Below are 144,179 nucleotides of genomic sequence, written 5' to 3'. Positions count from 1 at the left end.
GTGTTACCATTTAACAGTACCTCAAGGGCTCATTTCAATAGCCAGGCTGACTGTGCAACATCTTCATGATGTGATCGGTGCAAAGTTTGTGCATCTGCTGCATTATGGCCCCTAAGCATTTTCAGGTGATTTTGATTCCAAGCTAAACAAAACTCAAGGCAGCTTGTTTAGGCCATTGTTCCGACTCTTGTTCCACCAGCCAATTTGCCTTGAACTGCGGCTTCAGGGCCGATACCTTGCATCGAAAGTGTCCATGTCAAGGAATTGATCCAAGCTAAGAGCCTCAAACTAGGGCACAAACCAGGGCAACCTATGGCCAGAACTCAAGTTACCTATTCACGCTCAAGCAACCAGATGCACTCTCCACTCTATTCCAGCTCGATATGTGGTAGCCTGGGATGAGGCTCACCGCACCAGGGTATCCAAATGGTTTCAAAGAAAAACAAGTTCGATGTGTTTCAACTGCACATGGTAAATCACTTGTTGAGAATCGGAGTCACTGCTCCCTGGTGCCTTTAAGCGACAGCAGCACTCATCTTCCAAGGAGTCAACAGCTCACTTTATCATGGGACTAGAAATTAAACTAACCACCTTTGTGGTTTGGCCTTTCTGATTGAGAGGAGGCTGCAGAAACCTGGAACTAACAAATGACAAAACCCCCATGTGGTATTGTAAACGTTCTAGTAGCTGGGTGGGCGGAGTTAGTGGGCTGGGGGAAGAGGAGTATCCAGGGGATGGGCTAGGCAATTAGAGTAGGGACGGGGACCTGGGAGCACATGTTGAATAAAGCTCTTAGATACATAAAGAAGTAGTCTGTCGTTATTACGAGGAAGACACGACAACTGGCGACGAGGGTGGGATGCACAGCTTGCTGTCCCTGAATCCGCAAATGACATTCGGTCCCATTCCTAGAAATTGGGAAGGAAGACGCTGTTGCGACGCAGGTGCCCCAAGAAGAATTGCCGCCCAGAGAAGAGAGGCCAGCAGTTCGTATCTGTTCCGTGATTGGGAGATCGCGTAGAGCCCCAGCGAAGAAGCGCAGTCGAGCATTGGTGAAGTTTTAAATTTGGCGCCGGTACGCGCCTGAAGTGGTGAGAAGCTAAGAGGCCCGGCGTGGCATGAGGCTAGTACCACGTGCTACGAAATCGTAAGAAGTGTGAGATCAGGATGAATGCGTGGAAAAGTACTGAACAGATGAGATAGCCCGCCACGAGAGACCCTCACCCCAAAGCGTGCAAAGTGGCATGCGCGCGAAAAGCCGAAGTTTGAATTGCGGCTCAAGCATACCTGGTGAAGCGGAGTGACCGGCGAGAGACAAGCAGACGATTGGAGAGATCGTTTTGCCAGCGGTGTGGTGGCGACCGGTGAGTCCCTGTTGCAACGCATCGTGCGAAGAGTGCATGTCGTCGGGCATCGCAGAGTGAAAGCCGTCACTCAAGCGGCCATTTTGAAGTCAGGCAAGACGGGCAGGACCTCCCTGGTCAATAGTGAAGCGGCCATCTTGGAGTCAGGCATTCAGTTAAAGAAATTCGAGCACAGTAATGATCGAATAACGGACTGTACCAAGAGCGCATCACCCCGAGAGGCAAGACAAAGAAGGACACGAGTGTTTGTAGTGTTGCACAGAATTGCACAGAATTGCAGACAGAAAGTGTCACAAGTACAGTGTACCGACGAGTCACATGAATGAGGTGACCCTTTTGCATGAAGACAAGCCCGAGACATTCCAAGCCACACGGTAATGAACTGATGAAAACATGAATAACATGAGATGATTGCTCAGCGTGAATAAGGGCATCACTTGAAACTGTGAACAGTGAATCACACGACTGCACAGAGGCAGCGACAGAGTTCTTGAACAAGCACAAGACAATCCAAATGATCACACGTGGTCAAGAGAGATAGAGTGTTACAGGAAACAGTAACATTAGATAAATCATTCATCATGTCAATGCACAACTCACCACAAAGAGAAGCCAAGCCAATCCTGGTGGGCATGACCCACCTGAGGCCCCCAGAGCCATTGACTCTGAAAGCTGGTGGAAGCATGGGTCCACGGTGGCAGGAGTGGGTTGAAGACTTCGAGGACTACATCAAAGAGTCCACGGTGACGGTGGATGAAGATCAGTTGATTGCATTGTATAATTTAGTTGGAAAAGACATTAGCAAAGTGATAAAAGAACTGCCCCCGGCTGAAACCGGGACATATGCCAAGGTTTGTGAGGCCCTAAACAAAACGTTCCTGCACAAGCGTAATGTTGATTACGAGAGATATATGTTTCACCAGGCTCGTCAGGACCCAGAAGAGCTGATGAGCACGTACATAACACGACTTCGTGTGTTATCCCGATACTGCGACTTTGACACATTTTCCACTGAAGATGCCATACGGCTTCGAATCATTGACGGGTGTCAGTCTGAAGCACTTAGACGGAAGCTGCTAAAGAAAAGTCACAATCTTGTCGAAATCGAAGAGATGACAAGAGTGCACGATCAGGCCGAGGAGCACGCCAAGAAAATGGAGTCAGGGCGTGTAGGAAAAAGAGAACAGGCCAACCGGGGTCAGAATGTCTGATCCCGCCGGCGTTCCAGCGAAAGGCCCAGAAGAACCAGGCCATCCTCGCGGCACCAACCAGCCAGACGCTAGCGTCATGAAATCAGTTGGCACGACCAAAGGGTGGATCGTGCCAAGAAATGCTATAGATGTGGCTATGACTTTCCACATACAGACGCCTGCCCGGCGATGGGCCAGCAGTGTCGGAAGTGTGGGCGCCAGAATCATTTTGAAGTGATGTGTGGAGATCACCGACCTGAACAGGAAGGTGACGCCGCACGAGCGTCCCGGCCGGGCGCTCGGCGTCATCATGCGCCAGCAGTGCAAGATCGCACCAAATACTTGTCCAGATCATCAAACTCCAGCAGGGAGTCAAGACGATCTCGGTGGACCCGCAGACCGTCGTCAAGAGAGTCCCGGTCAGGATCCAGAGAACCTGAATACACGGATGAATACGTGAGCAAGGTGACCGACCGAGATCAGTTAAAGAAGTATCCCCGCCTTGACATCTGGGTAGGGAGTCACGCCGCCAAATTTGTGTTAGATAGCGGAGCGTCAATAAACTATATATCAGTGAATAATCAGTGAATGAATACAAAAAAATGAAGCCTCACCGCAGTTAAGCCCCGCTTACGTCCGGGTGTACACGTGGATGGCCAAAGAGCCGCTTACCTGTCTTGGAAAGTTTTCCGCGACACTTCAATACAAAGCACTGTCTCCTCAGCTTGCCTACTGCCGAGCGCCTTCGGCTGGTAGAAATTCTGTATAGAGGTGGTGATGACCCAGGCATAGTGCACCAATTCCCAAAGCTATTCTCGGGTCTGGGAAGGATGAACCAGTTTCAGATTAAACTTCGCATAGATGAATAAATCCACCCTGTGGCTCAACAACCCCGAAGGGTGCCCGGGCTTCTCCAACAAGCTGTCGAAAAGGAGATACAAGAACTATTGAAAGATGACATTATTGAGCGAGCATGTGGTCCTGTCCCCTGGGTGTCACCAGTTCTTATCGTCCCCAGGAAAGGGACGCCCTCAAGAGTACACCTGTGTGTGGATATGAGAGCGCCCGGCATGCACTTGGCGAGGAGCGCTCTGTAGGGCCCCATCTGAGTGACATGAGATGGACACTAAATAATGCTAAAGTGTTTTCCAGACTTGACCTCAACCGTGGGTATTCCCAGCTAACACTACACGACATGTCGCGATACATCACGACTTTTGTCACACACATGGGACTATTCCGTTACAAACGATTGAGTGAAGACATTCCTGCAGCAGCAGAGATACTGCAGGAAGCGGTTGGCAAAGTCATTCAGCGTATACCCAATACCCTGAACCACAAAGATAGCATACTAGTATATGGGTCCAGCACACAAGAACATGACAAGGCACTGGATAGCGTATGTCACGCTCTGGTGGAAGCTAACTTAACGCTAAACAAAGAGAAATGTGAGTTTCATTGTTCCACCCTCAAGTTCTCTGGGCACATTCTGTCGGAGGCTACAACAAAGGGTGCCAGTGACAAGGTGGTTATGGCTGATGACTTTTATGCAACTACCCTTCAACCCCGGGAGTCAGCCGACACTGGTGATCATGTGCCACGCTCTCTGCTTTCATCTCCTGCCACTGATGTAGCAGCAGCGGTAGAATGCTATCATCGTGTGGCAGATCAAGTCAAGTCACCGGCAGTTCCCTTGGAGGATGTTCAGCAAGCCACAGAGATAATACTGTTTTCAAAAAAATCTTATACTGTCTACGAAACAACCGGTGAAGAGACATTAACAAAGAAGGGGAGAATGATCCACAACTTCGGCAGGAACTGCAAGTGTTCCAAAACATTCGGAGAGAATTGTCTGTTACCCCTGACGGGCTTCTGTTAAGGAACCAAAGGATTATCATTTTCAGTAAATTACGTCAGAGAATCATCAATTTAGCGCACACCAGTCATCGTGGTGTGGGGGCCACCAAGAGAACTGTGAGAGAATGGGTCTGGTTTCCCTCACTCGATCACATGGTTGAACTAGCTCTGCAGGATTGCCTTCAATGCAAAGTAGTCAACGCTGGAGGTCCACACCAGCCTCTGCCAAAGACTGGACTACCTCAAGAGGTGTGGCAAGAACTAGTCATAGACTTTCATGGCCCGGTACCTTCGGGCCAGTATGTCCTCGTGGTGATGGACGAACTTTCCAGATTCCCAGTTGCTCAGCTTATCTCCTCCCCGAGTGTGCTCAACATTATAGCGATGCTTGACGAAGTCTTTGATGCATGGGGTGCTCCCAAAGGGCTGAAAACAGAAAATGGTTCCCCATTCACTAGTCCAGAGTTCGAGGATTTTACAAAGCAGCTCAACATTCACCATCAAAAGATCACCTCGCTGTGGCCACCAGGTAATGGCACTAGTGATCGGTTCATGGCTATCCTTCGGAAAACGTTTCAACAAACCGCTCTGAACCAGAAGGACTTTCAGGTGACCCTTGATGAAGTAGTGATAGTCTACCGAAACACTCCCCATGTCACCACAGGCAAGTGCCCAGCAACATTAATGTTGAGTCCACCCCTCCCGACAAGAATGTCCACAAGGGAAGGTGCACTGAGACATGTGTCAACGACTGGCTGTCATTCCGAAGTCAGCACTGCCCAGAAGGCCAAGACTGAAGAAATGAAATTGCGTGTCGATCACCGCCGGAAGATGAGACACTCCTCCCGGCGGGAGGGGACACTGTGGTGATAAAGCAAGAGCAACAACCAGAAACAGATTACCCTGTGGTGATAAAGCAAAAACAATCAGCGGAGGCAGACTGTCGATTCTGGGACGATCCTTTGACTACCACATGTCAGAAGGGCGCCGTAGTGACCACAGCACCTGCCGGTCAGCGAATCCCCAACAGCATGTTGCATGCACTTGAGTGTGCCCCAGTCCTGAGAGACGCCCTCGCTACAACAGTTGAGCCATCCAATGGTGAATGTAGTGAGAGTTCTGTTCTGAACATTAACCCTATTTATACGGACACCCAGTCTGAGAGTGAGATTGCCGGTGGAGGAGGCTCCCAACGGCCCCGACGAGCTGTTCATCGGCCTAAATGACTAATTGAGGAACTGTGAATTAACTTGTTATTCCGTTTTGTCAAGAAAGGGGGAGATGTGGTATTGTTAACGTTCTAGTAGCTGGGTGGGCGGAGTTAGTGGGCTGGGGGAAGAGGAGGATCCAGGGGATGGGCTAGTCAGTTAGAGTAGGGACGGGGACCTGAGAGCACATGTTGAATAAAGTTCTTAGATACATAAAGAAGTAGTCTGTCGTTATTACGAGGAAGACACGACACCCCAGGTGTCAGGTCTGTAGTTACAGGAGTTAAAGTATAGTTCATGTTATAAGAGCTGGATAGCCCATGCTGTGTGCTGCTGGTCTGCTTTTATCTATGAACCCAAAATGTTTTATTCCCCTCACTTCACCATTCAGGCCTTCGAAATTGTAAGTATACAATGCATTTATTCTACTTGTTTCTTTTGTTTCAAATTCATATGTTTTTTTTAATTTCTTTTTTTATAAAAATTTTATTTTGCAAGGTTTTAAGTAGAAGAAAGGGAGGAAAAAAAGGACAAGAAAAGAAGGAGAATGAGAATAAAGGAACAGGCGACATTCCGCCATATAACCCCACACAGGGGGACCTGGAGAACATTACTGCAAAGAAAAAGACCAAAATTACAGCATAAAGGACGGTAACTAGCGGCGTCAAAGGCAATGCAAGTGTCATTGTTCGCCAATCTCCAGCGATCGGGAGGTGTATCCATGTCTCAGTATCTAGTTCAAGGTTCTCAGAAGTAAAGGGTGTCCCCATCATGATCACAATCATAGAGGAAGGCCGTGCCATCCATCTTCATATGCGATTTGTGTCGCAACCAAAAGAAGATCAACAATCCCAACTCAACACCCCACCCACCCCACTTCCCCCCCACCCCCCGCCCTGTCCCTAGTGGTGGCGACCATCATGCATTCAGAACATCATCATACAGACAGGCGATTAAATTTGGAAGAGGTGTAGCGCACGAAGCACTGAGGGGCAAACTGCTGAAGGCAAACCTCGAGACAAAAACCTAACCAAAGGTCCCCAGTTGAACATGAAGTTTTTAAATTTCCCCATAAAGATATCTGAAAGTCTCTCCATACTCAGTAGGCGCCACAGCCGTGCATGCCATAAAGAAATGGCCGGAGCTGTCGGGCTTTTCCAAGCGGCTGCCAAAGTCAATTTGGCCGCCCCCAGGCACAGCCATATAATGCGTTTATCAGCTCTCGTTTGATGTTCAAGCTGCGGATCTCTAAGTCCCAACAGGACAAATTCCATTGAATCTGGGATTGGGTAACCCATCACATCCTTGATGTGGGAGAGGATCTCGGACCAGAATGGCCGGATGGTGGGGCAATCCCACCAGATGTGGCTGAAGTCACCCAGCATCCCGCAGCCTCGCCAACACTTATCAGAGGTCGTTGGAAATATCCGATGTAATTTGGATGGATACAGATACCAATCAAATATAAGCTTCATATGAGCCTCTCTGAGATCTGTGGAATGGTTATGTGCCGCCACATCTCGCCAGAGGCTCCTCCATTCGGTGTCAGAAATGTCCCTCCCTAGAGTACTCTCCCAGTGGTCCATATATCGAGGTTGGGGGGACACCGCGGTGTCTAGTAGCAACCCATAAAGGAAGGAGATCGTCCCCTTCATGGTGGACGTGCGAAGAATAAAGGTTTCAAACTTCGTCAATGGTCTAGTAGCAGCATCCACCACCCCAGGTGACGTCGCCCAGTGGAGGAGCTGAAGATGGCGAAAGCGCTCAGTAGGCAGAACACCATAGTCCTGCATACAATTATGGAAGGTAAGAGGCGTCGTACCGTGAAACAGGTGAGTGAGGGCCCTACAACCACCCTCTCTCCAGACACCAAAGGGTCCATCCGTCAATGCCGGAGGAAAGGCCGGGTTGAAATGGATAGGAGTAAATGGGGACGGGAATGTGGTCCATCGATCGTCGCCACTGACCGAGTCCCAGATTTTCAACACCGTGCTGGTAGGGGTGCTAATATACGCGTTTCTGGGCCGGTCCACCTTAGGTTTCCAGGCTAGGTCCCAGATGGATCTTCCGGCCACACTCCGATCCATATGGAGCCAGTGCTTCTCTGAAAGCTGTTGGGACCATTCCACCAGTACTCTTAATTGGGCAGCCTTATAATACAAGTGCATGTCCGGGAACCCCACCCCTCCTTCCACCCGCGGACGTCGAAGAACCGCATAAGAAAGTCGCGCCCGACCGCCTTGCCAGACAAATTTCAACATCAAGGTCTTAAGTCAGCGGAAATAATCCACCCCTATCGGAATGGGCAGTGCCTGGAAGAGATATAGGAGTTTAGGTAGGAGGACCATTTTAAGCGCATGAATCCTACCCAACCACGAGATATATTTCGGTTTCCATCTCTCCAGTTCCGCACGTATCGCCGTCAGCATCGGAGGGAAGTTGGCCTGAAACAGTGCGCCCAGGGTAGAGGTCAGCCTCGCACCCAGATATAACAGGGATGAGGTCGACCATGAGAGTGGAGTAAGCGACCGAATCTGGTGCACCTCTTCGGGCGGTAGAGTCAGGTTCAGAATATACGATTTATCGAAGTTGACTCTGAACCCTGCCACCGTTTCAAAATCAGAAAGCACTGTATGGAAAGTAACACGTCGTCCGCGAAGAGCGAAATCTTATGTTGTTCACCCGTAAAGGGGAGGCCTAAGATCTGTTCGTTCTCCCGGATCGCTAAGGCCAATGGTTCTATGCTTAGCGCAAAGAGAAGTGGCGAGAGCGGGCAACCCTGACGCGTTCCGCGGGAATGGTGGAAACTCCCTGACCTATGTCCGTTAATCAGTACCCGGGAGGTGGGGTTGTTGTAATTGGCCTCAAGCATTCTTATGAATTGGGGTGCAAACCCGAAGGCTTCCAGTGTGCGATGTAAAAAGCCCCAATCAACGCGATCAAAGGCTTTTTCCGCGTCGAGCCCTACTAACACCGCCGGTATGCGAAATCGCTCAGCCTTCTCAATCAGATGAATTACGCGCCGCAAGTTGTCGTGAGTCTGTCGACCTTTTATAAACCCGGACTGGTCAGGGTGGACCAGAGCCGGCATCAAATCCTGTAACCTGCTAGCAAGTATAGATGAGTACAACTTAGCGTCCAGGTTGAGGAGCGCTATCGGGCGATAAGATGCGCATTTGGTGAGATCCTTCCCCGGTTTGGGGAGGATGGTAATCAGAGCCTCAGCCATAGTGTCCGAGGTTCTTCCCTCAGATGCCATCGCGTTAAAGAGGGAAACCAGGTAATCGCAGATGTCCGACGCGAACGTCTTGTAAAACAGGGCCGTGTAACCGTCAGGACCCGGGGCCTTGTGGAGTTTCAGAGCCTTAATGGCGTCCAGTACCTCCTCCCTAGAGATGGGGGAAGACAGCAAATCGTTCCATTCCCTGGAGACCTGTGGGATAGGAAGACCACCCAAAAACGCAGATTGGGCCTCTGGATCTAGGGCGTCGCTCGAATAGAGATCTGCGTAAAAGCGGCCAAAAAGGGCCGCCTTGTCTGCATCCTTATGCCGGACAGAACCCGTATGGTCCTGTATGCCCCCAATGTAATCCCTCTCACGTTTATCTCGAAGCTGCCGGGCCAGGTGACGTCCCACCTTGTTCCCCTGGGAGTAGGAGAGGCGTCTGAGACGCAGGAGGGTAAATTCAGCCCGGTTGTTGTAGTGGGCTCTCAATTTCCCTCGCACCGCTGTAAGCGGACGGAGGGTCACCCTAGAGGGGTTCGACTTGTGCGCTTGCTCCAGTGTAGTGAGCTCCGTCTCCAGAGCCTCCCTCTCCTTCCGTCGAAGCTTGTTAAGATTCGCATTGAGGGCGAGGCATGTACCTCGTATAGAGGCCTTGCACGCATCCCACGTGGTAAATACTGACGTATCGGAAGGTGGGTTAAGAGCGGAGAAATCTCCTATAGCCCTTCGCAGCTCTTTACAAGACACCTCATCCCGTACCAACGCTGCTGGGAAGTACCACTTCCGCCAGCCATCCCCCCCCACAGACCAATGTAACCCAAGCACCACTAAGCTATGATCAGATACTGAGAGTGGAAAAATACTAGCCATTCGTACATCTCCCCTGAGGGCCTGGCTAACAAAGATGTGATCTATACGAGAGTATGAGCGATGGACATGAGAAAAGAATGTATAATCCTGGGTCTGAGGGTGTACAAAGCGCCAGCTATCCACCAATCCCAATTCGCCTATTTGTCGCTGCGTTTCTTCCGAAAAGACCCCAGTATCTGCTCTGCGCCCCCCCGAGCTATCCAAATCCCTGTCCCACACCATGTTGAAGTCCCCCAACAGTATCAAGTGCCCTTCCACAAAGTCCCCCACCTTGTCCATCAAGCATTGTAAAAAAACATTTTGGCCAGCATTCGGAGCATAAACCACCACAAATGTACATTGGCGGCCATATAATGACCCCTTCACCATTAGCCAACGACCCTCCTTACCACCACTCACCCCCAGAGGCTGAAAGTGGAGAGAGGCCCAGAATAGGAGGGCCACCCCTCTATGCTTAGTGGATGCTGATGCTCTATAAATAAGGGGGAAATGTCTATGCCGGAGTCTCAGTTCATCTCTCCTGGCCAAGTGGGTCTCCTGGAGGGCAACTACATCCAGATGGTGATCTGACAGATACTTCCAGAGCTTCTGGCGCTTCTGTGGGGAATTGAGACCCTTCACATTCCAGGTACCTATACTAACAGGCATAATGATGGCATGAGACTCCGTTCTGTGTGTTTGCTAAGATACTCAGAGCCCGGATCCCAGACCCCTCCAGCCACCAGTCTACACACCCCTGGATCAGGCCCATCTCCCAACAACCTCCTCCAAACTCTAGTCCACCCCCCTCCCACCAGCAACTCCAATGCACCGGACCTCCCAAAGCCTCCCAGATAAAATGACGTGTTGAGCTCAGTATACTGAGAGCAATCGGATATAGACACCAAGTGCAATGTCCCAAGCACCCTTCGACCATGGGGAACCGCACACACGCCTCCCCAGCGTTCCAAACAGTTCTCCCCCATGCAAACAGCAGAAAGTATACAATCCCCAGCACCGCACAAGACAGTAATTGCAATGGAGAACACCACTAGCACCAACCCCACCCCACACACACCGTCTTTGGTCGCCACCACACTCCCCCCTCCCCCGACCCCAACCCCAACATTCCCCCTGCATCCCCGACCCCCAGAACTCCCCACATCCCACCCCCCCCTGCAAACAAAGAATCAAGAAGACATAACTCAAGGCACTAAACCTGAACAGAGTACTCAGCAGTTCCAATGGGCCATGGTCCACAAGGTCTGCATCAGACTGGTATCGGGGTGGGGGCACCAATTCGGGGACCCCCAGGGCCACGGTCCGGGGTGTCTTCTCCAAAAGTACCATAGTACCCCGGGACCTTAAGGCCAGAGACCCTCCGGCGCCCAACCATCACGGAATCGGGGATCACGCTGCTTCAGAGCTCTGTTGAGAATCTGCTAATGTGGCCGACGCCACCGCAGCACCCCTTTCTTGCAAGCTAGCAGTGCGGTCCGGACGCCTCCGGTCCGGGGAAGAACCAATTCTATGCCATGAGGAAGATCGATGTCGTCTCCTTGATGGGGAGGGATGTGCTGCTTGGGAGGGAGGAACGTCCTCTAGGCCCAGAAGATCCTTCGCGACCTGCAAGGAGCGGATTTGCGCCAGCCTATTTTGCCATCGAAATATGATACGGAAGGGGTGCCCCCAGGAGTACGAGATGTTGCGCTCCCGCAAGAAGGCAGTCACCGGACGGAATTCTCTCCTCTTCTGGAGTGTCGAAGCCGCCAAGTCCTGGTAGAGCTTCGGATGGTGGTCCCTGAATTGTAAGGAGGAGACGGCTCTAGCCTTCCGTAGGATACGCTCCTTCATCTGAAAGTCATGCACACAAACGAGGATGTCCGGAGGGGGGCCCCCCCTCTTCTAGGTAGACCGACTCTGTGCACCCTGTCCATTTTAATTTCCTGCGCGTCCTCTTCGTCTAAGATCTGTAAGAACAGGGCCTGGACATACTCTCGCAGGTCGCCAGCTTCTCTGTCCCATGGGACCGCCCTAATGCGAATGTTGTTCCTTCGGGAACGATTCTCCAAGTCCTCAGCGTAGGCCTGCAGATCTAAATTCTGTTCCGTAAGACGAATAATGTCCTGTTGTAGTTGGTGCACATCACTTGCCACACTCAAGTCGTGATCTTCCAGGGTCGCCACCCTTTCACCAATTCCATTGACATCTCTCCGCACCTCCCGGAGATCTGACGCCAATTGGGCACGAAGCTCAGAAATGTCCTCCTTAATAGAGGTGAACAGCTCCGTCATGAAGGCCTTGGTGGCGGGCGCCTCATCGTCCGATTGCCTGGACGAACCACTGGCCCCGGGAGAAGACGGCTGCTGCGAGGACTTGGAGGCACCGTCCTTACCCGGCCTTCCTTTGCGAAGCGTGGTGGACATCATGGAGGTCCGGCTTTGTCGTGGGACCAGGGCTATCGTACCCTCTCCAGGGACAAGTAGCGCCCAGGCGCAGCGTAAGACCTCACCAGGTATTCAGTCTCGACCTCCGCGCCTCCGCGTAGCTGCGCTACAGTCAATGGCCGCCCGGCCAAGATGGCATCACAAAAGCTTCCCGCCAGAAGGCGCCCTCCAGAGTCAATGCAAGGACATTTTCGTCCGGTAACCGATCTCGGGTCTCCGCCACTGTAGATCGGGGCCACTGGTTCGGACCCCCGGCTCCAGCAACGCTCCCCCGCACTCCTCTCAAGACTATGTCTAAGCCGCCGTCGATGGAACAGAGCAGGCTAGTCCGTCAGTTCGCAAGGCGAAATAGGCCGCACCACCACTCGTCGTGTCCCTGGTCTCCGGATCCACCAGCTCCTGTCTCCCGGCTCCCCCAGGAATTTACAGACCGTACCTCGGCCCCAGATGGCTTATAATCCGACCAGAAGGCCCCGTGGTCGTGACAGTCGTCTTATCGTGGAGCCTTGCGGCGTCCCCAAGATCTAGATCCGCCCTCTCGCCGGATCAGGGTCCACAGAGCAGGCACAGGTTCTTCGGCCCTTAGCCGCTTCACACTAAGGTCAGTACATCAGAGTGCGGTAGGGACATCCCCCTCCACCAGTGGCTGTAAGTAGTTTCCTCGGTGCATTCCACTAATGGCCGCTCCCGGCCTCTCACAGCTCCGCCGTTAGCCCGAGGTGCACTCTCCACGTGGCCGGTCAGCCACCAAGTCCCTCTGGTCAGCTGCAACAGCGCACCCTATACCGCCTCAGTGCCTCGACGGTGTGCCGCAGTGCAGGCGTGCGATAGGGAGGGCAGGAGCGACCCGCGGCTCCGCGATGCCACGCCCAGCCGGCGTCGGCGCCTCTGCACTCACGGGTCGGCCTCCCCTTCACGCAAGGCCGGTGCTCACTAGGCCGGATGTCGACTCTTCCACAATGGCGTTCTCCGGTCTCCTGCTGCCCTGCCGGCAGCTCCGGACCGCTCCACGCGATGTCAGCGGCCTCTGCGGGTATCGGAAGGCCGGTTAGCACCCCGTGGGCGATGCTATACAATGCTTAGCTGGTCGGGCGCCGGAGAGACTCGAAAGTGCGTCTTACTCCGACGCCATCTTGGCCACGCCCCCCAAATTCATATGTTTTAATTGACCATTGATTAACGTTAAACTGAACTTTAAACTAAGTTAAACTAACACTGTGATGGACTTCAAACTGGAATAAACTAACACTGTTTAAACTAGGTTAAAACTAACCTAGCTTTAAACTAGATTAAGCTAACACTGTTTAAACTAGATTAACCCTAACCTAACTTTAAACTAGATTGAACTATCACTGTTGATGGACGTTGAGGTGGATGACCAGTTGAAGATGGTGCTTGACGCGAAGGTGAAGAGCGCGAAAGTGTAGACACAAATGGTCTAAAGGTCTGGCCTGGACACCACCAGGTAACAGCAGCGCCATGTACGGGCACAGTTTAGGGAACATCTTTTATAAACCGAGTGGGCCCTCTATTTTCTTATTGCATTAACTTTTAAAGAGTTGTGGTTCTTGAGTTTTATATTCCTGCTTGGGTCTGGCTATCTGTTTGCATCGTGAAAGAAGAATGTAGGCAGACAGTACTACCATGTGTGGCTAATGGCAAACTTTAGAAGGTTGGTTGCCAGTTGGCCACCTCTGTCGCAAGCGGCGATAAAAGCATAGTACTTACCTGCATTCATGCCGGTCTTGAGCATCAGCGCCAGGCTGCGCAGACCTGGTGCTAATCCATTATGCTATGCAGTTGTGGGCACCCATCCTCGCTGGTGAATCCTGCAGAGGGCCAGGGGAGGAGTAAAACAGAGATTTAATTTGATATAACTCCTCGTCCAACACCTGGGCTAGAGATGAATCCCTTATATTTGAGGCTCCGAGTGATTCACAAAAGTGCCATTGAACAAGTCTGACATTTATTCATGAAGTTGTAAGCTTGTCTTTTGAGTAAATATCCAACTTTTCATGAGTTCTCCAAAAATTGCAGGAGTACTTGAGTGAATTCGCAGCCATTGAAGGGTACTCGTTTGAGTAAGTGTTTATGCACACCGAAATGTGATGCATTTTCATTATGTAACTTTTTTCTCTATGCCAAAATATGTCTCCATTGCACCTCGATCAATTTCCATCCTGAAAACAGTTTACACCTGCTCTTGTCTGCAGTCGATAGCCACAAACCTGTGAATGAGTAGACTGACCTCAACTTTTGCAGATCGACCCACAAAAAAACCCCACAAATCCACCACCGTTGTCCATCACCTGGAGCTTCCATCAGACTGGAAGAATTTCCGAGTGAGTAAATCCTGTTTAAGAAGTTTAAATTCCTACCTTGGAAAATCTAGTAATTACAAAGTAGATTTTTCCCCACATAAGTGTGACTATTTGCTCACAACCACATAAATATACAATGGATAGTGTAAAACTCATTATGTCACATAGTAACCAATATACACTGATAGTTAAATTGGAAATGAAGCAATGGATTATTGTGCAACATGATCAGAAACCTCATACTACCAGGGAAGATAAACCAATGATGGTTTATCCCAGAAAGAGAAACATTCGAGAGATGGTGGCAAAAGCAGAAGGAAAGTCACTCATTTTAATATAAAGGGAATTAGCATCTCACAAGAACTCGCAAGAACAACGCATTTCCTTGACCTTAATGCAACAACTATGGAAATCTCATGCAATGTTCGGACATTCTAGAATCCAAAATGGGCAGAAAATAAATGTGAATTTTTATGGAACGTGTGATTCATCAATTGTGTATTATTTGAGAAACTGTCGCGGAGGAAAGATTTATGCGGGTTAAACTTCGTCCAAATTATAAACTCATGCAGTACAATGTCAATTTAAAGTAGGAGTGGCTGGCACTAGATATAATCTAGAATAGGAATTTCTGAAAAAACAAACAGCAAATTATTCGATTAACTAACTATAATGAAAAATTATTTACATTTCTCATAGAAGCGAACAATACCCTATAGAGAAGAGAAGGTTGCGGGTTACATTCTTGAATCCTGAATGACCCTTTGGCATGAATGGCAAAGTAGAATATAGTTGCTTTTTGTGATAAGAAGAACAGTTGCAATAGGACTGACCCAAAAAATCTAAGAAAGCAGTCTACCCTTTGAGAATATGTGACTGGAAATAATGTAACAAAATAACAAAGCAACAGCGTGAACAAATCAGATAACACTAAGCAGTCTCCTTGGTTGCTATGAAGTAAGCGGGTGCGGCATGAAACAGTGTTGCAAATAGTCTTAGACCTTGAGAATGAGAAACCAGAAAAAAATCCATTAATAAATAGAAAGAAAACACTCACATTTTAATTAAGATAGACTATACGGTCTCGTTGATAAATAAGGAATAACCATAAATTGTGCTGTAGTTTTTAGGTGAAAAATTGATTTTGGAAAGTTTACGACATAGAGCAATACAGCGGATGTACTCTGAAGACTGAGGCATTACTAGTAAAATAAAGTGTTTTTTGTGAGAGTAATATGCTTTAAAGTAGTGAAAATTATATTTTGAAATGTTTCTGAAATGTATGTGATTTATGAAGATATTTGTATGTTGTTTTCTTAAAAGGTGTACAAATACATGCACTCCTGATGGATTGGCATCTACATCCGAAGCACATTGTGTTTCAACATGTATCTTGGATTTTGATTTCATAATGAAGTAAAATTCGGATGAAGTGGAAATTAATTATTTTTTTGTTATCGATGTGATAATACATGTCCCACTTGAGTGTTATTATAGAAGCTTGAACATCATGCCCATATTTCATGTGAGACTTTTAATGCCGCCATTGGCAAGGCCTGTCGAGGCCTCTTTTGGTTGGACCTCTAGTGCAGCCTGAAGATGTTTCCTTTGGTGAGGACTCAAGGACAGCCATTAGTGAGGCATTTAAATGCCACTACTGGTGAGACCTACAGATGCCCCATTGGTGAGGCCTGACGTAACAGTACATTCATTGGTGAAGTAGATATCCCATTGCCAAAGCCTGTAGTGCAGCCATTGGTGAGGCCTGTAGCTATCCGGATTGGGGAAGCCTATAGCACAGCCATTGGTGACCTCTAGCGCAGCCATTGGTGAGGCCTGTAAATATCCCCATTGGTGAAGCCTATAATACAGCCATTGATGAGGCCTGTAGATATACTCATTGTTAAATCCTGTTGAATGAGGCCTGTAGATATCCCAATTTGCGAATTCTGTTGAACAGCTATTGGTGAGGATTGTAGATATTCCCATTGGTGAAGCCTATATTAAAGCCATTGGTGACCTCTAGCACAGCCAGTGGTGAGGCCTGCTGATATTCCCATTGGTGAATCCTATAATACAGCCATGGGCGACCTCTAGTACAGCCAACGGTGAGGCCTGTAGATATTCCCATTGGTGAATCCTATAATACAGCCATGGGCGACCTCTAGTACAGCCAACGGTGAAGCCTGTAGATATTCCGTTGGTGAAGCCTATAATACAGCCATGGGCGACCTCTAGTACAGCCAACTGTGAGGCCTGTAGATATATCCGTTGTTGAATCCTGTTGAACAGCCATTGGGGAGGACGGTAGATATTCACATTGGTGAAGCCTATATTACAGCCATTGGTGACCTCTAGCACAGTCAATGGTTAGGCCTGTAGATGTCCCCATCGGTGAAGCCTATAGTACAGCCATTGGTGAGCTCTAGCGGGAAGCATCCTTTACAACAAAGCTTTTTCCACGCAGTACCTTTACAACGCAGGAATTACAACGAAAGTCATTACAACGACTTGCGCTGGAGGGCGCTGTAGGATAGGGAATAGTTTAATTTACTATCCAAAACCTTCCCTACTATCCAAGGGGACTGGAGTTTGAATAGTAAATGAAACTATTCACTATCCAGCGCCCCCCAACGCAAGTCGTTGTAATGACTTGCGTTGTAAAACCTGCGTTGTAAAGGCATGCATGGAAAAAGCATGCGTTGTAACGACATACATCTGCTCTAGCACAGTCAATGGTGAGACCTGTAGGTATCCCCATTGGTGAAGCCTATAATACAGCCATTGGTGACCTCTAGCACAGCCAATAGTGAGGCCTGTAGGTATACCCATTGGTGAAACCTACAGTGAAGCCATTGGTGATCTTTAGTACAGCCAGTGGTGAGGCCTGTAGATATCCCCATTGGTGAATCCTGTTGAACAGCCATTGGTCAGGACAGTCGATATTCACATTGGTGAAACCTATAACACAGCCAATGGTGAGGCCTGTAGGTATGCCCATTGCTGAAGCCTACAGTGAAGCCATTGGTGACCTTTATTACAGCCAGTGGTGAGGCCTGTCGATATCCCCATTGGTGAATGCTCGAGACCAGCGGTTGGTGAGGACTGTAGATATTCACATTGCTCCTATGGGCGGGTTATTAATTGGTATTAGGATAACTGCAGGTGGCAGCATTAAGATAATACCAACTAAAAGTCCTAATATCCAGATTATTGAATATAAAAGAAAGGTCCCTTTTTATGTGATTAATTTTTATAATAATGATTTCTATTCAATCCCAAACAAAAATTTTATAGAACTTTTTTAACTTTTGTCTGACGTTATTGAGTCACCAGATAAAAATATGGGCAAAAGGATTATCCTAGCTGGGGATTTTAATGCTAAAATTCCAAATCCTGAACTAATTGGGATAAATACCCAAACTGATTGAGCTGCAAAAAGGGGCTTAGAATTGGATTTCTTCACTCGTGAGCACATATTAACTAATATCATTGATGTAAGCCCTACCCCCACGACTAATTATGTCCCAACATTTAGAGGCAGAGATTACTCGACAACTATTGACTATATTTTTATGTCACCTGAGCTCATTGACTGCCTCACAATGGCTAAGGTAATTGAGACTGCCTTTGGGGACCATAATGCATTAGTGGTGAATATTAGACTAGGGTCTTCCTCAGTGTTTGCAAGTACATTGGGGGCTAGAGACATAACCCCCGTTACAAATAATGTAAGATTGAAATGGAGGGGGGTCGATAGTGGAAGCATAATCGATCAGGTTACAAACAAGCACCAACATCTGATCGATTCATGCACATTATCAGATGGGAATCACCTAAGGGTAATAACAGACTTTACTAATCTGTGCACAGTTATAAAGACACTTTTAACTGTCCCTAACCAAAGAACAGATATGGACCCCAAGTGGTTTGACAGTAACTGTTCAGTTGCTAGTAGGGCTTTACGCAAGGCACTGAACGCAAAACCCAGATGCCAAATGGAGGTTAGGGAGGCGAGAAAGAAGTACAAATCCGCATTAGGGGAACGTAAGGCAACTATTCTGTCTGAGCGCTGGGAGGAGCTATCAGATTCAAAGATACCTCCCACTCTATGTTTGATCTCCTATTACCCACAGGTTATTGCATATTTAGGAATGACAGAGCTGAAAACACGGGGGGAGGTGTTGCAGTCATCTTCAGAAACGCCCTCCAACTTAAGGCGTCTCCTAGCAGCTCCTCCCTCACCTTTGAATGCCTTTCTCTTGAGCTTCAATTGCAGCACCATTCACCGCTCAGATTCCATATCATTTACCGCCCGCCTCGTAGTAGTAGCTCTTCGTTTATAGAAGATCTCAAAGACTTCATCAGCGACCAATACTCTCAAAGTGACAATCAGACCATCGTGGGTGACTTCAATCTCCACTGGGGCGCACCGCAAGACTCCTCTGCGAACTCACTGGCCACCTTCCTCTCGGCAAATGATCTTATCCAACACTGCACTGAACCAACCCACTCTAAGGGCGCAATCCTGGACCTTGTTATTTCTAAAGCAGGCATGCTTTCTACTACTACCCCTATTCATGTAGATTGGTCTGACCACCACCTCATCCCATTCTCTCTACAACTTTCACACTCTATAACTCTTGGCCAACCCAAAAGGGCCATCTCCTGGTTCCGTGATGCCAAAAACATTGATGTCGGTCCCCTCTGTGAATCAGCTTTGCTTTCACTTCCAAGGCTAGACCCGAACATAGCTGTTGACGATCTCACCTCCCAATGCCTTACAGTTCTTGCAGCTGAAATTAATAACGTTGCTCCACTCAAAAGCAAAAGGATAAGGCCCACTCCCTCAGCACCTTGGTTCAACAAATCCCTTTATGAGGAAAGGAAGCAGCTAAGATTCCTGGAGAAGCAATGGAGGCAATTGCCTTCCACTGACAATTTAGCCTTGCTTCGCACAGCAAGATCCAAATACCACAAGCACATCTTCCTTGAGAAAGCGACGCACTTCAAAACCCTCCTTGATTCCGCCAAAAATAGACCCAAAAAACTATTCGATCTCATCAAGACTCCGAGCTGCTCTCCCCCAACTTCCAAGGTGGAGGATTCTACAAAGAGAGCAGCGGATTTCGCTACTTTCTTCGATGGAAAGGTGAAATCACTTGTGGATCAGGTTGCTCATCCTACACCTCCAGAGGAGCGCAAATCCTTAGCCATTTGGCAGAGTTTTGACCCCATATCTGAAGATGCCCTTCTCAAGTGCATACGCGAAACAAAGCCCTCCAACCATTCTCTTGACCCCATCCCCAGTGCCATTGCCTTGGACTTCTATACACATTCCCTCTCCTATTGGACCACTCTGATCAACCTCTCCCTCTGGCAAGGCTCCCTTCCTGTCCCCTTCAAAACTGGGCAGGTCACCCCTCTGCTGAAAAAGCCCACTGCTGATGCGAATGACCTCAACAACTTCCGCCCCATTACTAACCTTCCCTTTCTTGCAAAGATCACGGAAAGATGTGTAGCCAAACAACTCTCTCGTCATATCAAGGACAATGATCTTCTTGACAATTGTCAGTCCGGCTTCATCCAAAACTGCAGCACTGAAACAGCCCTACTGCAAGTGGTTGATGATGCGCTGAGGATACTCGACTCAGGGGGGTCCTGTCTGCTAATTCTCCTTGACCTCTCCGCAGCCTTCGACACTGTTAATCACAACACCCTCCTCAATATTCTTCAACAGAGAATGGGCATGGAGGGCACTGTGCTTAAATGGTTTGCATCCTTCCTCTCTGACAGATCTCAAATGATCAAAATAGCGAACAGTCTTTCTTCTCCTGTGGCGGTGGGTCAAGGTGTTCCCCAAGGCTCTATACTTGCACCCACACTGTTCAATCTCTACTTAGAACCACTGGGAAACCTCCTAAGCAAATCCGGGATTCACTATCATCTCTATGCAGATGACACTCAACTCTACCTCAAGGTTGCCTCCACTCATGATCTCTCCATCCTAAGATCTACTCTTGACTCCATTCAAAACTGGATGTCATCTCATCAATTGATTCTGAATCCCTCCAAAACTGAATTCCTCCTCTTCTCCTCCTCACTCTCTCCTCCCCCGGTTCAATCATGGATGGATCAGATGAATCTACTAAACAACAAACCCATCATTGTCGACAGCGCAAAATCTCTTGGTGTCATTCTAGACAAAAAACTCAATCTAACTCCCCACATCAATTCTATTGCAAAATCTGCTCGCTACCAACTGCGCCTTCTTTGGGGAATCCGTCGCTTCTTCCCGGAGCAGGACCTTATAACCCTGGTGCAAGCGCTGGTCCTCTCCAGACTAGACTACTGCAATTCTCTTCTTACTGGCCTCCCCAAATCTCACCTGTCCCCACTTAAGTCTGTCTTCCATTCAGCAGCTCGTTTCATCTATGGGGCCAAAAGAAGCGATCACATCACACCGATGTTATCCACCCTCCGCTGGCTTCCCTTCGAGGCTAGAGCTATCTACAAGACCGCTTGTATCACTCACAAAGCCTTGCACTCCTCCTCTCCCCGCTACCTGGCGAATAAACTGAAACTCTCTGGAGGATCTAGACCTTCACGCAATGCCGAGAATCTACTGCTTGAACCTCCCACTTTCAAGAAGGAAAGAACAATGGCCCAATCCTTTTCAGGCAACGCAGTGAGAATCTGGAACTCGTTTCCGCCTGAGCTCCGGACCACCACCTCCTCCCAGGCCTTCAAAAGGGACCTCAAAGTTCTCCTCCTCCAGAGACACCTCCAATAGTAATTCACGTCCTCTTGCTATTTGGAGGAAGGCTTCCCACTACTGATATTTACTACTTTCCATGACCATGGGAGTGCCTTCCCAGTGTTCTCCTGTGATGGGAGTGTCTGCCTTTTTGCAGTATTCTCCATGTACTTGTGTTCGGTGCCCTTTTGTAACATGCACACAACACTTTGCCCTTGTTACACACAGGTGCTACCTCTCACATGTTTTTACCTCTGATACTTGCACAAGTGCCACCTTGCCTACGTAACGCCTGTTCTTGTGCCGAGCACTTATTGCAGTATTATACCTCAAATTATACTCTGTTTTCTCTTTTAACTGCACACTTGTCACTTTTCCTCTTGTGCACTTTTGACTACCTCATGTATTTTTGGTTGTTCATCATTTTTTACTACCTCAAGTATTTTGTTTGCTCACAATTGTCACTATTACCTTTACTACCTCATGTATTTTTGGTTGCTCACAATGTTTACTACCTCAAGTATTTTGTTTGCTCACAATTGTCATTATTACCCTTACTACCTCATGTATTTTTGGTTGCTCACAATTTTTACTACCTCATGTTTTTTTGTTTGCTCACAATTGTCACTATTACCTTATGTAAGTAACGTATGTTTTAGCAATCTGCTCTTTTGTAATGTTTCTCATTATGTTTCATTTCTGTTCCGAATGTGAAGCGCTCTGACGCCTTCGGGTAAAGTCCGCGCTATATAAAAATGCATAAATAAATAAATAAATAAATAAAGATTCAGCAGCAGGGAAGAAAGGAACGATTTTTTGGGCTGCAGTAAAAAATATGCTTAACATGGGAACCCAAATGTCAGTAATAAGTTGTACCATCTCGAGTAACCAGTGGGAAGATCTTTTTTCCAAAGTGTATGCAACACCTCCAAATGCTAGTAGTAACTACATACCAGGCCAATTATGCCCTCTAGAGATCAGTTTAGGTGGGGTGATCGCGGCTATCAAACAAAGTCTTGGTAATAAAGCCCCTGGGCCAGACGGCCTTCCAATATACATTATCAAATGGAAACCTGAACTTTGGGCACCTATTTTAAAAAATGTTTTTACTAGCCTGCCATTAGTGCCAATGCCAGATACATGGTCTACAAGTGTAATAGTGCCCATATATAAGAAAGGGGAGAGAACAGATCCAGTAAATTATAGACCTATTTCACTCCTAGATAATACTCTTAAAATCTTGGGGCGAGTGCTATATGATAGAATTAATGACTGGGTAGACGAAACAGGAGTTTTAGACCCCTGTCAAATGGGTTTTAGAAGTGGGGTTGGGACGACAGAGCAGTGCCTGAACTTAAATTTAGTATTTGGCAAATGTACCATCGCCCGGTCGGCACCAATCTACTTAACGTTCATGGACTTATCGTCCGCATTCGACCTAGTAAATAGGTTTAAATTGTGGTCTATTCTTTTAGACGATGGCCTAGAAGAGCCCCTTGTACACTTTCTGGCCTACCTGCATACCGACACAAAAGCACAAGTAAGGATCGGGATGGCGGGGGAAATATCAGGGCACATAAAAGTAGAAAGAGGAGTAAGGCAGGGGTCCGTTTTAGCACCCCTGTTGTTCATTATTTATATTAATGGACTAAATAAATCCTTAAAATTGGCAACTACGGATGTCCCAAAAATAAGGGGGGGATTGCTACCGACTCTGCTTTATGCAGATGACGCGGTGCTTATGGGCCTTACACCAAACGCTTTACGTAGTTTGGTAAAAAGTTTTCCACAATATATGGATAAACTAGATCTTAAAGTAAATTTAAAAAAATCTTTTATTATGTCTTGTGGCCCGGGGAAAAGACAGCTCAGTGTTATTTCGGTGGGATCAGATAAACTTTACTCCACTAATACTTTTCCCTATTTAGGAATGCTTTTTGCTGCGAACGGCTCGTGGAGTGGACATTTGGTCCATGCCACGAGCAAGTTATCAGAATCCATTAATTCTGTTCTTAGCCTTCCACGGCCTAAGAAAGTAGGTGCCACTAGAGCAATTTTAAATTTTTTTAAACTACAGTGCGTCCCAGTAGCAACATATGGGGCCGAGATTTGGGGTCTGGGTAAAACATCTAGTATCCAGACCGAGGAAAATCGTTTTTGTAGGAAAATCCATGGAGCCCCTATCTCCTCCTCAGAGTATATTTGTCACTGTGAATTGAATTTGTATTATATATCAGATTTCATAGCGTCAAGACCGGCCATGTTTTGGCTGGCTATCTGGAGGAATAAATTGGCCTCCCTAACCCATGATATCATAAGAGATTGTCTTAACTGCGAGAAAGGGATGACAATCCCCTGGCTCTCTGGAGTTCTCAAAAAACTGAGCAGCTTGGGTAAAGGTCACCTTTTCTTTGACCCCAGTAAGATTGAGCCTAAAGACAAAAATGAAATAAAGTTTGATTTGTATGCACTTTATAGCAAAGATAGACTGGCGGGGGAGTTAACTAAATCAACTATCCAGGCTTATGTGAATAAAGATCTGTATATACAACCAATTCCATTGTATCTTACATTGCCAATGACAAACTGGGAAAGATCACTTCTGTTCCGTTTAAGGGCAGGCACTGTTAGATTTTTATTATGCTTTCCATTAGTTTATTCTTCAATAACATCTGAAAATAAATTGTGCCCATGTGATGATATGAGCTTACAAAATGATTTACATTTTTTCTTTTTTTGCAAATTTTATCTAAAATACATCAAATGGTTTCTAGTTCCATATTTTAAGAAGCACAGACCACTTTCTTTGGAGGAATCCTATTTGATGCTGCTAACTTTGAATAATGATGAACTGATATTCCGCACGAGCACTTTTTTGCGAGTTATTACCTATGTACGGAAAACAATGGAGTACCCCTAGTAAATTTTTGTATTATTGCTGCTAAATAACCTGTATTTTGTAACGTGTTTTGTTTTTTAAATGCATTTGGAGGTTTAGTAAGGATTGCAGTACAGTCTTTGGTGAAGCCTACAGTGCAGCCATGAGTGACCTATAGTACAGCCAGTGGTGCAGCCTGTAGGTATCCCCATTGCTAAAACATGTGGTACAGTAATTGGGGGGGCCAGTAGATATCCACATTACTAACACCTGTAGTACAACCATTAGTGACCAATACAGTACAACCATTGGTGAAGCCTGTAGTACATCCAATGGTGAAGGCTACAGTGCAGCCATTGGTGAATCCTGTTGAACAGCCATTGGTGAGGATGGTAGATATTCACATTGCTCACACCTGTAGTACAATGTTTAGTGAGGATTGCATTACAGCCATATATGAAGACTACAGTGCAGCCATTGGCGACCTCAAGTTCAGCCAATGGTGCGACCTGTAGATTTCCCCATTGGTGAATCCTGTTGAACAGCCATTGGTGAGGACTGTAGATATTCACATTGCTCACACCTGTAGTACAACGTTTAGTGAGGATTGCAGTACAGCCATTGGTGAAGACTACAGTGTAGACGTTGGTGACCGATAGTACAGCCAGTGGTGCAGCCTGTAGGTATCCCCATTTCCAAAACCTGTGGTACAGTCATTGGGGAGGCCTGTAGATATCCACATTGCTAACACCTGTAGTACCACCATTAGTGACGATTACAATACAACCATTGGTGAAGCCTGTAGTGCACCCATTGGTGTGGCCTACAGTGCATCCATTGGTGAAGCCTGTAGTACAGCTATTGGGGGAAGCCTGCAGAAAACTCATTAGTGTAGCCTAGAGTGTACCCATTGGTGACCTGAAGTACATCCAATAGTCGCAGCAGATAATAGGAGTAAAACATTTTTTAGAATTGTACAAGAGTTTATTTCTCCTGCCTCGAGCTCTCCTAATTATTATTATTATTATTATTATTATTAATGGCGTTTTGTTAAGCGCATACTACCCGGAGGCCTCGTAGCGCTACATTGTTGAATCAAGAAAAGACACAGAGCCAAGTTTAGGTGAAAAGAAGCGTTTTCAGTTCCTTACGGAACTTCAGCAGGTTAGGTTCGCCACGGAGGGTGTCAGGCAAGGAGTTCCAGGCTCTCGCGGCATTCCAGGAGAAGGAACGTCCACCCCATCTTGCCCGTTTAATTCTGTTGACGATGGCCAGGAAAGCTGAGCTGGATCTCAGACTTCGTTTAGGAAGATAAGGGTTTGCAAGTGAGCAAACCATGGCTGGTCCAGTTTTCCACATGGCTTTGTGCATAAAGCACATGGATTTAAACACAATTCTGGCCTTGATGGGCAGCCAGTGCAGTTTCTTTAATGCAGCTGTGCCAGAATCTCGTCGGCCCAGATTTAGGAGAAGGCGAGCCGCTGCATTCTGTGTAATCTGCAGTTTTCTGGTGGTGGAGACAGGGGCTCCTAAGTATAATGAATTTCCGTAGTCCAGACGGGACAGGATAATGGCTTGCACCATGATTCTACGTGCCTGGAAGGGTAGAAGAGGCAGCACCTTCCTGAGCATCCGCATCAGGCCAAAGCAGGTGGCGGATAGGGTAGTAGCTTGTTGCTTGAAGTCCAACTTAGAGTCCAACCACATGCCCAGACTCTTTATATGGGTCTTAGGTTGAGGTGGGGTCCCCATACTGGGGGGCCAGTCGAGCATAGGGCTCGGAATTGGTGAGTTGCCCAGAATCATAAGCTCGGTTTTCTCACCATTGAGCTTTAGGTGAGAAGATGTCATCCAATGATTTATTGCTACCATGCAATTCATGAGATTGGGGGGGGAGGTATTATTCTGATTCATGGATACCACTAGTTGTGTGTCGTCGGCATAGGTCACAATATCTAGGCCATACGAACGCACAATATCTGCCAGAGGTTGTAGGTATACATTAAATAGAGTAGGGCTCAAAGACGAGCCCTGTGGTACACCTTGCTCAAGAGGCCAGATTTTAGAGTGGGCATCATTCTCGACTACCTCGAAGGAACGGTCCTCCAGAAAAGATTGGAGCCATGTTATGGCCTTCCCTGTAATTCCTATGTGACGTAGGCGGTCAAGGAGGATGCTAGTGTTAACGGTATCGAAGGCGGCACTGAGATCGAGCAACATAATTGCTACAGTGCCGCCCTGATCCATCTGTTTCCTAGCCATCTCCGTCACAGTCAGAAGGGCCGTTTCTGTGCCTAATTTTGGGCGAAAGCCTGCTTGGGAATCGTGGAGCAGGAGGTTGTGTTCCAAGTATTGAGTGATGGACACATTAATATGTTTCTCCAGCAATTTGCTAATCCAGGGAAGGAGAGAAATTGGACGATAGTTAGCCATATTGTCGGGGTCCAAGGTTGGCTTTTTTAAGAGTGCTCTAACTTGGGCACATTTCCATGCTGTTGGGACTGTGCCTGTGATGATAGAGGAGTTTAAAATGTTAAGGATCGTGGGCTTAATGATGTCTTTAATTTTAAGTAAATGAAAAGGGGGAGCCGGGTCGGTAGGTGAGCCAGATTTAATCTTCTGCATCAAGATATCTAATGACTCCTCATTGAGTAGGGGAAACTCCTCCAGCGTACAAGGCGACAGCTGTGGTAAAGAGGAACTTTTGAATGGTTCAAATGTGGCGATGATATTCTGTATTTTTTTGTAAAAATATTCAGCCTGGTTATCACAGCGTAGTTGGATTTTGCTGGGGTCAAGTGGAGTAGTGGGGGTGTCAATGAGGGATTTAGCAATTTTGAAGATTTCCCTGGATGAGTTTGAGGCACTAGTAATTATGCTTTCAAAGTACAAGGCTTTTGTGCCACTAATTTCTGCCTTGTATTTTTTAATTGCCTCTTGGTAATTAAGTTTGTCCAAATTATTGCGGGAGACTCTCCAAGTGCGTTCCAGTTTCCTGCAACCTCTTTTCAGCTCTTTGAGTTGAGGAGTATACCATGGGGAATTTCTAGATTTGGTTTTTCCTTTGAGAGTTTTCAAAGGTGCCACAGAGTCAAGAGCTGTACACAACCAATTGGTGTAGGCATCATAGAGTTGTGTGGGATCTGTTCCGGATTGGGAAGGGGCCGGAGATAAAAGTTTGGTCCACTGGTCTATCGAGATTTTTGACCATTCTCTCCCCTGCTGAGTAGTACGGGTAACGGCTGGTGCTGAGGTAGCTACTGTCCATTGTATCGGAACCATATAGTGATCTGTCCAGGCCAGGGGCAGGGGAGTCCCTACCTCTACCTACCTCTAATCACTCTCACACGGAAGTTTGGATCAGCCAACTTAGTGAATTTTTTATTAATAAAATCAAGCTTATCCAAGACTCCTTCCCTAGAGTGGGCCTTAGCTCAGGTGCATGCCATCTAATTTCTATGCCTTCACTTTTGAAGGAGACAGGTCCTCTGCTCTTGGACTTCCCGTCCATCTCGCATGCCTCCTCTCTTGACCTCCTAACTCGACTTAAATCAGGCTCGCCGCTTGATCCCTGTCCCGCTACCTGCCTGGGAAGAGTGGCGTTGGCAATTAACATCTTGCTCAACCCTCTGCTCAATGCCTACCTGACATCTGGAGAGGTTCCCTTGGCATGGAAGCACACCCTGATTCTGCCACTGTTAAAAAAACCAACATCAGACCCCCTTGTTCACGCGAACTATAGACCTATTTCCCTCCTTCCCTCTCTGGCTAAGGTGATTGAGAAACACGTGCACCTCTCGATTTCCAGCTTCATTGAGAATAACAACTTGTTGCACGACTCTCAGCGGGTTTCCGAGCTAATCATAGCACGGAGACCGCCCTTGTAGAGATTAACGATGCCATTCGAGAGACTTTGGATGGAGGAGGGAAAGCCATCTTGGTCATGCTGGACTTGTCGGCGGCGTTTGACACCGTCCCCCACGTCGGTCTCCTTTCAAAAATCTGGGAGATCGGTTTTCGGGGGACGGTGTGGAAATGGTTTAAGTCATTTCTCACCAACCGCCGACAAGTGGTCTGGGCACCCCCGTTTTCCGCTGAAATGCCTCCGCTGGAGGTGGGGGTTCCTCAAGGGTCCATCTTGAGCCCCACCCTTTTTAATATCTATATGGCCCCTCTAGCGGAGGTAGCGGAATCTTTTGGTGCCCAGATCATATCCTATGCTGATGACACCCAACTCTTTTTTACGTGAAACAAGGGTGAAGATTTCGACAGTGGTCAGATCAGGGAATGTCTGGAAGCCGTGTTTGAATGGTTTCAGAGGCATAGTTTGAAATGCAACTCGGATAAGTCGGAGCTGCTCTTCTTCGGAAGTCCTCCGGACCCCGAGTGGAAGTCCTAGTGGCCGCGTAACATGTCACCGCCGGAGGACACCTCGCAAAAAGCCAAAAATCTGGGTGTTTTATGCGATGTTGATCTCTCTTTTAGACCCTAGGTTGTAGGGCTGACCGGAAAATGCTTCGGTATTTTATAAATGCTGCGGAAGTTACTTCCTCTAGTATCCCTCCAACATAAAAAAATCATAGTTCAGGCCCTGATAGGTTCGCGTCTTGATTACGCGAACGCCCTCTATCTAGGCCTCCCGAAATATCTTCTGGCTCGCTTGCAGGTTGTACAAAATTCGGCAGCTAGAGCCATCTTTGGACTGCCGTGAAGGGCTCGCGCGTCGGAGCTGCTTGAGAGACTTCATTGGCTTCCGATTGCCAAAAGAGTCACTTTTAAGATCTTGACTCTGGCCTTTAAAGCTCTCCACTCGACCGGCCCTAATTATCTCCGGAAGTGGATGGCTTTCTACGCTCCTAGGAGGTTCTTGAGGTCCGCAATGCAGGCCAAAGCAGCTGTTCCCATCATAAAACGTGCTCATACTGGAGGTCGTTCTTTCCGGTATCTGGCCCCGTGCTGTTGGAACAAACTTCCGCTTGCTCTGAGAACTACCTCTAACCTGCTTGCTTTTCGAAAGGACCTGAAGACGTGGCTTTTTGCCCAGTAATTTCTCTGCTGCCATGTGGAGGGCACTGTGTTATGTATTTTCCTTCTACGTCTCTCTTTGCCAAAGTACCGGGACACTCCATGGAGTAGCCGTGCGCTATAAAAGAGTTTTTATAACATAACATAACAATAGTGAAGCCTGTCGATATAGTCATTGTTGAATACTGTACAGAGTTTGGTGAAGCCTATAGCACAATGTGCATTGGTGAAGCCTACAGTGCATCTCAGTAAAAGAGAGGGGCCCTTAAGTAAAAAAGAGGTAGTGCATCAAACAGACCAAGGTAAAGAAATAATAATAACCTCCCCTTCGGTTCAGGAAAGCCCGGGGTACCGACGGACAGAGCGGGCCTCATTCCCCTGAACAGTTGCCAGGAGAGGTGAGGAGTACTCCCACATAAAGATGGGAATGAACCCAAGTTTCCTGTGATATTTGACCATCAATAGGGACTCACAGGACATGGTGGGCTGTATCGCACCAACCATTTAAGTTGTTATATTTAATTTTTGCACAGTTTTCATATGATATTTTGCAGTAGCGTTGTTATATTGGTCCTGACGAAAGCCTGGATTAAAGAAATCAATTTGGCTGAAACATGTAGACCTGCCATTTCATCGCCTATGATAGTTATTCTTTCAAACTATTAGCACACTATTTTTAGATTTGACAGTAGGATAGTGTTTATTAAAATGTATGTAGTATCTTAGTAGTCAATTTTAACATTTGCACAATTTCTTTCTTTTTCACTTTATTGCACTGCAAATTTTCAGCACCACTGACTGAAACTGACTAGTGGCTGTACCAACCACTGGGGTACGAAACAAGCACGTTTTTTTTTTCTTCAATCCTTGCTGGCTCCACAAGTCGTGCAACCAACAGTAAATCCCAGATGATGAAGTTCTGCCGCTTAGTTGGGCTGATGGGATTCTTTTTAACTCTGTGAATATGTTTTTTTTTACCCAGGTACTCTAGTTTCTCTGCCAATGCTTGTCTCACTGTTCCTAGACTGGTAGGTTATTTGTGTTTGTCTAGTTCTAAAATGGGGATAGAATACTGCCTAGTCTTTAAATATTGATAACCCTAGGACCCTCTATGTAAAGTTTTTGTTTAGGAAAGAAATAAGAATCCCCTTTGGCAAAATCAATCACTTCACTCTCATACGTATATACCAATAATCAAACAATATCACCAAAACACAAATTAAAATGAGTCCTATATACATCCCTTGTGTAGGCCTACAGAGCAGCCATTACTCAAGCCTGTACTACAGCCATTGTTGACCTATAGTACAGCTAATGGTGAAGCCTGTAGATATACCCATTTGTGAACCCTGTTATACAGTAGATGGCGATGCCTGTAGATATGGTGAACCCTGTAGTACAGCAGCTGGCGATGCCTGTAGATATCCTGATTGGTGAACCCTGTAGATATCCCCATTGGTAAACACTGTAGTACAGTAGCTGGCAGTGCCTGTAGATATCCCCATTGGTGAACCCTGTAGTACAGTAGCTGGCAAAGTCAGTAGATATAACCATTGGTGAACCCTGTAGTACAGTAGCTGGCAGTGCCTATAGATATCCCCATTGCTGAACCCTGTAGTACAGTAGATGGCCATGCCTGTACATATAACCATTGGTGAACCCTGTAGTACAGTAGCTGTCACTACCTGTAGAGATACCCATTGGTGAACCCTATAGTACAGTAGCTGGTCATGCCTGTAAATATATCCATTGGTGAAGCCTGTAGATATACCCATTGATGAACACTGTGGTATAGGAACTGACGATGCTTGTAGATATCCTGATTGGTGAACCCTGTAGATATACCCATTGGTGAACCCTGTAGTACAGTATCTGGCAGTGGCTGTAGATATCCCCCTTGGTGAACCCTGTTGTGCAGTAGCTGGCAGTGCCTGTAGATATTCCCATTGGTGAACCCTGTAGTACAGTATCTGGCAGTGCCAGTAGATATTCCTATTGGTGAACCCTGTAGTGCAGTAGCTGACCATGCCTGTATATATAACCATTGGTGAACCCTGTAGTACAGTAGCTGCCAATGCCTTTGAATATATCCATCGGCGAACCCTGTAGTGCAGTAGCTGGCCATGCCTGTAGATATACTCATTGGTGAACCCTGTAGTGCAGTAGCTGGCCATGCCTGTATATATAACCATTGGTGAACCCTGTAGTACAGTAGCTGCCAATGCCTTTAGATATATCCATCGGTGAACCCTGTAGTGCAGTAGCTGTCCATGCCTGTAGATATACTCATTGGTGAACCCTGTAGTGCAATAGCTGGCCATGCCTGTATATATAACCATTGGTGAACCCTGTAGTACAGTAGCTGCCAATGCCTTTAGATATATCCATTGGTGAACCCTGTAGTACAGTATCTGGCAGTGCCTGTAGATATTCCCATTGGTGAACCCTGTAGTGCAGTAGCTGATCATGCCTGTATATATAACCATTGGTGAAACCTGTAGTACAGTAGCTGCCAATGCCTGTATATATAACCATTGGTGAACCCTGTAGTGCAGTAGCTGGCCATGCCTGTATATATAACCATTGGTGAACCCTGTAGTACAGTAGCTGGCCATGCCTGTATATATAACCATTGGTGAACCCTGTAGTACAGGAGCTGGCGATGCCTGTAGATATATCTATTGGTGTTAGCCTGTAGTACAGTAGCTGGCCATGCCTGTAGATATACTCATTGGTGAAGCCTGTAGTACAGGAGCTGGCGATGCCTGTAGATATCTACATTGCTCACGCTTGCTGTACAACCACGAGTGGGGGTTGCGGTACAGCAGTGTGTGAAACCTGTAGCTCTGCTAGAAAGGGAGACCTGGGCTAAAGCCCTTTATAATTGAAGAGGTAACAGCTGAAAACAAAACCACTGACAAAGAAAAGGGTTTTACACAAGTGTTAAAAATCAAAAAGTCTCATAAACAAGGCATAGAAAGGGACACCACCCATAGGGAGAATACAACTGAGACAGACAAAACGTTCTACAAATAGTTTATTGAACTTCCTGCTGATGTGACTTTACCATCAAGATAAAAATAGCAAATAGTTCCTATAATTCACATATTTCGGATTTTCCACAAGTTCAGCCTTATTTGGTTTCCTGCTGTAAAGTAACATCCATACGCTTAACTCCTTACTTCTCCAGTTCATTCGGGTTTGAGTTTCAACATGGGATGATATCGAAACATTCCATCTCCCCAGCGGCCACAATCTACTAATAGGATTGAATATATAAGTTTAAAAGGTGGTAAGTGCTTGTGCTGCGTACTTTAAAAACAATAATTGTATTCAAATTGTATTTAAAATAAAAACATTGACCTTATCACTCAATAACGCCTTTTTGTTTTTGCTGACTGCACCCCCTCGTTTGTTAAGTGAGCCCCAGATGGTTCTGCCCGGACAGCGACCATTCATGCACGAGCTAAAAGTGCCCAGGTGGTCGAATGCTCGCGCGTCGAGTTGACCCAGGCACGTGCACCCGGGCCAGTGGTCGCCACTTAAATGCTCTTATTTTAAATCCGATCTTTGCTGTGAGTGCTTCGGTGTGGGCCAAGGCGGCCCCCGGATGGGGCTGACGAAGGTCGCCAGAGCCTTTAACCTGGGCTAATTATTACCAGGAGAGGAGCAAGGGTTGTTTAACAGAGTAAAGTCGGACAGAGCCTCTCCCTGGGGCTGAGTGGAGAGAGTGTGAGGACGGGAGCAGAGGCAGCCGAGGAGCGGCAGAGTGTACCCCCAGCAGCACCCGTAGACACCTACGCGCCTTGCCAGGGCGCCATTTTGTTTCCAGGATGTATTTCCAGCAAATATGGGCTTACTTCCTGTACCTCTATGGCATCTTGCTGGACGCAATCTCCGTCTGCGAGCACGCCGGCAAGCTCTCGCCCAATGACCTCGACAGGCAGCAGGTAAGCGCATGGGCTTTTTACCTAGCCAGCCTGGCATCCTTTCCCCTCGGGGGGCCTCCATGCACGGAAAACACTTTCCCTGAGGTGGCAGACCCTCTGAAAACATGCTTATTTTTTCTAGCCAAAACGGTCTTCTGCATTGCTTTTCTTTGTTTGATGTTCCTGCTTTTGTGCCGTGTCAGATCTTTTAGTGGTTCCTAAGCCAGGAAACCCACTGGTGATGGTGTGCTTTCAGGTGCGTAAATAAATTAAAAGAAAAGGCCAAGTCCAATAACCTCATGGGAATGCACCGAGAACCTCACGCAACACTCTAGGGGCCATAAAAGCTCACATTTATTCAGATGCGACTCCTGAACTCAACAATGTAGGAATTCAGACCAGGACATTGCAGTGCAAAGGAGGTCCCAGAGCAGTACCCCGTGCTTCACATGAAGGCTCGAGATGAGGGTTCCAGAGCAGGACACCATAGATCATAGAGAGGTCCCAGAACAGTACAGAGTCCAGATCAAGCCTGCAGAACTACACAGTACTCGCGCTACTCCTCCAGAAGGGCTAACGCTGCTCCAGACTTGCCACCCAGAGCTGGGGGCTGCTCCCCAGTATGTACTGTATGGGATCAGGAAGGAGTGAGGGGCAAACAAGTGAGCTGGGTAGCAATGCCCGCCTATTAAGTGACAAATAAACAATTCTGTTGCATTAGAATGTAGAACCTAGACTAACAATACGTCACATATGTTTCACATTTAGAACACCTCTTTTGCTTCCCTAACTTTGCAGTCAGTTGCAGCAGATTCTGCTGTCTCTCACTGTTGCTGTGTGCACCTTTTGTTCACTTTTAAGTTGGGAACTGCCCTTCACTCCGCGTTGTATGACCAAGGGGGCGTGACAGCAGCCAGCTCTCACAGGTGTCCTAAACAGGGGAGTTATCCAGACTTAATACACCTGACAAGGGGTGTCACTGACTGTCACCAAGGGCACAGAGAAGAGCCACACGCTTCCTATGCACTGTGTGCCCCCCTGTAAAATCCATCTGTCACTAACTTACATCGGGAGAGCAGGGCACACAGTGGCCACGATGAGGGCAGTAGAAGCGCCTGATGTCCAGGCAGTGGCTCTAAGTGCTTTTTGATGTGTGGCTTGCGTCCGCGGTTGTGTGTTTGCCCATGGAAGGTCTTCCATGATGGGTGTCCGCAGTTCATCCATGAACTGACTGGGTGGCTGTGGTGTGGGATGTTGAGTTGTCCCTGTAGTTGTGGGCAATCGGGGGTCCATTGTGAACTTTGAAAATCTACCTGTGTATCTGAGATCCTGCACCTCCCTCCATAGTATCTCGGGAGTAGTCAGCCCTGTAGCCTACAGGCGTGGGGCCTGGTCTTGTGCCAACTCTACACATCTTAACAGACTTTTATCAGTCCATGAATAGATGCTTTCTTTCAGTTCTGGTGCCTGAAGCCGCCCCCCCACCTTTATTGTCTTTCGTCCATCAGGTTGTTTGCCGTTGACGCCATCATGTCATCACGCCTTGATTGTGCGACTATGTCCTCTTCAGACTCCTGGACATCGATTACCAAAATCCCCAGTAATTAAAAAATGCCCATGGTATGAGAAGATTGTTGGCTGGTTGGTGCAGTTGATGCCCCATGTGCGACGGGTATGTCCAGATGTGGGTCCAGTGCTTACTGTGCCATAGGGCTCAAGCTGTACTTCACTGATGAGACCATAGAACACAGCTTTCCAAACCTTTCATTTTGGTGACACACCTTTTTGTGAATTTCTTTTCAGGGACACGGTAACGCGAGCGAGCGCAGCGATCTAGCCCGAACCACCCACAACCCACACACACAATCCCACACACACACAACCCACCCCACACCCACAACCCCACACACACCCCCACACACACATCCCCACACACACACACCCACACACACCCCCACACCCACACCCACACACACACCCACACACAACCCCACACACACCCCCACACACACACCCCCACACACATCCACCCCCAGATAATGTATGTATGTTTGTATGGATCTGAAGAAAACCCACATGGTTGGTAACAGAGCATGAACAGGAGATTTGCACATTTGTGATATTACATTTTATATATTTACAATCACGTTACACTCCACACATATTTATAATTTTATGCACAGTGAGGTCAACTAATTTTCCCAGAAAAACACATTTTAAAGTCAAGTGCCAGAGCTTGAATTAAAACCAAAAGTTCCAGATCACTAGGTCACCAGTTTCGGCACTAGACTAAATCTCTGTGGTCTAGAATCCCAAAATGTTGCATGTTCTTGGAGGAATCTGTCTCGTAAAACTCTGCTCTTCATGGCCACACTTTTGATATATTATCCTGGCTTCAGCTGGGTTTGCTTTTCCACACAACACTCAAGCCTATTCTTGCCACATAGAAGTAGGACTACGGTTTGCACTAACCATCGACATAAAAGTAGGACTATTAGACAGCTGTCAGACATAGAAATCTGAGAGACAGTGGTTATAGAGACTTGATGGACACTGTTAAAGGGTACTAGTGAGGGAATCAGTGGTGGAGGTGGCCTTTCCCTCCATCTGTCTCCCTCCGACTGTCTCCCTCCCTCCCTCTCTGTCTGTCTCACTCCCTCTCTGTCTCCCAGCCTGTCTGTCTTCCTCCATATGTCTCACTCCCTCTCCCTACGACTGTCTCCTTCCCTCTGTCTCCCTCCCTCCCTCTCTGTATCACTCCCTATCCCTCTGACTGTCTACCTCCGTCTCCCTCCGTCTCACTCTCTCTCCCTCCGTCTCCCTCTCTCACTCTCTCTGTCTCACTCTCTCTGTCTCCCTCCCTGTCTGTCTCCCTCTGTCTTACTCTCTCTCTCTGTCTTCCTCCCTCTCTGTCTCACTCCCTCCTTCTCTGTCTCCCTCCCTCCCTCTCTGTCTCACTCCCTCTCCCTCTGACTGTCTCCCTCCGTCTCACTCTCTCTCCCTCCGTCTCCCTCTGTCTGTCTCACTCTCTCCTTCTCTTTCTCACTCCCTCCCTCTCCCCCTGACCAACATATTCTGTCGGTTCCATAAGGGTCTGTGACAAAGAGGAAAAAATGTTGCTTTCATTCTTAAATCGTTTTAATATTTTCCTGTATTGGTGGTGAGCAGGTGCGCAGGTGTGCAGGGCCCCTCCCCACTCCCTCCCCCGCACTCCTCCATGTCCATGGCTCACAAGTGCATTCTCCATTGAACTGAATTGTTTATGTTTTTGTTTTCGTAAGGTTACAAGCCGCAGCGTGCAGAATGATGTAAATGTGAAAGCTTCTATAGGGCTTCTTTGGCAGCTTTTCTTTCCAATGCACCGTGATCCCGGGGCTGCCCCAAACCCCAGGCCAACCCCCTGGACCCAATAACCCACCGTATTCACCCATTGAAGGGCCCTTTGCCAAATGGACTATCCACAAATGAATCCCTCCCCCTCCGTCATGTGTGTCAGCCGGCTCCCGGGCACACACAGCCGCACCCGAGCACTTCACAGGTCTTTAACCTACCATTTAACGGGCTAATAAAGTTTTGTTGTTATTCATATTAGAGTCCCTGCAGCGCCACTCTGCCTGTTGCTGGAAGGCCCGCGGGGGTGATCTAAACAGCATGATGATCGCGCGACACACCTACGCATGGGGCGCGACACAGTAACGTGTCGCGCTACACAGTTTGGAAAGCTGTGCCATAGAAGGTCGAAACATATGTACTGTTCCCATGAGGAGCAGGGTCGGTACTGAGTTGAATAAGGTGGGCCTTTGTTTAGAGTGGCATGGTGGGCGTAAAAGGATGGACTGGTATGCAGCCTGCCCATTGCCAATAGCTGAGATTCATTCAAGCATTCCATCCATCACATTGTTGTGTTTGTTGCATGGTATCGCAAGAGGCATTAGACAGCCTTTGCCCCTGATGTCTTAACAGAATTGACTCCTAGTTGTTCTATCAATCATAGCTAAACACATTCTAATTTGCTACTAAGGAGCAGCAGAAGGCAAGGGTGGAAACTGCAGGAAGTTAGCAAAGCCACTATATCTCTGGCAGTCAATCAATCAATCAATCAATCAAGAGTATTTGTAAAGCGCGCTACTCACCCCCTAGGGTCTCAAGGCGCTGGGGGTGGGAGGGCTGCTACTGCTCGAAAAGCCAGGTCTTGAGTTGCTTCCTGAAGGAGAGATGGTCATGGGTGAGTCGTAGGTGGGTGGGGAGGGTGTTCCAGGTCTTGGACGCCAGGTAGGTGAAGGATCTTCCTCTGGTGGTGGTTCTGCGGATCCGTGGGACGATGGCGAGACTGGCAGAGCGGAGCTGGCGGGTTGGCGTGTAGAACGTGAGGCGGTTGTTGAGGTATTCGGGCCCAGGTCGTGGAGAGCCTTGTGTGCGTGGGTGAGGAGTCTGAACGTGATCCTTTTGCTGACGGGGAGCCAGTGCAGGTCCCTCAGGTGGTTGGAGATGTGGCTGTGTCGGGGGATGTCCAAGACGAGTCGTGCTGAGGCGTTCTGGATGTGCTGGAGTCTTTTCTGTAGTTTGGCGGTGGTCCCAGCGTAGAGGGCGTTCCCGTAGTCCAGAAGGCTGGTGACGAGGGCCTGGGTGACCGTTTTCCTGGTTCCAGTGGGGATCCAGCGGAAGGTCTTACGGAGCATGCGGAGAGTGTTGAAGCAGGAGGAGGTAACAGCATTAACTTGCTTGGCCATTGTGAGGGAGGAGTCAAGGATGAAGCCCAGGTTGCGTGCGTGGTCCGTGGGCTTGGGTGGGGGGCCCAGAGCAGGGGGCCACCAGGAGTCGTCCCAGGCAGAGATGGATGGGCCGAGGATGAGGACTTCCGTCTTGTCTGAGTTCAGTTTCAGGCGGCCCAGCTTCATCAAGTCTGCAATGTCTTTCATTCCGTCCTGGAAGCTGGCTCCGGCGGAGGTGGGGTCGTTGTTGAGGGAGAGGATCAGTTGGGTATCGTCGGCGTAGGAGATGATGTTGAGGTTGTGCTTGCGTGCGATGGCTGCGAGGGAACTCATGTAGACGTTGAAGAGGGTGGGGCTGAGCGAGGAGCCTTGAGGTACGCCGCAGATGATCTTGGTGGCTTCTGTGAGGAAGGGTGGGAGACGGACTCTTTGGGTTCTGTCGGAGAGGAAGGAGGTGATCCATTCCAGGGCCTTTCCTTGGATGCCGGCGTGGCGGAGGCGGGTTGTCAGGGTGCGGTGGCAGACCGCGTCGAACACAGCCGAAAGGAAGAGCAGGATGAGGGCGGCGGTTTCTCCGTTGTCCAGCAGGGTCCGGATGTCGTCGGTGGCCGCGATGAGGGCGGTCTCGGCGCTGTGGTTCGCTCGGAATCCGGACTGCGATGGGTCGAGGGAGCCGTTCATCTCCAGGAAGGCGGTCAGCTGTTTGTTGACGGTTTTCTCGATGACTTTTGCAGGGAAGGGGAGGAGCGAGATGGGGCGGAAGTTCTTGAGGTCTGAGGGGTCTGCAGTGGGTTTCTTCAGGAGGGCGCTGATCTCTGCGTGCTTCCAGCTCTCCCGTAAGGTGGCGGATATGAAGGAGTTGTTGATGATGTCCCGAAGTTTGGGTGCGATGATGGAGTCGGCTTTGTTGAAGATGTGGTGTGGGCAGGGATCGGCTGGGGAGCCCGAGTGGATGGTGTTCATCGTGTGGGTGGTATCCTCCGTGCTGACCTGAGTCCAGGCGCACATGGTGGTGGGTGTAGGTTCGGTGGTGGGGTACGTGTTCTGAGCGCCGAAGCTGTCGTGTATGTTGACGATCTTACGGTGAAAAAAGGTGGCCAGAGAGTTGCAGAGGTCTTGAGAAGGCGTGATGTCGTTGTTGCTGGCGTTGGGGTTGGAGAGCTCTTTCACGACGTTGAATAGTTCCTTGCTGTTGTGGGTGTTGTTGTCCAGTCGGTCTCTGAAGGGTGACCTTTTGGTGGTGCGGATCAGCTGGTGGTGTTTGCGGGAGGTGTTCTTGAGGGCTGTCATGTTGTCCGTTGACTGGTTGTGGCGCCATGCTTTCTCGAGGTCACGCCAGGATTTCTTGGAGTCTTTGAGAACGTTGGTGAACCACGCAGCTTTCTTGCTGTTGAGGTTGCTGGGAGGGTTTTTCAGTGGAGCAAGGGTGTCGGCGCAGTTGGTAATCCACTGTGTGAGGTCACGGGCTCCTTCGTTGGGGTCCGTGGTGTTGGTGGGAGGGTTTAGGCGCAAGGAGGTGGTGAGTTGGTCGGTGGTGATCTTGCTCCAGCATCTTCGGGGGGTTTGTTGAGAGCGGTGGTGGGTTGTTGTTTTCCTTTATGTTGAAGTGTATGCAGCTGTGGTCGGTCCAGTGGAGCTCAGTGGTGTGGCTGAAGGAGATGTGGTTGCTGGAGGAGAAGACAGGGTCGAGCGTGTGGCCGGCCTAATGGGTGGGGTTACTCCCTGCATGACCCCTGAGACAAGAAAAAGGGGTTACGTAGAGAGTACCAGGAGTACTAAAGGGAACGTCCTAAATTACGTCTATGAGTGAGACTTAGAAAGTTTCAGGACATGGCTCCAGGCTTCCACTCAGAGAGGAAGGGCACACAACTCAGTGGCAAGATTTACAGAGCATCAGGGAAATTGAGCTATTTTTGTCTGAGTGCCTCATTCCCCCACCAACAAGGCCATCATTTTTAAATCCATTCAAACTATTTGTTGAAGTCCGATGATGCGCTAAGGTGCTGCCTACGTCAGCCAAACAAACTCCAGCCTTGGGTGGGGTGGCTAACAGTATTAACTCTCTCTTGTTGGCCCACCAGGAATTCTTCATTATATGGTATCTTGCTTGGCTTTGTATAAAAGATAGATCCTCAAATACAACTGTTTTCACAGGGATCTCTGCCCAAAGATAAATCACGCACTACATGCTCTTTTCGAAATTGTTACACGTATTTAGCGTGATGCGATTTTACCCAATGCAACATACCCCTGGCATGTTTCCAATGCACCCAGCGCTCGTGCGCGCTACTTTGCATGACTTATACCGGCATGGGTTTGCATTCTGGGCTCATGCAGGGCCCTTACCACCTCCTTTGCATCTCTTTTCAGGGATTTCTCACTATGTAAGGGGATGCCATTAAACCTGCACTTTCAGCGCAAGAAACCTTTTGTGCTAGGCTCCTGGAGTCCAAGCTGGGCACCTCTGGGGGTGAATGCCCTTTGCCATTCTCTGCAGAACACGTCTCTTGATGTTTCACATGGTGGGATTTTAATTGTTTTTTTATTAGATCGGAGTTTTCTAAAGTGCAAACCTGACCCGAAGGTATCAGGTATCACCAGAGGCTTTATACGAGCACCAGTTGGGGAAACAACACTTACAACGCAACTTTTACAACGCACTACCTTTACAACAAAACTTTTACAACGCAACATCCATTATAACGCATGCCATTACAACGCATGTCACTACAACGCATACCACTACAACGCATGTCATTACAACGCAGTCATTACAACGCATACCATTACAACGCATACCTACACTATCCAACACGTACCCTACTGTTGCACCCCCTGGAGTTAGAATAGTCATTTTTACCCCTACACTATCCAATACTTACCCTACTGTTGCACCCCCTGGAGTTAGAATAGTAATTTTTACGCCTACACTATCCAACACTTACCCTACTGTTGCACCCCCCTGGAGTTACAATAGTAATTTTTACCCCTACACTATCCAATACTTACCATACATGCAATGTAATGGTATGCGCTGTAATGGTATGCGTTGTAAATGTAGTATGCGTTGTAGTGGAATGCGTTGTAAAGGTAGTTTCAAAGAATTCGTTGTAATGGCATGCGTTGTAATGGAATGCGTTGTAATGGATGTTGTGGTGTAAAAAATGTGTTGTAAAGGTATGCGTTGTAAAAGTATGTATTGTAACGACATACATCCACCAGTTGCGATATACAAAAAAAACAAGGACACATTAATTTTTGTTAGGCTCCGATATAAATACTACTCTGCTCTTTACCTGTGCTGCTACTCTGACAGTCCTGTGTCTAGAATCCCTTAAGGTGTTAGTTGTGTTAACATGACACTGTACATGAAGGCTGAAGCTGCCTGGTCTTCGCTGCCAACAAATTCTGTGGGCATCAGTGGCCCGGTGGAGTGTCGGGCCTGTCTCCCACTGACCCAATGATGCCTTACGTCTCAACCCCTGGTCTCCATCTCCTCCCACAAACTTTTAGGGCACCGCTAGAAGCATTCGTTTTGAGGAAAACAGGCCCCTCTGCCACGGTTTTGGGTTGGTAAAGATAACCAAAAAGGGGTGCAGAGGGTCCCTTTTACAAGTGGCCCCGGTGTCACACACCTGCTTAATAGCTTCACCCTGCCTCTGAAGGTTAATATGTCATACATTCGACTTGGTCACGTGCCAGGCCAGAAGGGTTAGGGAGGGGTCAGTCACTTGCCAGGCATAGTTTACTTTAGCCTCCGGTTCTCTAATATGTAACATATAAAGTCCCTGGCTTCCAAGGCGAACGGTCTCTGGGGTGGGCGGGTTAGCCAATAATGGAACTTTCCAGAAAGCAGGAGTCCTCCTTTTTCTACAAAACACAAATTATTCATCAATGCTGGTTCCCCAGTGAGCAGGGTCGACTGGGACGGAAAGTAGGCCCGGGCACCAAAATAAAAGTGGCCCCCATTAGCGAATCAGGTAGCTAAAACAAAGTGTTCCATATTTGCAAATCAAGGCAGTTTTCATCTTATAAAGACAAGCTGTACACATAATTTGCAAGGTATGACTAACTACATGCATTTGTCCTTGCTGCAGGCAATGTTTGTGGTAATATCTGAAAAATCAACTCTAAAACTGGCCCAGCAGACTATAAAACATGCCCACAAACTGTTAAAAAACAGTCCATGCACTGTCCAGCTCTCCGGGCACTGCCAGATTGCCCTATAGGCCAGTCTGACCCTGCCGGTGAGAGCTGTAGTGTATGTGTGCATTAGGTAGGCGTGCCGGCTGAGGTGTTCACAGTTCTGAAGGGTAGGTGTAGAGGTGCCCAGATGACCATGTGTGCAGGTTGGTGGGTGTAAGTAGGTTCAAAGGTTGGGTGGGTGTACATAATTGTACAGGGTGGAGTTACACCACTGACGTAGACAAGCAGCAGTGCACTGTGGATATTTATGGGCAAAGGTAAGTAGGTGCGTAGGGTGAGTTTTTAGGAGTGTAAAGGGTACATGTGTATAGCTGCTGCAGAGTAGGTGCACAGTGGGAGTGTAATTTCCGTGCAATATTTGTGACCCGTGACCCTGTTTTGGGCCGGTCGCTCCACGCACCGCGCACACTCCCCGTGAGTGAGCCCAGGCTTCCCCCGCTTCTGCCGAGTTTCGCCGCTGCCCTGCAGCTGAGTTCCTGGGCCTCTGTATTTCTTGTTCTATCTCTGTATTTTGTTTCCTGCCTCTGTATTTTGTTTCTGTGCTTGTTTATCTCCTTGTTTGCGCCGTTACTGTGTCCTGCCCCTGCTGCGTTTCCCGCCCTTCTCCCCGCCGCTGCTCCCCTGCGGCCCCACCCCTTTTTCTTCTGTTTCCCTTCCCATTCGCCGCCCCGCTCCCGCCTCCCGCCTCCCAGCTGCTCCTTCCTCCCACTTCGCCATTTATGGCGGAGGGCACGCGTACGCGCAGTGAGCACGTGCAGCGGGCACGCCGAAGGCAAGCCCGTCTACGCCCGTCCGCGCCTAGACCGCGCCCAGCGCCAGGACCGCTGGCCCCTGACGACGCCACACAACATGACGGACCTACGCCGCCGCCACCCTCTACGCACTCAACGCCGGCCGATCTCCCGCCTGCTACCGGGCCACCCCGAAACGCACCCACGGACCCTTCGCCTGCCAAGCATGCAAATACACCTGCCTCCGGACCTGCACCGCACCCAACAAGCCGAGCACCAGCAGCAACCATCTCACGTGCATCCTGCTCAACACCCGCTCAGTCCACAGACACGCAGTCGAACTATGGAACCTGCTCGACACAACATCACCAGACGTCGCCTTCCTCACAGAAACCTGGATGAACGCCTCCTCAGCGCCTGACATCGCCATAGCCATCCCGGACGGATACAAGATCACCCAGAAGGACCGCGTCAACCAGACTGGAGGAGGCATCGTCATCGTACACAGGAACACCATCCGCATCACGACCAACTCTGACGACACCCTCACCGCCGCCGAACACCTCCACCTCCAGATACACACCGACCCCAAGACCACCATCAGAGGCACCCTCATCTACAGACCCCTGGGACCACGCACCCAATTTAGCAAAGACATCGCCGACTTCATCAGCCCGCACGCCCTCCCTTCAGCCGACTACATCCTCCTAGAGGACCTCAATTTCCACCTGGAGAACAACAAGGACAGCAACACCACCTCCCTGCTGGACAACCTCGCTAACCTCGGACTCAAGCAACTGGTGAACACCCCCACCCACTACGCCGGCCACACGCTTGACCCCGTCTTCTCCTCCAGCAAGCACATCTCCTTCAGCCACTCCACCGGACTCCATTGGACTGACCACAGCTGCATCCACTTCAGATTCAGAAGAACCACGACCCACCACCACCCGCAACAGATTCCTCGCAGGAGCTGGAGCAAGATCACCGCCGAGCAGCTCACCACCTCCCTCCGCCAGAACCCTCCCGCCAGCACAACGGACCCCAACGAAGCAGCCAGCAACCTCACACAGTGGCTCACCAACTGCGCAGATGACCTCGCACCACTGAAGAACCCTCCCAGCAGACCCGGCAGCAAGAAAGCCCCCTGGTTCACCGACGAACTCAAGATCTCCACCAGCTGATCCGCACCACCAAGAAGACAGCATTCAAAGAACGACTGGACAACAACGCCCACATCAGCAAGGAACTCTTCAGCATCGTCAAAGAGTTCTTCAACCCCAGCGCCGGAAACGACGACATCACTCCCTCGCAAGACCTCTGCGACTCACTCGCCTCGTTCTTCCACCGCAAGATCGCCGATATACACAACAGCTTCGGCGCACCAACCATGCACCCAACCACCGAACCAACGCCCCCCACCACCACCCTCTGCGCCTGGACCCCGGTCAGCACCGAAGACACCACCCGCACGATGAACACCATCCACTCCGGATCGCCAACCGACCCCTGCCCCCACCACGTCTTCAACAAGGCCGACTCCATCATCGCACCCCATCTCCGGGACATCATCAACACCTCCTTCAACACCGCCACCTTCCCGGAGATCTGGAAGCACGCCGAACTCAGCGCCCTCCTGAAGAAACCAACAGCGGACCCCACCGACCTCAAGAACTACCGCCCCATCTTGCTCCTCCCTTTTCCTGCCAAAGTCATCGAGAAGACCGTCAACAGACAGCTCGCCGCCTTCCTCGAGACGAACGGATCCCTCGACCCCTCGCAGTCCGGTTTCTGAGCCAACCACAGCACCGAGACCGCCCTCATCGCAGCCACTGACGACATCAGATCCCAGCTCGAGGGAAACAGCGGCCCTCATCCTCCTGGACCTCTCCGCAGCATTCGACACTGTCTGCCACCGCACCCTAGTAGAGCGCCTCAGCAACATCGGAATCCAAGAGAAGGCACTGGAGTGGATCATCTCGTTCCTCGCCGGATGAACCCAGGGAGTCCGCCTCCCCCCATTCAGATCCGAGGCCACCAAAGTCATCTGCGGCGTACCACAAGGATCATCTCTCAGCCCAACCCTTTTCAATGTCAACATGAGCCCTCTCGCAGCCATTGCACGCAAACACAACCTCAACATCTTCTCCTACGCCGATGACACCCAGCTAATCCTCTCCGTCACCAACGAACCGGCCACTGCCAGAACCAGCCTACACGAAGGGATGAAAGATGTCGCCGAATGGATGAAGAACAGCCGCCTGAAACTGAACTCAGACAAGACGGAAATCCTTATTCTGGGATCATCACCCTCCGCCTGGGACGACTCCTGGTGGCCCCCTTCCCTGGGCACCACTCTTAAACCAACGGACCACGCATGCCACCTGGGTTTCATCTTGGACTCCTCCCTCTCGATGACCAGCCAAGTCACTGCCGTCTCATCATCATGCTTCAACACCCTGCGCATGCTCCGTAAGATCTTCAGAAGGGTCCCCACCGAAACCAGGAAGACGATCACCCAGGCACTCGTCACCAGCCGACTGGACTACGGAAACACCCTCTACGCCGGAACCACAGCCAAACTTCAGAAAAGACTCCAGCGCATCCAGAACGCCTCCGCACGACTCATCCTGGGCATCCCCCGACACAGCCACATCTCCGGCCACCTGAGAGACCTGCACTGGCTCCCCGTCAGCAAGAGGATCACGTTCAGGCTCCTCACCCACGCACACAAGGCCCTCCACAACCGGGGCCCCAAGTACCTCAACAACCGCCTGACCTTCTACGCGCCCACCCGCCAGCTACGATCAACCTGCCTCGCCCTCGCCACCGTACCACGCATCCGCAGAGCCACCGCCAGGGGAAGATCCTTCTCCTACCTGTCAGCCAAGACATGGAACTCCCTCCCGATCCACCTCTGGCTGACCCAGGATCATCTCTCTGTGGTAAATATTTTACCGTATACGAGTTTGCCAGATAATTTCGGAAATTTAAAGAAAATAGCTCAATCAAATGAGAAGCAGAGTCCGTGGTGTCTGAGTCATAAGGGCTTTAATCATAAATGATGACTAAATGACTCGAGTCAATGGAGATCTAATCCATCAATACAAGGGTTCGGGTATGCAATGATGGCAGGAAAAGATGTCAACGATTTATTCACAGTACAGGACATATATAGTAAAATGACACAATAGCATTGAATACAGTAGGCGTAACAAGTGAAATGTATATGATAAGAACACACGTGCGTAGCAAAAAGGCGTGAACATGGGTGTGCACAGAGGCGTACACTAGGAACGTCACAGAAAAGTGTCATAAGTGGGTGGATGCTTCGAGAATTCTTGCAGAGTCAGCTGAAACCTGTGGCCTGGATGCGCGCGCAGCTAATATGACGTGTGATTGACGTGCAACGGGAGGAAGCTAAAGGTCTGACTTTTAGCACTAGTAGAGGAGACAGAAGTCTGGCATGTCAGATCGACCTGTCCCTATAACATATCTGATATCTAGTATTTGGAGGATGTTTAATCCAAAGGAAAAGGTCTCTTGGGCAGAGGCTACTCTATACTGAATGTTAGTGCGTGCATAGGTGTCTGCGTGTCTACGTGCGGAGCCATGGGCCCACTCTGGTAACGGGAACTGTAAATTACTTGCACGGAGACAGGGAGACTTGCTCTTTGCTCTGCAGCCGGGGATATGTTTACCTAAATCACTAGACAGGAATGTGTTTTCGAGGAGCTGAGCTGGCTACGCTGATAACTTGAAGGCAAAATACTGTTTTTGGCAGACAGACCAGGCCGAGCCGGGCACCGCTCGGTTGGTAGGAAGTAAGGCAGAGGTCAGGGATGCATCTCCATGCTGCAGCTTTCAGAGGCAGAGGCAGAAGTGGCTTGAAGACAGAAATCAGGGCCTAGCTCGGCAGAGCCAGGAAAAACGTGAAAGCGCACCATATAAAGACGGTGGCACGGTATACTTAGGAACTGAATTATCAATCCATTCATGGTGGATCTGATAGAGGACATGTCAACGTTGGATGCAAATGTATTTGCGTCTTCAGATTCGGTCGTGGAGGGAAATTACATGTACTTGAAGTGCGTACATGGAGCCGTTGGGGTCTACGTTAGGGGACACAATTGACCATAAAAATTTCAATTACCTCATTCCCTCCTTGTCCCCTACGGACCCTTCATGATATGTCGATGTTCATGAGACCATCAATCTGTTCATATAACATCATTTGCTCTTCTTTCTTTATTCTGGAATGGGAACGTGAACTTGAATGGGGAACACAAGCTGTGGCGCACAAGCCGCAAATCGCTGGCCCACATTGCAGACATAGACAACAACTGAATACTATGGCCAATATGATTCCTAGGAATGACAGTAGTTTCCATCCCCAGGCTGTGATTACACTCCAGAGCCAACCGGACCAAGTCCATGAGCCTGGATTCTGATGTATCAGATGGGCAATTGCGTGAAGTCGGGTAATGGCCTTATAGACTGATGGCGCATTATTTGGAATAAATACGCAGCAACTGGATCCGATGACTCTACAAGCCCCGCCCCTATCGGCCAGGATGACGTCAAGGACAAGGCGGTTCTAAAGGACAACAAGTCTCATAGCAGACTGCTCCTCTGTTAAGTTGCCCAAAGCTGAAGTAGTCTCGTTCACTACTGCTTCTAACGTTCTAGTTAATTTGCGTATCAATTTACTATTCTGGACAGGACCTACAAAGAAAAAGAATCCTTTATTGAAATCTGTATATTGTTCCCATGTAGTTTCAGTCTGATCAACTATTGGGATGTCTCTCCTGTGTCTAACAATATTAAGGCGGGATTTCCTGTGATAATCAGATGGGGCTAGAAATACTGGTGGCAATAAGAATGCAATGAAACAGGTACCATCCCAGTCTGGGGGTAAACGGACATAGGCTGTCTGACCACATATAAAATAGGAATGTCGGGAAGCTTTGAAAGTAGACTTGCCTTGATCACTAAATTCGACCACAGTAGTACAGTCACTGTGACCTAGATGTACTGAACCATTCTTTCTGACACATAACACACCTTTCACTGGTAGAACTGATATTGATGGCAAATCTGGACTGGTTTCTGACTGAACATTTAGAATCATGAGGTTAAGTGTAAAATTGCCTAATCCATACACTTCATTTTCTAGATCGGTCCCTGTCATTTGGGGAAGGCCCTCTTCGTTCGGGAAACATGCTTTGTTCATGACTGTGTTCAGATTTCCCCATATCCAATTGCCTTGGGAAACCTTAGAGTCAGTGTCTATAGAAGATATTAAACTAAACCAGGCACCACAGGAACCATTATGTGTAAACGGGTAAGGAAAGAGAGGCAGAGCTCCCTTGTAGTTCTGATAGGGAGGGAGTCGGCCACATATCCAACAATTAGTAGCATTGTTAGTCTGGTGAGAATGGTGTAACATACGAATGAATGTGTTGTTGCGCAGCGCAAGTCGATAAGACAATTCGTGTGGGGGTAGAGCACTAAACGTGTGCTCTGCAGTGTTATTAGAAAAATGTGCAAGAGGAAAATACATATATAGCATCCAACTCAAAACAATAATCGTAAGACTCAGAAAAAACATAATAAGTAATGTGCAGACGCATCTGCTCCGGAGACATTTACAATATTCTCGTTTCTTGGTCTCCTGTCTATCTCTCTCTCTATTTGGGTCTAACTTATACATTGTCAGAAACTGCCTAACCGCTTCACCCGAGGGGGACTTAAACAATTAAACTGTCTGACTTACTAGACCTCAATTTCTGGCGATACTCCTCTTGGGGAGTTTTCTCTAGAAGTGGGAGTTTGGTATCAGTCACTGGTACGTGGGAGTTCTGGGATTCAGAGTTTGGCGGAAGTCCATGAAATCGTTTAACGTGACTGGAGTGCACCCAACCTTTGCGCCCCTCCAGTTTCACGGCAGTCCTGGTTGTTAACAAAACGATCTTCGGCTCCTTCCAGCGGGGCTCCAAAGGGCTCGATCGGTCAAAGTTCCGAACGACGACAACGTCTCCTGGAACCAGTTCATGGGGCTTCACCTCGGTGTTGTCTGGGAAGGTTGCCGCGACCTGTGAACGACATGATTGTAGTGCAGACATCAAGGAAGCAAGGTAATCTGTCAACATAGTACTATCAACATCGGTAATCTTTCACGGCAGAGGCGTCCCCCACATATTAGGAGGCCTACCGAAGACCACCTCATACGGGGATAGCCCTGTCCTAGAGTGGGCTACCATTCTCATATAAAAAAGAGCAACTGGCAAAGCTACTATCCAATCTACTCCCTTCTCTTTACACACTTTTGCAAGGCGAGTTTTCAGAGTCTGATTGTGCCGCTCCACGAGGCCTGCTGCCTCAGGATGCCAGACACAGTGAAACTTCCACTGGTACCCCAATAGAAGAGAGACCTGCTTCATGAGTTCGGATGAGAATGGCTGACCGTTATCTTAATACACGACACGGGTAAACCGTATCGAGGGAAAAACTCACGGACCAACTGCCTGGCAGTGGTCGGGGCAGTGTAATCTGGGACGGGATAGGCTTCTGTCCATCGGGATAGGGCACAGACAACTACGAGGACATACTTGAATCTTCGGCATCTTTCCATCTGAATATAATCCATCTGGAGGACTTCAAAAGGGTAGTCGGGAGGATGGAATCCACCTTGCTCTACGGGAATCCCTTTACCTGGATTGAACTGACAACAGATCATGCAGGTACGCACTCTCTGTTTCGCTGCTGCTTGTAAATGCTTGTTGAACCAAAGATTCTGTAAACTGTCTAACATGGCTTTTTCTCCTAAATGCGCTGGACTATGTGCTGTGTTAATGATAACTTGAACCATAGAGTCGGGGAGAAACCATGTGGTCTTTCCCCTCGTCATCCATCCTTGGTCTGTCTGGACCCCTCCTTGTTCAGCCCATTTCTTTATTTCATCTGGAGTGGCATGTGTCTGTATGTCGATGACGTCTTGTGTGGGGTCCCTGACTGTCATGCAATGTGTCAGTGAAGTTACATCTGTCTTGGTCATGTCCGTTGTTTGAGTATGAGTCAGTGCTGTATGTTTCGCTATTCGATCTGCAAAGTCGTTGCCCTGAGAAATCTTGTCTGTGACTTTCGTATGTGCCTTACACTTCATGATAGCTATAGCTGTAGGCAAATGTATTGCTTCTAACAGAGCTTGAATGAGGGGGCCATGCTGTATCTTGGCTCCGTGAGAGGTCAAGAAACCTCTTTCTTGCCAGAGGACACCGAAGTCGTGAACGACTCCGAATGAATAACGTGAATCTGTGTATATGTTTACTTTCAAGTCCTTGGCTCGTATACAGGCTTGGGTCAGAGCAATGAGCTCTGCTGCTTGGGCTGACAGGGTGTCAATGCGATGTGTTTCTATGACTTCAGTTTCAGTGGTCACTGCATATGCGGCCACTAACTCTCCTGTACTTGTTCTTAAACATGAACCATCCACATAAAGTGTCAGGTCTGGATCGGATAATGCGACATCTGTCAAGTCTTGTCTGGGTTTCGTAACTGTGTCAACTACATCCACGCAATCATGTGGAGTAGGGTCTGTTGTGCTCGATGGTAAAAGTGTAGCAGGATTCAGTGTATTACAGCGTCTGATTTCTATGTGTGGCTGGAATAACGTCAATTCATAACCTGTCAGTCGTGCTACAGTCAAGTGTTGAGTCTGTGTTCTGTTTAAAAGAACCTCTACAGAATATGGTACTTGTACTGTCAATTGATGTCCTAATACAATGGAATCACTTTGTCGGATTGCTAGAGCTGTCGCTGCAACTGACTTTAAGCACGCAGGCAAGGCCTGTGCTACTGGATCCAATGTACTTGAAAAATAAGCACACGGTCTGTGTTTGTCTGCTTGTAACTGAGTGAGAACCGACAACGCTGTGCCATCGCGTTCTGTAACAAAAAGTGTAAACGGTTTGCTGTAACATGGTGTTGCTAAAACTGGTGCCTGACATAAGGCTTTCTTTAATTCATCAAAAGCTTGTGTATGTTCCTGAGTCCAAGGGAGAACAGTCGAAGACGCTGCCTCCTGTGTTGTCAACTGTATGAGTGGTTTAGCTAGAAATGCATATTGTGGAATCCATTGTCTGCAATAGGAAGTGAGTCCAATAAAGGCTCGTACTTCTTTCTGTGTCTTGGGTTGCGGAAGATGTGCAATTAACTGAATTCGTTCAGGTGTCAGCTGCCTACCCCACTTGGACAGCAAGTGCCCAAGGTACACCACTTGCTGGGCACAGAATTTTAGCTTCGAAGGAGACACCTTGTGTCCCTTGTCCGCCAAGAAATACAAAACCGTCAGTGATGCTTGTTCACATTCTGGTTCACTACGGGCGGTGATCAACAGATCATCGACGTATTGGAGTAGGGCAGTGTTGGCAGGCATGTGAATACAGTCAAGTTGTCGTTTTAATGCTTGGCTGTAGATGCTGGGGCTTTCTGTAAATCCTTGAGGTGCGCGTGCAAATTTGAAGCTTCGGCCATTTAAACAGAATACGAAAAGATATTGGCTTTCCGGATCAATGGGGACACTAAAGAAGGCGTTCTTGAGGTCAATTACAGTAAAGAACGTCGCTTCGGAATCAATAGCAGTCAATAGGGATGAAATGTCTGGGACCACAGGATACTGTGGTATAATACATTTATTCAATTCTCGTAAATCGATGACTAATCGATAAACAGGAGGTGCATTTGGATCAGTACGTTTAAGAATTGGAATGATAGGGGAATTACAAACATTTGAGTCCGTTTCTACAACCACTCCTTCTGCAATGAGCTCGTCAATTATTTTCAGTAAAGCCACTACAGCATCTGGTGGTAACTTGTATTGTCGGATGCGTGGTAGTACTACTCCTGGCTTGAGTGTGACACGATATGGAGTAATGTGCATACAACCTACATCAGTGGGGCCTTTTGCCCATAAATGTGCAGGAACATTCTGTAACCTGGGGTCAAAATCTCTCAATACATAATGTCCCTTAAAGTCACGAAGGAACAACCTTACTCCTTCCGGAGAACAACAAATTACAGCTCCTAGAGCTTTCAGGGTCTTAATACCAAGCAAGTTTTCTGGGCATGATTTCGTGAGCAGTAAATCTGTAGTGCGGGACAATGGACCAACTGCAAGGGGAACTGGTTTCGATACTTCATTGACAATAGGCTTTCCTGAAAATCCAAGGGAAACATTCTGTGAGCCTGAGAGGGGTGCCCCTGGAACCTCTTCATGACTGATGGTTGTTCTGCTTGCCCCAGTGTCAATCAAAAAATTTCTATCCTTCCCTAATACCTGACTGTGTACATAAGGGCCTTCTTGATCTACAGGAACCTCGATAAGGGGCAAGCCAACCTCCCTCTCTAGGCTGTTTCATGTGTATTGCTGGTAATCGGGGTAGTCGGATTGCGCATACTGGTACATCTGCTGTGTGACATGTTGTGTTGCGGCAATGGGCTGTGGCTGCGGTACTGCTACGGTCTGTTGTGGGACCTGCATAGGCTGGACATTCTGTGGAACGTGTTGTTGGACCTGGTCCTGTCTAGGACGACGCGGTCTCTCTTTAGTTTTACCCGTGGCTATGTTGTGTTTCAAAACTGCACAATCGTTTACATAGTGACCTGGCTGTTTACAATAGTTGCATATCCCTTTAACAGGAGCTGCTGAATTTGAATTATTGGATTGTGTCGTACCCCTTTTATGACCGTCAGCTGGAACTGACTGAGCAACTAGTACTTTCATTTTCGTGTCTTTCATACGTCTCTGTTCGTGATCATGTTCCTCCCTAATTCTGTTCTGGAGGTACTGTAACATTTGTAACATTTGGGAAGGCATATTAGCTTGCCATGTGCTCTCGACTTTCAGTACACGGTTCTTAACCTGGGGCAGGGAATTCTCGACTAATTTCGACACAAAAAGGTGTGGGTATGACTCGCTACTTGTTTTCAGGCCACTATTAATAATAAAACATTTCTCAAATCGGGAATAAAAATCACTAGTGTCTTCGTCGGGTTTCTGTTTGCAGGCTGAGATTGCATCCCAGTCCTCCTTTTTAGTTGCTAACAATCTTGGCAAAACCTGTACTAACAATCCTGGTAATGCTTTAGTTTTCTCCCCAAGACCTTCACCTGGGGTTCGACCAGTCTCTTCGGCTTCTAATGCAGCCCAATCAATCTTTTTGTCTCCCACCTCCCATTCTTTTTCTTTGAGTTTCTCGTAAATACCGGCAGGCAATAACACTTTCAATATTTTCATAATGTCGGGATAGGTATAATCTCCCATGAGTAACATGTCTTTTATTTCACGGTGGAAACCTGCAGGGTCTTTATCATGACTGGGCACTATTTTCTTCATTTCCAATAATTCCATTTTAGTTATGGGCGTGTATACATACACACGTGCAAAGGTATCATCAGGGTTCCGGATTGGATGTACTTCTCGTAAAGGATTCTGTTTGTCTAGGTGATATGGTTGCCTGACTGGAGGTGGAACGGAAACAAGATGTGGAGTCAAGAAAGTTCTATATTTGTGACGTTGTTCTAAAATTGTTTCAATTAGATCGGTACCTAGACCTCTCCATCTTCTCAGGAGTAAGTCTTGCAATAAACTATATAACGGACCTGGATCAGATGCTTGGTTTTCATACTGTATAATGAGGTGTTGGGTCATGTATATACCAGCTAATCGCTGCTCTTCTGTAAGACTTAAAAATGTTTGCACTACTGAATCGTCTTTGTATATGCTGTCATCTCCGGCCCACTGTACTGCGGACCGGGCTAGTTCCTGATCACGTAAGGTATTGAGTTTGTGATAACCTACCCTTTCTTTCAATACTTTATCAGTAGCTTGAAATACATGTTCAAGGGTACATCGCTCTGGTATCGGACAAAGGTAACGTTTCTTGTTTTCTAAACGAATGGGTCTGTCAAAGGGCCTATCAAGAGGGTACGGTCTAGGGAGTTTCTCTCTACCTACATATGCCACTATGTCTTTATTCGCCTGTTGCAATGTTTCTGCTGGATTCTCTGTTTCTTCCTCCTCTGAGGAGTCCTTTTCCTCTGACCCAGAATGTCTTTCAGATTCTCGACGGGCATGTATTGCTATTATTTCTTTACGGATCTTTCTAACCATAGCATGTACACTTCTCTCTCTATCATGTTTACCCTCCGATATATTCTGACTCCATCTGGTCAATCTATCCATCTCTCCTTGTGGAAAGCTGGGCTGATCTTGTTCCCTTATCAAACAATTAACCAAAAATCGCATTATTAAACCTTGAGTCTCAACTTTCTGACGTGACATGGCTTCACCAACACACTCTGGACTTTCTCCTGTTCTAATAAAATGATACATATTGTCTAGATGGTCTGGCATTTCTGGTAGCAATATCAAATAATCTGTAACACGTCTTAAACGTAGGGAAGCTAACAACATGGGTCCTGTCTTTCCAGGCACTGTGTCATATCTGCAATCTGTAAGCTGTTCTTTAAGCTTTTCGGCTGGGGCTCCTTTAGGTGTACGCTGCATTGCGAATTCTCTCATTGTCATTCGTTGTACTTGTGGCGGGGTGCGATAACCTCCTGTAGCACCTCCTGAGGCGGAGGCTTGAGCATAACCTGGCTGTAGGGTCGGTATTTGCAACGGGGTTGGAACCTGGCCAGCGCCAGACCCAAAAGGATTAAGCGGATGTATATCAGGGAGAACAATAGGGGAAGTGACAACAGGTACAGGTGCGGGAAGCGGTGCAGGAAGCGGTGCGGGAGGGGTCTGTTGTTGCGGACCTGGGGGCAGATGATCAGTCGGTGGTACAGGTATATGGGCAGGTATATTGGTATAGGCGGGAGCTACGTCGTCTAAATAGGACGAAAGGAAAATGTCTGCTGCGGTCTTGTGACGTAATTTAGTCGGAACCAATGGAGGGGGCAGATCTTTCGGTGTTTCCGGGGTCGCCTTGGGCAGGCCCTCGGCCAGGACTGGATACAGTCCTGTCATGATGGCATTACTCTGTCTGTCGTGTTGTTCCATTCTAACTCGTTCTCCTTCTTCTAGTAGTTCTTTTTCTTTGGCCTTTTCAGAATCCTCTCTACTTTTCTCTGCTTTTCTGAGTGCTTTCTCTGTCCGTCTATGTGATTCTTTACGTCATAATTCAATGGCATCTTTCTGTGACTGTCTGGCTTTCTTTTTCCACAACGCTTCCTCTACTCTCATGATGCACTCGGCATCCCATGTCCCTGTAATGGGCCATCTCTGATTCTCTGCCAAGTCTTTCGTGTAGTCCACCCACAAGTCGAGAAATAATATGGCATCTAAGCCGCGTTTGTGGTACATAAAATGTCCAGGAGTGTCCCTGGGTGGGATGGGAACAGCTTCTTCAAGTATCCCTTTCCTAGTTCCTATCTGTCGTAATTTCGAGAATAAAGGCATTGCTACCTCGATCTAGACACTATACACAATAAACACAGTAAGAAAAATGCGAACAAATCACCCATACCACGACATTAAAACACATTTAAACATTATGAAATGAACAACAATAACTGGATAACTAGATACTAGATGCACTGCTAAACAGTACAGATACACTGCTAAAACAGTGCAGACCGGGTCTGTGTACCCAAACCCGTCTTGACCGGACACAAATTAATGCACCCGTCTAGATGCGTCCCCAGCAACGGTACTCACCGGGAAGCACGGAACGGAAGGCCTCAGAAACTCGACTGGACTGGACTGACGTCACTGCTTCTGCTGCGCACTGCGCATACGCCTCGACACTACAGGTGGGTCTCTCGATACCTCGGACACTGCTCTCTCGGCTGGGCTCTGGTCGGGATCCTCCACACTCCTCACCGCCTCGTCTGGATGTCGACCGCAGTCTCCGTCACCTCCGTAGGCCTGAGGGAGATACAGGAAATCCTGCAGATGCGCATGGGGTCCGTCACAGCTGTAGTCGGGGGCAAAGCCTGCGACGCATCGCCGGCGCGTGGGGTGGGGGAGGGGTCCCTATTCGGGCGCCAAATTATGTGGTAAATATTTTATCGTATACGAGTTTACCAGATAATTTCGGAAATTTAAAGAAAATAGCTCAATAAAATGAGAAGCAGAGTCCGTGGTGTCTGAGTCATAAGGGCTTTAATCATAAATGATGACTAAGTGACTCGAGTCAATGGAGATCTAATCCATCAATACAAGGGTTCGGGTATGCAATGATGGCAGGAAAAGATGTCAACGATTTATTCACAGTACAAGACATATATAGTAAAATGACACAATAGCATTGAATACAGTAGGCGTAACAAGTGAAATGTATATGATAAGAACACATGTGCGTAGCAAAAAGGCGTGAACATGGGTGTGCACAGAGGCGTACACTAGGAACGTCACAGAAAAGTGTCATAAGTGGGTGGATGCTTCGAGAATTCTTGCAGAGTCAGCTGAAACCTGTGGCCTGGATGCGCGCGCAGCTAATATGACGTGTGATTGACGTGCAACAGGAGGAAGCTAAAGGTCTGACTTTTAACACTAGTAGAGGAGACAGAAGTCTGGCATGTCAGATCGACCTGTCCCTATAACATATCTGATATCTAGTATTTGGAGGATGTTTAATCCAAAGGAAAAGGTCTCTTGGGCAGAGGCTACTCTATACTGAATGTTAGTGCGTGCATAGGTGTCTGCGTGTCTACGTGCGGAGCCATGGGCCCACTCTGGTAACGGGAACTGTAAATTACTTGCACGGAGACAGGGAGACTTGCTCTTTGCTCTGCAGCCGGGGATATGTTTACCTAAATCACTAGACAGGAATGTGTTTTCGAGGAGCTGAGCTGGCTACGCTGATAACTTGAAGGCAAAATACTGTTTTTGGTAGACAGACCAGGCCGAGCCGGGCACCGCTCGGTTGGCAGGAAGTAAGGCAGAGGTCAGGGATGCATCTCCATGCTGCAGCTTTCAGAGGCAGAGGCAGAAGTGGCTTGAAGACAGAAATCAGGGCCTAGTTCGGCAGAGCCAGGAGAAACGTGAAAGTGCACCATATAAAGACGGTGGCACGGTATACTTAGGAACTGAATTATCAACCCATTCATGGTGGATCTGATAGAGGACATGTCAACGTTGGACGCAAATGTATTTGCGTCTTCAGATTCGGTCGTGGAGGGAAATTACATGTACTTGAAGTGCGTACATGGAGCCGTTGGGGTCTACGTTAGGGGACACAATTGACCATAAAAATTTCAATTACCTCATCTCCTTCAGGAAGCTCCTCAAAACCTGGCTCTTCGAGCAGTAGCGGACCCCTCCCCCCATGCGCCTTGAGACCCTTCTGGGTGAGTAGCGCGCTATACAAATGTCCATGATTGATTGATTGATTGATTGATTCTTTGCTGAGGAAGGTGAGTAGGTGTGCAAGGCGGGAGTGCAAAGTGCACAAGGTAAAAAGGTGAGTGGGCAGAATAGGTGGGCCCTAGGGTGGGTCGGTTCAGTGCTAAGAGCTTCCATGACAGACAGCAGAAAAGGCTACCAGGCCCACACCCTGGCCACTGAGGCACCCACTGGCCCTGCTATCACCAGCTTTACACCCGCCACACCTCCGCCCCTAACTATACGTTGGGAGTAGTGGTGCCTTTGATGTATGGCAGAGGAAAGGGGTGAATTAATGAGTGGGTGAAAGGATGAGTGAATGGATGGATAGATAGCAGGATGGAATGATGAATGGATGGCTGGCTGGAAGGATGGACAGATGGGTCACAAACAAATAGATGAAAAAACTGAATAAGGAGTAATTTGTGGTGAGCCAGCATTGCCCGACATACCCCGTTCCCTAAGTGAGCCTTTATATGGCACTACCCAGCTCCAGGGCCAGGGCTTTAAGTGGGACGGTCTCAGGCTCTAAGTTCATATCCTACACTTCACTGGCACAACAATTTTTAATTTCTCAACAATAACTGTTTGGGGAGAGGATGTAGCCTTACTCCTAGAGCGGTCAACCTCAAAGCTGGGGAACCGGGTTTGAGCCTCGGCAGGGACGCTCATCATCCTGTGATTCTGCGCGAATCCCTTAATTTCCCCGTGCCTAACAAAAATGAATGTGTTCATCTCTAACGAAACTGGTGCTCATGTAAAGCGCACTAATACCGGATATTTTTAGGTCGAGTACGCGCTATATAAAACTCTAAAAAAAACAAATTAAAAAACCTGTAAAATCCCATAAGGTATTCCATGTCAGTGATGCAACCCCTGTTTGCATCTCACATGTTTTGCTTCCTCTTCCATTCCTTTGGAGTATTTGCTTTTTCTTAGATGCTATGTTTCTGTACTTTCTTCATGCAAATGTGACTCTTGTCTGGTGCATACCGTGAACTGAGCCACCGCCAGGCGTCTAGGGGACTTCAGGTGGTGGTCGGGTGTTTATAGCGGTGTTCGACTGAGAGCTCTGAAGTGAGGCTGAAGGCAGTGCGAGTTCCTCACAGTGCTTGTCAGTGGGTCGCAGAGGGGGCTGATGTGTGAGATATGCAGACGGAGGATTTCAGATAGATGTGGGGAGCAAAAGGACCTAAGCGTCTAGCAGAGAGACTGCAGAAGAGAACGACCTAAAGGGGACAAGAGGAGAGACTGACACTCTGAAGGCCACTACCCTTTCCACAGACATTACCCCCTCATGGGTCCTCCCCGTCCCAGTCCTTACCACGTGAGGCAGTCCTGCCTCCACCCATCCAATCAAAACGCCAGAAATCCAAAGGTCGAAGGTGACATAAGCCCCTCCCACCCACCGCCATGCCTGTTTTTTTTCTGCTCCGACGGCTGTCGGAACACTGGTGTTCCCGGTTCCTGCCTCTGTTCCTGTTTGCTTCTGGATGGTTTGGCGGTGCCGTGAGTGTTTCTTTTGCATTTTTAAATGCTTCTGTTTATGGTCTTTTCATGCTTTTACCGGCGCGGCCGCTCCGGTCCTCCAGCCGGCCACGCTCCTGTTCTGGGGTCAGGATGCTCCCCGTTCATGTGCTGGGCTGGGGCGGGGAGCCCTCCTGGTGTTCTGGCCCCAGGTCGTTCCGGCGCTGGTGCTTTAGTGCAGTGGCCGGCCCCTGCGGCCATGTTCTTCATATGTGGCTGTGGGTGGAGACGGCAGGGCTGCCCTTTTTTGTTTATTTTCTGTTCTCACATATGAGATTGCTGTTTGGGGCAGTGTTTCCTGGAGGTTGCTGGGCACTTCCTTTATTGATGTGTTGGGTGTTTTCCTGGTGCTCGCTTCGGCAGCACATATACTAAGCTTGGAACGATTCAGTGTATATTAGCATGGCCCCTGCACAAGGATGACATGCAAATTCGTGAAGCGTTCCATATATGGGGTTTACTCCTTTGCTCGCCATGTTTGAGGGGACTTCCTCTCCGGTGCATCCACGGAGCTGTTGCTCATTGGTATGTCCTATGCCTCTGGTGTCACAGGCTATCATGTGCTGAGGGTTCAAGTCCTGCCTATGCTGTCAATGTGACTTGGGATGTTCATTTTCATGCTGTGCTTTGGAAATTTGCATTCTCTTTGTCCACGTAGCTTCTTTTGCAGTTTTTCTTGGACTGTTTTGCGCTGTCTGCGCTGCTGGTGCATGCGGCTATGCCATCATCTCTTGTTGGTGGGATCGTGGACGTTTTTTCCCTGTTGGGGTATACATTCGGGGATGGTCCATGAGATTTCTGGCTTTTTTTTTCTGGGTCTTTCTCCCTGATTCATTTGCTCCGGCGGGGTTTATTCCCATTTTTTACCGGCCATTTCGTGCTGTCCTGTTGGCTGTACTGGCTGCGGTGTGGCTTGGCAATGCCATGCGGGGTGTTCCTCTCTTTCTGGGGACACGATTTCGCCTGGCGGTCTTTGTCACCTGGTATCCTCCATTTTTCTTCTTTTTTGCACCTTCTCCGTCGGTCTTCGGAGGCTTCTTCCCTGGAGGTCCGGGTTGGGCGGTTGGTGATTTCCGCTCTCAAGAGTTCGTATGCTGCTTCTCCTTTTTGGGGTGTGTGCTTGCTCTTTTTCGGTCTGTGCTTTCTTAGGGGTCCCTCCTTCCAGTCCCGGATGGTTGGGCCTTGTCCTCGGCTACCGGGGCGGCGGGGGCTTGTGAGATTTCTCTCTGGCCTGCGTTTTGGTGCTTTGCCATTCCCCTGGTGCCTTGGTCGTATGCCTGCATTTTTTGCACTACGTTTGGTTCCCTGCCTCTGCGGCGCCTGCTGCTGCCCCTGACTGTTGTGCCTGGGAGGAGTCTCCGTGGCCTGGTGGTTGCATCTCTTCCTCTTCAGGTTATGTGTTCCGCTCCTGGTGTTGACCTGCTTGTGGGTCGCCTATCTCCTTTGGTGTCATTGGTCCGGTCTGCTTTGAGAATGGTGATTCCTGTTGGTCGTCATTCTTGGTTGCCGGTTTCCATTCCGGGCCGTCCCCCTTTTAGGCTGTTTTCACGGTCGCTTCGTTGTCCGTTGGCACTGTGGTGCGTTCTGCCTTCTTCTTTGGCGTCGGCCAATTTTTTGTCGCTACGCTCTGTGGTGCTGGTTTCGGTGATGGAGTCTGTTCCAGGTCCTGGCTCCCGTTGGTCTTTCTGTTCGGTTCTGCCTCCCGGGGCTTTGGTCGGGTTGGTGCGGCTGTGTTCTTTTTCGGTTATGCCCCTTGCAGCCCGGTTTTCCCCTCTTCTTGGTGGGTAATTTTGGCTTCCCTAGGTGTGGGAGTCGCCTGTTTTTCTCGTTCCCCTCCATCCGGCTGCTCAGAGGTTTGCGGTGGTTGAGTTCCGTTTCCTGTTTTCAGGTGTTTCCTTTCGGTCTCTCTCATGCTCCTCTGGTTTTTTCCACGGTGCTGGCTCCTGCTGTGGGGGTTTGCTGGCCTGGTTCCGGTTTCTGGGGTCGTTTTGGGTCTGGCCGTTCCTCGTCTGGTTCCTGTTCGGGTGCTTCAGTTCCTCGGACCGGTTTGACGCTTTGCTGGGGGCTGTTTCTCAGTGCTCGCTTCAGCGGCTCGTATGCTTTCTGTTGAGCGTTGCTGGAGGGGGTTGACAGGGCCCCTGCGCTAGGATGACACGCATTTCGTGAGGCGTTCCATATATCCGGATCTGTTCTCTGTCCTGTTGGGTCTTCTGCGGGTCCTACTGGGTCTCCCTCCTGCCCCGGCTCGGAGTTGGTTTTGTGTCCGACAGATGGTGGTTGCCTCCTCGGCTGTGGTTCCTTGGGCTCTTGTGCACCTCGTGTCCTTGGTGTTTCTTCTGATGACTTGTTGGGTTCTTTGTCTTGCTGGTTACGAGGCTCTGGTTCCTCTCTCCCCTGGTCTGGTGGCTTTGCTCTCCTGACCTGGTGTGGGGGGTGCATTTCAGCTTTCCTCTCTCCTCTTGTTGTCCTTGGATGCCTGTCCTTGGGTTGGGGGCCCCGTTGGGGTCCTTGGTGGCCGGCTTGTCTGTTGTTTGGGCTGGCGCTCTGGGGGCTCGTTGTTGTTTGGGCCTTCTTGGGGGGTCCCGGTACGTGCCTCTGTTCCTGCGGGCTTCCCTGTCTTGTGTCTGGGCGGCGACTTCTCTGTTGTCTTTCAGAGGGTCTTGAGAGGCATCCCTGTTACGGCGGTTGGTTTCTTTAATGGAATGGTACTCTGGTTGTGCCTTCTTTTGGTGGCTTAGGCCGCTTCCTGACGTCCTCTGTTTGGTGCTGTCTGGTGCTTGTTTCGACGGGACATGTCCTTTTGTTGGGACATTGCGTGGGTGCTTGGGACTGTGCGCTGGTGCTTGGAATGGCCCTGCGCTGGGATGTCTTGCTGCTTCGTGTAGCATTCCCTCTGTCTGTTCCTCTGTTACAGGTCATTTTGTCTTTGGTTTGGGACTCTTGGTTTGGTCATTTTTGCTTCCCCTCCTGTTGCTCTTCTCCCCCGGTTTTTGTTCCGGGGTGGTCTGTCCTCGGGGTTGCTCTCTCGTTTCCTTGGCCTTCGGGTTTTCTGTATACCTTTCCTCCCGTTTTTCTCCTCCCGGGCGCTCTGCGGAGGTTTGGGGGTGTCGGTGTTGTTGGGTTGGCTTTGCTGTTTTTGGTTTCCGCTCCTGCTGTTGCTGTTGGGAGTCGGATTTGGCCAGCCTCCCTTCCCTCCGGCTCTGCTTCTGGGTCCGCAGCTGTCTTTGCCCTGTCTTTGGCACTTGCTTCTGACTGCCTGTCTTTAGCGTCTTTGGGCTGTTCTTCTGTGGTGGCCTGTGGCATGTGGTGGTCGCGTTGGCCTTCCGCTCTTTGGAGCTGTGATGCGCTTTGGGGCTCTTTTGTTTCCTGGTGCTCTTCTCTTGGTCGAAATCCATGGTGGGGTTCCTGTTTCTGTGCTGGTTTCTCCAGCTTGGGTTTGTTGTTGGGATTTTTCCCCTTCCGCTTTGTCTGCTCGTTGACGGCGGTTTGTGCTTGTCGGGGCCTTGGGACTTCCTCAGTGGTTGTTGCCCTTTGGTGGGTCGGCTTCTTCAGAGCTTTTGCTTCGTTGTCCGGGCTCTCCTGTTCTCGTTTCTTCTTTGGGCCTTGCCTGCTGTTTTGCATGGTCTGCGGTTGCCCCTTTCATGTCCTTGTTAGTGGTGGACGTGTTGTGGTTGTCCACTGCGGTGTTTTTTTTTTTGCTGGCCTTCTCTTCCGCTTGTCGGTTGGGTGGGTTGGGTGCCTTGCTCGTTTTGTTTCCTTCTTTGCAGTTTCTGCAGGTTTGAGTTGTTTCGCAGCTTAGATCGGGCTTTTCTGCCTGTTTCTTCGTGTTTCCTTTTGCGGCTGGAGGTGTTGCTTCCTGTTTTGCCTGCTGTGGGGGTTTCTCCTGTTCCCCTTCTTTGGGTGTTCGCGGGGCTCTTCTGTTTTGCCTCCGATGTTCTCTACGGTCTCGGGTTTCTCCTGCCCTGTTTGTCTCCTGTGGGTTCTGTGTCTGCTTCCTGTGCTGATGGGGCGGGGTCTCTATCCTGGTGCTGTGTGGGGCGGCCTTTTGGCGGTTCCGTCACACTTTTGTGCGACATTCTCGGCTTGATGTTTTTCTTGCCTCTTCTGACGATTTCTGTTGGCGTCTTGTACGCTGCTGTTCGTCGATGCTTTATTGTTTAAAGTTTTGTACTTTTGCATGGGTCCCTGGTGTCCTGCATTTTTTCTTCTTGGTTCTCTGCTTGTGAGTTCCTCACGTGGTAAGGACTGGGACGGGGAGGACCCATGAGGGGGTAATGTCTTATTACTTACCGGTAATCTTCATTACCCCGATTAGGGTCCTCCCCGTCCCAGTCCTCTTCCCTCCCTCCCTCCCGCTGTGTTTGTGTCTGAGTCTCGTTGATAACAGGCATGGTGGTGGGTGGGAGGGGCTTATGTCACCATCGACCTTTGGATTTCTGGCGTTTTGATTGGCTGGGTGGAAGCAGGACTGCCTCACGTGGTAAGGACTGGGACGGGGAGGACCCTAATCGGGGTAATGAAGATTACCGGTAAGTAATAAGACATTAGTAATGTCTACTTCACAGCCTCAAGTTTTCCGGATTGAAATGTACAATTCTATTTATTCACTACACCTTTGCTACTCATTTAACTGATACAGCTAACAAGCACTGGCAATGCTAAGAGGTCTGGCTTGTTTTAGGTATACATGTTTGTTGTATTACATGTCTGGATGCAATAACAGCAACCTTGCAGTGAGACACCAAACCCTGGGAAGGCAGCTGGTACCATAGCTTGCACATCCCGACAGTTTGGTTAAACTGGACCCTGAGTACCCATCTCCTTATAGCTCTGTTGAGCTGGACCCTGATTACCTATTTCTCGATTAAATTGCGAAATAGGACCCTGACTACCCATATCCCGATAAAATCATTAAACTGGACCCTGATTACCCATCCCTTGCCAGTCCTGTCACACTGGACCCTAATTATCTGTCCTCTGATAGCCCTGTTAATCTAGGTCCCGATTACTCATCCCTGGCAGCTCTTTAAACTGGACCTCACTACCTATCCCCTGAAAGCCCTGCTAAGCAGGACTTTCAAGACTAGTTTTAGCACCTCAATATTTCACTTGGTTGAGTTCTTTGTTTTGTGTGGTTTGTGGGTTTTGACAACAAGTGTCCATTGCATTTGGTTTTTAGCACTCTGCACTTTACATAATGTTTCCTGTCTCACTTCAAAACCTGAGTGTGACTAAGGTTTTATAAATCGAAGAATCTATGTTGATGTAATGTATCTTTTTAAAAAAACATTTTTGCTTTTATGACTTTTAGTTTCAATTTGATTCGACAACAAGTGGCTGCGGATGTTTTAAATGGAAAATCATCAAACACAATGAACTGTCTAGTTTCCATCAAGTCCTAAAAAATCTATAGGGCACGACATGTCATTGCAATCCTGCTGTTACATTGACTTGCTTTGTTTAAAATCAAAGTAGAGAGAACCCACAAGTCTTGAAGACTTCTGAGAACACCCAACTGTTTCCTCATAGGAGAACATGGTGCCTTGAGCTCAGTGTTACTTGGAAATCTAGTGAGTAGTATATGAACACTACAAATATGTTTGGAGCTGCAGCTTGGCCCCAGAAGCAGCTTCCACCACCAGGGTTTTTGTTTATATCATATGGTTAACTGCCTTATTTTACCCAGATGTTGATGATATGCTTTTCCTCTTTGACATTATAGCATTGATGGACACCCTGTGTAATGTGTGTGTGCTTACAGTGTGTGTACTCACTGTGTCATGTTGTATCTTAGTGTTTTACCCCACATCTCCTTCTAGACTAAGTCTTGTCTGCTCTTTCCCGCTACCCTTAGTGAGTCCAGTGCTAGAAATGAGTAAACTGGATATTTGGTTGGAGTACGCCAGTTTTGTGGCCCTGCCATGTTCGCGGTAAACAGCAGTACCCATAGAGGAACTCCAAAAGAAGGCCTCTTACAGGATAGCTGGATTTGATTGGTGCCTGGTAAATGTACTTACATCCTCATTGTATACTCAATGGGGCCATTTAGAGAATGACTATTTTAAATAACAAGAGAAACCCATACGTCCTTGTGAGCTGGGTAAGTACAGGAGTACAAGACAATGTTCACAAGGAACTCATTTAAACTGAACAATATACAGTCCGCAACTAAAGTTGTTACTCTGATTTAATCATAGTCAAGATTATTTTGATTCATTAATGACCTTTTATTGAGTCACAGTATTAATCATATGCATTTGTATTCCTTTAAAAGCCCGCACAAAAAAACCCCAAAAAACTTTTCATTAAGAGTATACCTAACTTAAGCCGAAGTAGGTAATTTTATTTTGCAGTTTGGTCTGTATCACAGACGTATTACTTAAACATGAATATGGAGATATTTACACAAAAAGAACATATATTTTCCACATTTAAAGTGATATTGTGACCCAGGTGAAGTGACCATAACCTATTTTAGAGAGTATTGTGTGACATGGTGGGAAAACTGAGACGGTTATTGGTGAGGTATAAAAAGGACAAGCAATGATTGCGTAAAACTTTGGCAAGCGCAGATGGATTACTCACGGAAGCTGCTCGATCGAGCGATACAATACTGACACCAATTGGGTCAGTGCCACAGCGTGATTATACGCGCAAGGAACTTACACTCTGGAACATCCCTATTAACCCTGGCGGAACTGGACACCGTCCGGATAACTTCCCTGCATCCCTTATCAACTAACATACTGGATCCTGCATGGACACGTGTATGTGCTATACTGTCCCCAGAAACACAGTCCTGAAGAGACCCCGTATCTATAAAGGGTCGAAACGCCATCGACAACATACAAAAGAGACAGCTTGGATTAAAATTTTATATATTGCATTAAGCTCATTGTTAGAACTGGCTATTTCTGGTTGGCTAAGGCTGACGCCAAAACTAGGCAGAAACCACCATTCTAGTCAGGGCAAGGGAGTCACACTCCAAGATAACCCCTGCTCACCCCCTTGGTAGCTTGGCACGAGCAGACAGGCCTATCCCGGAGGCAATGTGTAAAGCATTTGCGCACGCACGCAACAGCAACAACATCCTAGGCACACCACAAAAGGAACTCCACACAAGGTTACATAAAAATAACTTTTGTATTGTCAAAACACATCAGATAGTAATCACACCATATACATTGTGCCAACTGGCACGGGCAATATTCACAAGGGATTATTTACAGGACAGGGCCACATGGGCCTCTGTCAGAATCAACACTTTTAGAACTAGAAATACTGTTAGAAATAGCACTTTGTAGATCATAGAACAATCAGAAGTTTCACACATGATGCAAGAACATTCAGAGGTGTAGGAGAGACACATGATCTATAAACATACATTCAGCAGTGTAAGGAACAAGGCACATGACGCATCAAAACACATTCAGAGGTGCAGCACAGGAAAACACATGATGCATAAAAACATTCAGAGGTACCGGAGAAGACACATGATGCCTAAAACATTCAGAGGTGTAAGGGAAGGAAAACATATGATGCATAAAAACATCCAGAGGTGTAGGTAAGACACATAATGCATAAAACACATTCAGAGGTGTCACAGGAAAACACATGATGCATAAAAACATTCAGAGGTGTAGGTAAGACACATAATGCATTAATCACATTCAGAGGTGTCACAGGCATAATGGCATAGCACATTACGCATAACTCAAATTTGGGCCTAACCAGTAAAAACTACAGTAGGCAATCTCTCACTAGTCTAAACACATTAGACTCTCCCCCTAAGCATAACTCACATTTAGGGGCGTAACTCACATAGTGAAATAAACTCTCACTAGCATAAACCTACATAGGTAAAATAACCTCATAATCACATTGCGCAAACATCACCTTAGGCAATTACTATCAAAAACATAGAAATCACATTGCGCAGAAATCACATTCCAGCCCCCTGGCCAACTGGCCATCCAACAAGGGGACTCAAAAAGCCCTGTGTCCAGAATGTCAGGGTGCGCTGCCAATGCAGCAACAGTTAGGGGTGTGCCACCAGCGCAAACCTAAACGTTGCAGCTGCCCACTACTTGCTGGGCAGCTGAGGACAGTCACAAGGCATAAACGTTGCAGCTGGCACTAAGTGCTGCACAGCTGTAGAAGGCCGGCACCTCTGTGCCATCTCTGTCCCACACAGGGACTCTCTCTCCCTTGGCGCCTAAACGGTGCAGCTGCCCAATAATTGCTGGGCAGCTGGAGACAAAACTGCGCCAGGGGCTCTCACTAGCCCCTAGGACAAAACTGCGCCACCCGGAGCACACTGGCTCCTAAAACAATCATGCCCCTTGTCAACCAGGCATCGGCACCACTGGCCGTGGGAACCCCCACTGGGGCTCTTAAACAAAATGTGTGTCCCAATGTTGGAGTCCACCCTCTGGGGACTCATGAGCAAAAGAGATGCCCCCTGTGCCTTTCAGGCTCTAAAGAATAGTGGGCCCGTACGTTGGAGTCCCCCCCCCCCCCCCCCTCTGGGGGACTCGGCACCAATATGCCCAGGAGCCCTCGTGGGCTCAAAACAGAATGCAGGGCAAGGTGGAAGCGGCCCGCTGCCAGACGGGGCCGTTTCTAGACTAGGACAGGGCACCCAACAACAAGAAACCCCCACTCACCGGGACTCCGACGCGGGACGCCAGCCTTCTTCAGCATACGCGGTGGGGGCAGGCACCGGCAATGTGCCTCGAGCCCCCCTCCGCCTTCCAGCAGCACTTGTTGGTGCCTGCGGGGCTTTCCTTCTCTCATGGGAGCCCCGCACAGACCGGCGCATCTCCCGTTCCTCCGGGCGGCTTCCCTTACAGCCGGGGACTCCCTCCAATCACAGCGCGGCGCCCGCACCAATCCCAGTGCGGCGCTGCCTGTGATGTCACGGAGTGTCCCCGAGGATCCTGGGCGGCGGCGGTGAAGTTCTCGGCAGTAAGAGGGGTAGGCTCCCTCGAAAAGCGCACAGTAACTGGGGCAAATGCCGGGTGGGCACCAGCTCCTGAAATAAACAATAAATCGAAGTGGGCACTCGATATAATTTAAATATCCGCAAATACGGGCATAACGCCAAGTAGGCACCGGCTATACCGGGACCAAAAATGGGGGAATACCTAGACAGCAGCCCAGAGCTGCAAAAGCACAAAATAGAAGCGCTCTTCAGGCGCTTGGGGCACAGACATCTCCAAAATGCCCCAGGGATGACCCCTACAGCAAGGAGGGTCCCAGGAACACAGCCCCCATAGGTGAAGAGGGCAGGAGGGACCCACAGAGTCCTGGGCATCAAAAGAGGGAGCAAGCAGCTCCCAAGAAAAGGAAAGTCCTCCAGCCTCCAAGTCCATCCGGCATCCAGGGGCTGGGCAGGGCCCAGGGAGGCAAGCCTTCCCCTCAGGGCCGGACTGGGAACTGAAAGCAGCCCTGGCAAATTTTTCCAGAGCAGCCCCCATCTGGGGAGCGAGCCTGGCCACTACTAGGAGGGTTTGGGGGGACAGTTTAGGAAAAAGACAGACCAAAATAGTGCATTTTACAGCACATTTTTCATTACAAATTTAAGTGTACTCACTTTTAAAGCACAGTAAATAGTACATGATGACCTTAAAGAGCACCTGGTTATCCAGTCATTATGACTACAATTAAGGCAGGTTAGGTGTCTCAGTGCCTGCCTGGTCATGAGGGGAGGTGGTGGTAGACAATGGTGTGGCGCTGAAAGTAAGTGTACGCGGGCCACAGCCTACACGCACAGTGCAGTAGCTGGGTGGATTGGTATGGTAACTTGGGTTGAATTTAGTATTGCTTGTGTGAGGCACATGCACTACTACATTCAACCCAACTACCGCACTGCAGCACCTCTGTCTGTCTGTGCGGGTAAAAAGCACCACTGCCATTTATGATTGAGAGGTCACCTCACCAATGGCAGTTGTGCTTTTTCTCCGCAGAGCAGAGGCAGGAGTGCACACTGCACTGTGCATTGCTGCCAAGGTTTCAGATTGCTATGTTTGACATTTTCATAAATTCAGTGTAATTATGTGTGATATTCAATGACTATGAGTGACATGTTCTCGTGAGCAGAAATCGAGCAATGAACATTAGAGAAACATATACATATCTGAAATTGCACCTATTTGAGCAACCAGAAACTCTAAGACCTAAAACTGTTGCACTAGTGCTGCTGGGAAATTCCATCTGTAACTGGCTCTGAGTGAGACTGCGATTGCACCAAGCAACCCACCCACTGCTCTAGTGGTCTCAAAAGGACAGAATATAAAAAAAATGGCAGTGGTCTGAAAATACAGACAATTAGAGCTTGTATGATAGCGGTTATAGTTAGTGGAGCTCTGTAAAGCTATGCAGACCAATGATTTGTCAAATTTCCAGGATTTCACTTCTGAAGTAGGCTGAAAAGTGCAAAGATGCATTTTAGCTTCCAGTACAGCGCTATAAAAAGTTCACAAAGAAATATAGTCAATAAAAGTGTATCATAATCGTTATGTGAAATATTAATTCTAAATAAAACATCAATGTGAGGCAGGGCAGTACAAGAAGTTCAGGCAAAAAGCTAACAGCAACTGGTGGTGCTGTGGTTTGTGTTTACGCGCTTACGCCAGACCCCTTTCGCATAGCTGCCAAGGTTTCATACTGCTTATGTGTGACATTTTCTTAACCCGTTCCACGCTGATGACGAGCCCAGCTCGTCATGCAGTACACTGGTCGTGCGCTGATGAGGAGCTGGGCTCATGTAACGCGGCTTTTTTTAAAATGCCGCGCACAGCAAAAAAAGCCGCCGCAGCGATGCGGATAAAATCTGTGTAATTATGAGTGACATTTCAACAACTATGAGTGACACTTTATCCAGAGCAAAATTAAGCAATGAAGATAAGGGAAACATAAATATCAGATATTACACCCATTTGAGCAACAAGAAACTTTAAGAAGATGTTAAAACTGCTGCAAGATCACTAACCAGAGACAGACTGCATGACTGCAGTTCACAGTAACAGAGGGCAGCAGCCACTGCAGCAGCTTAGAAGATGATCTCATTGATCTGATCATTCATAGCCACACACTAGCCTAAAAGCTGAATTTATAGCATAGCAGTCACATTTTCAGATTGCTTATGTGTGAGATTTCCATGGTTGTAGTGTACCTGTGAGAGACATTCTACTGCCTAATGAGTGGCAAAATCAGTGGCACTTTCTCCACAGTAGAAATAAGCAATGAAGTCCATATTGAGAGTTAAATATCACAAATGACTCACCTTTTGGGTAATGAGGAGCACTTACCAGACAATATTGTCCCTTTTAACACCTTTAACAGCCAATCAGAAGTAGCTTGACCCACTCAGTGCATCCTAACTTCTTTGCCCGGATCAGAAACAGCCAGGACCAGCCCAGTGTGTTGGAACCCTGAACACTTTCAGCAGAATTGCCCACGCTCAATGCACTCTAACCCCTTTACCTCCATCAGAGCCATCCCAGCCAGCTGAATTTCATTCTAGCTCATTCGTATCCACCAGAACTAGTGTGACCCTGCCCAGTGCATTCTAAACCATTTAACCCTCAACACAACCATCCTGGCCCTGCCCAGTCCAATCTAGTAGCCTTTTCCCAGTATGATTTAGTCAGCCCTGCCCAGTGCATGCAAACACCATATCTATGCAACCCAGTCTGTTTAAGCAAATCCGGCCCACAGATACAGCAACGAGAACCAAAGTTGGTGCCTGGCTGTTTTTAAATCTGGCTGATTACAATTTTAATGTCTCAGCATACAAATCAACAAAAGTTTGCATTTTTTCAGTGCACATTTAAAACAGCAAACATAAGAGTAAAAACACTTTAAAATGTGAGGAGGAGCTGCTTTGATGGTCCGTGACTAATAAAGTGATAAAAGGCAGAAACTCAGTGTTAAAAAGGAATACAAACTATTTTTTATAGAGTCCTATTTATCATGTCTAGGTTTATGGAGAATCTTCCAACATTAGAAAGTGCCGGTATTATTCCCTGGGTAAGTTGGAAGCCGTACTCAACTATCCCTCACCACCTTATCCCATTCACAGCACAACTCACCGGTGACAAGTGCCCCTCATTGCCTAACTGCCAGGATGAGCATCAACGTGTCCTCATTGGGCCAGGCTGGGGGCGACCGGACGGTGCTCTTCTGTGCTGAATATTTATTTTTTTCAGACTTAATGCATTTGTATTTTGAAGTTATTGCTGGGTTTGTATTTTGCTCACACTGTCTGATTCTCACTACCCCGACCCACTCTCCACCCGCTGTGTATTTTTGCTCAGTGCACAGGAGTTTGTGAATGCAGTGATCAGAGAACGGGCTTAATGCGTTTTTATTTTTGAAGTTATTGCTTTGATACCCAGCCTTACCTGCCTTCAGCTGCTTGAATAGATCCCTCAGAGCACAGCACTGACCCTCTCTCATCCCGATACCCACTGTCCTCAAGAAGAACCCTGCATCTCGAGCTTTCGGAAGGATGCGGGACTTTGGGTTTGTGCTGCTGAAAGCTAGTCAATTGACCTGTCCTCCTGATTTTGGAAAATCCAGTGGTTTGCCATGATGCATATGAATGCCCAAGCACTAGTTAGCCTCTTCCAGCACGTTGAGATCACTGTGCTTGACCTCACACTAGAAATCTGTTGAAGATGCACCTGCAAGCAACAGCCCCTCACCATGAGATCTATGCTGTACTGTGGACTTTCAAATTCGTCCAACAGGAGTTGGGGCCAAGAGGCGCTATAAAGCAAATAACCCCTTTACCTACCCCTTGCCAGCTTTGAGACTAAAAAAACCGTATTTCACTGACTTGGATGGAACGAGAGGCACTGATTGTAAAACATATACAGCAGCTACAGTTGCTGAAAGAAGTGCTTTTGACAACAGTCCTTAGAGTACAATTGCTCCCATTCTGGATGCATATGGCCTGATGTCTTCATACATATGGGTCCATCACATTTGAAGGTTGATTGGGTTTGAACCCGGTTTTTACGTTTTTGTATTTTTTGGGTAAGTTGTCCTTTTAAGATAATGGAAAAAACTATTTCCTTTCAGCAAATGCTCCACATTGACAGGTATGGATATGTTAGGCATTGCGCTGGTGTTGTATACTGTATCTCATGCCTGCTGTTCTTTGTCCTTCTCCTCTGACATCGCTGCCAAGGAGAAAGAATGAAGCAGAGAATGCAGGATGACCCCGATCAATGGATTGCAAGGCAGCTTACACAATATCCAGTGCCATCTTAGATACTTACTAGTTCTCTCAGCACTACCATGACTAGCAGCCCAGACCCAAACTACAACACCCCGTACCTAAAAACAAAAGTGCCTTTAACTAGGGTAACAACACACAAGCTCAACAAAAGGGCTTCCAGACTAGGTACTTCCAAACCAGATTCTGTGCTGAATATTGCACAGAGAGTGAGTCCAGGCTGCCTTCCTTTAGAGCCTCCGTTGCTGCTAAAAAAGGCTGCCCTGCTACCCAGCACCTCACACCTCACACTGTGTGTGAGACCTGAGAGTGACCCGGATGTAGGTAGAGAGCACGTGCAGTACTCCAACAGCGATGCTCTAATACACCTTCTTGAATGTGTGATTTCTGGCTGAGTTTTTGTCATATGGATCAGTAAAATACTGTGAGGCAGATAATGTTAATTCCCCAGGACGCAAACACCTAAGCAGGCGGAGTATACTGCTGCCGCCTGTTACTGTATTTTATTTGTTTTATTGAAATGTTTTCGTTTTACATTAGGAACATTTCAGTGTGAATATTTTGAGGTGCCCCGGACATGTCAGGAGCAGGGTCGCTGACACCTATTCTGTTTGTTTAATCCCAGCCCGGCCCGGCCCCCAGTGCCAATGCCATGATAAATCTGGTGATTGCAAATGCAATTTTCAAAAATACAAACAACATTAGTGACTCACGTGCGGGCGGCGGACGGCAGACAGTCGACAGCAGGGAGGGACAGGCAGACAGGTGCTAGGAAAAATTAGAGTATGGGGTGCCTGGGCCTCACTCAGTCTCTGGCTCAGTTGTTCTGGAATGCTCCTCTCGACCTGGCCTCATGTCACGGGTCACACAAACTTTTTAGTGTGTGAACTCCAATGCGCATGTCACCCCCACCAGCCGCCCCTCCCTAAGGTGGGTGAACTGAGATCTTGCAGACAGAAGCGGCGGCAGAGACATGTGCGCGCTGCGCGCAACCCACCCCCTAAGCACAGACATGCTCTCAATACATTTTACAGATGATAAATGATAATGATTGAGAAAGAGAATTCCGAGATTGTGCTTTGTTTTGCTTCTGCATGGAGCGCGGAGCGAGTTAACGTCTCAGATTTATTTTATCTGACTAACGCCAGACCAAAAATCTCCCCGAGGCCGAGCAACAAAAACTGCTCCCTGCCAATAAAACCGGCCCCCACCCCTGGCAGCCTACCGGGGGATTGCCCGGTGCCCGGCATTGCCAGTCCGGGCCTGCTTCCCCTGGGCCCAAGCAGCAGCACGACCCTGGCAGGATTCAAGTCAGAAACAAGAACATTGTGTAAGGGGACACAGCCCCTTTTTATACAGAGAAATCCTTTGTCTAGCAGGGTGCAGGCAGTGTGAGAACCAGCTAGAACTGGTTATAGGGAATTCCTTTCACTGGCCAGGCTAGGGACATCAGACGCACCCCAGGGGGTGGAGCCAGCACTGTGTGGGGAAAACCCAGCCCCATTCAGGACCCTCAAACCAGACATTCAATCCACAAGCAGGCCCAGGTTCAGTCCTGGGGCCAGGCTCCAGCCACCTTCAGCCAATCACACGCCAGACACAAATTACACAAATATGCCAACTTCTAAAAGTGGCACCACTTCTACACTAGACACAATCATGCCGCATACATCATTACGCAGCATTCAATCTCACGAGTTCGCACATACCGACCCTGCACTCCCCACTCATCAGGAACTACCATGGGCATACATATTCCCTATTCATTCCTATGGGAGGGCAGGTCACTCACCACACATACACAGAGAGCTCACGCACTTTACACTGTACCACAGTGAAAAAATGCGCAGAGGCCTAAAATCACTAACACCAGGTCACAGAAACAGGCTAGGAAAAAGCAAAAAGTTTCGGGGTGAACCTGCCAAAAGGGCCAGATCCAACACTCATCCTTTTCAAAACTCACCAATAACCGTCTCAGTTTTCCCACCATGTCACACAATACTCACTAAAATAGGTTATGGTCACTTCACTTGGGGTCACAATATAACTTTAAATGTGGAAAATATATGTTTCTTTTTGTGTAAATATCTCCATATTCATGTTTAAGTAATACGTCGTGATACAGAGCAAACTACAAAATAAAATTACCTACTTTGGCTGAAATTAGGTATACTCTTAATGAAAAGTTTTTTTTTTTTGCGGGCTCTTTATGGAATACAAATGCATATGATTCATTCTGTGACTCAATATAAGGTCAATAATGAATCAAAATAATCTTGACTATGATTAAATCAGAGCAACAACTTTCGTTGCGGACTGTATATTGTTCCGTTTAAATGAGTTCCTTGTGAACATTGCCTTGTACTCATTTAGAGAATGGCGTCACGATAAGTTTCAAAAGCCCAGATGGCATCATCCAACCAATGACCATTCTAGAGCACCTATTGTTTGTGATTGTTTGTGATGGCGGACACAGAAAAGGAAAGACTTTTGCCCTCTGCTCTTCGATGGCCCTTGAAATGCCATGGAAATGTCTCCCACTCTTCTTACTCTCTCACAGTTCCCTTCACAGTATTATGGAAACTGGTATTTCATCGCTGCAGCGGCATCAAAGATCTCACCATCGTTGGAGGCCTACACCGCGGTGGACAACACACTTTTCAACATTAATGAGGAGACCCGACCAGGCCGACTGCTCCTCAGGGCTGCCTTAAGGATGTAAGTCAAGCCTTCCTTAAGCTTTTGTAGTAGAGAATCATTAAATTGTGCCATTGAAATAGTTGCTGGCGGCCCAGCCTATACTGGGAGGCCAGTCTAACACCATTTTTGCAGTGTCATTGATGCTGGACAGTTTTCTGGCTAGAGCAAGGAGTGGTGGCCATGCTATCAGAAATGCTACCTACCCATTTCATCTAGTGATGATGTTCAGCATCATCAAAATGTTTTTTTAAAGGTGCAATGATGGGACTGCTACTGCCGGACTGGTCATTCCACTGGTGCATGACTCAGGCGCCTTTTGCTTCAATTGTTTATGTACCAATCCAAGATGGGCACCATTTTTATTGACGGATACAAGATGGCGTATGGATGGCCACTTAAATCAGTTAATAAAAAATATTTTATAGCCCGGAAGTCGAAATTTAAAACAAAATATCCACAGGGGTTGGTGGTAATGGAGGAGCAAACTGGGGATCGGGTGGGGGCGAAGAGTGGAAAGTATTACATGCAGTTGAGAACAACTTTGGACAGGGGAGAAGAACACATGGAGATAAAAACACTGAACAAGCGTGAGGGAGAGAAGAACACAGAGTGTGGGGATGAGCGGAGAAGCACATGAGGGAAAGAGTAGTGCCTAAAATTGACTGCAACTATGGGAACAGGGAGAAGAGCACAAGGGCGAGAACAAGAAGTGGGCCTGGAAGAGAAGTATATAAGAGAGAAACATGGAGCATGGGGACTTGCGGGAGCATACGAAGGGGAGAATGAGAGCTGGAAAATGCATGCACTCTCATGGAGTGATCAACAAACTTTAAAAGTATTCCCTGATAATGAACTGTGGTAGCATAGAAACCATCCAATCAGAGAGATGTTTAAGAGGTTATGCTCCAGGGGAGGGTCAAACATATGATGAACAAGCTGGGACAAGGAAAGCTATTGCTTAAGAAGAAAACATATGAGAGTGGCAAGAAATTCAACCAAAGGTAAGCAATAGGTGGACTGTAAGTCCCTGTAAGTTCTTGGCCTACAATAGATCTTTTGCAGCCAGACAGTTTGTCGACCTAACAAGCACTGGGAAAGCCAATCTGTCTGACTTTACCTGTGTTAATGCCTACAAACAGACAAACAGAGACATACACAGATGTGCACAGACTATTTATGCTGAGTCTATGTGCAACCTGCTGCCTTCTGTGCCTAATGCCTGTGCTTTATTTGCGCTTTAAGTTTGTGTAATAAAAAAAGGCACATACATAAGAGGTACAGAACGAGGCATGTTGCACAAAAATATTGAACAAATAGTCTTTGTATGCTAAAGTAAAACCCATTGGCTTTACAATTTAAAGTATCCAAGTAGACACAGGAATATATGACATATATGACATATTCAGTGGTGCTGGAACAATTTTCAGTGTGGAGGTGCTGCCATCAATGTCATGTCAGTGAAGTCATAGGGGTTGTGAAAAATCCAAGTGTTACACCAAGTGAAGCAGGTTAATCATGCCCATTCGGCAGAAGAATGTGGGAGAACAGTGGGTATCCTGTGGTGCATTTTGGAGCACATTCTCCTAAACGAATGAAGCATGTTGGCTGTGGTACTGCTTTTACATGGAGATGATTTTACATTGAACCGGCCTCTTTAAATGCCCGATAAATTTGCCTCAATCATGGAGCTTTACTTCAAGACCTATGTAGCACACAAACAGTAGCACGATAAAACCTAATTCCTGTGCACAGAATCATACAAGTAAAGTGCCTTGTTTCTGTTGATCGCATTCAAATCCTTGTTTCCATCACGCCTCAAAATTATAAAAAAACTGGAAGCCTCATTTGAAGCTTTCTTACTGCTGATACATTTAAATTATTTGTCAATTTAATTTAGAAGTATTTACATTTTGTTTTGTGTTAAAAAAACATTTGACATCACGCAGCAGTGCTTAATTTATAAAAAAAATAAAAAAGTGCCGGGACCTCGTCAGGAGGCCACTGCAGTTTGCACCGCACACTGCCACTGTACTTACTCAACTACTAACCATCAAACTGCTGCAAGTGTGACAATTCAGACTGTTCGAGGCTGCCAAAATGAAAATGCCCCTTCTGAACCTCAGCAGAATTATCTTGGGGTGCTCCAGCACCTCCTACAAACATGCTTCCGCCATTCCTGCACGCACCCCTGAGTTTGTTTTAGACCTTTGCTTTTAACCCTTTCGATGCTGATGACGAGCTCAGCTCGTCATCACCCACGGGTGGCGTGTGCTGATGACGAGCTGAGCTCGTCATGTATCGCGGAAAAGGGAAAACAGCCGCACAGCGCAAAAATCGCCGCAGCAGCGATGCGGTTAAGTGATGCTCACAACCCGAGTCTTGCACCCTGCTGCTTGATTGTTATGTTATGTTAGTATGAATTTGTAGAGCGCACGTTCACCCCAGGGTTTCTTGGCGCTGTGTACCGCTGGGGAACCCGTCCTGGCTTTCCCTGTGAGATGGTCCCTATTGGACACCCCCAAGGCGAAGCCAGGCATCCCCAGCAGCGAGGGGGCCGTTGTGGAGATTAAGCAAGCTATTGCCCAGAGTTGCAGCATGGGACCCATGGTTAGAGAGGCACCGAGGTGAGATTTATCGAGCCCGCTGACATTGGTTCCGTACCCTGCTGCGTCGGGAATTGAACCCTGGTCCTGGGCCGACCTCTGCTTCTGGGTCTGCCGCCTCTAACCGGTGAGCCACACTTCTCCATTGTGGCTGGAGATGGACTCCTTCAGCCCTCGTCTCTTTCTACTAGTAGCCAGGCTTGTGGGAAAAGACAAAGGGGCCTATTACGATGGCGGGCACACTTTGTCCGCCTGCCGCCGCAACGGAGCACAGGACCGACTGCCGAAGTTGTGGCGGTCCCGCCAGGCAAGTAGTGCTTGCGGTCATAGCTCAGTGTGAAGAAGAAACCTGCACGAATTACTTAAGCAAATATAAGCCTCTCACATTTCTCATCACTTTGTGTCCTACCTGAAATCCACGAGGCAATGTTTCTGTATTTGAAACCATCTATAAGCCTCAGCACTGAGTAGAAGAATTTGGGGGTAGATTTACAAACATTTTGCGCTGGGTTAGCATCACAAAGGTAATGCTAACCAGCACAAAATGTGTTTTTCCTAATTTACTTTTCAGTGCAGAACTGTTTATATGCTGTAAAGTGCCTTGAAAGTAATGCAAAGCAGCGCAAAGCACTGCTTTGCTTGCCTTTACTCAGCGCCACGGGTGTTACATGGGTGGTACATGGGCATTCTCATGCAACCACCCATTCCTTTTTATGCAAACCCCTAACTACAAACAAAAGTACAAAAAAGTCTTTATCCTGAGCGAAGGTCCAGCGTAACTGATATTTGGGGCTGTTAGCCTTCACATTTTGGTACGTTGGGTGGCCGTTCTTTCCTTTATCCTTTGAGCACTGTGGAAATTAGTAACATGTTTACTTGTGAATGGCTTTATGCAGTGCTGGGCCCTGCATCTCTTACCTTGATTTACAAACAATAGTAGACAGGGTTTAGCGCCAAAAGTTAATGCCATTTGAATGAGGCGTTAGGAGGAGCATTTTTTTATTTCTCCTTTCTTCTATGACTTTGCATGCTCGCTGCACTGTGCAGCACACGTACAAAGTGGGGAAAGTGTTTAAACTTGTCTAGGCATTCTATTTTGTACAAGAAGAGTGCCCTTCATGTAGAAAACCTTCTAGACCCAGGCACGCACCCTAGCAAAATGGAGCTACAGTGTGTGCCTGGCGCGTTAGGGAGTGGGGAGGATAGGAGCCATATCTCTAAATATAGTACTCTCCTGCTCCCTACCTGTCACGCATTGCAGTGTAGCCTTTTTGGGTGCTGCACTGCACTGCATTGCATGTCTTTTTTGGAAATCTGGCCCTTGGTGTCATGTGCCATTGAACATTTCACTATTGATCACTGATGAGGTATTACTATATACAAATTAAAACGAGCTTAAACAGATTAGTGAGCAGCTACTGCACAACGTTATTGACTTCAGCTCAGAGTTGCTGGAAGAAAGGAAGGAGGGCTTTGGCAGTCAGCGGAAGTGAAGACAATCCCTTCTACACCTGGGTGGGAGCAATGACATAAATCCCAGGTGGCTTGCAAAGGACCGAAGACTGTAACTCCTGCAGCACACGCTGTGAAGACAACTTGTGTTTGATCCTGACAGTTTGATCACAGAGGGGACTGTCAGGAGCATCCAACACATGTTTACTTACCTTAGTAGCATAGGTTGCAAGCCTTGGGTCCTGGAGAAAGCAAGGAAAATGGCTACTTTGATTGTTGTTACGGGTTTAGCGATGAAACACGTGTCGGCTGGCTGTTTGACATAATAAAGGACTCCAACGGACTACTCTCCCTCTGGAGCTTCCGAGATACTTCTGTCGCTTTGTTCTTTGTACTTTCTGTATACATGTTCACATCATATGTGTTTCACTGTTGTCTGAGTGCATTGGGTAAACCCGTAATCTCTATTTTGGTAGCTTAGTCTACTTTAAACCGAGTGGTTCAGAAGGCTTATCCACTCACCCATCTGCACCACGTAATTATAGCCCTTTTTGTATACAGTGCGCTCACTCAGGCTGTGCACCTAGTTGCTTTTCTGACTAAAAGCTTTGTGGATCCCCTTTTTTTACTTTGATTGTTGTGGTAGTAAAATAAAGCAATTAGCAGGGTACAGTGGACCCCCCCCCATGACTCTGGGCCCCGGTGCCAGTGCACCTGCTGCACCAGTGGTAGCCATGCCCCTGACTGACATCAGGCAGGGTGGGGCCTGAGACATCTGGAGTAGCCAAGCCAACCCTGTACAAATCCCCAAAAACTCTGCAGTAGTTGAATAAATAATATAAACTCATAGCAATACTTGGGTGGAGGAGGTGCCTGGCAAACCTATGCTGTGTTCACTCCCAGCTCCGGTAATGCAATCACCCAAGGGAGGAATACAGGCATCCTGCATGTAAACAGAGCCCTGAAAATGTAATAAGAAAGAGGTTTCTGGCTCCCTGTGGTTGTCATAGATACTGCACAGATGGCATCTATGGAGACAAGGGGAGATGGAAATGAGAAGCTAATGATTTTAGAGGAGAGTAGAGAGCTGTGCTTGAGTATACTTTTCATACATATAGTCAAGGGTGTAGCTTCAGGGGGGGGGGGTGTTTGGGGTGTTAAACCTCCCTTAAAAATATATTCTGTCTTGAATAGTTGGGTACAAGTGCTTTCAGTCAGTTGTGATGCACATGCCTACACTGACAAAAACAAACGCACCCTCTCTCGTCTCTGTTTTGAAGTCTTTGAAAAGGGTGATTAGTATGAAAAAAAATTCTAAGTCCCCCTAACAACCCTCCCCCCTCTTTCTTTCCACTTTCTTTCCACTGCCTCTTACACTCCTGTTGTGTAGTGCTTCTCCTACAATATGTTTTAACAAGATACCCAGCGTGACTGTTAGGAAATCTGAAGCTCACCCCCACCCCCAATCTTATTGACCAAGCTACACCCTTGCATTGGTAGTTGTTTGCAACTGTATCATTAGTAAAAAAGAGCACAAGCTGAAATGGAGAGAAGGAGGAGCAACATGGAGTGTGCAGGGGATGGTGCGAGTGGGTACGAGGGAACGAAGCAGCATACGCAGGAAAAAGCTACAAAACACATGCACTCTCATAAAGTGCTTCCTGAAAAAGAAAAAAGCAGTGCCTGACAAGTATGCAGTGGAAGGACACAAGTAATGAGGTTATGCTCCAAGGGAAAGACAAACAGAACCGGAAGTACCAGCTTATAGGTTCTTAGAAAGGCTGCTGTGCCCTGACCGAGAGGGTGCTAGCAATTTTATGCAGAATTACTGGACATGCACTCTGTTTTTACTATACTTGCCAAAGGTCCATAGGACACTAACCAAAATGCTACTGATAGTCAGAAGGTCACCCATAGATGTAGTAATCAAGGGCTTAACACTTTTAACCACTTTTCCAGTATTCAAAACCTTAATTTATCCAGTCGTTTGTATTGTAATTGCATTTATACAGCACTTACTACCCCTGACGAGGTGTCAAAATGCTTTTTCGGTGAGTAGCAGGCAACTCCAGAACCCATAAAGGATTAGTGGTGAATCAGTATAGTGAAATATGAAAGTGAGTTAGGGTAGAGTAGGGAAGAGTCTAGAAAGGGCTATTTTGGGGATCATAGTAGTGATATGGGGTTTGGGATGAATGAGAGAGTGGCGGTAGAGGATATATTGATAGAGGTTTAGGGTGAGACATAGGGTAGTGCATTGGATATGCTAAATTAGAAGAAAAGTAATGCATAAGTACATGGAAGGTATATAGATGCATAAAGGAAGCTAGTATATGTAGATTTAAGATGCATTAAATACTCTGGCTTTCAAATGTTGTTGTAATTAACGTTATTTATTTATTTATATATATTTTTATAACTCTATAGTGAAGCAATCATAGATAAATAGTTAAGGTAAAAGATTTACTTATTTATGCAGTCACTTATATACATGTTGAAAACATAGAATAATGTAACTATCAGTAATATGTACATTTGTTAAGCTGAACTAATATATATATATATATCACGAGTGCCGCAGAGACTTATAACAGCTGGGCGCACTAACTCTCAGTTGAGCAGAGGCGTCCGAGGAAGGCTCACGCCGAAATGCATCACGCCCTATCTGCACTCAATAAAGAACCTCTTCTCCAAGTCCCCGTGTGTGGCTCCTACCTTCTAAAACGCTGGAGGGTGTTCTGGATATATATATATATATATATATATATATATATATACCAACCAACTCGTTCACAATCCTCAAGAACGACGTCCAGGCCACAAGTAGTTTTCAAAACTGGATTTATTCACAGCCCTACTCGACGCGTTTCGGGAATTGCCTTCCCTTTCTCACGAGTGAGAAAGGGAAGGTAATTCCCGAAACGCGTCGAGTAGGGCTGTGAATAAATCCAGTTTTGAAAACTACTTGTGGCCTGGACGTCGTTCTTGAGGATTGTGAACGAGTTGGTTAGTGTGTGAAGGGACTGGCGATCCCGTCCTGGGCCCGCCGCTGGAAGTGGCCAATGCAGCTTTGCGCCAAAACTCTTGCTGGAATATATATATATATATATATATATATATATATATATATATATATATATATATCGCCGCCACTCCACTTCGCAGGCAGGACGCAAGCGCTCTCACGAAGAGACACATGGAGCACAGACCCAGGTTAGTAGAAAAAATCGTTGGTTTATTCGCTACTGCTCAGTCGGCCATTACGCGTTTCGGTACTGACGTACCTTGATCACATGACACAGTAAATGGTCACCTGGTTACTTATATACCAACATTTGCATTTTTTTCTTTTTCAATTGGTGATGCGGTTTAAAGTGACAGTGCTCAAATTATATTAACAGATCTGTACAATCACTATATGGGCTTTTCTAGCTCCATATTTTCTAATGGCCTGCATTTTATATCGGTATAAATACCCTAGGATACATTCACATGATAATACGTACATGATCAGTTCATATTTGAGTGCAAATTTCGCAATAAAGTGCATTGTATCACGGTATAAATACCTTAAACCAGATTTAAAAAGAGTGTAATAAATATATAAATAAATAAATAAATATATATACATCTGTTTAAAACAACTTTTCTCTCTTTTGGTTCTGTACAAATATACGTGTTTAAATTAATATTGCTTACAATTTTTTCATTTGCATAAATCTAGTATCCATAACCTTGATTTTTGGGGCCATTAGTGTGTTTCTGAACAGATTTAGTGTGGATTAAAAAGTCCTATTCAGAAGCCTCTGATAAGGACAATAATACAACAGGAAAGAAAAAGAAACGTGATGTTGTGTAAACCCAAATGAACAGAAAGAGAGAGAAGGAAAAACACCATAAACAGTGTGAGGTAACATACAATTCATGATTTCTTATTCATGATATGTAATGTTAAAATCCAATTACGATTAAAACCTTTTTTATGTTATTTTTGTTGTTTTATGTTGCGGCTTTTTCTCATATGGTACACTAAGTTCATGTATGTTTTGTGCGGGGGGATTTTTGTGTGTGGGTATATGTTGTTATTCAGCTACCTTCACTGTATTTTTTATTATTATTATCCCTGTTTCTATACTACCTTTCTCTTGGGGTTCGTTACAGGCATGTATACAGGTCTTCCGTTATGTTAAGCCCATACGGTTGTTTGGAATCTAGCTTTAATATATAACTAGTTTCCAATCTGCGTAGTTTTTCATCTCGATCCCCTCCTCTCTTGCTTGGTGGTATTGTGTCAATAAGGTAGTATTTCAGTGATTTGACATCCCCCTGATGTTTTTCATTAAAATGACGGGCAACCGGGTAACTTGGGTCTCTATTTTTAATTGCTCGTATATGTTGCAATATTCTTTTGTGTCCCTGCAGCTTTGTACTTCCCACATATCTTAAATTGCAGGGACACTCGAGGATATATATCACATATTCCGTTTTGCACGTTAGCATATGTTTAATCTTTTGTTCCCCTTTATCAAATGCTAGTGCAAAACTCTTCTTGTTCACCCCATTCAAGCAAGCTTTACACGTTTGGCATTTGTAGAAACCTTGTCTCTGGTTAAACCAGTTCTTTTTGGGGACTTCTATTGGATTGTTCACTACCAATCTATCCCTCATATTCGGTGCTCTCCTATGAGTGATTGTTGGTTTACTAGGTAGGTGAGGACCTAGTACCGGATCATTCTTGACCAAGGGCCAATTTTTTCGAATAATCCGACCTATTTCTTGGTTTTGTTTATTGTAGCTCACAATCATTCTGAAGTCATCTTTCTGTGGTTTCTCTGTGTTGACTGCTTGTGTATTGGGTTTTGCTAAGGCTGTTTCTAGAAGGGTGTTTCTATCTACCTTGTTACTTTTAGTGATTGCTTTTTCAATGCAATTTATAGAGTACCCTCGTTCTAGGAATCTGTTCTTACTTGATTCTTGTGCCTTGGAGAGTTCTTCTGGTGTGCTGCATATACGTTTAATCCGTAGCATTTCACCGTATGGTATGCTGTCTATAAGGTGTTTCGGGTGATGGCTGGTTGCATGTAGTATAGAGTTAACAGCTGTTGGCTTTCTGTGTATTTTTGTCTCTATTTTACCATTTTCGATAAACACCTCTACATCTAAGAATGTTACATTTGTAGGGCTAATATCTGCAGTAAAGTTCAAGTTGATGTCATTCTGGTTGAGCTTATCGATGAATATTTCTGCCTCAGATTTGGTGCCTTTCCATATAATAAACAGATCATCGATATATCTCCACCAACATTTCACATGATCATTTAGTATGTTGCTGAAATTTCGATGGAGAACCAATTCCTCCCACCACCCCATATGGAGGCAGGCGTAGCTAGGGGAGAAACTAGCTCCCATAGCTACGCCTCTTATTTGTTGGTACAGGTTGTGTTGGAAGAGGAAGATGTTATTACATAAACAGAATTCCATCATATCTAATAACATTTTGCTATGTTCTACATAAACAGTGTCTCTTTGATTCAGGTAAAATTCCGTGGCTCGCAAGCCATCTCTATGACTGATACTCGTGTATAACGAGGTGATGTCCATTGTTATCAATAGAAAGTCCGCTTGCCACTTTATATCTTTTATTTTAGCCAGGAAGTCTCCTGTATCTCTCAAATATGAGGGTAAATGTTGGACATGTTCTTGTAGAAAGTGGTCGATGTATTGCGACATATGTTCAGTCAAACTGTTTATTGCAGAAATGATAGGCCTACCCGGCGGATTTAAATTGTTTTTGTGAAGCTTTGGGATGAAATAAAGCACCGGTGTAGTTGGTGTAGTATTTTTCAAAAATAAGAATTCCTCCTTATTTATCAATCCTTTGCTTTTCCACGCAAGTAGCTTGACATATAGTTTCTCATTTGTCAACTTCAGAATAGTTGGATCACATCTGCGATAACATTCCTGATCCGTGAGTTGTTTTTGGGCTTCTAGTAAATAGTCTGTTTTCTTCCAGATAACTAGATTGCCTCCTTTATCTGCATTTCTTATCACCACTTGTCTGTTTTTAGATAGTTTGCTCATCAGTTGTTTATATCTTTTTTCCATATTTCTTTTTTTCCTGTTTTTTGGTTTGTTTATAGTCATATTTAGGTCTTTCAATTCCTTCGTGATCTGTTCATGGTAAATGTCTATCCCATCTCTAGGCATTATAGGGACAAATTTGGATCGAGGTTTGAAATTGGTAGTGCAAATTGTATTTGTTTCTATTAGATTTGCTAACTCCAGAGATGAATCACCGTCTTGTGTTTGAGTTGTTTCCATTTCCGCTAGTTCCTCAATAAATTGCCTTTCCTGGGTGTTAAACATTTGATCTCTTTCAGTTTGTTCATTTACAAAGGGTACTTCGGGTGTTGGCGTTTCTTTACCTCTTTTTAACAGATGATGTTTGCGCAATTTAAGTTTCCTGATCCCTTTGTAAATGTCCATTCTTGTTTTCGCATAATCGAAGGTACTTTCAGGGGCAAAGGATAGTCCCAAAGATAAAAGTTGTAGTTCAGCTGAGTTTAACACAAGGTAGCCTGGTCCCCTACCAACTCTATATGGACAGAAAAGATCGTTACCTGGTATAGGTACATTGATGACCTCTTCCTTGTGTGGAAGAGGTCTGCTGAAAGTGCGAGACAATATGTAGAACATCTAAACAACAACGATGCCAACCTTCAATTCTCAGGCGAGATTAGCTCAGTGGCAGTGAGCTACCTCGACCTGAGAATTGAAATTAGGGAAAATAGAATTGTCAAGGCTTTATATCGCAAGCCAACTGCTGGAAATAGCACATTACATGCTAAATCCCAAATGGGGGAAGATTCCTTCCAGAGTTATTATAGTAATAAAGCTAGATCTTGCTAGTTTGTCCACTTGGACATTCATCGATATCTTGGAGTCCATGGTCATTCCAAGGTTTCTTAATTCCTTCGATACTTTAGACCACAGCTTTCCAAACTGTGTGGCGTGACACATTACTGTGTCGCGGCCAGTGGTAGAAGTGGGCCGGAACGGAAGGGCACGGCGTGCCCCTACTTCTAAAAATTATTTTCAGTCCGTTCCCCTACTTCTTACTTTCAAAAAAGCATCCAGGGACGGCAAGAAGAATAGTCCGTCTTAAAAACAATAACTTTTTTCATTAGATTCCAGGGGCTGCTCGCACTTCTCTGAACTTCAGAGGCTGCAGCAGCCCCCGCCCCCCCCTGAGCTCGCATAGACCGAGGGCAGGCCCATTGTCATTCCGATTAGGCTGATTACCCCCTTTCGAATGACAATGCGCCCGCCCTCTGCCTTTAGCATATCAAGTGCCAGTGAGATCGGAGTTGGTGATTACAGAGGAGCTTTCCCCAGACAGAGTACTGTGGGGAACTTGACACCTTGTGGAATTTGTTAATGTTGTACACAGAGTGAATTGGGCAGGAGCAGTGAGCGGACAGAAGATGCGACAGGAAAGGAGAGGTACTAGGGCAGGAGAGGTGACCGGGCAGGAGAAGTAACGGATAGGAGAAGTGACGGGGCAGGAGAGTTGATGTGTCAGGAGCAATGACGGGACAGGAGAGGTGACAGGAAAGGAGAGGTGACGGGGGTAAGAGAAGTGAAGGGGCAGGAGCGGTGATTAGGCATAGGCAGGAGCGGCAACCGGCAGGAGCAGTGAACGGAAAGGTGCAGTGAACAGATAAGAGCAGTGAACGGGGCAGGAGAAGTGATGGGACAGGAATGGTGAACGGGCAGGAGTGCTGACCGGACATGAGCAGTGAATGGGCAGGAGCAGTGAACGGGCAGGAGCGGTGACGGGGCAGGAAAAGTAACGGGGCAGGAAAAGTGACGGGGTAGGAAATGTGACGAGGCAGGAAAAGTGACGGGTCAGGAGCAGTGACGGGGCAGGAGATGCAACAGGAAAGGAGAGGTGACTGGGCAGGAGAGGTAACTGGACAGGAGAGGTGACCGGGCAGGAGAAGTGATGGGCAGGAGAGGTGACGGGGCAGGAGAGATGACGGGGCAGGAGAGATGACGGGGCAGGAGAGATGATGGGGCAGGAGAGGCGACGGGGCATGAGAGGTGACAGGGCAGGAGAGGTGACGGGGCAGGGGAGGTGACGGGCAGGAGACGTGACGGGGCAGGAGCAGTGAACGGGGCAGGAGTAGTGAACGGGGCAGGAGCAGTGAATGGGGCAGGAGCAGTGAGCGGGGCAGAAGTGACGGTGCAGGAAAAGTGACGGGATAGGAGAAGCGATGGGACAGGAGAAGTGATGGGACAGGAGAAGGAGAAGTGACGGTACAGGAGAAGTGACGGGACAGGAGAAGTGACGGGACAGGAGAAGTGACAGGGACAGGAGAAGTGACTGGGGCAGGAGAAGTGACGGGGAAGGAGAGGCAACAAGGCAGGAGAGGCAACAGGGCAGGAGAGGCAACCGGGCAGGAGAAGTGACCGGACAGGAGAAGTGACCGGGCAGGAGAAGTGACCGGGAAGAAGAAGTGACAAGCAGGTGACGTGACGGGCAGGTGACGTGACAGGGCAGGAGAGGAGAGGTGACCGGGCAGGAGAAGTGACCGGGCAGGAGAAGTGACGGGCAGGTGACGTGACGGGGCAGGAGAGGTGACGGGCAGGGGTGGTGATGGGGCAGGAGAGGTGACGGGGCAGGAGAGGTTTCGGGGCAGAAGCCGTGATTAGGCATGAGCAGGAGCAGTGACCGGGCAGGAGCGGTGAACGGACAGGAGCGGTGAACGGACAGGAGCGGTGCGCGGGCCGGAGCGGTGAACAGGACAGGAGCGGTGAACAGGGCAAGAGCGGTGAACAGGGCAGGAGTGGTGAACAGGGCAGGAGCGGTGAACAGGGCAGGAGCGGTTAACAGGTCAGGAGCAGTGAACAGGGCAGGAGCAGTGAACAGGGCAGGAGAAGTGACGGGTAGGTGAAGTGACGGGCCAAGAGAAGGGAGGGGGCAGGGGAATTGATGAAGCAGGAGTGTTGATCGAGCATGAGCAGGAGTACTGACTGGACAGGAGCAGTGAAAGGGCAGGAGCAGGCGTTTCCCAGGGCGACTTGAAGGGTAGGGGGCCAGTTTAGTTTGGGGGGACCGGTTTTGTACAAGTGCAGGAGATTTAAATACACTGCAAAGTTCTTTGTATATTCAGCAGGTTTCGGTGAACAATACAAGTGCCAAGATAACTATGGTGATCAATGTACCTGCTGGAGAGAAATGGGAGCATGTTTTATCTAGTGGCTGTTTTACTCATCCAAGGTAGTTCAGAGGGGTAATATGCCTGCTGCAAAGAACATGTACCATGCATATCAAAGATCAATATGTTATGTGCATTTCAGTGGGTACTGCTTTGTGTTCACTTCCCGAAAGAAAGGACACTTGAATACATATGGCCTAGCAGTTCGGGCTGGACTGTTCCCATTGGGCGCAGAATCTAGACTGATTTGCATATGGCTGGGTCCAAACTGGAATGGCATGGTGAGCAAAAAAACAATGGATTTAAGCCCAGATCTCTGAACTGGGGTGAATGTATGACATTGTTCTGCATTCTGTCCATCAATTGTTCTTTTTGCATTTGTCACCCAAGTGGGACAGGTTTGCTCAGACATGAGTCCCGTGCTCTCCATGGCGCTGGAATCAAGCTATCCTGATTGATGAGTGCTGAAAGCCCGAAATCGGTCCTAAGATGCTTGTTTCCAGTCCAGGGAGGACCTGGCCTGGCAGTTCGGGCTGGACTGTTCCCATTGGGTTCAGGATCAAGACTGATTTGCATATGGCTGGGTCCAAACTGCAATGGCATGGTGAGCAAAGAAACAATGGATTTAGGCCCAGATCTCCGTACTGGGGTGAATGTATGATATTGTTCTGCATTCTGTCCACCAGTTGTTCTTTTTGCTATATTATGATTGAGCAGCTAGCTGGCTGACATGAATATAAAGGAGCCTTTGTGGGTTTCCGTGAGTCTAGATTCTCCTGAAGAGTCCCTTTCTCTTCTGAGCCCTGCTTAACACATGTGTACAGGAGGAGCCTTGTATTTATGACCTTAATGTTTGAGACAAAAAATAATCATGGATTTCTGAAAATGAGAGTAAAAGCATTAAGGTAACATGTTGTTCCTGCTTATATTTCATACACTTTACATGAACCTGTATTCCCAATGAGTGTTTGCTTTTTCCTGAATTAAACCTCAAATAAACATGTTTATCCATTGTTCTAATTAAATAACGTTTTAAGCTGTAACTGGTCAGTGAAATGCTAAACGTACAAAAAATTGATATGTTTTGCTATTTCTACCCACACCCCTGACTCTGCCCACTGATTCAATCTTCGGTTATTCTCGCCCCCTGATTCTCCACCCACAGTTCCCCTACTTTTTTTCCCCCACTTCAACCACTGGTCGCGACCCATATATCGGTGTGTCGCGCGTTTCGATGAGATGAGATGAGATGACGTCTGCCGGCAATCGGCAGAGTCGGGCTGCAGGGGCTCTTAGATGGGGTGAAACAACAATAAAGCCCTATTAACATGCACAAGGTCTTTAAAGACCTGTAAAGTGCTCAGGTGCGGCTGTGAGCTGTCCCGGGCTGCCACACACGACGGGCGGGGCGGTGGGGGCTGAAGCCCTTTGATGCCAATGGGCGCCTGATACAGTGTATCAACTATAACGCAACGAGAAAGCAGCTGGTCTGACAGACTTTTTCATGCCGTGGTTTCATCCTTGATTGCTATTTCAGATGTTTTAACCCCTGATGGACTGCAGGGAATAAAAGGTTGCCTAAAAGAGGCTGCGCTTTAGATGACATCTGCATAAGTATCATTGGGGGGAGGGAGAAAGGAGTAAATCTAAGAAAGCAATTACGTTGATAAATAATGGTAGCAAACATCCTTTACGCTTTACCATGCAGCTTTTGCCAAACTTTTTTTGTTGAGCAAACTAGAGCCAAAGGTATCAGAGCACTTTACATGAGCACCAGTTGTGTTACAGACGGACACTTGCCTTTTTGTGTGTGTGGAGTTGTGTGTGTGTGTGGGGTTGTGTGGGTGTGTGTGGGGGGGTGTGGGGAAGTGTGTGTGTGGGGGGTGTGTGGGTGTGTGTGGGGTGTGTGTGTGTGGGGCGTTGTGGTGTGTGGGGTGTGTGTGTGGGGGGTGTGAGTGCGGGGGGGTGGGGTGTGTGTGTGTGGGGCAGGTGTGTGGGGAGTGTGGGGGGTGTGTGTGGGGTGTGTATGGGGTGTGTGTGGGATGTGTGTGGGGTTGTGTGTGGGGGGGGTTGTGTGGGGTGTGTGTGTGGGGTGGTGTGTCTGTGGGGTGGTGTGTGTGGGGTGTGGGGCCCGAACCCCCATAGGTGGTTCGGGCTCGCTCGCTGCGCTTCCTCGCGTTACTGTGTCCCTGAAAATGTTTTCACAAAAAGGTGTGTCACCAACATGAAAAGTTTGGAAAGCTGTGCTTCAGACAGTGTTCCCAGATCATCAGGCCATGCGGCACGTGGGTCATGAAGGCTGACGGCAGGCCTGTTTGGTTTGACCAGGTCCATAAATGCAACGTGTGAAATGTGTTGGAAGGAACGGAGAGGCTGGTTTAGAGTATTCTTGGATTGTTTTTTTGTAAAAGGGTTAGTGCTGATGCTTTGTCTGTGTTTTAAGTATGAGTCCGACATGTCTTTTTTTTCCGTGTAATGATTTGGTAGTTTGTCTGTGAAACCTTGAGTAATGAGATGATCTCCTTCTAGGCAATATGGTTTATAAAATTTATTGAGAATTTTATAGAATTCTTTATTTGCACATTAGCATTTCGAATTCTTTCTAAATAGTATCTTTTCTTTTCTTTTTTTGATAGCTGAGTTATATAATCTGTTAATGTTCTGTAGACAACGTTTGTCTTTATTGGCATTTGTTTTGAACCAGCTTCGTTGCAGCTTTCTAATTTGTTGTTTTTTCTCTTTTATCTATGTGTTTCTCCAAGGTTCTTGTTTTCTTTTGTTCTGTTGTGTGGTTTTTAATGGTATCGGATATCAAAAACTTCCTGTAGCCACTAATATAGTTTTTTAACAGAATGTATTGTTTCCTGATCTGTACTGGATGTTAGTTGTGTTTCTAAGTGTTCCAAATTGAGTTTGTTCCAGTGGCAATAGATGGTTGCATGTAAGGTGGTTTTAGGTGCGTCACTTAGTGTTGTTTTATGTTGGAAGGCAAGCAAATGGTGGTCTGACCATGTGACTGGGTTTATCGTTTGAAAGGTAACTAGCTCTGTATTAGCAGAAATTACATTTAAGATGTGTCCAGCGATGTATGTGGGTTCGTGGACAATCTGACGCAGGTTCAGTGCGCCTCGGCCTGCTGTGATTGTTTTGGGATGGGGCATAATGGGTTTGTAAAACCAAATGGTGAGGTCACCCAGAATGCATAGATTGGAGTGTAGTGTTATCAGGTTTGAAACACTGTCTAGAAGTGTGTCTGGGAATGTTGCATTGCTAGGTGGAGGTCTGTAAAGGAGCAGGAAGTTACAGGAGGAAGACGGTGTAGGATTGCATCTGGTGAAAAGGGCATCACATTGTTTTATGGCAACGTCGTCAACTTTAGTGATTTGTAATGATTGCCTGAACACAACATCTAGGCCACCTCCTTTTTTGGCTATACAATTTTGTGTGATCGTTTGATAGCCTAGAGGAACATTCTCCAGTTAGCCTACTCTGTCTGGAGCACAATAAAATTAGAAGGTGGAGCAGTGCCTGCTTTCCAATCACAAAGAAAAGAGGAGGAGAAAAAATGTACCTCACCTTAAGTCACAAACAACTTGAAACATCTCTGGTTTAGTTGTTATATACCAAAATTCAAAGTATGAAAGCATACTATGTATGAGGGGAAAGTATTTTTTATAAGCTGCAACTGTTCATACTTGAGGCCCTTACTTAAAACATCAGAATAGAGAACCCGAGAGCGCCCTCACCTCAGGTAACTCTGGCATACTACTCGTAAATCCATTTGTGAATAGCGAACAATTGTAAACTTACACAAAAGTGTAACTTTACCTTCGTGAATCAGGCCCTAGGTGTGTAATTTAGTCTTTAAAAGAGAACTGGAGACAAACACCTACATATAGCTTTATGGACATGTTCACATGTTCATAAACAGGTGGTCAAGCCCCTTGTGGGTGTGTGTGTGTCTGCATGCCCGCACTTGTGTGGGTGTGTGTATCATCCAACACTCAGACAAGAACATGAACTATTTAATAAACATTTTTGTCAAACTGTGAACGGCATTGCCTAGCCAAGATGATGCAATAAAGAGATTGTATTGTAAGGTAATCCTTGGGCCTTGTCTCCAGTTACATAATAAGCACCTGTTACTTTTCAGTTCTTAGATTGCTTAATCCTTTAGTCAAAAACGCACCAGCAATCAAAGGATTATAAAAACAGTTTGTGACAATATAAAGCAAATAGCATTAGTTTATTGCAAGTTCTGGGATGGTTTTACAGTGTGTTGACATACAGAGAAAAGCTGTTTGAGGGTCCAAACTTAGCTTCTCAGCAAACAACCAATTAGGTAAAACAGAAGCACAATATATTTTCCTGTGGCGGTACTGGCTGTATTCCCGGGAGGGAGAGCCAGGAGATCCACGTCATCGGTGGAAAAGGTCCTCGTCAGAGATAGCACTGGCACGTTGGCATAAATGAAGTTCCTTAAAAAAAAAATCCTTACCCGTTTCTCGTATTTTATTGTTTGCTAAAGTCCAGTTTTAGCACACCTTTACAAAACATTACTTCCTGTTGGATTTTAAGGGCCATACGTACAAAACGTTGGTCGTAATTTCTGATTGTTCTTTTTCTTGACCAGTGCGGCATTTGGCGAAACGACATAAGCACTAACATTGGTCGGTTTGAAAAATACCAATTCTTAGGGGGTCGCAAATTGACCTACCTTATCAGTATTACTGAGATAAGTGCCAATGTGTGACCCACAAGCAGACCACAATGTATGTGACTGCTTTTAAATTAAGCCCTCTTTTTTTTTATTTTTTAGATGCAATGCATTTTATTGAGGGAAAACGGGAAGCTAAAAATGTTTTAAAATATAACGTAACATTTTTTAAGAGTAAGCCGTGGTCCTTAGGGCCACTACCTACTCTTAAAAAAAAAAGACAATTTTCTAAGGGGAAGGGCCTTTCACTTTTGCGACTGGATTACCACTATATGTTTGTAGTTCGGGGACCAAGACTTGCCCGATCCAGTCTTGCCAGGCCCTGTGCACCCAGGCCTCAATGCCTACCTGCCGACACGGGTGTGTGTCGAAGAGGGCCCACCACATGCCAGAGCAATCTCTAAACCCGAGGCCTGAGATCTTGGCAGCCTCCTCAGACCATCACGGCCTCCGCAACACAGGCCCGCAGTACTCCTTTCTCATTGACGTACTCCACCGGCAGACACAGCGGACAAGTAGGTCACACATTTGGAACTGAGTCTTGATTACACCTTGGCAGAGAACATTAATTATGGGTGAGTTTATATCACTATACTCCCTTCGATGTAGTGCCACTAAGTCTGTGCATAGTTACAAACAGGGGGGATGATTCAGTTCCAGGAATACAGAGGCTGGAATCAATATATCAGTATCAACAGAATATGCCTCTGAGACATATTCTGTTGATACTGACCAAGTCTGTGCATAGCATTACAACCACACTTGTCTGTGGGCCCACGCGGACTACTGCCCACGGCCTACGCTGTGCTCGAGTAGGTCACACAATTGGAACTGAGTATCGATTTTTCAATGGCAGAGTACATATCATTGCACGCAAGGAAAGGTGTAAGAGGATGACGCGTTTCAGTCAGGAGGAAAAAATAATCATTGTTACGGAGGTGATTGAACACTACCGAGAACTGCCCTGGTGTCACTAACTCTGGTCATCGCGAGCCAGCGACACGTGGCTGTGGGACACTGCTGACCGCTGCCTCTGGCCTGCACAGCGGTCGAGTAGGTCACACATTTAGGACTGAGTCTTGCTTTAGCAATGGCAGAGTTCATATCATTGTACGGGCATCATCGCAGACTGCCTCCCCTCTCAGCGCGGGTGCTACTAAGTCTGTATTCCGACATTCATGGACACTCTCTTGTTGAACTTTGGTGGCATCTGAGTCTATGTACTGGGGTGTAGTCTGCATCCTCATGTAGCTGATATTGAATTGGTTATGGAAACGAGGCTGTAGCATTCCACTCCTCCATTTGCTGCTTCCAGAGGGCTACTGCCCTCTGCATCATGCCCTGGAGGACACCTTCCACTGTCCCCCATGACCCTCCGCCACATTCCCTTTGGACATCGTCGAGGACCCACTCAGTCCGCTTGGCCCTACCTCTGTGAACCGCAAGTCACCATCCTGCGCCGGTACGCCTGTGCCGGCCGCTGTGCATCCTAACTATGTGCAGCTCAAGTCAGGGACCCTGTCTGATTGAATATTGGATGGCCTCTGAGAAGATGACCATGGGGTCATCAACGCCATGTGTCTGTGGCCCTGCGCTGACCACTGCCTCTGGTCTCAACAGCGGTCCACCAGGGCTCACACATCAAATCGAGTCCTGACCAGCCCGGACGTCACATCACCGCAGGAGGCACACACCACCATCGCCAGGACCACCTCCAACTGCTATCTCCCAGAGTCGAAACAGTGGTACTGGCAGACTAACGGAGTTGCTCACATCTGTCCTGGATGCCATCATCTGCCTGATACCCTGCTCAGCACTCCAGGTACCACTGACTCGGTGCACCACAACCCATGGACCGATTCTGATTGAGTTCTGTGCAGTGGAGAGGTTGCGCAGCAATGTCACCTCCGGCAGTGTTTGAGACCTGGGACGATGATGAGGAAGATGATGCAGGTGTAACACACCCCACTGCAGCTGCATCATGAATATCCCGAAGGACACAATACTATACATTTTCTTCACATGAGCGCGCTCAGCTCTAGTGCCCCAACCTCAGTGCACGGCAACTCACAGACACTTCTGTTTGCATATTGGGTGACCTCTGTACTTGCTCCAGCTCCCTCCATGTTGCTCAGCAGTTGTCTCTGTTATGATGGTGGTTTCAGTTTCCATTTTAATGGAGGTCACTGTTCAAGTTGTTGACAGCACCAACCAGTCCGTGCGGGCTGGCTTACACTCACACCACACACATCCAGCACAGGTGTCACTGTACATGTGGCCCTGCCAATAAAGGGGCTGGGTGCACATGCCCGTAGCCAGTTCCACATACTATCTGCGTGTGTCCCTTTAGTCATGTTGTATGCATGAGGGCCCTGGGCCCTACGACATTACATTGTGCTGTGTACAGCTGGTGCAGACATGTCATCCCAGGCAGTGGGTTAGAGCTTGGACATGTAGCTTTGTCGTCACCCACTTAATACGTAAGAGGAGTGGACTGGGCCATTGTACGCAGAGCCAACGTGCTGTGTGACTGATAATTGCATGCCTCTGGGCGTGGTACTGTACTGGGAATGTGCATCTGCATGTGTCTCTCTAGCAGTGTGGGTCTCCTTTGTGGGGTGTAGGTGGTCCCTGAAGGGTATTAGACACCCACGTATGTGATCTAGTTCGTCTTCCATGGGTTAGGACCCCACCCGCACCTGTTCGGCCATCTCCTTTTCGCATTCTGACAGTTGGCATTGGAATGGCATATATGGCTCAGTGAAGTGTTGTGAGCCAGCCGTGCTTATGGGTGCTTCCTCCTGTGTGGTCTGTACAGGGGCTGGGTTCTCCTCTATGTAGCTTGGCTGCCCTGGTGGTAGGTTGCCTGGGATGTCCATGAGCTGTTGTAGGGCATCAGTGTCGAAGGTGTGGTGGTCCGCTCCGGGATCACTGAGGAGTTGTATGGTCTGCTCAGCTGGAGGTGTTGTTTGTCCCTCTGCAATGTGAAGGGGGGATGCGTGTTCACATTGTGTTGACACGTATGTTGGTGCATTGTTCTTGTTTGCATGCAGACTGTATGGCAATGTACATTGTGACTGTTTGGGAGGTGCTGGATTTTGATGGTGGACAATGGATATTTGGACTACATGACGGATGTGAGGTTGTACGGGTACATTCCCATCTCAAAGTTTCCTGCTCTGTTAGATGTAGTTGGCCTGTTTCTGCGCATGTACGGAGCCAGTTGTGTCCTCTGTTCTGAAGTGTCGGGGTTGGACATTGTACCACATTGTCGTCAATGCGGATATGCTGTTCTTGCTATGTGTGTATGCTGCAGTGTGCCACGGGGATCAGGGACATTATCCAGGGTCATTGTGGGTGTGCAGTGTGCTACACATCATTGTGCATGTGTGCGATTGTGCCCATATCCCCTGTCCCCCCAGTCCCTGGTTGTTACTCGCCCTGTTGTTGTTGTGTTCGGTCCTCTTGATCTGTATCCGGACTCCCAGCTCCTTGCACGGTCTCCACACTGAGCACTGTGGCCTCGGTTTCCTCCAGCTCCTCCTGTGGAGCAGGACTCCCACCTCCTGTCGCCGTTGCTGCGTTCCTGTTGGCAGTGGCTTTGTCTTTGGTTTGGTTTTCACATCATGCCAGCGCCTCGTGGCCCAGGTGCATCCATGTTGCTGCGCACTTTTTTATTGTTTTTGGTGTGTTCTTTTTGATGTTTTTATAGTGCATGTTCCCGCCTTCTGCCGCTGGTTTTCACTGCTTTTTGCGCTCGTGTTTTGCATTTTTGCGGCATTGCGTTGACTTTATTGCGGACATTTTGACACGTTGTCGGGAGCCTATCGCATGGTGCATCCATGTTGTGAATACTTAGTTAACACGGTGTCATTTTCCCGCGATAGACTGTGATGTTGTAAGTTGTGTTAAGTTAATTTTGCGATGGTTATCACACGTTCCTGCGTGTAACAAAATGTGCACCTCTTTTATTCTGAGAATTTCAGCTTTGTTTTAAAAGCTGTCTTCGATTATCTGTTTCTCCTTTTTGAGTTTACATTGTAGGGTCTCTCAAAGTACCTCTTTCCAACAAGAAATATATAGTACAATACGTATTTAAAAAGTGAAACACCAAATCTTAAAAAGGTTGGGTTTCTTCAAAATTCTTGTGTTGTCGTTAAGTCATTCCTACTTTGCAAACATTAAGGTACAGACACATTTTCAATGACTGCCATTGTCAGACAAGAAGCTATTTTATTGAAAATGCTTGAATTACATTTCTAGGCATACCGTTTTTATTTGCTATGTGTTGTGTTTATTATTTTGAAACCAATAATTTTGATGTATTCATTTGGAGTTTTGTAAATATATTTTGAATCTCCAAACCTTTATGCGTATTAAATAAGATTTTTCTGATAAATAGAATTGTGGTGAACGTTTGATTTCAAAATTGTTAATGTCTTTTTGTCTGAATTGAACAAACACTGACCCCTCTCTAACGTACTTACTCTATAACCCAGGTCAGGTAGTTTTCAGGGTAAACCTCGTTGAAACACAACACTCTCTGTGCAAGAGTTGTCTTGCGAGGGTTTTTATAACTTGGAATTATTAATTAGATTTTTTACTTTGAGGATTAGTATCATGAATGAACATGAAACCCTCTCTTACATGGAGGAATCTCTCAGCATAGGATTAGATGAAATTGATTAACTTACCCTATGTGTGAAGAGACTTAGGGAACTACGGATCATATTAGACTGTAAAGCTCTTTTTTACATTGTAATGTTATTGTGTTATGTCACACCACCTTTACCCAGTCCCTCACCTATCTCATCACCCCCATCTTACCCAAATACCTTTTCTCTTCTTTCTCACTGAGAGCACGATGCAGTATTTCAAAATTATTAATGTGATACAGATGACTTTGAATCACAAGAGTCATTCATGCATTTTGGATTTTTGAAACCAATAATTTTGATTTATTCATTTGGAGTTTTGTAAATATATTTTGAATCTCTAAACCTTTATGCATATTAGATAAGATGTTTCTGATAAATAGAATTGTGGTGAACGTTTGATTTCAAAATTGTTAATGTCTTTTGTCTGAATCGAACAAACACTGACCCATCTCTAAAATACTTGTTTTTATTTGCTAGACAAAAGCCATCCCCAAGTCCATCAAGAAGGGATATTAACACTTTTGGGGGGAAATGACCACATCATGAGTGCATCACTGCACACAAATGATGACTAGTTATCTTTTGCAAGGTGACCCCTGCTGTTTTGCATTCAACATATAGCTTTTCAGTCGGTTTTGGTCAGTTTAAGCTAGAAACATTTTGGTGCAAGCTGCAAATAATGCAGAAGGAGTTGACTTATGTAGAAAGTCCCACAAATCCATATTTACGGAGAAAATGCTGTAGCAACAGAATCATAGGATTGATGTCCCTGACAGCAACCGGGGGCAGCCTGGGCAAGTCTTGAAAAGAGAGTCATGCCAAGCATGCAATATTTGTATTTTATTGTACTTTAAAAGATTTTCTTTCACGGATGCTAGGTTTGTTAAAAGGGGACCCACAACAAAGGGTGCCTCCATCTCTGTTTGAATCCACACGCTTAACCAGGCTCACTTTCTGGTAGAAGTAGCAGAATATAGTGAGGGCAAAAGGCTTTTTTATATGCACCCCTGGTGGCAAAACCACATATGGGTATCCCTTGTAAATATATGATGAGGTCTTCATATCTGGGGCCCTTGCCTATTGTCAGAACCATTTCAAGGGGGCCATAAGGCAGACATGGACTTCTGAGCTCCAACCATGGTTGTTGAGGTGATGTGTTCTTAATGTATTTGGGCAAAACAGCAGTCTGGGCCAAGTACAACCCTCCCCGCTCTTGTCTCTCAGGGTAGTGACGGCAAGCAGTCAGACCTCTCAGGGAGGTGGTGTACGGCCAAGAGCTCAGAACTCAATAGTCAACCAACAGACACAATAACGTAATGTCCAGCTCGGTGCTTATATTTTATTTGAAAGGAAGTCTGTTAATCTAACATCAAAACAAAATACTACACAATTCAATAGAAATTGAAATTACAGGTTTGCAATGGACAAAATCACTTTTTCCGTACTGTAGCTCAGACAAAAGCCCGCTTTTGTGTCAACTATACACATATTTGTTTGGAGACTGTTGCACAGTTGTTTTGCAGTATGCCCCTCTAGAATCTAATCTACAAAAGGTAATAATGAGATATGGATATACATTTTGAATATTGGAGGGTTTGCCCCTTTTTCTTTCATGTTTACTCTGACGGGTTCATCTATTTTCATTTTCGTAGCAACATTTTTGTGGTTTAGAGCATACCATTTTTGGACTGGAGCCTCATACCTTGCACTCTCTTCTTCACAGACTTTTGAAAAGAAACAGGGTTTGAGTCATTGACAATCCACTGCTTCCAGCATGACCATGGCCACATTTGAGAGGCTGGTTCCTTTCCTTTCAATAGAATAAATAAACTAACTCCTGTAGTGCATAGGTGATAATGTGTTATGCCTACAGCCTTTCCTCCAAGGCAGAGTTTTCCAAACTGTGGGTCAGGACCCACTGGTGGGTCGCAAGCTGATTTTTGGTTAGTGTGTCATAAATATCAGAGCGATAAATAAAAAAGACTAATGTCAGGCTGCTTTATTCTTTTACCATGTGGATGGATGTTTACTTGTCTATCCCTGACTGGACAGTAAGACAAGTTTTTAAGTGAATTATGTGACAATTTAGGATGGTTTTTTTTGCTGCAATACACTCATGGTAATACCTGTACCTGTACTTTTTGTAATTCTAAAGTGTGCTGGAAACAGATTTTAATAGGATCAAAACAAATCTAGAAACTTACTTGGTGATGCACACATGATATATTTTCACAGAAGTTTTATCAGTAAAACTGTATGTCTGTGCAGATTTAGTGGCAATTTCAATGGGAAATGTGCTGTCTGTAAATGGCAATATGATACCACACAATGTTTTAGTTACATTCACAAATCGCCCGACATTATGTACATTAAAGGTAAATGGGTCACAAACGTTTGTTGTTCCAAAAAGTGTGCTGTGTTCCTAAAACGTTTGGGAACCACTGCTCTAAGGTATTTACCCATGTAGGATTGGTTTATATTGCCAATTTGACACTGTCTTTAATGTACTGATTGAAGCGTTCAACTTGCCCATTACACTGTGGGTCATAGAAGGCAGTGTTAATATGTTTGATATGATACATGTTAAGAAACTCTTCAATTTTGGAAAAGCTAAGTTGCATATCATTGTCACTAAGATCTTTGTAAATATTCGCTTGCTACATACCATTCATAGGAATTCTGCTACACCTTTATTGGAGACATGTTCAAAAAGCTTTATGTCTGGCCATTTGGAGTGATAGTCAATAAGTACCAAAACACATTTTACATTTGCAGGTATATTTTTAAATGGCCCAATAATATAAAAACCTGTATTTTGTAGCAAAAGGCCTCTTATAGGAACAAATGAAAGAGGTGAAATAGAAGCATTTGTGTCACTAGGGGAGCCAACATTGCATTGTTTTATCTAATTATTATCATCAGTGTCCATACCAGGCCACCAAAAGTGTGTTTGTTACAAGTTCTCAAGTGCGCCCATTCCCATGTGACCCTGATGTGCACTTTTGAGTAGTACAGCTCTCATGTCTTGTGAAGGAATGCACATATTGTCTCTAAAGTCCAGGTTACCTTAATGCTGAATTCGTATGCAATGTAGCCAAAATCCCTCAAATTGCCTTGCAAAACCTCAAGGTTGACCGGCCGTGGTTGATAAATAGTTTGACTTGGTTAAAAATGGAACTATCAAGATCAACAGATTGCAAACCATCTTCAGAGACCATCCAAAATGATGGGCCCACTACTTTATGACTGCGGCTTCTCCAGGCTTCTGGTCCTCCGGGCTTCTGGTCCAACAACATGTGGTAGGCTGTGACAAATAGTAATCATTTCTTATAAGAAAATTTCACATTTTAATCAGAGTTCAGAATTAGCAATGCAAAACGCCTGCCTAACGGGTTCTACAGATAACGTTTTACTTGATAGGCAAATCTGGTTATACCTTGGAATTAAAAAATGAAACAACACATTTCTGTGATCACATATAGAACTCCAAATTGCAGTAGAATCTGAATGATTTAAAAGTATGTGGGTCTCTAAATTAGTACAAAGCATCCCACATTCAGCCTATTCATATTTGAGCATTTGTCATTTTTTTGGCCTCAACATAACCCTTCTGTATTATAGTTCCTCCAGTAAGGATTCTTACTAAATAAAATAGTCTCTCTGCTAATCAATAAGTCATTTACATTTCTCAGTCAATTCATCATTGTCTCTACAAACCGCATTACCCCTTCACAGTCATCAAGCACACACAGTAACAGAGCATACATAGACATAATAAGTGCACACCAAAGCCCAACAAAATCCCTTACATCACCAGATACAACTCCACCCACCCAGTGGACATCACACTTATTGCTCATCAAAGCAGACCCCACAGTTCTTCAAAATGTACACATCACAGGTACCATCACTACACATCTACATCATTGAAACTTAGTTCTCTGCAGCCTGCACCCACATCCACCATACAGCACCTCAACCACACACAACCAGCGGGGCCTCCCTAGTTCTCGCCTGATTTCCACCAGATTGTACTTTTGAGTCCATGAAGAGTTTTAACAGTTCTTTAACAGTCCACAACCAGTTACTTCTCCTACCACACGTTGTGTTTATGATTGTCTTTGACACTGTACATGGCTCTGCTGCCTTTTTTAGGTTCGCACTATAATATGCATAATAGTTTATGATATTTAAAAATGTGAAGGATTTTCATGGCCAATCATTTCTGTCTACTAAGCAGTTTGTCTTTTTCTCTCTACTTCTGTTTACTATGCTCCCTCCTCTCCAATCTGCCCACCTCCAAATCTCTGGCCTCCCTTTTGACCCCAGTGAAGATGGATCCTGCATTCCTCGGCAGTGGATCTACCTGGTTACAGAGGACAGTCTTGACCTGGGCACAGAAGGTGGGTAGAAGCATAGAATTACAAATCCAAACAGCTGTTAATTGAATCAGCATTTGTTCGTATGTATCAAGCGTTATTACCAACTACTGTCTAACACCTGAAAAGAAGTAAATAGTGTCTTAACCTTTACAACAACTAAAGCAGCAATGGCAATTTAGGGAGGTGCTGGGATTGTAGTGTGAGGACTGGGTGCTGCAGGGTCAAGTGGAGACTAAGAAATCATGGGTGTGGAGATTGTAGCCTCAGACAGAGTCATGTGTATAGGAGGGGGTGATGTAACATCAGATGAAGTCTAAGGTATAGGGGTGAGGAATGTAGCCTCAGGCGGAATCTTGTGTACATGAGGGAGTGATATGACATTAGATGGAGTCTCAGGTATAGGACTGAGGAATGTAGACTTAAATACAGTCTTGTGTACATGAGGGGTTGATGTGACACCAGATGGATTCTCAGGTATGGGTTAAGGATTGTAGCTTCAGATGGAGTCTTGTGTACATGAGGGAATAGTGTAACATCAGACTGAGTTTAAGGCATAGGTGGGAGGGTTGTAGTCTTAGATGGAGTATTGTGCACATGAGGAGGTGATGTAACGTCAGATGGATTTTCGGGTAAGGGTTGTAGTTTCAGATGGAGTCTTGTGTGCACGAGGGAGTGATATTACATCAGATGGAGTCTCAGGTATAGGGGCTAAGGTTGTAGTTTCAGATGGAGCCTTGTGTACATGAGGGGGATGGTGTAACATCAGAGTCTAAGGTATAGGTGTAAGGGTTGTAACCTTAGATGGAGTCTTGTGCACATGAGGGGTTGATATAACATCAGATGAAGTCTCAGGTATAGGGGTGAGGAATGTAGACTCAGATGCTGTCTTGAATCCTTGAGGGGTTGATGTGACATCAGATGGATTATCAGGTATAAGGGTAGGGGTTGTAGCCTCAGACGGAGTCTTGTGTACAGGAGGGGTTGACGTGACATCAGATGGTGCCTCAGGTATGGGGTAAGGGTTGTAGTTTCAGATGGAGTTTTATGTACATGAGGGGATGGTGTAAGATCAGACAGAGTCTAAGGAATAGGTGTAAGGGTTGTAACCATAGATGGAGTCTTGTGCACATGAGGGGTTGATATAACATCAGATGGAGTCTCAGGTATGGGGGTGAGGAATGTAGACTCAAATGCAGTCTTGAATCCTTGAGGGGTTGATGTGACATCAGATGGATTATCAGGTATAAGGGCAGGGGTTGTAGCCTCAGACGGAATCTTGTGTACATGAGGGGTTGACGTGACATCAGATGAAGCCTCAGGTATCGGGTAAAGGTTGTAGTTTCAAATGGAGTCTTGTGTACATGAGGGGATGGTGTAACATCAGACGGAGTCTAAGGTATAGGGGTAAGGGTTGTAACCTTAGATGGAGTCTTGTGCACATGAGGGGTTGATATAACATCAGACGGAGTCTAAGGTATAGGGGTAAGGGTTGTAACCTTAGATGGAGTCTTGTGCACATGAGGGGTTGATATAACATCAGATGGAGTCTTAGGTATAGGGGTGAGGAATGTAGACTCAGATGCAGTCTTGAATACTTGAGGGGTTGATGTGACATCAGATGAATTAACAGGTATAAGGGTAGGGGTTGTAGCCTCAGACGGAGTCTTGTGTACATGAGGGGTTGACGTGACATCAGATGGATTCTCAGATATGGGGTAAGGGTTGTATTTTCAGATGGAGTCTTATGTACATGAGGGGGATGGTGTAAGGTCAGAGGGAGTCTAAGCTTTAGGTGTGATGGTTGTAACCTTTGATTGAGTCTTGTGCACATGATGGAGTGATGTAACATCAGATGGAGTCTCAGACATAGGAGTGAGGTTGAAACCTCAGATGGAGTCTAGGGCACATAGGGCGAGTGTTGTACAGCTAGGTCTTTGCTCATTTCATGTAACCAACAAATGTCTAGCACATTTCTACTATTTGTATGCTTGGGTAGCACTTTTGGAATCTGGAAGTCCTCTGGAGCTCTGGAATTCTCACTGACTGTACACATATTGATATATGCAAGCAGGCCATTTGCATGCCGCTGTGGTGCGGGGGGACCCCCATACCTAAGTAGGCCTTCCATTCAACCTATCACCTATAAATATCTGTGAGTTACGGGGGACTTGGGCCCCTCAACAAAGGGAAACCCCTTTATTTTGTGCTACACCACTGTGTTAGGCCACTAAGTGTTTCACACCGATGTTGCACCATATGACCTGCAGAACACATGTGCAGTAAATGATGTGTAGAGATTGTCTGATCCTCCTGTGCTATCTTTGCCAGCTCCACTTGCTGTCATTCAGTGGGGAATGGGTTAGAGTGCACACATATGTCAGAAAGCAAACTGACCTAACATCCTTTTTTTTTATCACCTAGGTCGTCCAGACAGGAATACAGAACTTTTTGCCTCAAATTGTTCCAGCTGCATCATCATGCAGGAGACAGACCCGCACATCATTCGGAGGCTTCTACTTTTCTGTGAGTATCCTGAGGGATTTTAGGAAGAGAAGGTGTAGGAAAGTCTTAGGGACTGAAGAGGTGTCCAAGAGAATGAGGTGTCTGAGATACTGATGGGACAACAAAGAGACTGAGGGGGTGTCCAAGACACCAGAGAGATGACTGATGGACTTAAAAGGTGTCCAAGGTAACTGTGGTTTCTGAAACCCTGAAGAAAGTAGTGTATGAGTGTGTGGTGCAGACTGTGGGGGTGTCCAACGCACCAGAGAGATGACTGATGAACTTGAAAGATGTCCAAGGTAACTGAGGTTTCTGAAACCCTGAAGAAAGTAGTGTATGGGTGTGTGGTGCATTAGGGACTGATATCTGAGAGAGAGAGAGAGAGAGAGGGGGGGGGGGGGAGAGAGAGAGAGAGAGAGAGAGACAGTGCCCATGAAACTGAGGTATATGAGAGGCTAAAGGGGTGTTTGAGGTATGGAAAAAGTCAAGCAAACATCCCAACCATGTCTGTGGGACAGTTCATACAGAGATAAACTGGAAGGCCCCAGGAAATCCCTGTCTCCTGTGTAGTCCCCAGGGTTCCATCCTGTTTCCCATCGTGGTCAGCCTCTTGAATCCTTACTCAAGGACAACATCAAGATCCACAATACATTGACAAAACTACTGTTAAGGCTCCTCAACCAATGACTCAAAGCCCGATCCGAGCAAATCAAAAACAGGATATCAAGTCCCTACCTAAAGTTCATCCACCTAAGAGAGAATTACTCTTGTTCCCCAACAGCATTAAACAGCTCAACAATTCAAGTTCCAAGCTTGGCTAACACACATGAATCTAGAAGGCTTCATCCCAGCACTGATCTTAGTTCAAAGAACATATCAACAGGAAAACTAAGCCGTGTGCTATCTCTCCCTTCTGGAAAAAATAAAACTCTTCCTGAAAATTATTTTAGAATAGCAGTGCAAGCCCTGGTCCTTTCACACCTGGAAGAAAATAACACTGCTCCATGGCCAACCCGACAGTATTATGGCACCCCTCAACGCCATCCTGACTGCATTGCATGTCTCATCAAGGGTTTGTAGAAATTTGATTATATCATACAAGCGCTCAAAGAATTACATAGGCTCACCCGCCAGACCTTTATCATGTCAAAGGCCAGCTGCATCACATACAAGACCATCAGATATGCCAAGAAACCAACCAACCTCCAGGACATCATAATACTGGAATCAAAAATGTTCAAGAAAGAAAACAAAACAGTAGGCAGGCCTTCTCCATCTTCACTCCCAACAGCAGGAACAACATGCCTGCTGGCATCAGAATTGCTCCTACCCTCCTGCAATCTTGAAATAACCTCAAGAGCACTATACCTCAAGAGAAAAGGAATGCACATGTTTCTGCCTCTTTGGAAATGACCCTAAATCCTACCTCTGGGCTCCACCCATTATTTGTCTCACTTAACTTACACACATTCTGCAATAACCTATATACATATGGGGTGCTGGTAGGGTGTCTGAAAGACTAAGGAGGTGTCTGTCTGTGAAATCGCAGGGTTATCGAAGGGGCCTGAAGAGGAGAGTGTATAAGGGTAAAGTATTTAGTTTATTTATTACTTAAAGTATTTTAGCACATTTCCCCACAGCAATCAAATGTTGTGAGTGCACTTTGCATAGGGCCAGTTACATACTGCATGCAAGAGGTTTACAGTAGAACAGCTGTATATGATATTTCACATAAGAACAGTTTCATACTGCATAGAAGTTTACACACAAACTGAATCACATAGAGATTTCCAAAAAACAAACGGCTTCAAAAGAAAGTGGTAAAATGTGCAGTTCTTGAGGTCTTCCTTCATCACCAAGGACAGACACCCAAAGTTCTTACAAAAATTCATGCAAGGGTTATGTTCTCCTTGTGGTATAGTTTTTATTTGGATTAACAGACAACATGGCTGTTGCTATGTGGATACAGACATGTTATGATGACCTTGGAACCACGGGGGGGCTGGTGCTTCGACAGGGCATTCGGGTGATAGAGAGTGAGCTTAATTCTTCTTGCGCCCCGTTGTTGACACCTATCCTTCATTCAACACCTCCCAGCACAATCTAACCATGACTCCCATGTGAAGAGACATGGCTCTGGGCAGCATCCCTGTGAAACTGGAGCTCCACATTGGCTCCAATAGCAATATAGCCATCTCTAGATCTGAGCAATATTGGGTGCCTAGCATGGCCAAACTGGGAAGACGGGCATCCTGCTGGTGGCCACTGACTTCTTATATCACAGCCATGATGGTAGATGCTTATAAAGTCCATGCACACACCTGTATTAATGGCTGTTGTGGTGGCTGGTTTATCTGCCCAGGAAGTCATGGCAAGTCAGGTTGGTGCTGGGTGCTAATAGGGACACTGACGAGCTCTTCGTAGGGTTAGATATCTCATTGACCTGCGTTGGAACAGCCTAGAAGGGCTGAATGGGTGTCAGAGGATGGCCTTAAAATGCCAATGTCTGCTCAGTGTGTCTAAGTGAGCACTGGAGCTGAAAGTTGCACGGGCAGCTCTTCTATCGAATAATGAATTGTCGTATCCAACTTTGCTGTTCTACTAACACAACTTTAGCCATTATTTTTTCCGCTTAGTGTGAAAATGGAACCATTTAAGTAGTTGTGAACTGTATCAGTGACTAAGAGGGTTATTTGGAGTTTGGTAGACAGTGTACTCCACTTCTACTCAGAAAACGTATAGTGCCTTCAGAGGCAATGCCATGGCGACAGGAGCTCTGAACGCACAGAGATCTCTGCCGGGCAGTAAATACCAGTACATGCCTACGCTGCCCTAGAGGGATGGAGAACCAATCGCCAAACCCTTAATAACCCACAAAGTTCTTACCTGATAGTGATAGGTGGTGGCCGGTTTAGGTAGCAGGTCCGATCTGCTTCTGTTGAAAGAGAAGAAAAGAGACCCTAGATTCCTTGGAGCAGGCCTCGGTTGTTGTTAGAAGAACAAATGGCATGCCTTGGGACTGAGGGTGAAACCAGTGGCGTTGCTATCAATAGTGCAGGAATAAGGGTTGGTTTGATAAGGCGGGCACTCGGGCAATGGTGATTGGCCGGCATCTGAGTTGCAGCTGTGGGCCTCTTTTTTGGTCAGTGTGGTGGCTAATGTAGGCTGTCTCTGTGCTGTTAAGATGCAGCCAGCAGCCCAGTGGGGGCTCGATCGGCCTCTCATGAGGCAGACCTCCCTTTTACCAACGGGGCGGAGGTGTCATTCCCAGTCTCTCGCTGGGTCGGCCCATTATTGTATGCAGAGTGAGCAGGGGCCCTGAGCAGAAGTGGCCTCACTTATTATATTCAGGTGTGCCTCACCATTGTGGACTAATCTGTGCACAAAGAGTCCTGGCAACATTTGCATTTTTTTGTTGTCTCTGTGAAGTTAAGAAAACATGCCTCTTGTAGAGAAACCCCTCCTTCTTTTCATAACACTTAAAACATTGAAGTAATGTTTTGAGAAAAGGCCTAATCCTCAAATGTGGGCCACTTTTTTTTTTTTTAGAGTGCTCTGACCTATTTTTGATCCCAATCCAACCCTGGCAGCAAGAGCAGCAGGGAGAAGTGTGGGACCAATCGCACCCCAATCCTGGGGCCTCTTTTATGAAAAATGACACATCGCTGCGTGAAAGCAGCGATGTGTCACTTCTCAGTGCGCACTCCTTGAGACATTCCTGATGCGTCATATTTAATGTATGACGCATCATGTCGCAAGGAGTTACAGATACGTCAGTATTTCTGACGTATCTGTAAGCGCAAAAGTGACGCATTGCTGGAGTGTGTCACAAAAGTGACGCAACTCCAGCAATGCGTCCATGTGAAAGGGCTTGCGTCAGTCTTACGCTTGCTGTGAGGCAGGCGCAAGATTTTGAAGCAACAGCATCCTAAAAGTGACGCAGTGAAATCTCATAGATTTCCCTGCGTCACTTCTACGACCGTTTTTTGTGTCAATACGCCCCCTTGCATACATTATACCTGGCGCACGTATAATGTGGCGCAGGGGTTTACAAAGTGACGCATCTACCTAGATGCGTCACTTTGTAAATATGGCGCAACAAGGCCCATTTTTTACGCCACTGGTGCGTCACAAAAAGTGACGCACCAGCCGCGTAAAAGTGACGCACAGCCTCATAAATGAGGCCCCAGGCTTGTTATCCAGCCACGGCCCCTGAAGCCCAGTCTCTTTCCTACATTATGGCCCAGGGCAGCCTTATAAAGTAACTGGGGTGAGAAGCCTGAAGGGACGGTGGAGGGATGAGAGGTCGTGGTCAGAGGGTGTACCGAGGGCGTGTGAGGGACTGAGGGGCCAGCATGTACCAGGACGGAACAGCAGCAGCACAGACTCTTCCCCTCTCCCACGCGCCTCGCCCCCTGCCCCCGCCGCTCAGGAAACACGTGATACTAGAGTTACAGAGACAATGACAAACACTAGAAAGAAATGCAGCCGTTCAACCACGAGTGTTGGCAGAACACCCTGCTCGGCACGCGCATTCTTACAAAAACGCGTGATTAGCCTGGCTCTAGGTTCAGACAATCTGCCAACCCGGAAGTAAAAGCATCAACCTGCAGCGGTACAGGTACTTCCATCACGGTGGGCTACTGCTGACGCCTGTCCTTTCAGGCAAAAGCTTTGACAACACAAACTACCAGACCAGTATTTTATTCAAAGTGTAATTTAGCACAATGTACAGCTAGTCTTTAATATCAGACTCTATCTCTGTGGGTTGCAGCTTGTCTGGTAAACACAAGAAGCTAATGGGCTTGGATGTGTCAGAGCAGAAATATGAGGGATTCGGAAGGAAGAACATGATTGGTGGTTTCACTTGGAAGCTTAGATGGTGCAGGACATGAAGACCCAAGCTGGGATATTGGGAGCCAGTAGATCGCCTGCAATCAAACAGCAAACCTCCTGATGCAGCCCTTAGCCTTTCACCTGCACATCATTGTTAGCAGGTTTGTTAGTCGAATTAAGTGACTGGAAGCAAGGCGAGACTGCCATACCCAGAGTGCATTAGGTTATTTCATTAAAGTCCATACTGGAAACAGCATCTGCACTGAGCTGGAGGAAGGTGGTCACCCGTCCATGAACATGGCTACCTTCCCTCGCAAGAGTTGTTCTGCTGACGCTGATGGCACTTAATGGTTGGTGTTCACCACGCATGGCCTGTCCTTCGCAACTGGGATGTTCTTCAGAGTGGTACTCAAATTGCTTCAGGATTTGATGCACCTGACACACTGTATGGGTGCAAACATTTCTTGATGACGTTCTCCAGACCCCGGTAACGCAATGTCTGTGAGGACAGTTAAAACGCTCTTGGTAACAGCCTAACAGGTAAGACACTAGTGATCATGAAGATCTGAGGGATTGATGGTTAGTTGGATTCCCTGGGGTTGAGGTATCAAGGGAACCAAGGGTTGGTCTGATGGAAGGAGACAGAATCTATCGGGGTAAGTGGGTTGTGTCCGGGAGGCTGGTGAATGGGGAGGGTGATTTATTACACGGTCTGTCATAGCACCCTTTTACAACGCCTCAGAAACGTCGGAATCCAAGGAAAAGCACTGGAATGGATCACCTCGTTCCTCACCGGAAGAACCCAGAGAGTCCGCCTTCCACCATTCAAGTCAGAGGCCACTGAAGTCATATGCGGCGTACCACAAGGATCTTCACTCAGCCCCACCCTCTTCAACGTATACATGAGCCCCCTCGCGGTCATCGCACGCCAACATAACCTCAACATCATCTCCTACGCCGACGACACTCAACTGATCTTATCACTCACCAGAGACCCTAACACCGCCAAAACCAACCTGCATGAAGGAATGAAAGAAGTAGCCGAATGGATGAAACACAGCCGTCTGAAACTGAACTCAGACAAAACAGAAGTCCTCATCCTAGGCACCTCCCCCTCCGCCTGGGATGACTCTTGGTGGCCAGAGGCCCTTGGAAAAGCACCCATTCCGACAGACCACGCACGGAACCTGGGCGTCATCCTGGATTCCTCTCTCTCGATGAACAGACAAGTCAACGCCGTTTCTTCATCTTGCTTCAACATTCTTCGCATGCTCAAAAAAACATTTCGCTGGATCCCCACCGAAACTAGAAAAACAGTCACCCACGCTCTGGTCACGAGCCGACTGGACTACGGAAACACCCTTTACACCGGTACCACCGCAAAACTCCAGAAAAAACTCCAACGAATCCAGAATGCTTCAGCTAGGCTCATATTAGACATCCCGCGTAAAGAACACATCTCTGGTCACCTGAAAAGCCTCCACTGGCTCCCCGTCAATAAGAGGATTACTTTCCGACTCCTAACCCATGCACACAAAGCACTCTACGAAATCGGACCCGAATGCCTCAACACACGACTGTCCTTCTACACCCCCCCCCCGCCAGCTACGATCCTCCAACCAGGCCCTTGCCACTGTACCTCGCATCAACAAAACCACCATGGGAGGTAGATCCTTCTCCTACCTGGCAGCTAAAACCTGGAACTCACTTCCCACTCACCTTCGCCTTACTCAGAACCACCTAGCATTCAGAAAGCAACTTAAAACGTGGATATTTGACAAGTAAGTCCCCACCCTTCCTCAAGCGCCTTGAGACCGTCTGGGTATGTAGCGCGCTATATAAATTTATTGACTTGACTTGACTTGACTTGACATTCACAGACAGAGAAGTCGTTCCAGAGGAACAGAGTGTGTTATCTGAAGGACAGTAGTTATTACATATATAAAATGAGTCACCTGTAGAGTAGAGTGATGTCATTGCCCAATATGTATATTTCATTTACATAGGTACATGTAGCCTATATTTCGGTGACATATAGACAGTATAGTAAGCATTACAAATCTTGTCAGAAACTCCTGCATCCATAATATGTTACAGTGCTTATCACATCTGATTTTATTCCAGTGGTTTGCTGTATGGACCTCACTCGTTTAGCCATCGCAGATCTTTCTCCCACATACTTTAAACCACTGAGTGCCTCTTTTTGTCTCACACAGCTCGGAGCTCGCATCTGGACCAGAAATATATTGATGACTTCAAGAAAAAGGCAGGCTGTGCCGGAATGCACGAGCTCTTGATTATGCCACGAGCCCAAGGTAAGACTGCAGAGGTGCCTCCTGAAACTCACCTTCACGACCAATGACGCAGTGACTTTACCAACCAATGGCAGTGGTGACTTTATGAACCAATGGCGGTGGTGACTTCACCAACCAATAGCGCGGTGACTTCACGATTCACTGGCGATGGTGACTTTTAAAATAATTGCTGCTGCCACTTCACTAAGTGATGGAGTGAATCAAGATGGACCCCACTTCATACGAGAAGTTTAAGGAGGTCTCTATTGAGGAAGGTTAATCAAGAAACAGAGCCAAATAATGCTTTGCCAGCACAATTTTCACACAGATTTGTTAAAAAGCCAGCGGTTCTGATGTGCACTCATAAAATATTCAGATTCTTTCATACTGCCAAGCAAGCTTGAGCGCCTGCCCAGGTGTGCAGGGGGATTACTGTCCCCAAGAAAACACCTAATGGCACAATTTCCCTACAAACAGCAAGTTCTAAAAATCTGGGTCTGGTATTTCATATTTCCTTCAATTTTACAAAATGTTCATAGCATCATGAGCTATTGCTAGAATTCCCTTCTTTTCATTTTTCCTGTCCTTTTCAAATGAGATTCAGGTTGAAAGAGGAAAAATGGAAAAAATCAAAAGTTACACAATCTCCATAGTTTTCGGTATCGACAGTAAAACTAAAGGACAGTGATAGACTCATAAAATAGTGGGCATATGCTTTAAACAAACATTGGCAAAGTCAATAGGTTTAGGGTTGACTGCCAACTTTGGGCTTTGTCAATACTCATTTTATTCTGACCTATTCTGTTGTTGGTGAATATTTAAAAAAATAACTAAAGGAAAAAATATTTATTTGGTTTCAAAAAGAACACATGGCCGTAACAGTCTCTGGCCCTGGATGTCCTCATTGTGAAAGAGCAGATTGCTTTCACCCACAGTGAAGTTAGCCAATCACTGAAGTTTAATCCTTTGCTCTGTGCTGTATGCTGTAGTAGTCAGAAAAAACTGTGAATGACACAACAACAGACCAATGGATGAGGACGGGTGACTTAAAGCACCAGGGGCATACCTTAGTCAGTGAGATTCTGGGGCGGAGCGGGTGAACCTCAAATTTGCCAGTGGGGCACAGGGTGAATGGTTGAATGGATGAGATGACCAAGGTGCGGAATGGAGTATTCCCAAGAGACAGGATCAGTACTGATTGCATTAGGGGGGCCTCTGAGGCTGACTTAGAGTTTGGGAGACAGGCAACACAACAGAGTACCTTGTCCATCAAACTCAAGGTCCACCTGCCCTACTTTGAGTCAGGTGGAACACAAGGTTTACACCGGCAAAGTATAATTTACTCTGTCAGTGTAAAAACATCCTCTACGGCCTGACGCAGTAGGGGCCGTCGGAGGTAAGCCATCTGACCATCTGCCCTATTTAGAGTGGACAATTGAGTGCTTTTTTTTTTTTTTACTCTCCGTCACTGCCAGGAGAGGGACTGAAAATAAAGAAAAAAATTAACCCCCACATACTGGGCGAAATCTTCAATGTTGTTGGGTCATTAGTTGATATACAACCCCTTAAGGGGTTTTCTTTTGAAAATAAAAAACATTGGACATTTTGATTGCCGGCTGCCATATTTGACAGAGCCGTCAGTCAAACTTTTCCTACATTGACAGAAACTGCTATGATGGCAGTTCCTGCCAATGTACAGAGATGTCTGTGGGGCATGCGGACATCTCTAAATTTGGTGGGCATGGTAAAGGCAGGGTGATGGATGTGGTGGTGGATGTAAAGTCCTCTGCCACCCTGGCTACCTTTACTCTGTCTACCAACCCCTAAATGAGGCCCTCTGTCTAGAATGGCACAGAGGACAAAACATTATTTGAGATGTTACCCCGATCGATTGCCGGTGGTATCGGCTATTTTCAAGCATTTGTCCCACCACCTTTTGGGTATTTGATTGCCAGTAGCATACCTGGAAACCAGAGACTGGCACAGCATTCCAAGGCTACTACTTCCAAAGTTTGTGGATTCCAAAAAGCAGTAATTGTGCATCCATTCAAGAAGTACTTCTGTGGGTGCAGATTTACTACTTGTTTGGTGAAACAGTCATTATGTATATTTAAGGTCCTGATAAAATGAATAAGTTAAAGTCTCGTAGTGAAACCAGGAAGACAAGAAAATCAACACAGACATAACAGACCCGAATCAGGGCCCTCAGACCCAACTACAATGCCAGGAATGCATTTATTTGGGGTGGGGAGGGTCGCACAACAAGCACCCCCACTGAAGCTACGCCCCTGGAAAGCAGCTGTCAGTAATGACAGTATATGTATAATTTTAGTTAAAGCAAAAGGTTTTAGTTAAAGTATGACCTTAAAACGTAGGATGAAAAGGGCAGTTAAATAAGCTTTACCCATGAGAAAAACTCTACTAAAATGTTTTTGCAGGAAAAATCTCCTGGAAAACCATTTTTAGGTGTGGGTTGGCAGACTAGCTTGACCCAGGCCTTATGAGATGAACCTAAAAAAAGAGCTTTCAGGAGAGATGGGCTTTGGCTATGCCCACATGTTGGTGGACAGGAGTACATGTTTTGATTGGGTGGAAGTTGTGTGCTTCCACAGAAATGTGCTTACCTGAAGTGAACTCATTTGTTTATCAAGCTGCATGAGCCAGAGCTCTTTCAAGTCTGGCTATTGTGTCACAACAGAGCTTGATCTTTAGGTCAAACACATGCCACTGCAATGCTATATATCACCTAGATAAATCAATAAGTTTTGCGTTTGTTCTTCTTTAGCAGCAGTACAGATGAGGGGAGGCCAATCAGGAGGAATTTGCTGTTGTATTACAGATCCAGCCACACCCTTCCTTCTCTTTCCATCATCAATTTCTGTTGGCACTCCTTGAGAGAACAGCCTTTTCAAATTCCTAGTTTTAAAATGTATTGTCTGGAGAAACTATTTTACGCTCCTTGGTTGCCAAAAGTTAATTTAAATATACATTCCTTATAAAAAAAAATTAATTATATCACTAAATGATATTTAATGTACTTCAAAATGTATATTTCATATAGTAAATACATTTCCCAATTTAATATACTGTAATTTTAAATTACCCTTCCAAGAATCCTAAAAAACCCTTACCACCCCTTATGGCTACCCTGCCCTTTATCACTCCCAACCCTGAACCCTAAAAATCCATTACTACCCTTTAGATCTAACAGTCCTTGTACCCTACAAACCCTTAGTACTTCTCAACAATACCCAACCCTGAACCTTAAAAAACACTTACGACCCCTTACAGCTTCCCTTGCCTGAACCCTAAAACCCCATACTACCCCTTTGCACTACCCTTCCACAAACTCTAAAACCTTGCTATCCATTCAAATTACCAATCCCTGAACCCCTTCCATTCCTTAACACTACCCTTCCCGGAACTCTAGGGACTGTTAATGCCCCTTAACACTACCTGTCACTGAACCCTAAAACAACCCTTGCTAGCCTTTACAGCCACGCTACCCTCACCTTAGAAACTACTTAACAGTTCCTTTTCCTTAACCCTAAACACCCCTACTATCACTTAATGCTACCCATCCCTGAACCTTTAGAAGACATTTGCCACCCCCTACAGTTACCCAGCCCAGAGCCCTAAATACCCCTTACTACCTCTTAACACTACCCCTTCCTGAACCTTACAAACTCTTAGTACATCTAAATGCAATCCATCCTTGAACCCTAAAGACCCATGCTACTCCTTAATGCTACCCATCCCTGAACCCTAAACAAAGTTACTACACCTTATTGCCTCCTTCCCCTGACCATAAAACCTCCTTACTAGTCCTTAACACTACCCTTCTCTAAACTGTAAACCCTTTAGGGCCTCTTAATTCTACACCATCTCAGAACTGAGGAAATATAAATTTTATGGTCAAGTAATGTTCCCTAACGTGTACCCCACCGTCTCCATGTACCAGCCTAAAGTGCATGTAACTTCCCTCCTGTGCCAGCTATGAAGACGCAAATACATTTGCGTCCAACGTTAACATGTCCTCTTTCAGACCCACCCTGAATGGGTTGAATGCTCCGTTCCTAAGTATGCTATGCCAACGTCTTTTTGTGGTGTACTTTACACGTTTTTCAGCTCTGGCGAAGTAGGCCCTGAATTCTGCCATCGAGCTTTTTTTCCTGCTTTCCGACTCCGAAAGCCTCAGACCAGGCTATCTCTGTACCCGTGACCTCTGCCTTACTCCCTGTGCGGCTCACGGCGCTTAGCTCAGCCTGCTGCCTGCCAAGACTGTATTCAACCTTCGAATTATCTGTTCCGCTCCTCGAAAATGCATTCCTGCCTACTAGTTTAAGTAAACATCCCCCCAGCTGCAGAGCAAAGGGCCCGGCCTCACTGTCTCCGTGCAAGTAATTCATAGCCTCTGTTACCATGGTAGGCCCATGCCCCTCGCATTCTCATGTAGACACTTAGGCGCTTATACACGCACTCACAGTCAGTATAGAATAGCTTCTGCCCCAGAGACCTTTTCCGTTTAGATAATATGGTTCCCAAACATCAGATATCAGATATGATAGAGGTACGAGTTGATCTGACATGCCAGACTTCTGTCTCTTTCCGTCAGTGTAAATGTCAAGTCCCCTGCACCCTCCAGTTTCACGTCAATCACACGTCATGCAGCTGCGCGCGCATCCAGGCCTCAGATTTCTGCTGACATTACAAGATTCTGCTTAGTTGCCACCCACTTGTGACACCTACCTGTGACGTTTCTAGCACACACCTCTATGTTCACGCCTAGTTCACGCCTTCCAATTACGTATCACTACCACGTGGATGCTGTTATCTTGTTTCTCTCAGCTGTTACGCCTACTGTATTGGTTTCTATAATGTAACTTAAGTATATAAGCTATGTATTGTCAATAAAATATTGCTCTATCCCTTCCTGCACCCCAGTGGTGTCAGGAACCCGATATCCGGTCTTGACCATTCCTTTTTAAGGAATAAAACCCCTAAGAACTCTAACACCACGGACTCTGCCTCTTTCTTTCCGATTGAGTTATTATTGATTAAGTACTTACCTGCATAGAAATTAGGACGGTAAATCAAATATTTACCACATTATTTTGGCGCCCGAACAGGGACCCCTCCCCCACCCGACGCGCCGGTTGGTGCGTTGCAAGCTCTGTCCCCTGCCATCAGTTAGACGGAACTACGCGTACTGGCAGGATTTCCTGTATCTCCCTCTGGCCCACGGAGGTGACGAAGACTGCGATCAGCACCCAGACGAGGCGGTGAGGAGTACGGAGGATCCCGACCAGAGCCTAGCCGAAAGAAGCAAGGTCCGAGGTGTCAAGAGGCCCACCAGTTTCCGAAGTATCCACGTGTCGAGTCGAGTCGAGTCCGGTCCAGTCCAGTCGAGTTTTCCGAGGCCTTCTGTTTGCGTGCTTCCCGGTGAGTACCATTGCTGGGACGTATCTAGACGGGTTTGGGTACACAAATTCGGTCTGCACTGTTTTAGACAGTGTATCTGTACTGTTTAGCAGTATATCCGTTATCCTAGTTCTTGCACTGTTCTTAACAGTGTATCCGTGCTGTTTAGCAGTACATCCAGTATAGGGGGGTAGTCATATATGTCTCAAATGTCTTTCATGTGATTAATGTCGTGGTATGAGTGACTGGTTTTTTTTGTGCATTATTGTGTTCTTGTGTAACTAGTTGTGTTCAGAATTAAGTAGCAAGGATTGAGCATTCAGTACTAAGTAAACAAGATGCAGTTTTTCAATAAGTTAAAGCAGATAGGAACTAGGAAAGGGATACTAGAGGAAGAAATTCCTATCCCCCCTAGGGACACTCCTGGAAATTTCATGTATCAGAAACATGGCATAGACGCCATATTGTATCTAGATTTATGGGCCGATTATACTAAGCATCTAGACGAGAGACACAGATGGCCTGTTACCGGAACATGGGATGCCGAGTGCATCATGAAGGTAGAAGAAGCACTATGGAAAAAGAAAGCCAGACAATCTCAGAAAGACGCCATAGAATTTTGGCGTAAGGAATCACATAAACGTGCTGAAAAAGCACTCCGTAGAGAAGACAGACTTAGAGAAGCACCGGATAAAGTCCGAGAAAACGAATTAGTTACTGAAGGGATCCGAGTAAAATCAGAACAAGTAGACCGTGCACGAAACAATCTCGTAAATGGTATGTATCTTGTGGCCGAGGGTTCGCCTGAAGCCACTTCAGAAATACCGAAAAATCTGCCACCACCATTGGTTCCAACTAAAGTAAATCACAGGACTACTAAAGACATATTTCTGAATTCCTATCTAAACGATGTAGCACCCGCTTACACCAATCCACAGGCCCACGTCCCGCCTACTGACGGTGACGGAGGTGGCAACCCGCCCCAAGATCGCATTCCGCCACTACCGCAACAAGGTTCCCCCGTCCGACAGCCTGCTCCTCCACCCCCACCACTTCCCTCACCTAAGGTTAAGATACCAAATCCGTTCACGCCTGATCCTACTAAAAGACAAGTTCAAGTACAGATACAGACTCCACAGAGAGATAATGCTCAAGCCTCCGCCTCAGGAGGTGCGACCGGGGGTCACCAGACCCCGCCAGCAACACACAGATTACACCTTAGGGATATGCAGAAGCATTTTACACTCCAATCACCCCGTCTCGACATACTCAAAGAACCGCTTCAAGTTTGCAGATACGATCCAGTACCCGGCAAAGATGATAGGATGTTTTTAGCATCACTACGCTTACGACAAGCTACAGATTACCTACTGTTTTTCTCAGGAATGAAAGAGCACCTAGATAGAATATATCATTTTGTCCAGACTGGGGAAGACCCTGACAGTATTAAGGAGGCCATGGCACACCAGAAAGTTGCCACTCAAGCATATATACTACGTTTTTTCATAAATTGTTTAATAAGAGAACGAGACAGGCCTGAGACAGAACAGGATGAATTAGAGGGACTCAACAAATGGGGTCAAAATATATCCGAAGGAAAACATGATAAAGGGGGTTGCATAGCCAATATGTACAGGAAAATAAGAAAAGCAGTGATAGAAATACACGAAAAAGAGAAAGAAAAAGCTTCCTCCGAGGAGGATGAAGAACCTGAAGAACCAGAAAAGACCACTGATACGATAGCGTATGTAGGTAAGGGAACTTACCTTAGGAAAGGCATTCGTCCAGAAAGCAAGAGAGTTTTTCTCTCTGGCATATCAAAACCGAATTCTCCTGAACATCAGTTCCAAGAGACTGATAAGATGCTTCGAGAACGAATGGGGTACCATGTACTCAATTCTATGGATGAACAAGAACTAGCCCGGTCAGCAGTACTATGGGCTGACAATCCGAACATATACAATGATGACACAGTAGCGCAGACATTCCTGAACCTTTCCCCAGACGAGCAGAAATTAGCAGGTGTATACATGATTCAGCACCTCCTCACGTTATACAGAAACCAACATTCTGATCCAGGTCCCTTACACGATACATTAGAAGCACTACTCATGGATAGATGGAGAGGTCTAAGTACCAAGTTAATACAAATAATTCTAGAACAACGGAATAGATACAATACTTTCTTAAGCTCCGAATATGTTCCCGCTCTGCCCCCAGAAAGAAAAATGTACCATATGGAGCGTCTGCATGGCATTGAAAGTCAGAACCCCTTACGAGAAGTACATCCAGTTATGGGTACCGATAATGCCTTGAAACGTGTGTATGTACACACACCTCTGACCAAGTTAGAGCTATTGGAAATGAAGAAACTAGTACCCTGTCATGATAAAGACCCTGCAGGTTTTCACAGAGAACTTAAAGACATGTTACTGATGGGAGATTACACATATGAAGATATCATGAAAATGTTAAAGGTACTGCTGCCCACCGGCATCTACGAGAAACTTAAGGAACGAGAATGGGAGGTAGGAGACAAAAAGATTGCCTGGACAGAAAAAGAAGACGAGGAAAAACTTCGTACCCCAGGGCTAGGCCTTGGGGAGAAAACTAAAGCATTACCAGGTTTGATAGTACAGGTTCTGCCAAGATTACTCACAACTAGAAAGGAAGACTGGGACGCTATCTCAGCCTGTAAACAGAAACACGATGAAGATACTAGTGATTTCTATTCAAGATTCGAGAAATGTTTCCTTATTAATAGCGGCCTTAAACCAAGTAGCGAATCGTACCCGCACCTTTTTGTATCAAAATTAGTCGAGAATTCCCTGCCAGCAGTTAAAAGTCGTGTATACAAGGTTGAGAGTACATGGCAAGCGAATACGCCATCTCAGATGTTACAAATGTTACAATACCATCAGAACAGAATTAGAGAAGAACAGGATCATGAACAGAAACGTATGAAAGACACGAAAATGAAAATGTTAGTGGCCCAGTCGGTTCCAGCCGACGGCCAGAGAAAGGGTACGACCCAGACCCAGAATTCAGCAGCTCCCGTTAAAGGGACATGCAACTATTGCAAGCAGCCAGGTCACTACGTACATGAATGCCCAGTCTTGAAACATAATATATCAACAGGTAAAACTAAAGAAAGGCCGCGTCCACCTAGACAAGACCAGGTCCAGCAACAGACTTCGCAGAATATACAGCCTATGCAGAATACACAGCCTACGCATGCTTCATCACATACAGCACAGACGGTAGCGGTACCACAGCCACAGCCCATTGCCGCGACTCAGCAAGTTTCACAACAGATGTACCAGTATGCCCAATCTGCTTACCCCGATTATCAACGATACACATGAAACAGCCTAGAGAGGGAGTTTGGCTTGCCTCTTATTTAGATTCCTGTAGATCAAGAGGGTCCTTATGTACACAGTCAAGTATTGGGAAAAGACAGAAAGTTTTTAATTGACACAGGGGCAAGCCGCACAACAATCAGCCATGACGAAGTCCCAGGGGCACCCCTCTCAGGCTCACAGAATGTTTCCCTTGGTTTTTCAGGACAGCCTATTGTAAATGAGGTATCAGAACCAGTCCCCCTGGCTGTGGGTCCATTATCACGTGTTACAGACTTGTTACTTACAAAATCATGTCCAGAAAATCTGTTAGGTATCAAAACATTGAAGGCTCTAGGAGCAGTGATATGTTGTTCTCCGGAGGGAGTTAGACTGTTTTTGCGAGATTTCAAGGGTCACTATGTATTACGAGAGTTTGATGTCAGATTGAAAAATGTACCGGATCACCTGTGGGCACAAGGCCCAACCGATGTAGGCTGCATGCACATTACACCATACCGTGTTACACTGAAACCAGGTGTTGTTTTACCCCGAATCAGACAATACAAGTTACCGCCCGATGCTGTAGTGGCTTTACTGGAAATCATTGAAGAGCTCATTGCCCAAAGAGTGGTCGTAGAGACCGACTCCAATATCTGTAATTCCCCTATCATTCCGATTCTTAAACGTACTGATCCCAATGCACCGCCAGTATATCGGCTGGTGATTGATTTACGAGAACTGAATAAATTCATTGTACCACAGTACCCTGTGGTTCCCGACATCTCTTCCCTATTGACTGCTATTGATTCTGAAGCAACGTTCTTTACTGTAATTGACCTCAAGAACGCCTTCTTCAGTGTGCTTATTGACCCAGAGAGCCAATACCTTTTCGGATTCAGTTTAAATGGACGAAGTTTCAAATTTTCCCGCGCACCTCAAGGATTCACAGAAAGCCCCAGCATCTATAGTCAAGCACTGAAAAGACAACTAGATTGTATTCAAATGCCAGTTAACACCGCTTTACTGCAATACGTCGATGATCTGCTGATCACCGCACGAAGCGAACCCGAATGTGAACAAGCATCACTGACAGTTTTACATTTTCTGGCCGACAAGGGACACAAGGTTTCTCCTTCGAAGCTACAATTCTGTGTTCAGCAAGTTGTGTACTTGGGTCACTTGCTGTCCAAAGTGGGGAGACAGCTCACTCCTGATCGCATCCAGTTAATTGTAAATATGCCGCAACCCCAGACACAAAAGGAAGTGCGGGCCTTTATAGGCCTCACCTCGTACTGCAGACAATGGATTCCTCAGTATGCATTTCTAGCTAAACCACTCATTCAGTTGACAACACAGGAGGCAGCGACTTCGACTGCCCTTCCTTGGACTCAGGAACACACACAAGCCTTTGAAGAATTAAAGAAAGCTTTATGCCAAGCACCAGTTTTAGCGACACCATGTTACAGCAAACCTTTTACACTTTTTGTTACAGAATGTGATGGTACAGCGTTGTCTGTCCTCACTCAAGACCAAGCAGGTTCACATAAGCCTTGCGCTTATTTTTCAAGTACATTGGATTCAGTAGCCCAGGCACTCCCTGCGTGCTTAAAGTCAGTAGCAGCAACAGCACTAGCAATCAGACAGAGCGACTCAATTGTTTTAGGACATCAATTAACAGTACAAGTTCCACATTCTGTAGAGGTTCTTTTAAACAGAACTCAGACTCAACACTTGACTATAGCACGACTGACAGGTTATGAATTAACGCTATTCCAGCCACACATAGAAATCAGACGCTGCAGCATTCTGAACCCCGCTACATTGTTACCTTCAATTATGACAGATCCAGCCCGCACGATTGTATAGAGATCATTAATGCAGTAACAAAGCCCCGACGAGACTTAACCGATGTTCCATTGACAAATCCAGACCTGACACTTTATGTGGATGGTTCATGTATGAGAACAAGTACAGGAGAATTAGTGGCCGCGTATGCAGTGACCACTGAAACTGAAGTTAAAGAAACATATCGTATTGATACACTGTCCGCTCAAGCGGCAGAGCTTATTGCTCTGACCCGAGCCTGTATACTAGCCAAGAACAGAAATGTTAACATATACACTGATTCCCGTTATGCGTTCGGAGTTGTACACCACTTCGGAATGTTATGGCAAGAACGAGGTTTCTTGACCTCTCACGGTGTCAAGATCCAACACGGTCCCCTCATTCAAGCGCTGTTAGAAGCAATACATCTGCCTTCAGGCATATCCGTCATGAAGTGTAAAGCACATACTAAAGTTACAGATTCTGTTTCCCAGGGTAACGACCTAGCAGACCAGACAGCAAAACATACAGCATTGACTCACACTCAGACAACTGACGTGACAAAGACAATAGTACCGACACATTGTATGGCAGTTAGGGATCCCACACTAGATGTAATCGATATTCAGACACATGCTACTACAGATGAAATCAAGAAATGGACTGAACTAGGAGGGATCCAGACAGATCAAGGTTGGATGACGAAGGGAAAATCTACATGGTTTCTCCCCGACTCTATGGTTCAAGTCATAATCAATACAGCACATAGTCCAGCACATCTAGGAGAGAAAGCGATGTTAGACAGTTTACAGAATCTCTGGTACAACAAACACTTACGAGCAGCAGCAAAACAGAAAGTGCGTACTTGCATGATCTGTTGTCAGTTCAATCCAGGTAAAAGCGTTCCTGTAGAGCAAGGTGGATTTCATCCTCCCGATCACCCTTTTGAAGTCCTCCAGATGGATTATATCCAGATGGACCGTTGTCGAGGATTCAGATATGTCCTCGTAATTGTTTGTGCACTTTCCCGTTGGACCGAAGCATATCCAGTCCCAGATTACACTGCTCCGACCACTGCCAGGCAGCTGGTTCGAGAATTCTTCCCACGATACGGCTTGCCTCGTGTCGTGTACTCAGATAACGGACAGCCATTCTCATCCGAACTCATGAAACAGGTTTCCTTGCTGCTAGGATATCAGTGGAGATTCCATTGTGTCCGACATCCCGAAGCCGCTGGCCTTGTAGAGAGGCATAACCAGACACTAAAGACCCGCCTTGCTAAAGTTTGTAAAGAGAAAGGGGTCGACTGGATAGTCGCCCTGCCAGTTGCATTGTTCTATATGAGAATGGTCGCTCACTCGAGATCAGGATTATCACCGTATGAAGTGGTCTTTGGCAGACCACCGAATATGTGGGGGACGCCCATACCTAAGAAAATTACCGATGTTGATTGTAATATGCTGACAGATTACCTTGCCTCCTTGATGTCTGCACTCCAATCATGTCGTTCACAGGTTGCCGCAGCCTTCCCTGACAACACTGATGTAAAGCCGCATGATGTCCGTCCCGGGGACACGGTCCTAATTAGGAACTTCGACAGGAAAAGTCCGCTGGAGCCCCGCTGGAAAGAGCCGAAGACCGTCCTTCTTACAACGCGGACCGCTATCAAAGTGGAGGTCCGAAAGGGGTGGATCCATACGAGCCATATAAAAAAGTGTAACGAACTGATGCCAGAAAAAGACTCGTCCACCCCCTCCAAAGACTGCATCGAACCTAGTGACTTTAAAGTTCCGAAACAAGAGAAAACTCCCCAAGAGGAGTACAGATTGAAACTTCGATCTAGCAAGTCAGACAGTTTAATTGTTTAAGTCCTCCCCTAGGTGAATCGGTTAAATAGTTTCTGACATGTATCTCCTAGATCGAGATAGAGAGAGAGAGAGACAACTCAAGAAACGTACATATTGCAAATCACTCCGTAGTCACTGTATAGTGACATTATTGATTATGTTTTTTCTAAGCCTTCTGATTATTGTTGCTAGTATATTGCTTCCCATATACTACCCTATTTTCAAGCGTGAACAATCTGCTTACAATATTTCTGCTGAACATTCTTTTAGTGAATTACCTCCCCACGAACTTTCTTACAGACTCGCGCTGCGCAACAACACATTCATTAGTATGTTACATCACTCCCATCAGACTAACAATGCTACAAACTGCTGGATATGTGGCTGACTCCCTCCCTACCAGAAATACAAGGGAGTTCTGCCCCTCTTTCCGTACCCGTTCACTCACAATGGCTCCTGTGGTGCATGGTTTAGAATAATTAATTCCTTAGATCCTGATGTCGCTGTTTTCAAAGGGAGCTGGGTTTGGGGAAACTTGAACTTAGTTCTGCTTAATGCCTGTTACCCTGACAAGAAGGGACTCCCCACTAGAATAGGAACTGATCTAGAAAATGAAGTATATGGATTAGGTAATTATACAATTAACCTTATGATTCTTACTGTTGAATCCGAAGCCGCACCAGTTCTCCCTGCTATGTCAGTATTACCAGTCACTGGTGATTTATGTGTCAGTAAGAAGGGTTCAGTACACTTAAGTCATAGCAAATGTACTACTGTGGTCGAATTCAGTGACCAAGGCAAATCTTCCTTTAGAGCTACTCGTCATTCCTACTTTGTTTGTGGCCATACCGCATACATACGCTTGCCTCCAGATTGGGATGGTACCTGTTATATTGCATTCCTTCTGCCCCCTGTTTTTCTAGCGCCTCCTGATTATCACAGAAATTCAAATCTAGTAAAGAATAGACTCCGAAGAGATCTCCCGATTGTCGACTACACTGAAACGGCATGGGAGCAAAACACAGATTTCAATAAAGGATTCTTTTTCTTCACAGGCCCCGTCCAAAATAGTAAACTAATACGAAGATTAACCAGAACACTTGAAGCAGTAGTGAATGAAACTGCCTCCGCCCTAGGTAACTTAACAGAGGAGCAGTCCGCCATGCGGGTTGTTGTTCTTCAGAATCGTCTTGTTATTGACGTCATCTTGGCAGATAGAGGCGGAGCTTGTAAGGTCATCGGGTCAAGTTGCTGTGTTTTCATTCCAGAAAACGCGCCAACGGTATACCAAGCTATTACACGTCTTCATAAAATTGCAAATCAGATACATCAGAATCCAGGCACCTGGACTTGGTCCGGTTGGTTCTGGACAACGTTAACCGCTTGGGGATGGAAGATCCTATCCTTCCTAGGCATTGCCCTTGTCATAGTATTCAGTTGCTGCCTGTGCCTACAGTGTGGGCCAGCGATTTGTGGACTGTGTGCCACATCGTGCATTGAACATTCCAGTTTTCTCTCAAAACGTGAAAGAAAGAAAGAAGAACAAATGATGTTACAAGAACAGACTGATCGATTCATGAGGATCGATATATCATGAAGGGTCCGTAGGGAACAAGGAGGGAATGAGGAAATATAAATTTTATGGTCAAGTAATGTTCCCTAACGTGTACCCCACCGTCTCCATGTACCAGCTTAAAGTGCATGTAACTTCCCTCCTGTGCCAGCTATGAAGACGCAAATACATTTGCGTCCAACGTTAACATGTCCTCTTTCAGACCCACCCTGAATGGGTTGAATGCTCCGTTCCTAAGTATGCTATGCCAACGTCTTTTTGTGGTGTACTTTACACGTTTTTCAGCTCTGGCGAAGTAGGCCCTGAATTCTGCCATCGAGCTTTTTTTCCTGCTTTCCGACTCCGAAAGCCTCAGACCAGGCTGTCTCTGTACCCGTGACCTCTGCCTTACTCCCTGTGCGGCTCACGGCGCTTAGCTCAGCCTGCTGCCTGCCAAGACTGTATTCAACCTTCGAATTATCTGTTCCGCTCCTCGAAAATGCATTCCTGCCTACTAGTTTAAGTAAACATCCCCCCAGCTGCAGAGCAAAGGGCCCGGCCTCACTGTCTCCGTGCAAGTAATTCATAGCCTCTGTTACCATGGTAGGCCCATGCCCCTCGCATTCTCATGTAGACACTTAGGCGCTTATACACGCACCCACAGTCAGTATAGAATAGCTTCTGCCCCAGAGACCTTTTCCGTTTAGATAATATGGTTCCCAAACATCAGATATCAGATATGATAGAGGTACGAGTTGATCTGACATGCCAGACTTCTGTCTCTTTCCGTCAGTGTAAATGTCAAGTCCCCTGCACCCTCCAGTTTCACGTCAATCACACGTCATGCAGCTGCGCGCGCATCCAGGCCTCAGATTTCTGCTGACATTACAAGATTCTGCTTAGTTGCCACCCACTTGTGACACCTACCTGTGACGTTTCTAGCACACACCTCTATGTTCACGCCTAGTTCACGCCTTCCAATTACGTATCACTACCACGTGGATGCTGTTATCTTGTTTCTCTCAGCTGTTACGCCTACTGTATTGGTTTCTATAATGTAACTTAAGTATATAAGCTATGTATTGTCAATAAAATATTGCTCTATCCCTTCCTGCACCCCAGTGGTGTCAGGAACCCGATATCCGGTCTTGACCATTCCTTTTTAAGGAATAAAACCCCTAAGAACTCTAACACCACGGACTCTGCCTCTTTCTTTCCGATTGAGTTATTATTGATTAAGTACTTACCTGCATAGAAATTAGGACGGTAAATCAAATATTTACCACAGAACCCTAAAAAACCCTTTCTACACATAATGCTACTCTTCTCTGAACCGTAAAGCTCCTTACTACCCCTTAACAGCACCCTTCCATGTACCCTACAAACCCCTTAATGCTACCCTTTCTTGAACCTTTAAGCACCATACTATCCTTTAATGCTACCCTAAAACTCTAACTACCCCTTAACACTAGCCTTCCTTAAACACTAATAACCCATTACTACCCCTTAACAGTACCCATCCCTGAATACTAAAAACCCTTACTACCCTTTTATGCTACCCTTCCCTGAACCATACTAACTCTTTACGACCTCTTCAAGCTCACTCGGGGGTTCTGCCTGTTGAAACCAGAGGGAGCCAAACGGTGAAATGCTGGGAAGAATTCGGAATCAAATGACTGATTCCCAGTAAACCCCATTTCTAAGGTGACCATCACTAGTGATGGCTGGTATTTCTATCACCATCTTCCTCCCCGCAGTTATCAATGCCCCCCATTATTGTGGACACTAGGGAGGAGTTACCGGGTAATATTAGGCGTTGAGCATCACAGAAAAGTCTGCCTCATTAATGAGTTAGAAGAACGTTCTAAGCGCATCAGTGGAAGCGCTTTCAGTGCTCTATCCTGCTGCTTATGTAAAGTGGAGTTTGGGAGAAAGGCGCACCGCCCACTAATGGAGAATTTTACGGAATGTCCTATATATTGCTGTTATACCATATTTCGTTAATAGCTTTACCTCAACCAGTTAACATGACATTAACCCAAATTTAGAGATAAATAAGAAAGCATTGTTTCTGTATTTTTCCACAATTATTGATGTAAAATTACCACCAGCTTTTTTTGCTTGTGCTCTGGTGCTAATAGACACAAAATCGAGTACTTTTCTCTTAATGTAGAAAATAGAGTGAAAAGCACTGGAAACTTCTTTCCACAAATTTCACCAGATTTGTATAACTTCCCATATATTCTAAATGATCCCCAAAGTAGTTTGTCCAAGAATTGCACAATTATACCAAATATCAATGCATGAAAATTCAAAATATTTCATATTAATGGCCTAAGTGAAGTAAAAATCCCTTTAATGGTCTGTCTTGATAGCGCAGCTGTCTCAATGACATATGTTTTCTAATTCTGTAAAATATGTATAGAGGAAGCATTGGCTTGACTCCACCCAGAAGGGTATTACCAGAAGCATCCCATGCAGGTAAGACTGTGGGGCAGGGTGTTGGGGGGACTCGACAGACAACAAGGGAAATTTAAATAAATATTTAATTTTCCCTTGTCGTCTGTCGAGTCCCCACCACTCTGCCCCACAGCTCTTACCTGCACGGGCCGCTCCTGAGCATTACTCGCTTACCTCATGCTATCTGCTGGTAATGTATCATTCCGACTTCCAGGTGTTGCTTCCATTAGCATGCATGGGGGATTATTCTAAATCTGCAAAATAAACTCAACTATTAAGTTGTGACTCACCCACTCACTCATATATACCGGCAGTCACACACCTCCTCACCCACCCTAACAGACATTCAGACACCCATACAAATACTTAGACAACCGATCAGTCACCCACACAGCCACTCACATACCCACTCACACACTGATACAGCCACCTAGACACCAACTGACAGACTGATACAAACATTCACACAACCAGTCACTCACCCATGCATTCACTGAGACACCTAATCACTCACTTATACAGTCAGTCATGCACCAACTGAATCATCCATACAGGCACTCCTACACCCACTGATTCATCAATACAACTTGGTATACATATATCTCACACACATAAACTTTTTAAAAACACTCACAGTCACTGTATGATGTCATTTGAGATGTCATCAGTGATGTCACTGACCATGTCATGAGTAATGTATGTGAGTGAGGTCATAATCAATGCATTGCGGGTGTAACTATGACTGCTGAATTTCACTGGTTTTGTATGAGTAAAACCTCAGCTTAACTATAACGTCCCCGTAACCTTTGTTTTTTACAGTGTATTTCTAAGGTTTTTTTCATTCCATTTTCTTACTAAAACGTCCATGTAACCTTTGATTTTTTCAGTGAATTTCTAAGTTTAAAAAAAAATGCTTATTCCTATCTATAACATCCCTGTAACCTTTGTTTTTTTCAGTGAAGGTCTATGTTTTTTAAAGTAGTAATGGCATTTGCAGAGTGGTGGAGAAAGGGGGCGGGCCACTGACCAGCTCTCAGGAATCCCACTGTGTAGGACTTATAGAAAGTACCAGGAGGGCTTCTTGGCTCTAAGGTCCCTCAGCATCTGAGAATAGTTAATTCCCCAACCAGTAGTGTGCAGGGAGATGTGTTTGCAGAGTGGGAGAGAAAGGGGGCGTAGCCTCCAAAGACCTCTTAGCAATCTAGCTGTGTGGGACTTACTGGAGGTAATAGGAGGGGTTGTTCATCCCCAAGGACCCTCAGCAGCCAAGTGGACTTTATCCCCAACTACTAGTGCACCAGGAGGTACGTTTGCAGAGTGGTGGAGAAAGGGGGCGTGGACTCCAAAGACGTCTCAGCAATCCCTCTGTGTGAGCAGCATGCCAGGAGGCGCATTTACAGAATGGTGGAGAAAGGGGAGGGTCCTCTGGCGAGTTGCCAGGGTTTTTTTCCTTTCTTTTCTTCAGAGAAGGCGGATACGTAGCCCCTTTTTCGTGGGCCAAATTCGGCACCGGGGTATCTATCCATAGGGACCAGGCATTTTTTGAATGGAGGGCAACGTGGCCCCCTCCCAGACCCATATCCGGCCCCAGAGACGCCATTTCCTAGGGCCCAGTCTTTATTTTTACAATTCTTTTTATTATCAAAGGGGTGGGGGGACGAGCAACTCCCATCCCAGGCCGATTTCGGCCCCGGGAAGCCCATCTGCAGAGGCCCAGCCTCTAGTGTAGGTGCCACTCACAAAGGATGGGGACCGCGGGGAGCCACAAGGCCCATGCAGACCCTACCGGCTACCGCCTCTTGCGGGAGCCGGGATTGCTTTTGGACAGAGGGAGCTGATGAACATGCAGCTCCCTCTGTCCAAGAGCAATCCTGCTCTGCTTCGTGCAAGCGAGAGCATTTTACATGCTCTCGCTTGTGCAAAATGGAGCAAAGCCGCAAAGCCATAGCAAACTGCAATGTCCAGGGGGGGCACCCCAGGACATTGCAGGAGCCAGCCATGGGGGTGGCGATCCCTATGGCCATTACTGTCTTCTGGCCACACAGCCCCCTTTTTTGTTCTAATTTGCCCAGGGGAGGTGGTGGTTCACACGGGCCTCCCCTGCATTTTTTCACTATGCAGCCCCGGGTAGGTGGTAGTCCCAGGGGCTTATTAAGCCCCAGGAAGAGGGGCCCATGCGTCCCCCCTATCTGCATAATGCCTCCACGACCTGGCCCACTCAAGGGCTGATTAAGGAAGAAGCGCGGGAGGCCGCGCTTCATTTAAAAAAAAAAAGAATTCAGCCAGATCTGAGGATCCAGCTGAAAATTAACAAAAAAAGGCTTTTTTTGGCCCTGCAAGGTCCCAGTGGGAAAACCCCCCACCGCCCAGGCCTAGGGGGTGATGGTGTTTCTACCCTGCCCCCTTTTCTTTTTTTCACATTTATTTTTTGTGGGACTCGGTTCAACTGAGTCCCAAGATGGCTGCCAACACTTCCTGGTTGAAGTGTTGGTAGCCAATCAAATTTCAGTAGAGTTTTAGTAGGATTTGGGCTCCCAGATAGCTATATATTTTTTTAACTTAAATAGCTCTGAAACTACTAAATGGATTTACCCCAAATCACAAAAAGCAGGCTTTCTAGACCAACATCTAGCTTTCTGCCAAATTTGGTTCCATTTAGCGGTTTGGGCTGTAGTTGTGTTAAAAAAATGAAGAAACCCAGTAGACATAACTTGGGGGAAACGTGTTTTGGGACCCCCCTTTTTTCTCAGCCCCCCACTTGACGCATCATCCCAAATTTTTTAACACAACAGCTGAACCAAATATGGGACGTGTTTGAAAGGTTTCGTGAAGATTTGTCAAGCGGCGCCAAAGTTATTGGCAAAACAAAACCGCTTTTCCTTTGGATACTTTGGTCCTAACTATTACTACCCACTGGCGACCACCAGGAGGTTATATATATATACAAACACACTCACACACACAAACACACACAAAGCAGTGCAATTAAATTAAAACTGACAGAAATTCCGATAACCGTACATATCCCTACTATCGGTATCTCTTCCTGGTCCGCAAACAATATATATTAAAATTTAACACAGTATAGCACAGCTTAGGAGTACTTAATTGTTGTACACAATAGAAAACCTCCTCATGAGACATAGTAGAGAAGCTGCGTAAAAAGGGTATAAGAAAATGTTTTCTATGGGCTGTGTAGAGTCTGCAAAAAAGGATAAAGTGCAACGTGCTCTGACTTGATCTACCATCACACGGACATACAGGGAGGGAAAAAAAACATGATCCTGGATTGGGGAATGCCACTAAAAAGTGGACAAGATTAAAACATAGCCTTGTAAGAAGAAACCTATGACATTCTTTTGAATAATTTGAAGGTAAACCTCCGGGTCAGGGTACTTCAACGGAATGACCCTGGATCCCTTACAAACAGTTCAGCCCCATGCTTATTAAAAAAAAAATGTAACCTGGCCTTTCACCAAATCAGGACTTAGGTGTTGGAAACTCTCCAGGTTTAAACATAGTTCTGGGACCCCTAACTCCTTAGTCCTTAATATATGACAACCATAGGATTCTAGTGACATTACCTATGGCAAGGCAGTACAATTAAATCTCTTTTGTGAAGTGGTCTTCTGGCTTTCTCCAGACTCTTAACCACATTAGAAGGGGTTGTAATTTAATATAGTCTCCAATGAAGCTCATCTCCACCCAGCATGACAACAGACAGTAGATGATGATTGTAGGACTGCCAGAAGCATTCGTATAAATCTATTCTCAATCTTTTGTATGGGTCTGACATTCGTGTACCCCAAACTCCTGCACCAATAGTGCTAATACATTTTTATACATATATGGACAATTTTCTTCACTGGTTTATGCCCAAGCCTTCTAGCAAAACGGAAGACAAAGTCAATAGATCTTTGGAACTGGAGTGATTTAATTTTCGACAAACATCTCCAATTAAAAGGTGCATCCAACGGAATTTCCAGGTAGGTAAAATTTGGGAGTTTGGGTCACCTCGATTCCAGAGATAGTACATTTCTGGGATTTAGAAAATCTGGGACTGCATTTCATAATATAAGATATGGAGAGATTTGTCTTTAGGCCCAAATCAACCATGAAAGAGTTAAAAGCCTCCAATAATATCTGCAGCCCATTGGAGGGTCTAGCGAAGAGGACCGTGTCGTCTGCATACCAAACCGGGACGAGGCGAGGACCTATTTTAACCAAATCTCTTCCTTTTTTAGACAAGAAATCATCCAGGCCACTAATATAAAGTAAAAAAAGTAATGTTGCTAAAACACAGCTTTTACGTACCCCAAATGGAAGTGTTAATTTTTGGTGATAAGTTCCCCTCTGTACTGTATCGAATCTGGGCAGATATGTGCCAATGTAGCCGACGGAGCAGGTCAACGCTAACCCTATCACACAATTAGTTATTTTTCTTCTATATGCACTCTACACAGAAAGCTATTTTTCCAGCATTGGCAAAGCCAGTTGGACAGGCTTTGATGTGATAATTTTTTTTTTACATGCAAACAGAGTTAGTAAATACCTGTGTTTACATTTATTGGTACATTAAAGCAGACCTGTTGGCTTTGCCAGTGCTTGTTGCTACAATATTTGATGTAGGCAATGCTGATAAACTTTCCAGTTTTGTAAAGCTGCTAAGTTTAACACCCCCTTGTAAAACTTCAGGGGTGGACATTTACGTAGGCAAATTCCTATAAACGACCTAAGGGATTGCACAGTACGTGATGCAGTGACAGCCTCAACGAGATCTGTTCAGGGTATATATGAAGAAAATGTCAGTCGTCAGTTCATACATGGAACTAGCTCAGCTGTACCCAGGAGAGTGCCCAGTGGGAGTTTCAAAATTGTTAGCAGGTCAAAAGCCATAAAAATATTTAGAAACCATAGTTGTGCATGTTTTCCATTTCATTAAGTCAGTTTTTCTGGAAATTGATGAAGTTTCATAATTTCAATCCTCTCTAATTCTGCCACATCTCTACAGAGAACCCAGGAGCACGACTTTCATGAACTCACTCTTTGGGTCCGACTCTTGGATTTGGGAATGCGATAAGCAGTGCTTAATTTGAGCCTGTGGTTTCCGGTGCTCAGCACCGGCACTTAATTGTCAACACAGGCGCCTGTGTCAGTCTGCCACAAGGGGTGCTGTCTGACTAATTTAGAGATGACCTCAACAACAGTTTAATATTAATTCAATACACATTAAAAATGGCTATTATCTGTTGCCCAAGCCATTCGTATAGCTTAGGGGAGCTGAAATAGTCCAAATTGTCACACTTGTAGGAGTGTAATGGTTAGTAGCTGTGTTGCTACTGTCATTGACAGTGCTTGCAGGGGAAATGTGTGGTGCAGGCTGCAGTGGCCTCCTGATGAGAGTCCTGGCACTTACGTTTTACAAATGAGGCACTGGAGATAAGTACCCTGACTGTATAAATTAATTGTATCATATTCCTCTCTCTGTTTCAGAATACTGTGAACTGAAGCCTACCAAAGGAAAACGAAAGGTGAGTTTGTAAAAAAAAAGCATGCAATATCTAGACCCATGGCTTCTGTTCTAGAAAATGTCCACTCTATTATCAAGTTACAGCGAGGATCTAGCTAGAGAATTGTGCAGGGGGTGTCAACTTCAGGGCGGGAGCCCCGATGTCTAGGCTGCTGCATCATCCCCACTCTATCTTCTCCCAAGACACAACAGATACAGGGTTCCTGTCTCTGAGTGTGCCGAAGATCTCCTGCCAATGTTCTTTCTGCCTTATTTCTGCCTGCTACCATGGTGGGTGACTCGGTCACCTACCATGGTAGCTCTCTGGTGGGTAGATTCCCTAACTGAGACTCTAGATAAGCCTCACCTCTAGAGTCATGGATAGAGAAATGGAGAAGAGTGCTAGGACCCAATTGGTCCCTCAGATCAGGTGACACTGCTGACTGTGTGCTAGCCCATTGGTCCCAGCTTTCTCCCTGTGGGGATTGGCTGTCATACTGGTATTAAAGTGTGGAAATCAATTATGTGTTGAAAGAGAAAGCATCTGCAACCCCTGGCTGGCCCTTCAGTACTCTCGGCTTCACTGCCTGGCCCCTGGCACTGCCAGCCTAAGGATAGTCATGGGGTATATGACTCTTTACTTGCACCCAGACTGTCGCTCTGTGGTAAATCCAGGAAGCCTGTCATAACCACTGACTTCCCCAGGTGTGTGAAACGTGCCTGCGTGTTGTGGTGTACATGAGTCATGGGCACAGTGGTCAAATGCCCAGGTCCCCCACATTCCATGGGGCCCCTTGTGAAAGAGTACTTTCTCTATACTTGACCTCTGTCCAATCTATTTCTCTCTCTCTAAACCTTACTCCCACTGCTGACCTCCACACCTGACTAAAGTCTCTCTACCCAGTGTTATCTTAGGGATTTTGGGGATCCCGGGAAAGACATATTTCAACTGTTGTGTGACCCTGTTAAAGTTTAACACATAACTTATTATTGTTTACAATCGTGGAGGGCATGAATTATCATGAATTGCACAGTAAAGTTCAAGTTTGTTCCATACAGGTGCCCCAACAACATGTCTTATCTGGGGCCCCCAAAGACCTTAAGATGACACTGCTCTGATGACAATATTTCCATTGTGTGTCTTGCAAAGCTTTCCCATGTTCCCCCTGCTCCCTTTGTCAATCTCAAGGACCATATTGCCCATTGGAGGCATACCCACTGTCCCTCTCTTGAAACTGTGAACTACAGTATGCTGCCGGGGCTTCAGGACAGTGAGTGCCCCAAGGGACCAGAGAGACACGGTTGATCCACAGCACCTGCCAGCGACCACCATCAGCCAAGGAGTCTCTAACCGCACATGCATGGATAGTGACACAGTAGCTACATCTGACCTGCCCTAGCACACACTTGCATTTGAAACAGTCATGGCCTGATTGAGACGTCAGCTGATGGGAACACTGTCACACACGTGTATTATGATCACATTCTATCCTATGGGGATTGTAAGACGGTTGGAAGGAATATCTGTCACATTTTGTTTATTTTTTTTTATAAACTTTTATTGTTTTATGCAAGGAGAAAAAAGAACAAAGCACAGTCTGATTTCTAAGCATGAATACAGCACAATATTGACTAAATACATCAAGAAAACTAATTACATTGCCAAGTTTCTGATTTCAATATAAAAAGAAATCGAGAAGAAATACAAAAAAAAAGAATACAGTAGTGACCCTAGAAAAATAGAAAGAAAAGAAAGAACGATAAAGAAATAACATTCTAGCACAGCTGTCTATATCCACTCAGTAATTGGGGCCCAGATTTTTTCTCCCATTTCCCTTTTTTTCAGGCCTTTCATTTTGTAAATTGCTAATTCAATATTATACATAAATAACAGTTTTTCACGCCAATTGAAAAAGGGCGGGGGATCAGGATTCAACCAATCTCTGGTAATACAGGCGCGTATTACTGCCATGCAAATAAAAAGAAAGCCAGTTAACGGTTCCGGCCTTAACGTCGCAGAGCTTATACCAGTAAGTACCATCTCAACACTGATATCAACATTACTTAGCAAGAAAAAACTCAATTTGAGAAAAAAATTCTAACAACTTAGGGCAATAAAAAAAACATATGAGCTGCGTCCGCGCCATAGAGACCACAGCGATTACAACTAGTCCCTGTTGTCACGCTCCATTTAGACACTTTACTGGGAGTATAATAAAGATCATGTATACTCATAAAATGTTGCGATTTCATCCTCCCAGTAATGAGACAACTGCTAGCCAAGATAACTGACTTATATATGTATTAATTTCTGAAGTTCCCAGCTTTCTTTCCCAATTTAGTTGACAATTCAGTAAATCGTCCGGGAACTCCTGTATCAAGCATTGATACAATGTGCCGATCGGTGTTACTTTCCCCAGTAAATCCAACATAGGAATCTTCCTCATATTACTATCTGCTGCTTGCCGAGAGCTTTGTAGAAAGCTGCATATTTGTAAGAACTTAAAAAAATCATTCTTGGTTAGCCCTTTCGCTGCGGCGGCTATTCCGCCGCAGCGCTAACGGTTGCGGGGGGGGGGGGGGCGCGCGGGTGACAGAACGGTTCCGTCACGGCTCGCGGGTGAGCTGTGCTCATGACGGAACGGTTCCGCCACGGCCCCGCCCGCTCAATTAAACGCGCCGCGCAGGCGCGGCGGCCAGGCCGTGCCGGAACCGTTCCGTCATGAGCACAGCTCACCCGCGAGCCGTGACGGAACCGTTCCGTCAATAGCCTCGAAGCGGTTAAAGAAAACTTAGTCTGTAAATCAATTGTCAACACAGGCGCCTGTGTCAGTCTGCTACAAGGGGTGCTGTCTGACTAATTTAGAGATGACCTCAACAACAGTTTATTATTAATTCAATACACATTAAAAATTACTATTATCTGTTGCCCAAGCCATTCGTATAGCTTAGGGGAGCTGAAATAGTCCAAATTGTCACACTTGTAGGAGTGGGATGGTTAGTAGCTGTGTTGCTACTGTCATTCGCAGCGCTTTCAAGGGCAATGTGTCGTGCAGGCTGCAGTGGCCTCCTGATGAGAGGCCTAGCACTTACTTTTTACAAATGAGGCACTGGAGATAAGTACACTGACTGTATAAATGAATTGTATCATATTCCTCTCTGTGTTTCAGAATACTGTGAACTGAAGCCTACCAAAGGAAAACTAAAGGTGAGTTTGTAAAAAAAAAAGCATGCAATATCTAGACCCATGGCTCCTGTTCTAGAAAATGTCCACTCTATTATCAAGTTACAGCGAGGATCTAGCTAGAGAATTGTGCAGGGTGTGTCAACTTCAGGGCGGGAGCCCCGATGTCTAGGCTGCTGCATCTTCCCTACTCTATCTGCTCCCAAGACACAACAGTTACAGGGTTCCTGTCTCTGAGTGTGCCGAAGATCTCCTGCCAATGTTCTTTCTGCCTTCTTTCTGCCTGCTACCATGGTGGGTGACTCGGTCACCTACCATGGTAGCTCTCTGGTAGGTAGATTCCCTAACTGAGACTCTAGATAGGCCTCACCTCTAGAGTCATGAATAGAGAAATGGAGAAGAGTGCTGGGACCCAATTGGTCCCTCATCAAACAGATCCCCTAGATGACGAATTCCTTTAATACTCCACCTCATGCCACTAAATCAGAAAAAAAGGGGGCAGGTAAAAAACTAGAAGCCGAAAAAGGTATAAACGCATTCAGTTTTGCTACCCCCAAGTGTTGCCGAACTCTTTGCCAGACATTAAAAGCTGCTTTAACCGTCTTAAATCGCGTTTTTTTTGTAGTAACTGGTTTCAATCACTCTAAGAAAGCTAGCTTTCATTCCCTCGCCCATGAGTAATTCATACATGGGTGGGGTATTACAGAGAGAAACTCTGGCCCCATCCCCGATAATCAGTGTACTAATAAACTGAAGGGTTGCTGCAATGTAATAAAAAAGAAAGTGTGGAACATTCCAACCCCATTCTCCTTACTGAGGATCATTTTTTTAAGGGCTTTGTGGTGTCTTTTGTACCCCCACAAAAATCTAGAAATTGCCCTTTCCAAGTTCTTAAAGCAGCTGGTGGGAAAATCTAACGGGATTGTGCGAAACATATATAATACCTTCGGTAAGACCAGCATTTTAAGAACATTGTTTCTTCCATACAATGATAAATGAACATGATCTAAACGTTCTAACTGAGAGCTTATTTTGGCACGGATTGGATTGAAATTCCGTTCAGGAATATTCGAAATCGGCAGAGAGATCTTAATCCCCAGATACGTCACCTCAGAGGCCAGGGATATATTAGCCAGAGAATGTTCCCCCGAATATAAAATCTGGGTCTTGGACAGATTAAGCCTGTACCCTGAAAAACCTCCAAATTGAGATACTAAGTCATTAATAGCAGGTAACGTTGTCTGCACATCGGTTGTTACGACGACAATATCATCTGCTAACGCCCTATAATTAACGTTAGCTAAAGTAATTGGATTAATTCTTTCCTCCATATTAAACCGGTCAATTAAGGGATCAATATAAAATGCAAAAAGTAAAGGGGAGCACGGGCACCCTTGACGAGTACCCCGCGTGATTGGAAAAAAGGGCGAAACTTGAGAATTAATTCGAATAGAGGCTTTAGGGTCAGCATACAGCGTACCAAGAGCTGTTAAAAATCTCACGCCAAAACCCTTTCTAGATAAGATATCCCATAGATAGGTCCAGGCCACCCTGTCAAACGCTTTTTCAGCGTCCAACAGGATTAGTCCGATGTCCGATCTAGTGGCCTGGGCCCAGTCCAGAAACACAATAAGGCGACATATGTGGTCAGCCGTATCTCGTGCTGGAATAAAGCCATGCTGATATTTTGATACTAAAGGGGAGATAATGCTAGATAATCGCAAAAGCCAAGATCTTAGAATAGGCTTTACAATCAGCATTAATCAGGGATATGGGTCGAAAAGAAGAAGGGGATAAGGGTGGTTTATCTTTTTTTAAGAAAACTATAATTGTAGACTCTTGCCAAGAAGGAGGTGAACACCCCTGCTTCAAACAGATTAACTAATTCAGATTTAAGGGTAAAACGAAACACCGTAAAAACTTCTAAGGGAATAGCGTCAGGTCCTACAGCTTTGCCAGATGCTAGCGACAGAAGGGAAAGCTCTATTTCCTCCCAGGATATAGGTAAGTCTAATTGCTCTGAGTCATCCAATGGTACTACCACATTGAGAACACGATCAGTAAATTCATCCGTCTTTCCACGTCCATCTTCAGTAATGTCCTCCATGTAAAGATAACTATAAAAATCAACGAAACCCCCAAGATTTCTGCCGTATTATCATGTATTTTCCCTGAGTGATTCATCATTTTATCGATATTGGCTGAGATTGATTTCTGTCGTAAAGTTTTCCCCAACTTCATAGACTTCCGCTCTATAATAAGCCAGTTGCTGCGCTAATTTCTGAGCAAACACTTTATGAATCCTGGCCTTCTGAACCTCTAAATCTCTAGAAATATTTCCGAGATCCAGCCCCCTTCTACACATCGGGGGAATCAGAGGGGTCGGAGCAGTACGTTCTTTAACACCCCCCTCCTGTGCTCGTGCTATTTTGCTGTACCTCCTCATAAATACCTACTTCACTACTGCTAGCGATACTGGTATATAATCTTAGTCGGTGTCCCACTTGCAACCACCGGAGCAGCCACTGTATTTGCCTTAGCTTTGGCGCCCCTTCCCTTTGGGGCCATGTTGATATTTGGCACAGGAATTAGTTCCAAGACTTGAGCAACGCACCGTTGTAAGCCCACACTTCAACTCTCTGGGCTCGCTAAGCACTGTGGATCTCTATGGATCAGATATCAAAAATTAGGCGCCTGTACCTTTAACTCTCAATGTTCTCCAACGTGGGGGGGGGGTAGCACTCCACCCGACTGCAGCTCCAAACGCCGTACAGTGAATCCACTGAGCAGCCTCCCAGACCACAGCTCCGAAATACTTCAGTGCCAGCGCCTCTACAACAACTACCTCCGTAGAGAAAAACGCCACACTGTCAAAACAATGAAGCTAGCAGAGCCGCGAGGCACTCCACTCTGCCCTCGCACGCGATAATCACCAGTACAGCCCACCGGCAGAAATCGGCACAGAAAACGGCACAGGGACAGCCTCCCAGCACTCATGTGTCACCGGCTGGGTCAGCAACAGGTACGGAGCTCTTACACCACCTCCTCACTCGGCCGCGGTGCGGCCGCCATCTTGTCTCCCTCCATATCTGTCACATTTTTGATGGAGTATTCCCTCGGCTGACTTCTAAATCAGGTCCCAAGTCTATGAATGGCTACAAATCTAATCTAGACTTTCTGAGCTCGCTAGAGCAGATCCAACATGGCGTCGAAGCCTGGAAACCTCATTACATGGCTGGTGAGCGTTGATTACCCCGAAGAGAAGCACACTGCCCTGCATGTTGAATTAAGGAGACAAGTAGCTTCCTCCAGGGTTACCTATATTTCCTCACACTGTTGAAGCATAAAGTGAATAAAGCCTCACACTTTTTCTCATAGATCTAATGATACATGCATAGCCCTAGTATTGCATGCCTTTGTTTTGTTATCTGTATCAGGATCTTTAAAGCTGCATCGTTCTCCAGGGATTGGTCTTGACTGCTCTCCCTTGCTGCCCAGTAATTGTATGTCACAATATTGACTAGCGAAACATCCTGCCACACAAATACCATCGCAAAAACATCGCTAACCAAAATATCGAAGAGGTCAGTATACATAGGTAAGTTTAGATTTAATATTCTTAATTCTACATGTTTATGCATTGAATATTACAGCTATCAACGATATATTGACATGTGGAGAAAAACTATAAATACTATAAATACCTACAATATCGATATTTTGGTTGTCGCAGTTTTGGTTGTTGGTATTTGTGTAGCGCGATATTTAAACCTCAGTATTCCGGTACTACACCCTTCTGGTCAACGCCTAAGGAGACGGTTTTTGCCGTTCTGTGAGTTCACAGTAGTACCTGGTTCCTGAGGTTCCAAGGACAGCCCGCGATGCTTGTCACACGGATTGTGTAGTTTGCCTAGAGTTCTCTGAGAGAGGTAAACTTGCCAGCCTTGGCTCCACACTCCTTCATCCATAACCCATTTTCAAATATATACTTTGGATCCCAGATTCAACCCAAGTGGTTTTCAATTTAATTGCCAACACACTTCTGATCTTTTGCCAACATTGTGATGACTTTCCTCACCTTGGTGCTTTTTTCTCTTCCTTACTTTAGAGTAAGAAGGATCCCCTTGAGTGAAGAAGGAAAGAGGCAGCCATTTCCCCCATGCTGTGGCAGATGTCTGCAGAAAACAAAACAATCCATTCATCCATGGACTTCTGATGTAGAGGCGGCCCCGCCCCAAAGTAACAAAACATGAAGCTGAGATGAGGAAATCCTGGTTCAACTCATTCCTTGTGTGGTAGAAAAGAAATAGGAATACATTTGTGCAAATCCTCAAAGTTCTAGGAAAAGAATCACATGATTTAATGTGCTGTACTGGTCAAATAAAAGTGGGAGTACGTGCCCCGTGTGTGCACATCAAGCAGAATTATTGAAATGAGAGAAGATTTAGTGACTGAGAGAGAGTGTGAGTGCGAGAGAGTGTCTTTTCCCTCGATTATTCTAATAAATAGAGATTTTTACTCTCTGTACCTCTCCGTGTACGCTGTGCGCCACGCAGTTCTTTTCAGAGCAGTAGTTCTGAACATATTTCACCAGGACCACAGAGGGTAAGCCCGAGCAGTGCGATACAATCAAATTAAATCTCCCCTGTTGCCATGGCCGCCCTTGTTGTCTGCTGAAAACTAACTTGACCTGGAATTCATCTGGCTCTAAACTGCGATTACTCAATAGAAGGAAGCTGTGCTCTGGGAACAGCAGAGCGCTGTCTCTGTGCACTGTAGAAATGAATGGAAACATGCTCAGCTTCTAAGGCAGAGGTTAGGTAATGGTGAATACAGGGTGCAGAGGGGTACACCTGAACTCATTCGAGTGTCACTGTGATAAAGCCAAGGCTTGGCTTGGAATTCTGTCCCACCTGTCCTCCCCAGAGCCCCGAGGAACGACTGACGCAGTGGGGATAAGTTGTTGCTTCATCCACTCCTAAGTGTGTTTAAGAAAGACAAGGGAACCCAGGAGGTATGCCATAGGGACCTTGGGCAGTATCATGTTTCAAAAAACAGTGGTCCCTACTCGTGGACACAATGGTATACTAAACTGATAATCACACACCTGATAAGTGTTATGTATTTTGTCCAGCCGGACAAGGAATTTATTTAACAATTCTCTTAATAAAACAGAATGAGTACATTAATAACAAGTGGGCACAGCCGTGACCCACAACATTCAGACAAAACAACAAACAGAATGGTAAAAGGAGCAAAGCAAAAATATGTCTGTGTACTTGTAGTCAGTGTTACAGACAAAGATTGTTATAACCACACCATTGCATTTCACAATATTTTAAATGTCATATTGCATAAGGGGGTTTTTTGGTGACCAAAAAAACCCCTTATGCAATATGACATTTAAAATGTTGTGGGTCACGGCTGTGCCCACTTGTTATTAATGTACTCATTCTGTTTTATTAAGAGAATTGTTAAATAAATTCCTTGTCCGGCTAGACAAAAGACATAACACTTATCAGGTGTGTGATTATCAGTTTAGTATACCATTGTGTCCACGAGTAGGGACCACTGTTTTTTGAAACATCATCCACTCCTAAGGCAATATTTCAGCATCGCTGCATCCTTCCACCGCATTCTAACCACACGGATCTGATATTCTCACGTCTTTAAATATACTTTCTAGCATTTTTTGTAGCCTTTTTTTTATGTTTTCTGATTTTTTAGGGGCGCTTTTGTATTCCATTCCTTTTTTTAAAAAATTCTTCTTTATGGGACTTCTTGCCTGTGTTTTGATTTCTTTCATTCCTACTTCAAGGCACTTTTACTATTTTGTTTATTTTTAGGTCTGGCATTACCCATGACCTTTTGATTATATTATATATATATATATATATATATATATATATATATATATATATATATATATATATATATATATATATATATATACACTAGCAGCCCGTCCCGACGTTGTCCTGGTATGAATTGCTGCCGGCAAGAAGTATATTGTTTTGTAGGATTTCGTTTTGATAGCATTTCTCATCTGTGACAGGCCTGTGAAACGCTCCGATTCACAGTGCACTGCTGATGCACTTAAGAGTGCTCGTTCAATAGTGTGTGAACTCGAGTTTCCCTACTTTATTTTTCCTTGCAATATTATATAGCGCGAACTCGACAACATGGCATGAGCACAATTTACATTACAGAAGAACACATTCATTTGTGGTAGGCATGGGGATACAAAGCGATTTGCCTGGAATCACAGGATGTTGAGCTGATGCCGAGATTCGAACGTAGCTCCCCAGCTCTAAAGTTCGCAATTCTAGAACTTGTGGCGGGAGGTGTGTCTAAAAGTGTATGTCGGTGCTGGCCATCAATGAGAGAGACCTGTGCATTTTTCAAATGGGTGGTGAAAAAATATGAGTATGTTGCTGGAGATGTGGGCCGCAGTGCCACCAATGTACATACCGGGGGAGGGTAAACACCCATTATTCCGCAACTTTCTTTCCGCATACCATCACTCCACATACTTTCATTACGAAAGTACCATGACTCCGCAATGCCATTATAACGCATGGCATTACATTTTATATGATTTTACCACACATACATTTACAAGGAAATTCGTTGTAAATGCATGAATGGTAAAATCATGTTTTTTTATGTTTGGATAAGGTAAGTATGGGTATAGGGGTATATGTTTTGGGATACTGAGGTATATGTTTTGGGGTGTTTGGGTATTTTAAGGGTTCAGATATAGTTTTGGGTTATGGGGTACATGGGTAGTTTTAGGGTTAGGGATAGGTATGGGTTTTGGGGTACAGGGGTATTTTTAGGGTTCAGGGCTAGGTTTGGGTTTTGGGGTATAGGGGTATTTTTAGGGTTCAGGGGTAGGTTTGAGTTTTGGGGTACAGGGGTATTTTAAGGGTTCAGGACTAGGTTTGGGTTTTGGGGTAGAGGGGTATTTTTAGGGTTCAGGGCTAGGTTTGGGTGTTGGGGTCATGGGTATTTTAAGGGTTCAGGGCTAGGTTTGGGTGTTGGGGTACATGGGTATTTTAAGGGTTCAGGGCTAGGTTTGGGTTTTGGGGTAGAGGGGTATTTTTAGGGTTCAGGGCTAGGTTTGAGTTTTGGGGTACAGGGGTATTTTAAGGGTTCAGGGCTAGGTTAGGGTTTTGGGGTACAGGGGTATTTTTAGGGTTCAGGCTTGGTTTGGGTTTTGGGGTACAGGGGTATTTTAAGATTCAGGGGTAGGTTTGGGTGTTGAGGTACAGGGTTATTTTTAGGGTTCAGGGCTAGGTTTGGGTTTTGGGGTACAGGGGTATTTTTAGGGTTCATGGGTAGGTTTGGGGTTTGGGGTACAGGGGTATTTAAAGGGTTCAGGGCTAGTTTTGGGGTACAGGGGTATTTTAGGGTTCAGGGGTAGGTATGGGTTTTGGGGTACAGGGGTATTTTCAGGGTTCAGGGCTAGGTTTGGGTGTTGAGGTACAGGGGTATTTTAAGGGTTCAGGGCTAGGTTTGGGTTTTGGGGTAGAGGGGTATTTTTAGGGTTCAGGGCTAGGTTTGGGTTTTGGGGTACAGGGGTATTTTAAGGGTTCAGGGCTAGGTTTGGGTTTTGGGGTAGAGGGGTATTTTTAGGGTTCAGGGCTAGGTTTGGGTTTTGGGGTACAGTGGTATTTTAAGTGTTCAGGGCTAGGTTAGGGTTTTGGGGTACAGGGGTATTTTTAGGGTTCAGGCTTGGTTTGGGTTTTGGGGTACAAGGGTATTTTAAGATTCAGGGGTAGGTTTGGGTGTTGAGGTACAGGGTTATT

General features: G+C 46.4%; 1 protein-coding gene and 1 non-coding gene across 5 annotated transcripts; both read left to right on the top strand.

Moving 5' to 3' along the window:
* Positions 1-32,841: 32,841 nt before the first annotated feature.
* APOM (apolipoprotein M) lies at positions 32,842-140,768 on the top strand. Of its 4 annotated transcripts, none has more exons than XM_086924616.1 (8): positions 32,842-33,072; positions 74,438-74,583; positions 101,546-101,619; positions 104,020-104,121; positions 111,153-111,251; positions 133,169-133,206; positions 136,355-136,392; positions 140,477-140,768. In XM_086924616.1, the coding sequence occupies exons 1-7, from the start codon at positions 32,956-32,958 to the stop codon at positions 136,367-136,369; spliced, it is 591 nt and encodes a 196-aa protein (XP_086780742.1). In that variant the 5' UTR covers positions 32,842-32,955; the 3' UTR covers positions 136,370-136,392; positions 140,477-140,768. The 4 variants fall into 4 exon arrangements, with proteins under 4 accessions (XP_086780742.1, XP_086780740.1, XP_086780741.1 ...); XM_086924614.1 differs by having other exon boundaries at positions 74,426-74,583; XM_086924615.1 differs by lacking the exon at positions 136,355-136,392.
* On the top strand, positions 58,967-59,073 carry LOC147717838 (U6 spliceosomal RNA). Its single transcript, XR_015296243.1, has one exon. It is a non-coding gene; the product is annotated as a U6 spliceosomal RNA (small nuclear RNA).
* Positions 140,769-144,179: the final 3,411 nt, after the last annotated feature.

The sequence above is a fragment of the Lissotriton vulgaris genome, chromosome 5, assembly GCF_964263255.1.
Source record: "Lissotriton vulgaris chromosome 5, aLisVul1.2, whole genome shotgun sequence".
In the NCBI taxonomy this organism is placed as follows: domain Eukaryota; kingdom Metazoa; phylum Chordata; class Amphibia; order Caudata; family Salamandridae; genus Lissotriton; species Lissotriton vulgaris.
The sequence above is the reverse complement of the archived record's forward strand: the minus strand, read 5'-3'. Positions and strand labels throughout refer to the sequence as shown.

Excerpts from the sequence above, each read along its gene's own strand:
- APOM (XM_086924613.1), top strand. The coding sequence starts at position 32,956 with ATGTATTTCCAGCAAATATGGGCTTACTTCCTGTACCTCTATGGCATC. Across the intron at positions 74,584-101,545 it reads CTCAGGGCTGCCTTAAGGAT|TGAAGATGGATCCTGCATTC; the intron begins GTAAGTCAAGCC and ends TTTTGACCCCAG. Across the intron at positions 104,122-111,152 it reads TCGGAGGCTTCTACTTTTCT|CTCGGAGCTCGCATCTGGAC; the intron begins GTGAGTATCCTG and ends TGTCTCACACAG.